The 123,615-nt window shown below is 53.7% G+C and overlaps 5 protein-coding genes, 3 long non-coding RNA genes and 2 other non-coding genes across 34 annotated transcripts in view; 1 reads left to right on the top strand and 9 right to left on the bottom strand.

The window, feature by feature from the left end:
* The window catches only part of LOC136110819 (uncharacterized), a 6,913-nt gene extending 90 nt beyond the window's left edge, over positions 1–6,823 (bottom strand). The window contains exons 1-4 of the mRNA XM_071803616.1: positions 6,555–6,823; positions 2,597–2,672; positions 1,542–1,688; positions 1–1,168 (exon numbers count right to left, since the gene is read on the bottom strand). The exon at positions 1–1,168 is cut by the window's left edge and continues 90 nt beyond it. Of these exons, the coding sequence (XP_071659717.1) occupies positions 780–1,168; positions 1,542–1,688; positions 2,597–2,663 (603 nt within the window). The 5' untranslated portion in view covers positions 2,664–2,672; positions 6,555–6,823 and the 3' untranslated portion in view covers positions 1–779. The remainder of the gene's footprint in view (positions 1,169–1,541; positions 1,689–2,596; positions 2,673–6,554) is intronic.
* A 29,122-nt stretch (positions 6,824–35,945) lies between these two features.
* On the bottom strand, positions 35,946–41,150 carry LOC139827114 (uncharacterized). 3 transcript variants are annotated; one of them, XR_011737311.1, is made up of 5 exons: positions 40,855–41,150; positions 39,533–39,640; positions 39,137–39,276; positions 36,866–36,941; positions 35,946–35,957 (listed from the first exon to the last, which is right to left on the bottom strand). It is a non-coding gene; the product is annotated as an uncharacterized lncRNA (long non-coding RNA). The 3 variants fall into 3 exon arrangements; XR_011737312.1 differs by having other exon boundaries at positions 39,533–39,605; XR_011737313.1 differs by lacking the exon at positions 39,533–39,640 and having other exon boundaries at positions 40,855–41,147.
* A 703-nt stretch (positions 41,151–41,853) lies between these two features.
* LOC136097245 (uncharacterized) lies at positions 41,854–52,225 on the bottom strand. 6 transcript variants are annotated; one of them, XR_011737118.1, is made up of 9 exons: positions 51,964–52,225; positions 50,218–50,411; positions 49,437–49,548; positions 48,115–48,222; positions 47,719–47,858; positions 45,443–45,518; positions 44,386–44,533; positions 42,664–44,010; positions 41,854–42,580 (listed from the first exon to the last, which is right to left on the bottom strand). It is a non-coding gene; the product is annotated as an uncharacterized lncRNA (long non-coding RNA). The 6 variants fall into 6 exon arrangements; XR_011737119.1 differs by having other exon boundaries at positions 41,854–42,801; positions 43,216–44,010; XR_011737120.1 differs by having other exon boundaries at positions 41,854–42,801; positions 43,282–44,010.
* A 2,412-nt stretch (positions 52,226–54,637) lies between these two features.
* On the bottom strand, positions 54,638–59,644 carry LOC136110778 (uncharacterized). 3 transcript variants are annotated; one of them, XR_011737115.1, is made up of 5 exons: positions 59,585–59,644; positions 57,334–58,118; positions 55,932–57,164; positions 55,649–55,829; positions 54,638–55,313 (listed from the first exon to the last, which is right to left on the bottom strand). It is a non-coding gene; the product is annotated as an uncharacterized lncRNA (long non-coding RNA). The 3 variants fall into 3 exon arrangements; XR_010652675.2 differs by lacking the exon at positions 59,585–59,644 and having other exon boundaries at positions 55,932–56,034; positions 57,011–57,164; positions 57,334–58,372; XR_011737114.1 differs by lacking the exon at positions 59,585–59,644 and having other exon boundaries at positions 57,334–58,372.
* Positions 59,645–60,810: 1,166 nt separating this feature from the next.
* Positions 60,811–75,528, bottom strand: LOC136107293 (maestro heat-like repeat-containing protein family member 2B). Of its 15 annotated transcripts, none has more exons than XR_011737110.1 (20): positions 74,840–74,988; positions 74,181–74,320; positions 73,392–73,514; positions 72,475–72,640; positions 71,980–72,078; positions 70,826–70,977; positions 70,320–70,457; positions 69,325–69,417; positions 68,716–68,785; positions 68,502–68,606; positions 67,969–68,042; positions 67,641–67,760; positions 66,746–66,853; positions 66,394–66,550; positions 65,753–65,893; positions 65,387–65,439; positions 64,743–64,862; positions 64,432–64,542; positions 61,872–61,993; positions 60,814–61,745 (listed from the first exon to the last, which is right to left on the bottom strand). XR_011737110.1 is itself a non-coding variant. In XM_071803604.1 (20 exons), the coding sequence occupies exons 2-20, from the start codon at positions 74,862–74,864 to the stop codon at positions 64,004–64,006; spliced, it is 2,040 nt and encodes a 679-aa protein (XP_071659705.1). In that variant the 5' UTR covers positions 74,865–75,116; positions 75,220–75,308; the 3' UTR covers positions 62,136–64,003. The 15 variants fall into 15 exon arrangements, 11 of the variants coding, with proteins under 11 accessions (XP_065704327.1, XP_071659705.1, XP_071659711.1 ...); XM_071803604.1 differs by lacking the exons at positions 60,814–61,745; positions 61,872–61,993 and adding exons at positions 62,136–64,048; positions 75,220–75,308 and having other exon boundaries at positions 74,840–75,116; XM_065848255.2 differs by having other exon boundaries at positions 60,811–61,993.
* Positions 75,529–85,191: 9,663 nt separating this feature from the next.
* On the top strand, positions 85,192–89,850 carry LOC136107300 (aurora kinase B-like). Of its 2 annotated transcripts, none has more exons than XM_065848265.2 (9): positions 85,192–85,230; positions 85,414–85,462; positions 85,837–85,876; positions 86,061–86,109; positions 86,784–86,975; positions 87,493–87,631; positions 87,955–88,103; positions 88,466–88,640; positions 89,037–89,850. In XM_065848265.2, exons 2-9 carry the CDS (start codon positions 85,415–85,417, stop codon positions 89,208–89,210), a joined length of 966 nt encoding a protein of 321 aa, XP_065704337.1. In that variant the 5' UTR covers positions 85,192–85,230; position 85,414; the 3' UTR covers positions 89,211–89,850. The 2 variants fall into 2 exon arrangements, with proteins under 2 accessions (XP_065704337.1, XP_071659716.1); XM_071803615.1 differs by having other exon boundaries at positions 85,204–85,226.
* A 2,242-nt stretch (positions 89,851–92,092) lies between these two features.
* On the bottom strand, positions 92,093–92,283 carry LOC136097421 (U2 spliceosomal RNA). Its single transcript, XR_010650810.1, has one exon. It is a non-coding gene; the product is annotated as a U2 spliceosomal RNA (small nuclear RNA).
* A 4,448-nt stretch (positions 92,284–96,731) lies between these two features.
* On the bottom strand, positions 96,732–96,922 carry LOC136097425 (U2 spliceosomal RNA). The gene has a single exon (XR_010650814.1). It is a non-coding gene; the product is annotated as a U2 spliceosomal RNA (small nuclear RNA).
* A 3,416-nt stretch (positions 96,923–100,338) lies between these two features.
* On the bottom strand, positions 100,339–105,993 carry NAA20 (N-alpha-acetyltransferase 20, NatB catalytic subunit). Its single transcript, XM_065829393.2, has 6 exons — positions 105,829–105,993; positions 105,334–105,358; positions 105,122–105,212; positions 103,405–103,540; positions 102,357–102,502; positions 100,339–100,648 (listed from the first exon to the last, which is right to left on the bottom strand). The coding sequence occupies exons 1-6, from the start codon at positions 105,879–105,881 to the stop codon at positions 100,563–100,565; spliced, it is 537 nt and encodes a 178-aa protein (XP_065685465.1). The 5' UTR covers positions 105,882–105,993; the 3' UTR covers positions 100,339–100,562.
* A 4,230-nt stretch (positions 105,994–110,223) lies between these two features.
* LOC136111939 (guanylyl cyclase-activating protein 1-like) lies at positions 110,224–117,315 on the bottom strand. The gene is made up of 4 exons (XM_065856392.2): positions 117,042–117,315; positions 113,244–113,393; positions 111,495–111,585; positions 110,224–110,470 (listed from the first exon to the last, which is right to left on the bottom strand). Exons 1-4 carry the CDS (start codon positions 117,237–117,239, stop codon positions 110,343–110,345), a joined length of 567 nt encoding a protein of 188 aa, XP_065712464.1. The 5' UTR covers positions 117,240–117,315; the 3' UTR covers positions 110,224–110,342.
* Positions 117,316–123,615: the final 6,300 nt, after the last annotated feature.

The following is a 123,615-nucleotide window of genomic DNA, read 5'->3' as shown; positions in this document are numbered from 1 at the left end:
ACAGTCATAACACTGTTTTCTAATTTTACTTTACATCTAAATATCTTCTCACGTTCTGTTGGGAATCATTACTGCCTGGGAACTTTTTAATACCTCCATTTATAAACAGCCACTATCTAGTGGTTCCTTTTTACCTCTCTTTGGAAAAAAAAAAATGTAACGTTTTGACTCTGTTTGGTTCTGAGCAGTGTTGCCTCCAATCTCATGGCTCTGTTGTAATTTAAATACTCAACACTCCCGATTACTTTCCAATGCTGTTTAAAATCTAAAGCTTCCTTACTTGGTTTCCTATGCAGTCATTCGTGCCTGCAGTTTATTTCATAACAGTTCCTCAAATGTAGCTACTAATGACTCCAATTTAGTTTTCTGCCTTTATCATTTAAAAGGAATTCCAAACAATGTGTTTTTTAAACTATGATACAGATTGGGAATAATTGCTGCCTAGTTCACCAAGTAATAGCTGAAATTAAATTTAGTTATTGATCACGCCTAAATAATTTCATTTACACTTCAACATTTTTATCATTACATTACGACCAGGCGAATTAACTAGCACACATTATTTTTTATTATAGACATGAACTAGAGATTTTTTCTCTACAGGTATTACTTCCAATTAGTGCTCCAGTATTTATATTCACTCTTTTAAATTTTACTATATAAATTTGGGATCATTACTGTCTGCAGAATTTTGAGTAACAGCTAGAGTAGATTATAGGCATTATTTACTCCCAAAGACTCTTCTGGTTACTCTTACTTAGGTTTTAATTCTAAATGTCTTACAGTAAGTAAGTAGTTAAAATAATAAAACACAAGGACCTTGGAATTTCCAGGAAAACCCACTGTGGCGCCTCGACGTGTCCAGAGTTTGTCGGTGCCGGCTCCGCCAACAACACGTCCGACGAGCCCCACGGTGCTGCCGAGGCTGCGGCAGCGCGAGGGAACCGACCGCGAGCGTGGGGAGGAGACTCAGCCCAGCAGGGACCGCACGGAACGTGAAACTCCGGGCAGCGCACCTTCATTTCAAGGGAGAAACACACAAAGAGCACAAAGGACGTTACTCTACCTGAGACACACACTGTCCTTAGCAGCTGCACAGCAACATTGTCTCTGTGATTTGGAGTTCTGGTGGCAAATGATGGAGCTCCGTACGTCGCACCTTTCAAACCTGCACACAGAAAGACGCTTCACCCCACAGGTGACACCAGAAACTAGGAAGCCTCCAAAAAGAATTTACAACCCCACAGCCAAACCAGTTACACTCACCCCCACAACCCATCCTGCTCTACACACATCTCCTTCTCCTTCAGACACCCTTCAACAGCCAGATCCACAGTCATCTCCCAATGGGTCATTCACTGCACTAAACGCAGCAGGGCGGGGGAGAGGGGGGGGGAACTAAAGGAAATTTAGAAAAACCCTCCCTGACTGTGTTTTTTTCAGTGGCATTTTTTGGCGTTATTTTTGTCGGGCGTTGGAGGTAAAGGTTTAGCTTCCATTACCTGCTGGGCAGTCGTCACTGCATGCCCAGGTTCAAGTACCCCTTGCTTTATGCAAAGCTGCTTCCATCAGCGACCCAGGAGTCTTCAGCATCCTCCAGCGGCTGGTCCTTTCAATCCGCTCCGCCGGAGCGAACAGCTTCTGCTGTTTCCAAGCAATCGTGGGCCACCGACTGCAAAACGGATCCACTGAAGAAAGAAGTCGGATCGACAATGTTAGTGGTAGCAATATTTACATCTTTAAACGTTCTAAGGAGCCACCGAGGCAGGGATGTCGTTTTTACACAAATGGGGACGGACACTGACACACAGATACCTGGCCGCGAGCCCTGCGGGGCGAACAGCGCCTCTGCCCCCGGCCGTGCGCTGCAGTACCCGAGTTTCGCCACAGGGCGGCAGCACTGAGGCGCGCTGCGGCACGGCATTGGGGCGGCCGGGTGCAGCACCGCGCTTTGCCCACAGGACGGCAGCACTGAGACCGCCGCGGCAGCCCGGGCCGAGCGGTTGTGCCGCGTTTCGCGGGAATCCCGCAGAAAAATAAACAAAAAACAAACACAACAAAACAAAAACGCACACAGAGAGCCGCGGCACGAAAGCCACGCGTACAGGACACAGAACCCGCTGGGCCTCACCCCGAGCTCCCACCGAAGCGGCGCCCCACTCGCCACACCACCAAGCCTGCAACCGCACCTTAGCTCTGGTTTTCTGCATCCCCCCCCACAGCGGAAAAAACCCTCCTATCTTGCATTGCTCTTTGGCATTACAACTGCACAGGTGTGAACTCATCAAAGTAAAGCAGCCATCTCACAGACACACACTCAGAACTCGACTAGGCTGGGGTTTCTCTTTGTGTTACACAAACGGACTCTCACTCCTCTAAGGAAACAAATTCATTCTTAAGCATAGCCTCTCCCTGGGGGAAAAAAATGCCCACTCCGAGCTCCCAAACACTAGGGAGCTGTGGGGAAACCAGTGAAAGCCAAAACCAACAGCAGCAACGTCAAGTGGAATTTGGCTTAAATTCTGATCATGCACTTAAAAGCCTCTCTCTGTCCTACCAATGGCCGGTCATTCTTTGGAAGGACAAACTTTCTTACCTGAACATCCTAAATTGAAGACTCCACGGAACAGAACGGAGATTGAGCCACAGGACAACGGTGCCATTGATTTACACTAATGGGGAAAAAAACACCCTAGAAGTCAAACCCAAATTTACTTATTACTTCCCATCACATTTCATCCCTTACATTTCAACTGGCAGCAAGGTGTTCAAAAATTAACTATGCCCATGCCACTTACCACTTAGATTAAACTCTACATATAAATCTTAAAGGCTATTTCCAGCGTGCCCATAAATTCATGTGAACAAAGACAAGGGCAACGCTCGACCCTAAGGAGGGAAAGAGGCGGCTGTTCCTCTATGGCAGATCAAACTTCCTTCTTTTACCTGCAACACGTGGAACTGCCGCGGGACCCGTTCGCCAACGGGGTGTGCGTTCTTAACTAAAACTGGTCGCCAGCTTCTCCGCAGAGGCACTGAATTTGCCTCTTCTTTTCCCCACGTGGGGAAAAAAAAAAAAAACAAAACAACAACACAAAAAACACACACCAAAAAAAGACAAAGGAATGATCTCTTCCAGGCCGTTTCTCTAAACCGTCAAGTCATTAGAAAATTGCACATGTCTTCTCCAAGCAGAATGAGCCTGTGATTCCATACAAAAGGAGGGCAAGGAGCAGGTCAGCTTGTCAGAGAAAGATAGGGACAGGGAGCAAGACAAGGTGACACAGAGAGAGGGAGAGAGAGGCAAAAGGGACGGAGAGGCAGGGCAAGGGGAAGGAGAGGCCAAAATGAGCGCTCCGCAGCCTCCCCTCCCTCGCCTCGACCCCCGTTTCCCCGTTAACTCCCGGTGCCCGCCCCGAGACACCACGGACGCGCTTGCCAGGGAGGCAGCTGTTCAAACAGGATTGAGTCGGTGCGCTCTGATTGGCTGCTTTTCACCCCAGCGCGCCGTCCTCCTATTGGATGCTCCTTCCCGCGCTCCGCGCCCAGGTGCCCGCCACAGGGTCAGACCTGACTGAGGACTGCGCAATTTGGGCATGCGCAGTACTGAGGCCTCAACGCCCGCCCCTCTGGCAATCTGATTGGCTGCCTGCGCACATCAATTGCCATTCTCCCCGCCTATCAGCGCTCCGCCCCTCCAGCCCTCCCGAGCGATCTGATTGGCCCGCTCTGCATCCTCACTCGCCTTCTCGCCACCCTGCCGGGACCCCCACGCCCTTTGCCCGCGCGGCTTCCAACAGCCGCCTTTAAAAGGAAACAACAAACCGCGCTCCTTTGCTTGACACTGAGGAAAGAAGCCGGATCGACAATGTTAGTGGTAGCAATATTTACATCTTTAAACGTTCTAAGGAGCCACCGAGGGAGGGATGTCGTTTTTACACAAATGGGGACGGACACTGACACACAGATACCTGGCCGCGAGCCCTGCGGGGCGAACAGCGCCTCTGCCCCCGGCCGTGCGCTGCAGTACCCGAGTTTCGCCACAGGGCGGCAGCACTGAGGCGCGCTGCGGCACGGCATTGGGGCGCCCGGGTGCAGCACCGCGCTTTGCGCACAGGCTTTCCTTCCTTGTCCAATTTATACAATGGCCTCTGCTCACAAGATTTCATCAAGGTTGCTCTATTCACATTATCACCAGGTGGTTCCTCAATCTCTTTCCTGTGAGCTAAAATACACCCTAACGGGCTCTTTTTCAGAATACCGCTACTACGCCGTCCTCCCATTATGCGTCACACGGAACGACACGGCTCATCTTGTAACAAATACGAGCAAATAACTATTAACACCTACAGCAGTACTCCACAGATAATACTCAAACCTACCCACGACACACCGCCCTCACAAGTTGTACTCCAAGTTTATCCCACCGTCTCCAAAACAAAACAATTCCGGTACCCAGCTCAAATCTCTCTAACACTCAGCACCGCAATTAGGACACTCTGCAACACAGATGGCTCCACAACGCTCACACTCCTTGCAAGTTAAAGCCACAGCAGCTCCTGCTGTAGTTTTTGGTGTTCAAGTGCATAGTCAGAACCAAGGCACATCCAAGAATTAAACCCAACTACGGTACACTTCACGGCTACATACAGAGCCAGCTTTGCACCACAACGGAGCACGGGAACAACCAACACCAAAAGCTGGCCGCACAAACAACTCCACAGCAACTACTGTATACCTCTAAGGTGCTCGCAACCCCGTCCACGCTATCCTGCCGAAATTCCGTACCACGACTTACGGACAGTTCGCGAGCACGTGACCGGTCCCGAATTTCAGAGAAGAAAGACTTCTCACCAGAGGTCCTCGTCCGTCCCCGCGGCGATCCGACCGAGACGAGGAGTCTCTCCAGAGACATCCCCGGGGTGCGCCAAGAGAGTCCTCGGCTCCACGGGCCCTGCGGCCGGACAGAGCGGGTCCTCCGGCTGGCTCACCGGCTGAAACGGGGAAAGAAACGGGACGGCAGAGTCAGCAGCACTGCTAAGCCACGTTCTTTATTTCATTTGACGATGTTAGTTATAATTGTTTAGTTTCTCGCTGACAATACATCTGTTAATTATTAGTCAAATATAAACTAAGCTCTCAGCTTCTAAACAACGTGTTACTTAACCTTCCATCTCCCTCTTGTCGTGCAGAAGGATCTAAAAGGTGAAAAATATCCCCTCATCGTGCAGGCGGTCAGAAAGCATTTACCTCATGTCAACTGGTTAATGACGGGTACACCTTCTATAACTTCATCGCAGTATACGTTAACTTGGCAGCTTCTCTTCAAAAGCGAGAAGAGAAAAAAGGGACAGGGCTCTGAAAAAACAAGGCAGACATCAAAGCAGCGGCGGGGACAGAGGAAAAGAGGCCGGAAGAGCACCAGGAACAGGGCACAGAAAGAAACAAATCGGCGCGGCGGCAGCGGCGCGGAGACGGAGGAAAAAAACCCGGCACGGTCAACGGGACAGAGAGGAACGCGACCACGGGCAGGGAGCGGGACACGGGGACACGGCGAGGAACCACGGGACGCGGAGAGACACCAAAAAGTCGGCAAAAAAGACTCTCTAACGCTGTTCTGAAAGTGTTAAACGGCGGGCAATTTCAATACAGCGCACCGCACGCTCAGAGGATGGCCCCTGTATTTCAGCGTACGTGTGATTCACGCTTCTTGGTATTCTTTACATACACCTATTGCATATTCATTTGCTTCTACCGCTTAGTTAGTGCATTAAACAGAAGTTCTTTCCATAACCCCACCCTTCGCTGGCAGTCCATCTCTGGTATGCCAGTGTCCATCAAGGGTCTCCAGCGGTCCCCGGTGCCCCTGGAGCCCGGTGCCCCCTGCCCCGGTGTCGGCTCCTCGACCTCATGTCTTGAGCACGCCCGCTGTCATTTTGTGCTGCTACTCAAGTAGCTCCTTCTCCATTTAGTGGAACGTCCCATTTTCCCAGCCTGCGAGCCAAGGACATCCCGCTTTGCCCCACCTCCAGTCCCTACAGAGCTAGTGTTTCTCTGTTAGGTTTCTGTTCCGTTAGGCCTGGTCTTGCTGCCTTATGCCAAGGGCTTTCTACAAGATTTTTGTTCCTCCTATCAACGGGAAGCAAGAGAGAGGGCAACAGGCAAAAACGATGGCAGAGCGAGAGACCGCGGGGAACACAGGGGCTTGGAGGAAGAAAGAGAGGAATGAGGAGCCCTGCGGAGAGACGGAGGACAGGAAAAAAGAAAATAAAAAGAGAGAAAAAAAAACGGGGCGGCACAAAGGCTCAGAACGTGAACAGTGCCGTACGGAATGAAGAAAGCCGGCAACGCCGAGCACAACAAAGGCACAGAGAGAGAGACGGCGAAGGGAGGGAGGAAGGAAAGAGACAGAGCAGCACATACAGACACAGAGAGGAAACTAATGGCAGGGAAAAGAACGGGCCAGAGAAAGCGTGGGGAAAAAGGAGACGGAGGGGCAGGGAGGCACCAGGACACACAAGCCGGGGACGAGGCCCCGAGGGCCAGGGACTCACAGCGGCTCTCGCTTTCGGTGGCTGCCAGGAGGCTTCTAACAGCTCAGACGCTCCCGTCTCCTTCTCTCCTCCCTTCCTCTCCGGTAACTCGGGGCGCTCGGCCGTCCTCAGCCTAGGAGAACACGGTGGGGTGTCAGGGCTCCTACGAGACGAGGCTTCGGGGACATGGAGCCTCGCTGGCTCCCTCGCCAGGCAGCCGTCCCGCTCCAGGATACGCGCACGGACCCTGCCGCGCACGTTGGCCCCCGGCCCGCCGCACGCCGCGCAGAGGGAGCCTTCGCCACCCGGAGAGAGGGGCTCGCTCTCTTGCCTGCCGCAGGAAGCGGACGTCGGGCCCACAGCCCCGCATTGCTTCAGGATCTTTCCAGATCTACAGATTTTGACATATTTACAATTACATAGGTTTAGACGGAGATATCTATTTGCACTTATTAAAAAAATACGTACACGGGTATGAGTGAATACATAGAGATGATATTTAATATCCCTTTAGATTATGTAACGCACAGTCATTACAGGTAGCTCTACCTACTCACACTTTTCTCTATTTTAAATTGCTTTCTATATAATTTTTTCTCATTTTCGAGTCCTTCATTTTTTAATTTACATATAGACAAGATATTGGTATTTTTAAAACCATCAACAGGAATTTTTTACATTCTAAAAATCCTTTATATAATAGAGTAGAAAAGGGCGTTGATATAAAAGCATTTGATAGACACGTGAATGCCATCCTGCAATATATAAATACCAAGGACAGATTTCTCTGTTTGCAATTCCCACACTCGTGTTTACAGGTCGAACACGTGTTCTCCTCCCCCGGGAATTTTCAGGCACGTTTGGACTGTGACCCCCTCTTTTCAGGGGGACTCCCTTTTGACCCCCGCATCCCCCACCCGCATCGCCGGCCCCTGCTCACGCTGGGGCGCCACAAGTGACACCGTCACGCGACACGAGGGAAACGGCCCCGACAGGCAGCTCATTGTGTCATTTACTCTCATTGTGTCATTTACACGTGCACGTACCACAACCCCCAAAAAGCAGGGGGGGGCTCCCCTAGGAAAACAAAGCGGGGGCAGCGCCCCAAACAGCCGCAGCCCCCGGCCCACAGGCCGGCAGCCGCCCCCCGGCACGGGAATGCTCCTGGCCAACCTGAGAAGGGAGCTGCTGTGAGTGCCACCCAATAGCCATACCCCTCTTTTCTAGGCAGCTTGGAGAACCCTATCTGCCAGTGTTGTCCTGGGACATTTCCCTCGTCCAATTGTTCTTATTTATACCCTGTATACAGTATTAAGATGATGGTTTTCTAGACACATTTCACATTGCTGGGTCACTCCTTCGCGAACAGTTTATAAATTCACTCTTACCTTTTCACCTAATCGTAACAGAGCGCATCAGCTCCTTGCGCTGCGAGGTACCACTGCTCTCCCGTCACCAGTGACAGCTTCTTTGGACCCTAATTCTAATTCGGCTATAAATCTCCTATTAATTTCTTATCCTCTTTGTTGCGGTTTCCTGATGTTGGCTGGAGGAGACAGCCACCTGGGATCAGAGATGCGGCTTTTGTATCGGTCTCTGTCCTTTCGGTGGCTGGTTTCACACTGGCATCTGCTAACTTATTTCCAGTTTCCTGATCAGTGTTTTCCTTCTGAGGCCCTTTGCAACGCACGATGGTAACTTTTCCAGCAACAGCACAGCTTCCAACAACTGGAGTTTCATGTTTAATCTGTTTAAAAAGCATGCAATTGAAGAAGCGAACGTATGCTTGCCTGTTTGAGTGAGCGTTCCTTAAACAGCTTCTCTACGTACGTCGCCAGATATCTTTGCTGCAGGTTTCGCTGCATCGTTCATCCGTTCGAGCAGAAGCTGACCGTTTCAACTGCAGTCATCATCATAGCCGTCACTTGGATTCTGGCCATCGCAATCACGTGTCCTTCTGCCGTCATGCTGCACGTACAAGAAGAGAAACATTTCAGGGTGATCCTCGGCTACGGCAATGAAACCCGCCCCGTATACTGGTGCCGAGAGGACCGGCCTGACCCAGGAATGAGAAAGATCTACACAACAGTTCTCTTTGCGAACATCTATCTGGCTCCCCTGTCGCTCACTGTTATCATGTACGCCAGGATAAGCATTGCTCTCTTCAACACTGCGATGCCCACGGTGGGAAAGCACAGCCAGGAGCGATGGCACAGCACGTCAAAGAAGAAACAAAGAGTAATCAAAATGCTCATTATTGTGGTTTTGCTTTTCACCCTCTCCTGGCTTCCCTTGTGGACTCTGATGATGCTTTCTGACTATGTCAACCTTTCAGATGTCCAGTTGCACTTCTTTCACATTTATATCTATCCCTTTGCTCACCGGCTGGCCTTTTTCAATAGCAGCGTCAACCCCATCATCTCCGGTTTCTTTAACGAAAACTCTCACCGGGGCTTTCAGGCCGCCTTTCAACTTCAGCTCTGCTCCCGGGAGGTGGCTCACAGGGACACCTGTTCTCAGCAAGGCCACAGCAATGTCATTTTGTCAGCTGGCAACCCCCAGACACCCCAGGATCAAGCTTCTCAAAACGCTAAGGGAAAAGGGAAGACAGTTAGGAAAGGAAATTGGGTGAATAACCAGCAAGATTTGACAATGGAGGCTCTAGAAGAGACCTGCAATGATGGGATTAAGTGAAACATGCTATGCACTACCAAAACGATGTAAGCCTAGCAGAGTTGGTTTGTTGTGTTGTGAAACTCACGCTCTGTCAGCCCCTTGACAGTGTTTCTTTTTTGAAGGAGATACACAACTTGCCCAGTATCTGAATGTGTGATGTGAGCACAAAGCCAAATTCATCCTCCTGTGTTAGCAGCTTGAAGAAGGTGCAACCGCCCTGCAGTCAGTGATGACCCACTCTGCTCCCGAACCGGGCTGGAGCAGAGACGTGGCTAAAACGGGCGAGCGTAGGGAGGAGACTCAGCCCAGCAGGTACCACACGGAACGTGAAACTCCGGGCAGCGCACCTTCGTTTCAAGGGAGGAACACACACACAGAGCACAAAGGACGTTACTCTACCTGAGACACACACTGTCCTTAGCAGCTGCACAGCAACGTTGTCTCTGTGATTTGGAGTTCTGGTGGCAAATGATGGAGCTCCGTACGTCGCACCTTTCAAACCTGCACACAGAAAGACGCTTCACCCCACAGATGACACCAGAAACTAGGAAGCCTCCAAAAAGAATTTACAACCCCACAGCCAAACCAGTTACACTCACCCCCACAACCAATCCTGCTCTACACACATCTCCTTCTCCTTCAGACACCCTTCAACAGCCAGATCCACAGTCATCTCCCAATGGGTCATTCACTGCACTAAACGCAGCAGGGCGGGGGAGAGGGGGGGGGAACTAAAGGAAATTTAAAAAAAACCCTCCCTGACTGTGTTTTTTTCAGTGGCATTTCTTGGCGTTATTTTTGTCGGGCGTTGGAGGCAAAGGTTTAGCTTCCGTTACCTGCTGGGCAGTCGTCACTGCATGCCCAGGTTCACGTACCCCTTGCTTTATGCAAAGCTGCTTCCATCAGCGACCCAGGAGTCTTCAGCATCCTCCAGCGGCTGGTCCTTTCAATCCGCTCCGCCGGAGCGAACAGCTTCTGCTGTTTCCAAGCAATCGTGGGCCACCGACTGCAAAACGGATCCACTGAGGAAAGAAGCCGGATCGACAATGTTAGTGGTAGAAATATTTACATCTTTAAACGTTCTAAGGAGCCATCGAGGCAGGGATGTCGTTTTTACACAAATGGGGACGGACACTGACACACAGATACCTGGCCGCGAGCCCTGCGGGGCGAACAGCGCCTCTGCCCCCGGCCGTGCGCTGCAGTACCCGAGTTTCGCCACAGGGCGGCAGCACTGAGGCGCGCTGCGGCACGGCATTGGGGCGGCCGGGTGCAGCACCGCGCTTTGCCCACAGGACGGCAGCACTGACACCGCCGCGGCAGCCCGGGCCGAGCGGTTGTGCCGCGTTTCGCGGGAATCCCGCAGAAAAATAAACAAAAAACAAACACAACAAAACAAAAACGCACACAGAGAGCCGCGGCACGAAAGCCACGCGTACAGGACACAGAACCCGCTGGGCCTCACCCCGAGCTCCCACCGAAGCGGCGCCCCACTCGCCACACCACCAAGCCTGCAACCGCACCTTAGCTCTGGTTTTCTGCATCCCCCCCCACAGCGGAAAAAACCCTCCTATCTTGCATTGCTCTTTGGCATTACAACTGCACAGGTGTGAACTCATCAAAGTAAAGCAGCCATCTCACAGACACACACTCAGAACTCGACTAGGCTGGGGTTTCTCTTTGTGTTACACAAACGGACTCTCACTCCTCTAAGGAAACAAATTCATTCTTAAGCATAGCCTCTCCCTGGGGGAAAAAAATGCCCACTCCGAGCTCCCAAACACTAGGGAGCTGTGGGGAAACCAGTGAAAGCCAAAACCAACAGCAGCAACGTCAAGTGGAATTTGGCTTAAATTCTGATCATGCACTTAAAAGCCTCTCTCTGTCCTACCAATGGCTGGTCATTCTTTGGAAGGACAAACTTTCTTACCTGAACATCCTAAATTGAAGACTCCACGGAACAGAACGGAGATTGAGCCACAGGACAACGGTGCCATTGATTTACACTAATGGGGAAAAAAACACCCTAGAAGTCAAACCCAAATTTACTTATTACTTCCCATCACATTTCATCCCTTACATTTCAACTGGCAGCAAGGTGTTCAAAAATTAACTATGCCCATGCCACTTACCACTTAGATTAAACTCTACATATAAATCTTAAAGGCTATTTCCAGCGTGCCCATAAATTCATGTGAACAAAGACAAGGGCAACGCTCGACCCTAAGGAGGGAAAGAGGCGGCTGTTCCTCTATGGCAGATCAAACTTCCTTCTTTTACCTGCAACACGTGGAACTGCCGCGGGACCCGTTCGCCAACGGGGTGTGCGTTCTTAACTAAAACTGGTCGCCAGCTTCTCCGCAGAGGCACTGAATTTGCCTCTTCTTTTTTTTTTTTTTTTCCCCCCCCGTGGGAAAAAAAAAAAAAAAAAACCACACAAAAAACACACACCAAAAAAAGACAAAGGAATGATCTCTTCCAGGCCGTTTCTCTAAACCGTCAAGTCATTAGAAAATTGCACATGTCTTCTCCAAGCAGAATGAGCCTGTGATTCCATACAAAAGGAGGGCAAGGAGCAGGTCAGCTTGTCAGAGAAAGACAGGGACAGGGAGCAAGACAAGGTGACACAGAGAGAGGGAGAGAGAGGCAGAAGGGACGGAGAGGCAGGGCAAGGGGAAGGAGAGGCCAAAATGAGCGCTCCGCAGCCTCCCCTCCCTCGCCTCGACCCCCGTTTCCCCGTTAACTCCCGGTGCCCGCCCCGAGACACCACGGACGCGCTTGCCAGGGAGGCAGCTGTTCAAACAGGATTGAGTCGGTGCGCTCTGATTGGCTGCTTTTCACCCCAGCGCGCCGTCCTCCTATTGGATGCTCCTTCCCGCGCTCCGCGCCCAGGTGCCCGCCACAGGGTCAGACCTGACTGAGGACTGCGCAATTTGGGCATGCGCAGTACTGAGGCCTCAACGCCCGCCCCTCTGGCAATCTGATTGGCTGCCTGCGCACATCAATTGCCATTCTCCCCGCCTATCAGCGCTCCGCCCCTCCAGCCCTCCCGAGCGATCTGATTGGCCCGCTCTGCATCCTCACTCGCCTTCTCGCCACCCTGCCGGGACCCCCACGCCCTTTGCCCGCGCGGCTTCCAACAGCCGCCTTTAAAAGGAAACAACAAACCGCGCTCCTTTGCTTGACACTGAGGAAAGAAGCCGGATCGACAATGTTAGTGGTAGCAATATTTACATCTTTAAACGTTCTAAGGAGCCACCGAGGGAGGGATGTCGTTTTTACACAAATGGGGACGGACACTGACACGCAGATACCTGGCCGCGAGCCCTGCGGGGCGAACAGCGCCTCTGCCCCCGGCCGTGCGCTGCAGTACCCGAGTTTCGCCACAGGGCGGCAGCACTGAGGCGCGCTGCGGCACGGCATTGGGGCGGCCGGGTGCAGCACCGCGCTTTGCGCACAGGCTTTCCTTCCTTGTCCAATTTATACAATGGCCTCTGCTCACAAGATTTCATCAAGGTTGCTCTATTCACATTATCACCAGGTGGTTCCTCAATCTCTTTCCTGTGAGCTAAAATACACCCTAACGGGCTCTTTTTCAGAATACCGCTACTACGCCGTCCTCCCATTATGCGTCACACGGAACGACACGGCTCATCTTGTAACAAATACGAGCAAATAACTATTAACACCTACAGCAGTACTCCACAGATAATACTCAAACCTACCCACGACACACCGCCCTCACAAGTTGTACTCCAAGTTTATCCCACCGTCTCCAAAACAAAACAATTCCGGTACCCAGCTCAAATCTCTCTAACACTCAGCACCGCAATTAGGACACTCTGCAACACAGATGGCTCCACAACGCTCACACTCCTTGCAAGTTAAAGCCACAGCAGCTCCTGCTGTAGTTTTCGGTGTTCAAGTGCATAGTCAGAACCAAGGCACATCCAAGAATTAAACCCAACTACGGTACACTTCACGGCTACATACAGAGCCAGCTTTGCACCACAACGGAGCACGGGAACAACCAACACCAAAAGCTGGCCGCACAAACAACTCCACAGCAACTACTGTATACCTCTAAGGTGCTCGCAACCCCGTCCACGCTATCCTGCCGAAATTCCGTACCACGACTTACGGACAGTTCCCGAGCACGTGACCGGTCCCGAATTTCAGAGAAGAAAGACTTCTCACCAGAGGTCCTCGTCCGTCCCCGCGGCGATCCGACCGAGACGAGGAGTCTCTCCAGAGACATCCCCGGGGTGCGCCAAGAGAGTCCTCGGCTCCACGGGCCCTGCGGCCGGACAGAGCGGGTCCTCCGGCTGGCTCACCGGCTGAAACGGGGAAAGAAACGGGACGGCAGAGTCAGCAGCACTGCTAAGCCACGTTCTTTATTTCATTTGACGATGTTAGTTATAATTGTTTAGTTTCTCGCTGACAATACATCTGTTAATTATTAGTCAAATATAAACTAAGCTCTCAGCTTCTAAACAACGTGTTACTTAACCTTCCATCTCCCTCTTGTCGTGCAGAAGGATCTAAAAGGTGAAAAATATCCCCTCATCGTGCAGGCGGTCAGAAAGCATTTACCTCATGTCAACTGGTTAATGACGGGTACACCTTCTATAACTTCATCGCAGTATACGTTAACTTGGCAGCTTCTCTTCAAAAGCGAGAAGAGAAAAAAGGGACAGGGCTCTGAAAAAACAAGGCAGAGATCAAAGCAGCGGGGGGGACAGAGGAAAAGAGGCCGGAAGAGCACCAGGAACAGGGCACAGAAAGAAACAAATCGGCGCGGCGGCAGCGGCGCGGAGACGGAGGAAAAAAACCCGGCACGGTCAACGGGACAGAGAGGAACGCGACCACGGGCAGGGAGCGGGACACGGGGACACGGCGAGGAACCACGGGACGCGGAGAGATACCAAAAAGTCGGCAAAAAAGACTCTCTAACGCTGTTCTGAAAGTGTTAAACGGCGGGCAATTTCAATACAGCGCACCGCACGCTCAGAGGATGGCCCCTGTATTTGAGCGTACGTGTGATTCACGCTTCTTGGTATTCTTTACATACACCTATTGCATATTCATTTGCTTCTACCGCTTAGTTAGTGCATTAAACAGAAGTTCTTTCCATAACCCCACCCTTCGCTGGCAGTCCATCTCTGGTATGCCAGTGTCCATCAAGGGTCTCCAGCGGTCCCCGGTGCCCCTGGAGCCCGGTGCCCCCTGCCCCGGTGTCGGCTCCTCGACCTCATGTCTTGAGCACGCCCGCTGTCATTTTGTGCTGCTACTCAAGTAGCTCCTTCTCCATTTAGTGGAACGTCCCATTTTCCCAGCCTGCGAGCCAAGGACATCCCGCTTTGCCCCACCTCCAGTCCCTACAGAGCTAGTGTTTCTCTGTTAGGTTTCTGTTCCGTTAGGCCTGGTCTTGCTGCCTTATGCCAAGGGCTTTCTACAAGATTTTTGTTCCTCCTATCAACGGGAAGCAAGAGAGAGGGCAACAGGCAAAAACGATGGCAGAGCGAGAGACCGCGGGGAACACAGGGGCTTGGAGGAAGAAAGAGAGGAATGAGGAGCCCCGCGGAGAGACGGAGGACAGGAAAAAAGAAAATAAAAAGAGAGAAAAAAAATGGGGCGGGGGGCAGCACAAAGGCTCAGAACGCGAACGAGGACGGGAACAGCGCCGTACGGAATGAAGAAAGCCGGCAACGCCGAGCACGACAAAGGCACAGAGAGAGAGACGGCGAAGGGAGGGAGGAAGGAAAGAGACAGAGCAGCACATACAGACACAGAGAGGAAACTAATGGCAGGGAAAAGAACGGGCCAGAGAAAGCGTGGGGAAAAAGGAGACGGAGGGGCAGGGAGGCACCAGGACACACAAGCCGGGGACGAGGCCCCGAGGGCCAGGGACTCACAGCGGCCCTCGCTTTCGGTGGCTGCCAGGAGGCTTCTAACAGCTCAGACGCTCCCGTCTCCTTCTCTCCTCCCTTCCTCTCCGGTAACTCGGGGCGCTCGGCCGTCCTCAGCCTAGGAGAACACGGTGGGGTGTCAGGGCTCCTACGAGACGAGGCTTCGGGGACATGGAGCCTCGCTGGCTCGCTCGCCAGGCAGCCGTCCCGCTCCAGGATACGCGCGCGGACCCTGCCGCGCACGTTGGCCCCCGGCCCGCCGCACGCCGCGCAGAGGGAGCCTTCGCCACCCGGAGAGAGGGGCTCGCTCTCTTGCCTGCCGCAGGAAGCGGACGTCGGGCCCACAGCCCCGCATTGCTTCAGGATCTTTCCAGATCTACAGATTCTGACATATTTACAATTACATAGGTTTAGACGGAGATATCTATTTGCACTTATTAAAAAAATACGTACACGGGTATGAGTGAATACATAGAGATGATATTTAATATCCGTTTAGATTATGTAACGCACAGTCATTACAGGTAGCTCTACCTACTCACACTTTTCTCTATTTTAAATTGCTTTCTATATAATTTTTTCTCATTTTCGAGTCCTTCATTTTTTAATTTACATATAGACAAGATATTGGTATTTTTAAAACCATCAACAGGAATTTTTTACATTCTAAAAATCCTTTATATAATAGAGTAGAAAAGGGCGTTGATATAAAAGCATTTGATATACACGTGAATGCCATCCTGCAATATATAAATACCAAGGACAGATTTCTCTGTTTGCAATTCCCACACTCGTGTTTACAGGTCGAACACGTGTTCTCCTCCCCCGGGAATTTTCAGGCACGTTTGGACTGTGACCCCCTCTTTTCTGGGCGACTCCCTTTTGACCCCCGCATCCCCCACCCGCATCGCCGGCCCCTGCTCACGCTGGCGGCGCCACAAGTGACACCGTCACGCGACACGAGGGAAACGGCCCCGACAGGCAGCTCATTGTGTCATTTACTCTCATTGTGTCATTTACACGTGCACGTACCACAACCCCCAAAAAGCAGGGGGGGGCTCCCCTAGGAAAACAAAGCGGGGGCAGCGCCCCAAACAGCCGCAGCCCCCGGCCCACAGGCCGGCAGCCGCCCCCCGGCACGGGAATGCTCCTGGCCAACCTGAGAAGGGAGCTGCTGTGAGTGCCACCCAATAGCCATACCCCTCTTTTCTAGGCAGCTTGGAGAACCCTATTTGCCAGTGTTGTCCTGGGACATTTCCCTCGTCCAATTGTTCTTATTTATACCCTGTATACAGTATTAAGATGATGGTTTTCTAGACACATTTCACATTGCTGGGTCACTCCTTCGCGAACAGTTTATAAATTCACTCTTACCTTTTCACCTAATCGTAACAGAGCGCATCAGCTCCTTGCGCTGCGAGGTACCACTGCTCTCCCGTCACCAGTGACAGCTTCTTTGGACCCTAATTCTAATTCGGCTATAAATCTCCTATTAATTTCTTATCCTCTTTGTTGCGGTTTCCTGATGTTGGCTGGAGGAGACAGCCACCTGGGATCAGAGATGTGGCTTTTGTATCGGTCTCTGTCCTTTCGGTGGCTGGTTTCACACTGGCATCTGCTAACTTATTTCCAGTTTCCTGATCAGTGTTTCCCTTCTGAGGCCCTTTGCAACGCACGATGGTAACTTTTCCAGCAACAGCACAGCTTCCAACAACTGGAGTATCATGTTTAATCTGTTTAAAAAGCATGCAATTGAAGAAGCGAACGTATGCTTGCCTGTTTGAGTGAGCGTTCCTTAAACAGCTTCTCTACGTACGTCGCCGGATATCTTTGCTGCAGGTTTCGCTGCATCGTTCATCCGTTCGAGCAGAAGCTGACCGTTTCAACTGCAGTCATCATCATAGCCGTCACTTGGATTCTGGCCATCGCAATCACGTGTCCTTCTGCCGTCATGCTGCACGTACAAGAAGAGAAACATTTCAGGGTGATCCTCGGCTACGGCAACGAAACCCGCCCCGTATACTGGTGCCGAGAGGACTGGCCTGACCCAGGAATGAGAAAGATCTACACAACAGTTCTCTTTGCGAACATCTATCTGGCTCCCCTGTCGCTCACTGTTATCATGTACGCCAGGATAAGCATTGCTCTCTTCAACACTGCGATGCCCACGGTGGGAAAGCACAGCCAGGAGCGATGGCACAGCACGTCAAAGAAGAAACAAAGAGTAATCAAAATGCTCATTATTGTGGTTTTGCTTTTCACCCTCTCCTGGCTTCCCTTGTGGACTCTGATGATGCTTTCTGACTATGTCAACCTTTCAGATGTCCAGTTGCACTTCTTTCACATTTATATCTATCCCTTTGCTCACCGGCTGGCCTTTTTCAATAGCAGCGTCAACCCCATCATCTCCGGTTTCTTTAACGAAAACTCTCACCGGGGCTTTCAGGCCGCCTTTCAACTTCAGCTCTGCTCCCGGGAGGTGGCTCACAGGGACACCTGTTCTCAGCAAGGCCACAGCAATGTCATTTTGTCAGCTGGCAACCCCCAGACACCCCAGGATCAAGCTTCTCAAAACGCTAAGGGAAAAGGGAAGACAGTTAGGAAAGGAAATTGGGTGAATAACCAGCAAGATTTGACAATGGAGGCTCTAGAAGAGACCTGCAATGACGGGATTAAGTGAAACATGCTATGCACTACCAAAACGATGTAAGCCTAGCAGAGTTGGTTTGTTGTGTTGTGAAACTCACGCTCTGTCAGCCCCTTGACAGTGTTTCTTTTTCGAAGGAGATACACAACTTGCCCAGTATCTGAATGTGTGATGTGAGCACAAAGCCAAATTCATCCTCCTGTGTTAGCAGCTTGAAGAAGGTGCAACCGCCCTGCAGTCAGTGATGACCCACTCTGCTCCCGAACTGGGCTGGAGCAGAGACGTGGCTAAGACGGGCGAGCGTAGGGAGGAGACTCAGCCCAGCAGGTACCACACGGAACGTGAAACTCCGGGCAGCGCACCTTCGTTTCAAGGGAGGAACACACACACAGAGCACAAAGGACGTTACTCTACCTGAGACACACACTGTCCTTAGCAGCTGCACAGCAACGTTGTCTCTGTGATTTGGAGTTCTGGTGGCAAATGATGGAGCTCCGTACGTCGCACCTTTCAAACCTGCACACAGAAAGACGCTTCACCCCACAGATGACACCAGAAACTAGGAAGCCTCCAAAAAGAATTTACAACCCCACAGCCAAACCAGTTACACTCACCCCCACAACCAATCCTGCTCTACACACATCTCCTTCTCCTTCAGACACCCTTCAACAGCCAGATCCACAGTCATCTCCCAATGGGTCATTCACTGCACTAAACGCAGCAGGGCGGGGGAGGGGGGGGGGGGAACTAAAGGAAATTTAAAAAAAACCCTCCCTGACTGTGTTTTTTTCAGTGGCATTTCTTGGCGTTATTTTTGTCGGGCGTTGGAGGTAAAGGTTTAGCTTCCATTACCTGCTGGGCAGTCGTCACTGCATGCCCAGGTTCACGTACCCCTTGCTTTATGCAAAGCTGCTTCCATCAGCGACCCAGGAGTCTTCAGCATCCTCCAGCGGCTGGTCCTTTCAATCCGCTCCGCCGGAGCGAACAGCTTCTGCTGTTTCCAAGCAATCGTGGGCCACCGACTGCAAAACGGATCCACTGAGGAAAGAAGCCGGATCGACAATGTTAGTGGTAGAAATATTTACATCTTTAAACGTTCTAAGGAGCCATCGAGGCAGGGATGTCGTTTTTACACAAATGGGGACGGACACTGACACACAGATACCTGGCCGCGAGCCCTGCGGGGCGAACAGCGCCTCTGCCCCCGGCCGTGCGCTGCAGTACCCGAGTTTCGCCACAGGGCGGCAGCACTGAGGCGCGCTGCGGCACGGCATTGGGGCGGCCGGGTGCAGCACCGCGCTTTGCCCACAGGACGGCAGCACTGACACCGCCGCGGCAGCCCGGGCCGAGCGGTTGTGCCGCGTTTCGCGGGAATCCCGCAGAAAAATAAACAAAAAACAAACACAACAAAACAAAAACGCACACAGAGAGCCGCGGCACGAAAGCCACGCGTACAGGACACAGAACCCGCTGGGCCTCACCCCGAGCTCCCACCGAAGCGGCGCCCCACTCGCCACACCACCAAGCCTGCAACCGCACCTTAGCTCTGGTTTTCTGCATCCCCCCCCACAGCGGAAAAAACCCTCCTATCTTGCATTGCTCTTTGGCATTACAACTGCACAGGTGTGAACTCATCAAAGTAAAGCAGCCATCTCACAGACACACACTCAGAACTCGACTAGGCTGGGGTTTCTCTTTGTGTTACACAAACGGACTCTCACTCCTCTAAGGAAACAAATTCATTCTTAAGCATAGCCTCTCCCTGGGGGAAAAAAATGCCCACTCCGAGCTCCCAAACACTAGGGAGCTGTGGGGAAACCAGTGAAAGCCAAAACCAACAGCAGCAACGTCAAGTGGAATTTGGCTTAAATTCTGATCATGCACTTAAAAGCCTCTCTCTGTCCTACCAATGGCTGGTCATTCTTTGGAAGGACAAACTTTCTTACCTGAACATCCTAAATTGAAGACTCCACGGAACAGAACGGAGATTGAGCCACAGGACAACGGTGCCATTGATTTACACTAATGGGGAAAAAAACACCCTAGAAGTCAAACCCAAATTTACTTATTACTTCCCATCACATTTCATCCCTTACATTTCAACTGGCAGCAAGGTGTTCAAAAATTAACTATGCCCATGCCACTTACCACTTAGATTAAACTCTACATATAAATCTTAAAGGCTATTTCCAGCGTGCCCATAAATTCATGTGAACAAAGACAAGGGCAACGCTCGACCCTAAGGAGGGAAAGAGGCGGCTGTTCCTCTATGGCAGATCAAACTTCCTTCTTTTACCTGCAACACGTGGAACTGCCGCGGGACCCGTTCGCCAACGGGGTGTGCGTTCTTAACTAAAACTGGTCGCCAGCTTCTCCGCAGAGGCACTGAATTTGCCTCTTCTTTTTTTTTTTTTTTTTTTTCCCCCCCCGTGGGAAAAAAAAAAAAAAAAAGCCACACAAAAAACACACACCAAAAAAAGACAAAGGAATGATCTCTTCCAGGCCGTTTCTCTAAACCGTCAAGTCATTAGAAAATTGCACATGTCTTCTCCAAGCAGAATGAGCCTGTGATTCCATACAAAAGGAGGGCAAGGAGCAGGTCAGCTTGTCAGAGAAAGAGAGGGACAGGGAGCAAGACAAGGTGACACAGAGAGAGGGAGAGAGAGGCAGAAGGGACGGAGAGGCAGGGCAAGGGGAAGGAGAGGCCAAAATGAGCGCTCCGCAGCCTCCCCTCCCTCGCCTCGACCCCCGTTTCCCCGTTAACTCCCGGTGCCCGCCCCGAGACACCACGGACGCGCTTGCCAGGGAGGCAGCTGTTCAAACAGGATTGAGTCGGTGCGCTCTGATTGGCTGCTTTTCACCCCAGCGCGCCGTCCTCCTATTGGATGCTCCTTCCCGCGCTCCGCGCCCAGGTGCCCGCCACAGGGTCAGACCTGACTGAGGACTGCGCAATTTGGGCATGCGCAGTACTGAGGCCTCAACGCCCGCCCCTCTGGCAATCTGATTGGCTGCCTGCGCACATCAATTGCCATTCTCCCCGCCTATCAGCGCTCCGCCCCTCCAGCCCTCCCGAGCGATCTGATTGGCCCGCTCTGCATCCTCACTCGCCTTCTCGCCACCCTGCCGGGACCCCCACGCCCTTTGCCCGCGCGGCTTCCAACAGCCGCCTTTAAAAGGAAACAACAAACCGCGCTCCTTTGCTTGACACTGAGGAAAGAAGCCGGATCGACAATGTTAGTGGTAGAAATATTTACATCTTTAAACGTTCTAAGGAGCCATCGAGGGAGGGATGTCGTTTTTACACAAATGGGGACGGACACTGACACGCAGATACCTGGCCGCGAGCCCTGCGGGGCGAACAGCGCCTCTGCCCCCGGCCGTGCGCTGCAGTACCCGAGTTTCGCCACAGGGCGGCAGCACTGAGGCGCGCTGCGGCACGGCATTGGGGCGCCCGGGTGCAGCACCGCGCTTTGCGCACAGGCTTTCCTTCCTTGTCCAATTTATACAATGGCCTCTGCTCACAAGATTTCATCAAGGTTGCTCTATTCACATTATCACCAGGTGGTTCCTCAATCTCTTTCCTGTGAGCTAAAATACACCCTAACGGGCTCTTTTTCAGAATACCGCTACTACGCCGTCCTCCCATTATGCGTCACACGGAACGACACGGCTCATCTTGTAACAAATACGAGCAAATAACTATTAACACCTACAGCAGTACTCCACAGATAATACTCAAACCTACCCACGACACACCGCCCTCACAAGTTGTACTCCAAGTTTATCCCACCGTCTCCAAAACAAAACAATTCCGGTACCCAGCTCAAATCTCTCTAACACTCAGCACCGCAATTAGGACACTCTGCAACACAGATGGCTCCACAACGCTCACACTCCTTGCAAGTTAAAGCCACAGCAGCTCCTGCTGTAGTTTTCGGTGTTCAAGTGCATAGTCAGAACCAAGGCACATCCAAGAATTAAACCCAACTACGGTACACTTCACGGCTACATACAGAGCCAGCTTTGCACCACAACGGAGCACGGGAACAACCAACACCAAAAGCTGGCCGCACAAACAACTCCACAGCAACTACTGTATACCTCTAAGGTGCTCGCAACCCCGTCCACGCTATCCTGCCGAAATTCCGTACCACGACTTACGGACAGTTCGCGAGCACGTGACCGGTCCCAAATTTCAGAGAAGAAAGACTTCTCACCAGAGGTCCTCGTCCGTCCCCGCGGCGATCCGACCGAGACGAGGAGTCTCTCCAGAGACATCCCCGGGGTGCGCCAAGAGAGTCCTCGGCTCCACGGGCCCTGCGGCCGGACAGAGCGGGTCCTCCGGCTGGCTCACCGGCTGAAACGGGGAAAGAAACGGGACGGCAGAGTCAGCAGCACTGCTAAGCCACGTTCTTTATTTCATTTGACGATGTTAGTTATAATTGTTTAGTTTCTCGCTGACAATACATCTGTTAATTATTAGTCAAATATAAACTAAGCTCTCAGCTTCTAAACAACGTGTTACTTAACCTTCCATCTCCCTCTTGTCGTGCAGAAGGATCTAAAAGGTGAAAAATATCCCCTCATCGTGCAGGCGGTCAGAAAGCATTTACCTCATGTCAACTGGTTAATGACGGGTACACCTTCTATAACTTCATCGCAGTATACGTTAACTTGGCAGCTTCTCTTCAAAAGCGAGAAGAGAAAAAAGGGACAGGGCTCTGAAAAAACAAGGCAGAGATCAAAGCAGCGGGGGGGACAGAGGAAAAGAGGCCAGAAGAGCACCAGGAACAGGGCACAGAAAGAAACAAATCGGCGCGGCGGCAGCGGCGCGGAGACGGAGGAAAAAAACCCGGCACGGTCAACGGGACAGAGAGGAACGCGACCACGGGCAGGGAGCGGGACACGGGGACACGGCGAGGAACCACGGGACGCGGAGGGATACCAAAAAGTCGGCAAAAAAGACTCTCTAACGCTGTTCTGAAAGTGTTAAACGGCGGGCAATTTCAATACAGCGCACCGCACGCTCAGAGGATGGCCCCTGTATTTGAGCGTACGTGTGATTCACGCTTCTTGGTATTCTTTACATACACCTATTGCATATTCATTTGCTTCTACCGCTTAGTTAGTGCATTAAACAGAAGTTCTTTCCATAACCCCACCCTTCGCTGGCAGTCCATCTCTGGTATGCCAGTGTCCATCAAGGGTCTCCAGCGGTCCCCGGTGCCCCTGGAGCCCGGTGCCCCCTGCCCCGGTGTCGGCTCCTCGACCTCATGTCTTGAGCACGCCCGCTGTCATTTTGTGCTGCTACTCAAGTAGCTCCTTCTCCATTTAGTGGAACGTCCCATTTTCCCAGCCTGCGAGCCAAGGACATCCCGCTTTGCCCCACCTCCAGTCCCTACAGAGCTAGTGTTTCTCTGTTAGGTTTCTGTTCCGTTAGGCCTGGTCTTGCTGCCTTATGCCAAGGGCTTTCTACAAGATTTTTGTTCCTCCTATCAACGGGAAGCAAGAGAGAGGGCAACAGGCAAAAACGATGGCAGAGCGAGAGACCGCGGGGAACACAGGGGCTTGGAGGAAGAAAGAGAGGAATGAGGAGCCCCGCGGAGAGACGGAGGACAGGAAAAAAGAAAATAAAAAGAGAGAAAAAAAACGGGGCGGGGGGCAGCACAAAGGCTCAGAACGCGAACGAGGACGGGAACAGCGCCGTACGGAATGAAGAAAGCCGGCAACGCCGAGCACGACAAAGGCACAGAGAGAGAGACGGCGAAGGGAGGGAGGAAGGAAAGAGACAGAGCAGCACATACAGACACAGAGAGGAAACTAATGGCAGGGAAAAGAACGGGCCAGAGAAAGCGTGGGGAAAAAGGAGACGGAGGGGCAGGGAGGCACCAGGACACACAAGCCGGGGACGAGGCCCCGAGGGCCAGGGACTCACAGCGGCCCTCGCTTTCGGTGGCTGCCAGGAGGCTTCTAACAGCTCAGACGCTCCCGTCTCCTTCTCTCCTCCCTTCCTCTCCGGTAACTCGGGGCGCTCGGCCGTCCTCAGCCTAGGAGAACACGGTGGGGTGTCAGGGCTCCTACGAGACGAGGCTTCGGGGACATGGAGCCTCGCTGGCTCGCTCGCCAGGCAGCCGTCCCGCTCCAGGATACGCGCACGGACCCTGCCGCGCACGTTGGCCCCCGGCCCGCCGCACGCCGCGCAGAGGGAGCCTTCGCCACCCGGAGAGAGGGGCTCGCTCTCTTGCCTGCCGCAGGAAGCGGACGTCGGGCCCACAGCCCCGCATTGCTTCAGGATCTTTCCAGATCTACAGATTCTGACATATTTACAATTACATAGGTTTAGACGGAGATATCTATTTGCACTTATTAAAAAAATACGTACACGGGTATGAGTGAATACATAGAGATGATATTTAATATCCGTTTAGATTATGTAACGCACAGTCATTACAGGTAGCTCTACCTACTCACACTTTTCTCTATTTTAAATTGCTTTCTATATAATTTTTTCTCATTTTCGAGTCCTTCATTTTTTAATTTACATATAGACAAGATATTGGTATTTTTAAAACCATCAACAGGAATTTTTTACATTCTAAAAATCCTTTATATAATAGAGTAGAAAAGGGCGTTGATATAAAAGCATTTGATATACACGTGAATGCCATCCTGCAATATATAAATACCAAGGACAGATTTCTCTGTTTGCAATTCCCACACTCGTGTTTACAGGTCGAACACGTGTTCTCCTCCCCCGGGAATTTTCAGGCACGTTTGGACTGTGACCCCCTCTTTTCTGGGCGACTCCCTTTTGACCCCCGCATCCCCCACCCGCATCGCCGGCCCCTGCTCACGCTGGCGGCGCCACAAGTGACACCGTCACGCGACACGAGGGAAACGGCCCCGACAGGCAGCTCATTGTGTCATTTACTCTCATTGTGTCATTTACACGTGCACGTACCACAACCCCCAAAAAGCAGGGGGGGGCTCCCCTAGGAAAACAAAGCGGGGGCAGCGCCCCAAACAGCCGCAGCCCCCGGCCCACAGGCCGGCAGCCGCCCCCCGGCACGGGAATGCTCCTGGCCAACCTGAGAAGGGAGCTGCTGTGAGTGCCACCCAATAGCCATACCCCTCTTTTCTAGGCAGCTTGGAGAACCCTATTTGCCAGTGTTGTCCTGGGACATTTCCCTCGTCCAATTGTTCTTATTTATACCCTGTATACAGTATTAAGATGATGGTTTTCTAGACACATTTCACATTGCTGGGTCACTCCTTCGCGAACAGTTTATAAATTCACTCTTACCTTTTCACCTAATCGTAACAGAGCGCATCAGCTCCTTGCGCTGCGAGGTACCACTGCTCTCCCGTCACCAGTGACAGCTTCTTTGGACCCTAATTCTAATTCGGCTATAAATCTCCTATTAATTTCTTATCCTCTTTGTTGCGGTTTCCTGATGTTGGCTGGAGGAGACAGCCACCTGGGATCAGAGATGCGGCTTTTGTATCGGTCTCTGTCCTTTCGGTGGCTGGTTTCACACTGGCATCTGCTAACTTATTTCCAGTTTCCTGATCAGTGTTTCCCTTCTGAGGCCCTTTGCAACGCACGATGGTAACTTTTCCAGCAACAGCACAGCTTCCAACAACTGGAGTATCATGTTTAATCTGTTTAAAAAGCATGCAATTGAAGAAGCGAACGTATGCTTGCCTGTTTGAGTGAGCGTTCCTTAAACAGCTTCTCTACGTACGTCGCCGGATATCTTTGCTGCAGGTTTCGCTGCATCGTTCATCCGTTCGAGCAGAAGCTGACCGTTTCAACTGCAGTCATCATCATAGCCGTCACTTCGATTCTGGCCATCGCAATCACGTGTCCTTCTGCCGTCATGCTGCACGTACAAGAAGAGAAACATTTCAGGGTGATCCTCGGCTACGGCAACGAAACCCGCCCCGTATACTGGCGCCGAGAGGACCGGCCTGACCCAGGAATGAGAAAGATCTACACAACAGTTCTCTTTGCGAACATCTATCTGGCTCCCCTGTCGCTCACTGTTATCATGTACGCCAGGATAAGCATTGCTCTCTTCAACACTGCGATGCCCACGGTGGGAAAGCACAGCCAGGAGCGATGGCACAGCACGTCAAAGAAGAAACAAAGAGTAATCAAAATGCTCATTATTGTGGTTTTGCTTTTCACCCTCTCCTGGCTTCCCTTGTGGACTCTGATGATGCTTTCTGACTATGTCAACCTTTCAGATGTCCAGTTGCACTTCTTTCACATTTATATCTATCCCTTTGCTCACCGGCTGGCCTTTTTCAATAGCAGCGTCAACCCCATCATCTCCGGTTTCTTTAACGAAAACTCTCACCGGGGCTTTCAGGCCGCCTTTCAACTTCAGCTCTGCTCCCGGGAGGTGGCTCACAGGGACACCTGTTCTCAGCAAGGCCACAGCAATGTCATTTTGTCAGCTGGCAACCCCCAGACACCCCAGGATCAAGCTTCTCAAAACGCTAAGGGAAAAGGGAAGACAGTTAGGAAAGGAAATTGGGTGAATAACCAGCAAGATTTGACAATGGAGGCTCTAGAAGAGACCTGCAATGACGGGATTAAGTGAAACATGCTATGCACTACCAAAACGATGTAAGCCTAGCAGAGTTGGTTTGTTGTGTTGTGAAACTCACGCTCTGTCAGCCCCTTGACAGTGTTTCTTTTTCGAAGGAGATACACAACTTGCCCAGTATCTGAATGTGTGATGTGAGCACAAAGCCAAATTCATCCTCCTGTGTTAGCAGCTTGAAGAAGGTGCAACCGCCCTGCAGTCAGTGATGACCCACTCTGCTCCCGAACTGGGCTGGAGCAGAGACGTGGCTAAGACGGGCGAGCGTAGGGAGGAGACTCAGCCCAGCAGGTACCACACGGAACGTGAAACTCCGGGCAGCGCACCTTCGTTTCAAGGGAGGAACACACACACAGAGCACAAAGGACGTTACTCTACCTGAGACACACACTGTCCTTAGCAGCTGCACAGCAACGTTGTCTCTGTGATTTGGAGTTCTGGTGGCAAATGATGGAGCTCTGTACGTCGCACCTTTCAAACCTGCACACAGAAAGACGCTTCACCCCACAGATGACACCAGAAACTAGGAAGCCTCCAAAAAGAATTTACAACCCCACAGCCAAACCAGTTACACTCACCCCCACAACCAATCCTGCTCTACACACATCTCCTTCTCCTTCAGACACCCTTCAACAGCCAGATCCACAGTCATCTCCCAATGGGTCATTCACTGCACTAAACGCAGCAGGGCGGGGGAGGGGGGGGGGGGAACTAAAGGAAATTTAAAAAAAACCCTCCCTGACTGTGTTTTTTTCAGTGGCATTTCTTGGCGTTATTTTTGTCGGGCGTTGGAGGTAAAGGTTTAGCTTCCATTACCTGCTGGGCAGTCGTCACTGCATGCCCAGGTTCACGTACCCCTTGCTTTATGCAAAGCTGCTTCCATCAGCGACCCAGGAGTCTTCAGCATCCTCCAGCGGCTGGTCCTTTCAATCCGCTCCGCCGGAGCGAACAGCTTCTGCTGTTTCCAAGCAATCGTGGGCCACCGACTGCAAAACGGATCCACTGAGGAAAGAAGCCGGATCGACAATGTTAGTGGTAGAAATATTTACATCTTTAAACGTTCTAAGGAGCCATCGAGGCAGGGATGTCGTTTTTACACAAATGGGGACGGACACTGACACACAGATACCTGGCCGCGAGCCCTGCGGGGCGAACAGCGCCTCTGCCCCCGGCCGTGCGCTGCAGTACCCGAGTTTCGCCACAGGGCGGCAGCACTGAGGCGCGCTGCGGCACGGCATTGGGGCGGCCGGGTGCAGCACCGCGCTTTGCCCACAGGACGGCAGCACTGACACCGCCGCGGCAGCCCGGGCCGAGCGGTTGTGCCGCGTTTCGCGGGAATCCCGCAGAAAAATAAACAAAAAACAAACACAACAAAACAAAAACGCACACAGAGAGCCGCGGCACGAAAGCCACGCGTACAGGACACAGAACCCGCTGGGCCTCACCCCGAGCTCCCACCGAAGCGGCGCCCCACTCGCCACACCACCAAGCCTGCAACCGCACCTTAGCTCTGGTTTTCTGCATCCCCCCCCACAGCGGAAAAAACCCTCCTATCTTGCATTGCTCTTTGGCATTACAACTGCACAGGTGTGAACTCATCAAAGTAAAGCAGCCATCTCACAGACACACACTCAGAACTCGACTAGGCTGGGGTTTCTCTTTGTGTTACACAAACGGACTCTCACTCCTCTAAGGAAACAAATTCATTCTTAAGCATAGCCTCTCCCTGGGGGAAAAAAATGCCCACTCCGAGCTCCCAAACACTAGGGAGCTGTGGGGAAACCAGTGAAAGCCAAAACCAACAGCAGCAACGTCAAGTGGAATTTGGCTTAAATTCTGATCATGCACTTAAAAGCCTCTCTCTGTCCTACCAATGGCTGGTCATTCTTTGGAAGGACAAACTTTCTTACCTGAACATCCTAAATTGAAGACTCCACGGAACAGAACGGAGATTGAGCCACAGGACAACGGTGCCATTGATTTACACTAATGGGGAAAAAAACACCCTAGAAGTCAAACCCAAATTTACTTATTACTTCCCATCACATTTCATCCCTTACATTTCAACTGGCAGCAAGGTGTTCAAAAATTAACTATGCCCATGCCACTTACCACTTAGATTAAACTCTACATATAAATCTTAAAGGCTATTTCCAGCGTGCCCATAAATTCATGTGAACAAAGACAAGGGCAACGCTCGACCCTAAGGAGGGAAAGAGGCGGCTGTTCCTCTATGGCAGATCAAACTTCCTTCTTTTACCTGCAACACGTGGAACTGCCGCGGGACCCGTTCGCCAACGGGGTGTGCGTTCTTAACTAAAACTGGTCGCCAGCTTCTCCGCAGAGGCACTGAATTTGCCTCTTCTTTTTTTTTTTTTTTTTCTCCCCCCACGTGGGAAAAAAAAAAAAAAAAAAAACCACACAAAAAACACACACCAAAAAAAGACAAAGGAATGATCTCTTCCAGGCCGTTTCTCTAAACCGTCAAGTCATTAGAAAATTGCACATGTCTTCTCCAAGCAGAATGAGCCTGTGATTCCATACAAAAGGAGGGCAAGGAGCAGGTCAGCTTGTCAGAGAAAGATAGGGACAGGGAGCAAGACAAGGTGACACAGAGAGAGGGAGAGAGAGGCAGAAGGGACGGAGAGGCAGGGCAAGGGGAAGGAGAGGCCAAAATGAGCGCTCCGCAGCCTCCCCTCCCTCGCCTCGACCCCCGTTTCCCCGTTAACTCCCGGTGCCCGCCCCGAGACACCACGGACGCGCTTGCCAGGGAGGCAGCTGTTCAAACAGGATTGAGTCGGTGCGCTCTGATTGGCTGCTTTTCACCCCAGCGCGCCGTCCTCCTATTGGATGCTCCTTCCCGCGCTCCGCGCCCAGGTGCCCGCCACAGGGTCAGACCTGACTGAGGACTGCGCAATTTGGGCATGCGCAGTACTGAGGCCTCAACGCCCGCCCCTCTGGCAATCTGATTGGCTGTCTGCGCACATCAATTGCCATTCTCCCCGCCTATCAGCGCTCCGCCCCTCCAGCCCTCCCGAGCGATCTGATTGGCCCGCTCTGCATCCTCACTCGCCTTCTCGCCACCCTGCCGGGACCCCCACGCCCTTTGCCCGCGCGGCTTCCAACAGCCGCCTTTAAAAGGAAACAACAAACCGCGCTCCTTTGCTTGACACTGAGGAAAGAAGCCGGATCGACAATGTTAGTGGTAGCAATATTTACATCTTTAAACGTTCTAAGGAGCCACCGAGGGAGGGATGTCGTTTTTACACAAATGGGGACGGACACTGACACGCAGATACCTGGCCGCGAGCCCTGCGGGGCGAACAGCGCCTCTGCCCCCGGCCGTGCGCTGCAGTACCCGAGTTTCGCCACAGGGCGGCAGCACTGAGGCGCGCTGCGGCACGGCATTGGGGCGCCCGGGTGCAGCACCGCGCTTTGCGCACAGGCTTTCCTTCCTTGTCCAATTTATACAATGGCCTCTGCTCACAAGATTTCATCAAGGTTGCTCTATTCACATTATCACCAGGTGGTTCCTCAATCTCTTTCCTGTGAGCTAAAATACACCCTAACGGGCTCTTTTTCAGAATACCGCTACTACGCCGTCCTCCCATTATGCGTCACACGGAACGACACGGCTCATCTTGTAACAAATACGAGCAAATAACTATTAACACCTACAGCAGTACTCCACAGATAATACTCAAACCTACCCACGACACACCGCCCTCACAAGTTGTACTCCAAGTTTATCCCACCGTCTCCAAAACAAAACAATTCTGGTACCCAGCTCAAATCTCTCTAACACTCAGCACCGCAATTAGGACACTCTGCAACACAGATGGCTCCACAACGCTCACACTCCTTGCAAGTTAAAGCCACAGCAGCTCCTGCTGTAGTTTTCGGTGTTCAAGTGCATAGTCAGAACCAAGGCACATCCAAGAATTAAACCCAACTACGGTACACTTCACGGCTACATACAGAGCCAGCTTTGCACCACAACGGAGCACGGGAACAACCAACACCAAAAGCTGGCCGCACAAACAACTCCACAGCAACTACTGTATACCTCTAAGGTGCTCGCAACCCCGTCCACGCTATCCTGCCGAAATTCCGTACCACGACTTACGGACAGTTCGCGAGCACGTGACCGGTCCCAAATTTCAGAGAAGAAAGACTTCTCACCAGAGGTCCTCGTCCGTCCCCGCGGCGATCCGACCGAGACGAGGAGTCTCTCCAGAGACATCCCCGGGGTGCGCCAAGAGAGTCCTCGGCTCCACGGGCCCTGCGGCCGGACAGAGCGGGTCCTCCGGCTGGCTCACCGCCTGAAACGGGGAAAGAAACGGGACGGCAGAGTCAGCAGCACTGCTAAGCCACGTTCTTTATTTCATTTGACGATGTTAGTTATAATTGTTTAGTTTCTCGCTGACAATACATCTGTTAATTATTAGTCAAATATAAACTAAGCTCTCAGCTTCTAAACAACGTGTTACTTAACCTTCCATCTCCCTCTTGTCGTGCAGAAGGATCTAAAAGGTGAAAAATATCCCCTCATCGTGCAGGCGGTCAGAAAGCATTTACCTCATGTCAACTGGTTAATGACGGGTACACCTTCTATAACTTCATCGCAGTATACGTTAACTTGGCAGCTTCTCTTCAAAAGCGAGAAGAGAAAAAAGGGACAGGGCTCTGAAAAAACAAGGCAGAGATCAAAGCAGCGGGGGGGACAGAGGAAAAGAGGCCAGAAGAGCACCAGGAACAGGGCACAGAAAGAAACAAATCGGCGCGGCGGCAGCGGCGCGGAGACGGAGGAAAAAAACCCGGCACGGTCAACGGGACAGAGAGGAACGCGACCACGGGCAGGGAGCGGGACACGGGGACACGGCGAGGAACCACGGGACGCGGAGGGATACCAAAAAGTCGGCAAAAAAGACTCTCTAACGCTGTTCTGAAAGTGTTAAACGGCGGGCAATTTCAATACAGCGCACCGCACGCTCAGAGGATGGCCCCTGTATTTGAGCGTACGTGTGATTCACGCTTCTTGGTATTCTTTACATACACCTATTGCATATTCATTTGCTTCTACCGCTTAGTTAGTGCATTAAACAGAAGTTCTTTCCATAACCCCACCCTTCGCTGGCAGTCCATCTCTGGTATGCCAGTGTCCATCAAGGGTCTCCAGCGGTCCCCGGTGCCCCTGGAGCCCGGTGCCCCCTGCCCCGGTGTCGGCTCCTCGACCTCATGTCTTGAGCACGCCCGCTGTCATTTTGTGCTGCTACTCAAGTAGCTCCTTCTCCATTTAGTGGAACGTCCCATTTTCCCAGCCTGCGAGCCAAGGACATCCCGCTTTGCCCCACCTCCAGTCCCTACAGAGCTAGTGTTTCTCTGTTAGGTTTCTGTTCCGTTAGGCCTGGTCTTGCTGCCTTATGCCAAGGGCTTTCTACAAGATTTTTGTTCCTCCTATCAACGGGAAGCAAGAGAGAGGGCAACAGGCAAAAACGATGGCAGAGCGAGAGACCGCGGGGAACACAGGGGCTTGGAGGAAGAAAGAGAGGAATGAGGAGCCCTGCGGAGAGACGGAGGACAGGAAAAAAGAAAATAAAAAGAGAGAAAAAAAACGGGGCGGGGGGCAGCACAAAGGCTCAGAACGCGAACGAGGACGGGAACAGCGCCGTACGGAATGAAGAAAGCCGGCAACGCCGAGCACGACAAAGGCACAGAGAGAGAGACGGCGAAGGGAGGGAGGAAGGAAAGAGACAGAGCAGCACATACAGACACAGAGAGGAAACTAATGGCAGGGAAAAGAACGGGCCAGAGAAAGCGTGGGGAAAAAGGAGACGGAGGGGCAGGGAGGCACCAGGACACACAAGCCGGGGACGAGGCCCCGAGGGCCAGGGACTCACAGCGGCTCTCGCTTTCGGTGGCTGCCAGGAGGCTTCTAACAGCTCAGACGCTCCCGTCTCCTTCTCTCCTCCCTTCCTCTCCGGTAACTCGGGGCGCTCGGCCGTCCTCAGCCTAGGAGAACACGGTGGGGTGTCAGGGCTCCTACGAGACGAGGCTTCGGGGACATGGAGCCTCGCTGGCTCGCTCGCCAGGCAGCCGTCCCGCTCCAGGATACGCGCACGGACCCTGCCGCGCACGTTGGCCCCCGGCCCGCCGCACGCCGCGCAGAGGGAGCCTTCGCCACCCGGAGAGAGGGGCTCGCTCTCTTGCCTGCCGCAGGAAGCGGACGTCGGGCCCACAGCCCCGCATTGCTTCAGGATCTTTCCAGATCTACAGATTCTGACATATTTACAATTACATAGGTTTAGACGGAGATATCTATTTGCACTTATTAAAAAAATACGTACACGGGTATGAGGGAATACATAGAGATGATATTTAATATCCGTTTAGATTATGTAACGCACAGTCATTACAGGTAGCTCTACCTACTCACACTTTTCTCTATTTTAAATTGCTTTCTATATAATTTTTTCTCATTTTCGAGTCCTTCATTTTTTAATTTACATATAGACAAGATATTGGTATTTTTGAAACCATCAACAGGAATTTTTTACATTCTAAAAATCCTTTATATAATAGAGTAGAAAAGGGCGTTGATATAAAAGCATTTGATATACACGTGAATGCCATCCTGCAATATATAAATACCAAGGACAGATTTCTCTGTTTGCAATTCCCACACTCGTGTTTACAGGTCGAACACGTGTTCTCCTCCCCCGGGAATTTTCAGGCACGTTTGAACTGTGACCCCCTCTTTTCAGGGGGACTCCCTTTTGACCCCCGCATCCCCCACCCGCATCGCCGGCCCCTGCTCACGCTGGCGGCGCCACAAGTGACACCGTCACGCGACACGAGGGAAACGGCCCCGACAGGCAGCTCATTGTGTCATTTACTCTCATTGTGTCATTTACACGTGCACGTACCACAACCCCCAAAAAGCAGGGGGGGGCTCCCCTAGGAAAACAAAGCGGGGGCAGCGCCCCAAACAGCCGCAGCCCCCGGCCCACAGGCCGGCAGCCGCCCCCCGGCACGGGAATGCTCCTGGCCAACCTGAGAAGGGAGCTGCTGTGAGTGCCACCCAATAGCCATACCCCTCTTTTCTAGGCAGCTTGGAGAACCCTATCTGCCAGTGTTGTCCTGGGACATTTCCCTCGTCCAATTGTTCTTATTTATACCCTGTATACAGTATTAAGATGATGGTTTTCTAGACACATTTCACATTGCTGGGTCACTCCTTCGCGAACAGTTTATAAATTCACTCTTACCTTTTCACCTAATCGTAACAGAGCGCATCAGCTCCTTGCGCTGCGAGGTACCACTGCTCTCCCGTCACCAGTGACAGCTTCTTTGGACCCTAATTCTAATTCGGCTATAAATCTCCTATTAATTTCTTATCCTCTTTGTTGCGGTTTCCTGATGTTGGCTGGAGGAGACAGCCACCTGGGATCAGAGATGCGGCTTTTGTATCGGTCTCTGTCCTTTCGGTGGCTGGTTTCACACTGGCATCTGCTAACTTATTTCCAGTTTCCTGATCAGTGTTTCCCTTCTGAGGCCCTTTGCAACGCACGATGGTAACTTTTCCAGCAACAGCACAGCTTCCAACAACTGGAGTATCATGTTTAATCTGTTTAAAAAGCATGCAATTGAAGAAGCGAACGTATGCTTGCCTGTTTGAGTGAGCGTTCCTTAAACAGCTTCTCTACGTACGTCGCCGGATATCTTTGCTGCAGGTTTCGCTGCATCGTTCATCCGTTCGAGCAGAAGCTGACCGTTTCAACTGCAGTCATCATCATAGCCGTCACTTCGATTCTGGCCATCGCAATCACGTGTCCTTCTGCCGTCATGCTGCACGTACAAGAAGAGAAACATTTCAGGGTGATCCTCGGCTACGGCAACGAAACCCGCCCCGTATACTGGCGCCGAGAGGACCGGCCTGACCCAGGAATGAGAAAGATCTACACAACAGTTCTCTTTGCGAACATCTATCTGGCTCCCCTGTCGCTCACTGTTATCATGTACGCCAGGATAAGCATTGCTCTCTTCAACACTGCGATGCCCACGGTGGGAAAGCACAGCCAGGAGCGATGGCACAGCACGTCAAAGAAGAAACAAAGAGTAATCAAAATGCTCATTATTGTGGTTTTGCTTTTCACCCTCTCCTGGCTTCCCTTGTGGACTCTGATGATGCTTTCTGACTATGTCAACCTTTCAGATGTCCAGTTGCACTTCTTTCACATTTATATCTATCCCTTTGCTCACCGGCTGGCCTTTTTCAATAGCAGCGTCAACCCCATCATCTCCGGTTTCTTTAACGAAAACTCTCACCGGGGCTTTCAGGCCGCCTTTCAACTTCAGCTCTGCTCCCGGGAGGTGGCTCACAGGGACACCTGTTCTCAGCAAGGCCACAGCAACGTCATTTTGTCAGCTGGCAACCCCCAGACACCCCAGGATCAAGCTTCTCAAAACGCTAAGGGAAAAGGGAAGACAGTTAGGAAAGGAAATTGGGTGAATAACCAGCAAGATTTGACAATGGAGGCTCTAGAAGAGACCTGCAATGACGGGATTAAGTGAAACATGCTATGCACTACCAAAACGATGTAAGCCTAGCAGAGTTGGTTTGTTGTGTTGTGAAACTCACGCTCTGTCAGCCCCTTGACAGTGTTTCTTTTTCGAAGGAGATACACAACTTGCCCAGTATCTGAATGTGTGATGTGAGCACAAAGCCAAATTCATCCTCCTGTGTTAGCAGCTTGAAGAAGGTGCAACCGCCCTGCAGTCAGTGATGACCCACTCTGCTCCCGAACTGGGCTGGAGCAGAGACGTGGCTAAGACGGGCGAGCGTAGGGAGGAGACTCAGCCCAGCAGGTACCACACGGAACGTGAAACTCCGGGCAGCGCACCTTCGTTTCAAGGGAGGAACACACACACAGAGCACAAAGGACGTTACTCTACCTGAGACACACACTGTCCTTAGCAGCTGCACAGCAACGTTGTCTCTGTGATTTGGAGTTCTGGTGGCAAATGATGGAGCTCTGTACGTCGCACCTTTCAAACCTGCACACAGAAAGACGCTTCACCCCACAGATGACACCAGAAACTAGGAAGCCTCCAAAAAGAATTTACAACCCCACAGCCAAACCAGTTACACTCACCCCCACAACCAATCCTGCTCTACACACATCTCCTTCTCCTTCAGACACCCTTCAACAGCCAGATCCACAGTCATCTCCCAATGGGTCATTCACTGCACTAAACGCAGCAGGGCGGGGGAGAGGGGGGGGGGAACTAAAGGAAATTTAAAAAAAACCCTCCCTGACTGTGTTTTTTTCAGTGGCATTTCTTGGCGTTATTTTTGTCGGGCGTTGGAGGTAAAGGTTTAGCTTCCATTACCTGCTGGGCAGTCGTCACTGCATGCCCAGGTTCACGTACCCCTTGCTTTATGCAAAGCTGCTTCCATCAGCGACCCAGGAGTCTTCAGCATCCTCCAGCGGCTGGTCCTTTCAATCCGCTCCGCCGGAGCGAACAGCTTCTGCTGTTTCCAAGCAATCGTGGGCCACCGACTGCAAAAACGGATCCACTGAGGAAAGAAGCCGGATCGACAATGTTAGTGGTAGAAATATTTACATCTTTAAACCTTCTAAGGAGCCATCGAGGCAGGGATGTCGTTTTTACACAAATGGGGACGGACACTGACACACGGATACCTGGCCGCGAGCCCTGCGGGGCGAACAGCGCCTCTGCCCCCGGCCGTGCGCTGCAGTACCCGAGTTTCGCCACAGGGCGGCAGCACTGAGGCGCGCTGCGGCACGGCATTGGGGCGCCCGGGTGCAGCACCGCGCTTTGCCCACAGGACGGCAGCACTGACACCGCCGCGGCAGCCCGGGCCGAGCGGTTGTGCCGCGTTTCGCGGGAATCCCGCAGAAAAATAAACAAAAAACAAACACAACAAAACAAAAACGCACACAGAGAGCCGCGGCACGAAAGCCACGCGTACAGGACACAGAACCCGCTGGGCCTCACCCCGAGCTCCCACCGAAGCGGCGCCCCACTCGCCACACCACCAAGCCTGCAACCGCACCTTAGCTCTGGTTTTATGCATCCCCCCCCACAGCGGAAAAAACCCTCCTATCTTGCATTGCTCTTTGGCATTACAACTGCACAGGTGTGAACTCATCAAAGTAAAGCAGCCATCTCACAGACACACACTCAGAACTCGACTAGGCTGGGGTTTCTCTTTGTGTTACACAAACGGACTCTCACTCCTCTAAGGAAACAAATTCATTCTTAAGCATAGCCTCTCCCTGGGGGAAAAAAATGCCCACTCCGAGCTCCCAAACACTAGGGAGCTGTGGGGAAACCAGTGAAAGCCAAAACCAACAGCAGCAACGTCAAGTGGAATTTGGCTTAAATTCTGATCATGCACTTAAAAGCCTCTCTCTGTCCTACCAATGGCTGGTCATTCTTTGGAAGGACAAACTTTCTTACCTGAACATCCTAAATTGAAGACTCCACGGAACAGAACGGAGATTGAGCCACAGGACAACGGTGCCATTGATTTACACTAATGGGGAAAAAAACACCCTAGAAGTCAAACCCAAATTTACTTATTACTTCCCATCACATTTCATCCCTTACATTTCAACTGGCAGCAAGGTGTTCAAAAATTAACTATGCCCATGCCACTTACCACTTAGATTAAACTCTACATATAAATCTTAAAGGCTATTTCCAGCGTGCCCATAAATTCATGTGAACAAAGACAAGGGCAACGCTCGACCCTAAGGAGGGAAAGAGGCGGCTGTTCCTCTATGGCAGATCAAACTTCCTTCTTTTACCTGCAACACGTGGAACTGCCGCGGGACCCGTTCGCCAACGGGGTGTGCGTTCTTAACTAAAACTGGTCGCCAGCTTCTCCGCAGAGGCACTGAATTTGCCTCTTCTTTTTTTTTTTTTTTTTTTTTTCCCCACGTGGGGAAAAAAAAAAAAAAAAAACCACAAAAAACACACACCAAAAAAAGACAAAGGAATGATCTCTTCCACGCCGTTTCTCTAAACCGTCAAGTCATTAGAAAATTGCACATGTCTTCTCCAAGCAGAATGAGCCTGTGATTCCATACAAAAGGAGGGCAAGGAGCAGGTCAGCTTGTCAGAGAAAGATAGGGACAGGGAGCAAGACAAGGTGACACAGAGAGAGGGAGAGAGAGGCAAAAGGGACGGAGAGGCAGGGCAAGGGGAAGGAGAGGCCAAAATGAGCGCTCCGCAGCCTCCCCTCCCTCGCCTCGACCCCCGTTTCCCCGTTAACTCCCGGTGCCCGCCCCGAGACACCACGGACGCGCTTGCCAGGGAGGCAGCTGTTCAAACAGGATTGAGTCGGTGCGCTCTGATTGGCTGCTTTTCACCCCAGCGCGCCGTCCTCCTATTGGATGCTCCTTCCCGCGCTCCGCGCCCAGGTGCCCGCCACAGGGTCAGACCTGACTGAGGACTGCGCAATTTGGGCATGCGCAGTACTGAGACCTCAACGCCCGCCCCTCTGGCAATCTGATTGGCTGCCTGCGCACATCAATTGCCATTCTCCCCGCCTATCAGCGCTCCGCCCCTCCAGCCCTCCCGAGCGATCTGATTGGCCCGCTCTGCATCCTCACTCGCCTTCTCGCCACCCTGCCGGGACCCCCACGCCCTTTGCCCGCGCGGCTTCCAACAGCCGCCTTTAAAAGGAAACAACAAACCGCGCTCCTTTGCTTTACACTGAGGAAAGAAGCCGGATCGACAATGTTAGTGGTAGCAACATTTACATCTTTAAACGTTCTAAGGAGCCATCGAGGGAGGGATGGCGTTTTTACACAAATGGGGACGGACACTGACACGCAGATACCTGGCCGCGAGCCCTGCGGGGCGAACAGCGCCTCTGCCCCCTGGACGTGCGCTGCAGTACCCGAGTTTCGCCACAGGGCGGCAGCACTGAGGCGCGCTGCGGCACGGCATTGGGGCGCCCGGGTGCAGCACCGCGCTTTGCGCACAGGCTTTCCTTCCTTGTCCAATTTATACAATGGCCTCTGCTCACAAGATTTCATCAAGGTTGCTCTATTCACATTATCACCAGGTGGTTCCTCAATCTCTTTCCTGTGAGCTAAAATACACCCTAACGGGCTCTTTTTCAGAATACCGCTACTACGCCGTCCTCCCATTATGCGTCACACGGAACGACACGGCTCATCTTGTAACAAATACGAGCAAATAACTATTAACACCTACAGCAGTACTCCACAGATAATACTCAAACCTACCCACGACACACCGCCCTCACAAGTTGTACTCCAAGTTTATCCCACCGTCTCCAAAACAAAACAATTCCGGTACCCAGCTCAAATCTCTCTAACACTCAGCACCGCAATTAGGACACTCTGCAACACAGATGGCTCCACAACGCTCACACTCCTTGCAAGTTAAAGCCACAGCAGCTCCTGCTGTAGTTTTCGGTGTTCAAGTGCATAGTCAGAACCAAGGCACATCCAAGAATTAAACCCAACTACGGTACACTTCACGGCTACATACAGAGCCAGCTTTGCACCACAACGGAGCACGGGAACAACCAACACCAAAAGCTGGCCGCACAAACAACTCCACAGCAACTACTGTATACCTCTAAGGTGCTCGCAACCCCGTCCACGCTATCCTGCCGAAATTCCGTACCACGACTTACGGACAGTTCGCGAGCACGTGACCGGTCCCAAATTTCAGAGAAGAAAGACTTCTCACCAGAGGTCCTCGTCCGTCCCCGCGGCGATCCGACCGAGACGAGGAGTCTCTCCAGAGACATCCCCGGGGTGCGCCAAGAGAGTCCTCGGCTCCACGGGCCCTGCGGCCGGACAGAGCGGGTCCTCCGGCTGGCTCACCGCCTGAAACGGGGAAAGAAACGGGACGGCAGAGTCAGCAGCACTGCTAAGCCACGTTCTTTATTTCATTTGACGATGTTAGTTATAATTGTTTAGTTTCTCGCTGACAATACATCTGTTAATTATTAGTCAAATATAAACTAAGCTCTCAGCTTCTAAACAACGTGTTACTTAACCTTCCATCTCCCTCTTGTCGTGCAGAAGGATCTAAAAGGTGAAAAATATCCCCTCATCGTGCAGGCGGTCAGAAAGCATTTACCTCATGTCAACTGGTTAATGACGGGTACACCTTCTATAACTTCATCGCAGTATACGTTAACTTGGCAGCTTCTCTTCAAAAGCGAGAAGAGAAAAAAGGGACAGGGCTCTGAAAAAACAAGGCAGAGATCAAAGCAGCGGGGGGGACAGAGGAAAAGAGGCCAGAAGAGCACCAGGAACAGGGCACAGAAAGAAACAAATCGGCGCGGCGGCAGCGGCGCGGAGACGGAGGAAAAAAACCCGGCACGGTCAACGGGACAGAGAGGAACGCGACCACGGGCAGGGAGCGGGACACGGGGACACGGCGAGGAACCACGGGACGCGGAGGGATACCAAAAAGTCGGCAAAAAAGACTCTCTAACGCTGTTCTGAAAGTGTTAAACGGCGGGCAATTTCAATACAGCGCACCGCACGCTCAGAGGATGGCCCCTGTATTTGAGCGTACGTGTGATTCACGCTTCTTGGTATTCTTTACATACACCTATTGCATATTCATTTGCTTCTACCGCTTAGTTAGTGCATTAAACAGAAGTTCTTTCCATAACCCCACCCTTCGCTGGCAGTCCATCTCTGGTATGCCAGTGTCCATCAAGGGTCTCCAGCGGTCCCTGGTGCCCCTGGAGCCCGGTGCCCCCTGCCCCGGTGTCGGCTCCTCGACCTCATGTCTTGAGCACGCCCGCTGTCATTTTGTGCTGCTACTCAAGTAGCTCCTTCTCCATTTAGTGGAACGTCCCATTTTCCCAGCCTGCGAGCCAAGGACATCCCGCTTTGCCCCACCTCCAGTCCCTACAGAGCTAGTGTTTCTCTGTTAGGTTTCTGTTCCGTTAGGCCTGGTCTTGCTGCCTTATGCCAAGGGCTTTCTACAAGATTTTTGTTCCTCCTATCAACGGGAAGCAAGAGAGAGGGCAACAGGCAAAAACGATGGCAGAGCGAGAGACCGCGGGGAACACAGGGGCTTGGAGGAAGAAAGAGAGGAATGAGGAGCCCCGCGGAGAGACGGAGGACAGGAAAAAAGAAAATAAAAAGAGAGAAAAAAAACGGGGCGGGGGGCAGCACAAAGGCTCAGAACGCGAACGAGGACGGGAACAGCGCCGTACGGAATGAAGAAAGCCGGCAACGCCGAGCACGACAAAGGCACAGAGAGAGAGACGGCGAAGGGAGGGAGGAAGGAAAGAGACAGAGCAGCACATACAGACACAGAGAGGAAACTAATGGCAGGGAAAAGAACGGGCCAGAGAAAGCGTGGGGAAAAAGGAGACGGAGGGGCAGGGAGGCACCAGGACACACAAGCCGGGGACGAGGCCCCGAGGGCCAGGGACTCACAGCGGCTCTCGCTTTCGGTGGCTGCCAGGAGGCTTCTAACAGCTCAGACGCTCCCGTCTCCTTCTCTCCTCCCTTCCTCTCCGGTAACTCGGGGCGCTCGGCCGTCCTCAGCCTAGGAGAACACGGTGGGGTGTCAGGGCTCCTACGAGACGAGGCTTCGGGGACATGGAGCCTCGCTGGCTCGCTCGCCAGGCAGCCGTCCCGCTCCAGGATACGCGCACGGACCCTGCCGCGCACGTTGGCCCCCGGCCCGCCGCACGCCGCGCAGAGGGAGCCTTCGCCACCCGGAGAGAGGGGCTCGCTCTCTTGCCTGCCGCAGGAAGCGGACGTCGGGCCCACAGCCCCGCATTGCTTCAGGATCTTTCCAGATCTACAGATTCTGACATATTTACAATTACATAGGTTTAGACGGAGATATCTATTTGCACTTATTAAAAAAATACGTACACGGGTATGAGTGAATACATAGAGATGATATTTAATATCCGTTTAGATTATGTAACGCACAGTCATTACAGGTAGCTCTACCTACTCACACTTTTCTCTATTTTAAATTGCTTTCTATATAATTTTTTCTCATTTTCGAGTCCTTCATTTTTTAATTTACATATAGACAAGATATTGGTATTTTTAAAACCATCAACAGGAATTTTTTACATTCTAAAAATCCTTTATATAATAGAGTAGAAAAGGGCGTTGATATAAAAGCATTTGATATACACGTGAATGCCATCCTGCAATATATAAATACCAAGGACAGATTTCTCTGTTTGCAATTCCCACACTCGTGTTTACAGGTCGAACACGTGTTCTCCTCCCCCGGGAATTTTCAGGCACGTTTGGACTGTGACCCCCTCTTTTCAGGGGGACTCCCTTTTGACCCCCGCATCCCCCACCCGCATCGCCGGCCCCTGCTCACGCTGGGGCGCCACAAGTGACACCGTCACGCGACACGAGGGAAACGGCCCCGACAGGCAGCTCATTGTGTCATTTGCTCTCATTGTGTCATTTACACGTGCACGTACCACAACCCCCAAAAAGCAGGGGGGGGCTCCCCTAGGAAAACAAAGCGGGGGCAGCGCCCCAAACAGCCGCAGCCCCCGGCCCACAGGCCGGCAGCCGCCCCCCGGCACGGGAATGCTCCTGGCCAACCTGAGAAGGGAGCTGCTGTGAGTGCCACCCAATAGCCATACCCCTCTTTTCTAGGCAGCTTGGAGAACCCTATTTGCCAGTGTTGTCCTGGGACATTTCCCTCGTCCAATTGTTCTTATTTATACCCTGTATACAGTATTAAGATGATGGTTTTCTAGACACATTTCACATTGCTGGGTCACTCCTTCGCGAACAGTTTATAAATTCACTCTTACCTTTTCACCTAATCGTAACAGAGCGCATCAGCTCCTTGCGCTGCGAGGTACCACTGCTCTCCCGTCACCAGTGACAGCTTCTTTGGACCCTAATTCTAATTCGGCTATAAATCTCCTATTAATTTCTTATCCTCTTTGTTGCGGTTTCCTGATGTTGGCTGGAGGAGACAGCCACCTGGGATCAGAGATGCGGCTTTTGTATCGGTCTCTGTCCTTTCGGTGGCTGGTTTCACACTGGCATCTGCTAACTTATTTCCAGTTTCCTGATCAGTGTTTCCCTTCTGAGGCCCTTTGCAACGCACGATGGTAACTTTTCCAGCAACAGCACAGCTTCCAACAACTGGAGTATCATGTTTAATCTGTTTAAAAAGCATGCAATTGAAGAAGCGAACGTATGCTTGCCTGTTTGAGTGAGCGTTCCTTAAACAGCTTCTCTACGTACGTCGCCGGATATCTTTGCTGCAGGTTTCGCTGCATCGTTCATCCGTTCGAGCAGAAGCTGACCGTTTCAACTGCAGTCATCATCATAGCCGTCACTTCGATTCTGGCCATCGCAATCACGTGTCCTTCTGCCGTCATGCTGCACGTACAAGAAGAGAAACATTTCAGGGTGATCCTCGGCTACGGCAACGAAACCCGCCCCGTATACTGGCGCCGAGAGGACCGGCCTGACCCAGGAATGAGAAAGATCTACACAACAGTTCTCTTTGCGAACATCTATCTGGCTCCCCTGTCGCTCACTGTTATCATGTACGCCAGGATAAGCATTGCTCTCTTCAACACTGCGATGCCCACGGTGGGAAAGCACAGCCAGGAGCGATGGCACAGCACGTCAAAGAAGAAACAAAGAGTAATCAAAATGCTCATTATTGTGGTTTTGCTTTTCACCCTCTCCTGGCTTCCCTTGTGGACTCTGATGATGCTTTCTGACTATGTCAACCTTTCAGATGTCCAGTTGCACTTCTTTCACATTTATATCTATCCCTTTGCTCACCGGCTGGCCTTTTTCAATAGCAGCGTCAACCCCATCATCTCCGGTTTCTTTAACGAAAACTCTCACCGGGGCTTTCAGGCCGCCTTTCAACTTCAGCTCTGCTCCCGGGAGGTGGCTCACAGGGACACCTGTTCTCAGCAAGGCCACAGCAATGTCATTTTGTCAGCTGGCAACCCCCAGACACCCCAGGATCAAGCTTCTCAAAACGCTAAGGGAAAAGGGAAGACAGTTAGGAAAGGAAATTGGGTGAATAACCAGCAAGATTTGACAATGGAGGCTCTAGAAGAGACCTGCAATGACGGGATTAAGTGAAACATGCTATGCACTACCAAAACGATGTAAGCCTAGCAGAGTTGGTTTGTTGTGTTGTGAAACTCACGCTCTGTCAGCCCCTTGACAGTGTTTCTTTTTTGAAGGAGATACACAACTTGCCCAGTATCTGAATGTGTGATGTGAGCACAAAGCCAAATTCATCCTCCTGTGTTAGCAGCTTGAAGAAGGTGCAACCGCCCTGCAGTCAGTGATGACCCACTCTGCTCCCGAACTGGGCTGGAGCAGAGACGTGGCTAAGACGGGCGAGCGTAGGGAGGAGACTCAGCCCAGCAGGTACCACACGGAACGTGAAACTCCGGGCAGCGCACCTTCGTTTCAAGGGAGGAACACACACACAGAGCACAAAGGACGTTACTCTACCTGAGACACACACTGTCCTTAGCAGCTGCACAGCAACGTTGTCTCTGTGATTTGGAGTTCTGGTGGCAAATGATGGAGCTCCGTACGTCGCACCTTTCAAACCTGCACACAGAAAGACGCTTCACCCCACAGATGACACCAGAAACTAGGAAGCCTCCAAAAAGAATTTACAACCCCACAGCCAAACCAGTTACACTCACCCCCACAACCAATCCTGCTCTACACACATCTCCTTCTCCTTCAGACACCCTTCAACAGCCAGATCCACAGTCATCTCCCAATGGGTCATTCACTGCACTAAACGCAGCAGGGCGGGGGAGAGGGGGGGGGGAACTAAAGGAAATTTAAAAAAAACCCTCCCTGACTGTGTTTTTTTCAGTGGCATTTCTTGGCGTTATTTTTGTCGGGCGTTGGAGGTAAAGGTTTAGCTTCCATTACCTGCTGGGCAGTCGTCACTGCATGCCCAGGTTCACGTACCCCTTGCTTTATGCAAAGCTGCTTCCATCAGCGACCCAGGAGTCTTCAGCATCCTCCAGCGGCTGGTCCTTTCAATCCGCTCCGCCGGAGCGAACAGCTTCTGCTGTTTCCAAGCAATCGTGGGCCACCGACTGCAAAAACGGATCCACTGAGGAAAGAAGCCGGATCGACAATGTTAGTGGTAGAAATATTTACATCTTTAAACCTTCTAAGGAGCCATCGAGGCAGGGATGTCGTTTTTACACAAATGGGGACGGACACTGACACACAGATACCTGGCCGCGAGCCCTGCGGGGCGAACAGCGCCTCTGCCCCCGGCCGTGCGCTGCAGTACCCGAGTTTCGCCACAGGGCGGCAGCACTGAGGCGCGCTGCGGCACGGCATTGGGGCGCCCGGGTGCAGCACCGCGCTTTGCCCACAGGACGGCAGCACTGAGACCGCCGCGGCAGCCCGGGCCGAGCGGTTGTGCCGCGTTTCGCGGGAATCCCGCAGAAAAATAAACAAAAAACAAACACAACAAAACAAAAAACGCACACAGAGAGCCGCGGCACGAAAGCCACGCGTACAGGACACAGAACCCGCTGGGCCTCACCCCGAGCTCCCACCGAAGCGGCGCCCCACTCGCCACACCACCAAGCCTGCAACTGCACCTTAGCTCTGGTTTTCTGCATCCCCCCCCACAGCGGAAAAAACCCTCCTATCTTACATTGCTCTTTGGCATTACAACTGCACAGGTGTGAACTCATCAAAGTAAAGCAGCCATCTCACAGACACACACTCAGAACTCGACTAGGCTGGGGTTTCTCTTTGTGTTACACAAACGGACTCTCACTCCTCTAAGGAAACAAATTCATTCTTAAGCATAGCCTCTCCCTGGGGGAAAAAAATGCCCACTCCGAGCTCCCAAACACTAGGGAGCTGTGGGGAAACCAGTGAAAGCCAAAACCAACAGCAGCAACGTCAAGTGGAATTTGGCTTAAATTCTGATCATGCACTTAAAAGCCTCTCTCTGTCCTACCAATGGCTGGTCATTCTTTGGAAGGACAAACTTTCTTACCTGAACATCCTAAATTGAAGACTCCACGGAACAGAACGGAGATTGAGCCACAGGACAACGGTGCCATTGATTTACACTAATGGGGAAAAAAACACCCTAGAAGTCAAACCCAAATTTACTTATTACTTCCCATCACATTTCATCCCTTACATTTCAACTGGCAGCAAGGTGTTCAAAAATTAACTATGCCCATGCCACTTACCACTTAGATTAAACTCTACATATAAATCTTAAAGGCTATTTCCAGCGTGCCCATAAATTCATGTGAACAAAGACAAGGGCAACGCTCGACCCTAAGGAGGGAAAGAGGCGGCTGTTCCTCTATGGCAGATCAAACTTCCTTCTTTTACCTGCAACACGTGGAACTGCCGCGGGACCCGTTCGCCAACGGGGTGTGCGTTCTTAACTAAAACTGGTCGCCAGCTTCTCTGCAGAGGCACTGAATTTGCCTCTTCTTTTTTTTTTTTTTTTTTTTTCCCCACGTGGGGAAAAAACAAAAAAAAAAAAAAACAACAACACAAAAAACACACACCAAAAAAAGACAAAGGAATGATCTCTTCCACGCCGTTTCTCTAAACCGTCAAGTCATTAGAAAATTGCACATGTCTTCTCCAAGCAGAATGAGCCTGTGATTCCATACAAAAGGAGGGCAAGGAGCAGGTCAGCTTGTCAGAGACAGATAGGGACAGGAAGCAAGACAAGGTGACACGGAGAGAGGGAGAGAGAGGCAAAAGGGACGGAGAGGCAGGGCAAGGGGAAGAAGAGGCCAAAATGAGCGCTCCGCAGCCTCCCCTCCCTCGCCTCGACCCCCGTTTCCCCGTTAACTCCCGGTGCCCGCCCCGAGACACCACGGACGCGTTTGCCAGAGGCAGCTGTTCAAACGGGATTGAGTCGGTGCGCTCTGATTGGCTGCTTTTCACCCCAGCGCGCCGTCCTCCTATTGGATGCTCCTTCCCGCGCTCCGCGCCCAGGTGCCCGCCTCAGGGTCGGACCTGACTGAGGACTGCGCAATTTGGGCATGCGCAGTACTGAGGCCTCAACGCCCGTCCCTCTGGCAATCTCATTGGCTGCCTGCGCACATCAATTGCCATTCTCCCCGCCTATCAGCGCTCCGCCCCTCCAGCCCTCCCGAGCGATCTGATTGGCCCGCTCTGCATCCTCACTCGCCTTCTCGCCACCCTGCCGGGACCCCCACGCCCTTTGCCCGCGCGGCTTCCAACAGCCGCGTTTAAAACGAAACAACAAACCGCGCTCCTTTGCTTTACACTGAGGAAAGAAGCCGGATCGACAATGTTAGTGGTAGCAACATTTACATCTTTAAACGTTCTAAGGAGCCACCGAGGGAGGGATGGCGTTTTTACACAAATGGGGACGGACACTGACACGCAGATACCTGGCTGCGAGCCCTGCGGGGCGAACAGCGCCTCTGCCCCCGGCCGTGCGCTGCAGTACCCGAGTTTCGCCACAGGGCGGCAGCACTGAGGCGCGCTGCGGCACGGCATTGGGGCGCCCGGGTGCAGCACCGCGCTTTGCGCACAGGCTTTCCTTCCTTGTCCAATTTATACAATGGCCTCTGCTCACAAGATTTCATCAAGGTTGCTCTATTCACATTATCACCAGGTGGTTCCTCAATCTCTTTCCTGTGAGCTAAAATACACCCTAACGGGCTCTTTTTCAGAATACCGCTACTACGCCGTCCTCCCATTATGCGTCACACGGAACGACACGGCTCATCTTGTAACAAATACGAGCAAATAACTATTAACACCTACAGCAGTACTCCACAGATAATACTCAAACCTACCCACGACACACCGCCCTCACAAGTTGTACTCCAAGTTTATCCCACCGTCTCCAAAACAAAACAATTCCGGTACCCAGCTCAAATCTCTCTAACACTCAGCACCGCAATTAGGACACTCTGCAACACAGATGGCTCCACAACGCTCACACTCCTTGCAAGTTAAAGCCACAGCAGCTCCTGCTGTAGTTTTTGGTGTTCAAGTGCATAGTCAGAACCAAGGCACATCCAAGAATTAAACCGAACTACGGTACTCTTCACAGCTACATACAGAGCCAGCTTTGCACCACAATGGAGCACGGGAACAACCAACACCAAAAGCTGGCCGCACAAACAACTCCACAGCAACTACTGTATACCTCTAAGGTGCTCGCAACCCCGTCCACGCTATCCTGCCGAAATTCCGTACCACGACTTACGGACAGTTCGCGAGCACGTGACCGGTCCCAAATTTCAGAGAAGAAAGACTTCTCACCAGAGGTCCTCGTCCGCCCCCGCGGCGATCCGACCGAGACGAGGAGTCTCTCCAGAGACATCCCCGGGGTGCGCCAAGAGAGTCCTCGGCTCCACGGGCCCTGCGGCCGGACAGAGCGGGTCCTCCGGCTGGCTCACCGGCTGAAACGGGGAAAGAAACGGGACGGCACAGTCAGCAGCACTGCTAAGCCACGTTCTTTATTTCATTTGACGATATTAGTTATAATTGTTTAGTTTCTCGCTGACAATACATCTGTTAATTATTAGTCAAATATAAACTAAGCTCTCAGCTTCTAAACAATGTGTTACTTAACCTTCCATCTCCCTCTTGTCGTGCAGAAGGATCTAAAAGGTGAAAAATATCCCCTCATCGTGCAGGCGGTCAGAAAGCATTTACCTCATGTCAACTGGTTAATGACGGGTACACCTTCTATAACTTCATCGCAGTATACGTTAACTTGGCAGCTTCTCTTCAAAAGCGAGAAGAGAAAAAAGGGACAGGGCTCTGAAAAAACAAGGCAGACATCAAAGCAGCGGCGGGGACAGAGGAAAAGAGGCCGGAAGAGCACCAGGAACAGGGCACAGAAAGAAACAAATCGGCGCGGCGGCAGCGGCGCGGAGACGGAGGAAAAAAACCCGGCATGGTCAACGGGACAGAGAGGAACGCGACCACGGGCAGGGAGCGGGACACGGGGACACGGCGAGGAACCACGGGACGCGGAGAGATACCAAAAAGTCGGCAAAAAAGACTCTCTAACGCTGTTCTGAAAGCGTTAAACGGCGGGCAATTTCAATACAGCACACCGCACGCTCAGAGGTCCGCCCCTGTAATTGAGCGTACGTGTGATTCACGCTTCTTGGTATTCTTTACATACACCTATTGCATATTCATTTGCTTCTACCGCTTAGTTAGTGCATTAAACAGAAGTTCTTTCCATAACCCCACCCTTCGCTGGCAGTCCATCTCTGGTATGCCAGTGTCCATCAAGGGTCTCCAGCGGTCCCCGGTGCCCCTGCAGCCCGGTGCCCCCTGCCCCGGTGTCGGCTCCTCGACCTCATGTCTTGAGCACGCCCGCTGTCATTTTGTGCTGCTACTCAAGTAGCTCCTTCTCCATTTAGTGGAACGTCCCGTTTTCCCAGCCTGCGAGCCAAGGACATCCCGCTTTGCCCCACCTCCAGTCCCTACAGAGCTAGTGTTTCTCTGTTAGGTTTCTGTTCCGTTAGGCCTGGTCTTGCTGCCTTATGCCAAGGGCTTTCTACAAGATTTTTGTTCCTCCTATCAACGGGAAGCAAGAGAGAGGGCAACAGGCAAAAACGATGGCAGAGCGAGAGACCGCGGGGAACACAGGGGCTTGGAGGAAGAAAGAGAGGAATGAGGAGCCCTGCGGAGAGACGGAGGACAGGAAAAAAGAAAATAAAAAGAGAGAAAAAAAACGGGGCGGGGGGCAGCACAAAGGCTCAGAACGCGAACGAGGACGGGAACAGTGCCGTACGGAATGAAGAAAGCCGGCAACGCCGAGCACGACAAAGGCACAGAGAGAGAGACGGCGAAGGGAGGGAGGAAGGAAAGAGACAGAGCAGCACATACAGACACAGAGAGGAAACTAATGGCAGGGAAAAGAACGGGCCAGAGATAGCGTGGGGAAAAAGGAGACGGAGGGGCAGGGAGGCACCAGGACACACAAGCCGGGGACGAGGCCCCGAGGGCCAGGGACTCACAGCGGCTCTCGCTTTCGGTGGCTGCCAGGAGGCTTCTAACAGCTCAGACGCTCCCGTCTCCTTCTCTCCTCCCTTCCTCTCCGGTAACTCGGGGCGCTCGGCCGTCCTCAGCCTAGGAGAACACGGTGGGGTGTCAGGGCTCCTACGAGACGAGGCTTCGGGGACACGGAGCCTCGCTGGCTCGCTCGCCAGGCAGCCGTCCCGCTCCAGGATACGCGCACGGACCCTGCCGCGCACGTTGGCCCCTGGCCCGCCGCACGCCGCGCAGAGGGAGCCTTCGCCACCCGGAGAGAGGGGCTCGCTCTCTCGCCCGCCGCAGGAAGCGGACGTTGGGCCGACGGCCCCGCATTTCTTCCTCTTTACTACTCCCCAACCTCTCTGGCTCCAGCAGCAGCAGCCCCCGCCCACGCACGGGACGTGCTCCCCCGTCCCTTCTCCCGCCACGCTGCCAGACGAGCCTCGCCAGCCCGAGGCGGGCGCAGCCAACGGCATCCCCCGGGCTGGGAGTGAACGGCCACATCCTCAGCGCGGCCTCTGGGAGAGGGAGAGAAGAAGCAGCGGCCGTTAGCACCGTAGCTCATCCCTGCCCCAGCCTGCTCCTTCCGCAGGGGCCACCGGAGAGGTGCCGAGGGCCGGCTTGCCGCCTTCACGACGGGGCTTGGGAGCGGCCCAGGAACACGGGACGGGCTCGCAGGAGCTGCCAGAGCTGGGGGCGGCTGCACGGGGCAAGCGAGACCGCGGGAGGAGGCTCGGGGGGAGCTCTGGCAAGCTGGGGACGCACCCGGCATCTGCCCCCGGCCGGCTGTCGCCTCCTGCTCCTCTGCCACACGCTGGGGACGGAGGACGGCGCCGCGTCTCCCACCCGGGCGCTGCTCCCCAGGTTCCATTCCCCACCTGGGCTGGGGGGTCTGCTGAGCATCGGGCGTTCACAGCTCCCCCTCAGAAACACAGTAATTCCAAATTAGAGTTCAGCCTCTGAAAACAATAGAGCAGGAGAAAGCAGAGGAATTAGTCAGAAGAAGGGACAGGAGAGCAGCTGAGCTAACGAAGGATTCGAGGGAAACGGGCCACCCCAAAACACAAGGCATCGTCTAAAAACCAGAGCAACTGCAGCAACGCCAGACAGCATTAAGACAAACTGACACCGTTTAGGACACGCTCAGCATAAAAGCAAACACATCCACCGGTGCAGGAAAGCATCTCGCCCCTTCCCCACAGCACCGCCACAGGACACAGCCCTGTGAGGCCACAGGATGGGCTCGTACTGAAACGGAGAAATAAGCTTGACAGCAGAGTAAATTACACCGTTAAGCAGGCAATGTTTCTTTCATCTGCACTGAGGAGCTCTGGGGGTCGTCCTCTGTAAGTGCTCCCACGACTGGATGCTCTTGCATTGCTTATAATCACACAGTTGCTACATATTAATTACAATTGTTTTAAATTTTGAACATACAATATATCTAGCCTAAGAAATAATTGATAAAGTTAGTTATAAATGTTTAGTTTCTCACTGACAACACATCTATTACTTAAATATAAACTAAGCTCTCAGCTTCTAAACAATGTGTTATTAAATCTTCTATCTCCCTCTTGTCATGCAGAAGGATCTAAAAGGTGAAAAATATCCCCTCATCGTGCAGGCGGTCAGAAAGCATTTACCCCACGTGAACCGGTTAATGAAGGGTACATCTTCTATAACTTCATCGCAGTATACATTAACTTGGTAGCTTCTCTTGAATTCACTCCTTTTCAATATACTTGCAAACTCTTTGGCAGTATAAATCTATGAAATATTATCTCGTGTTGTGGTACAGCACAATTATTTGTTACCCACTAGCAGTACCAAACAGAACACTGTAGCGTAATGTAAGTAAAAATGACTAGCATCAAAATCAGAGTCCTAAGATCAATGCTGACAGAACTGCGAAGCCGCAGCTCCTGCCGGTTCTGACGTTGGTTTCTGGCACTTCTGACCGCTTCGGGTCAAACGGCGCCTCTTCCCCCGGCCGTGCGCTGCAGTACCCGAGTTTCGCCACAGGGCGGAAGCACTGAGACCGCCGCGGCAGCCCCGGGCGAGCGGTCGTGCCGCGTTTCGCGGGAACCCCGCAAAATAAACCCCAGAAAACAAACGCAACAAAACAAAAACGCACACAGAGAGCCGCGGAACGAAAGCCGCGCGTACAGGACACAGACCCCGCCGGGCCTCGCCCCGAGCTCCCGCCGAAGCGGCGCCCGACCCGCCACGCCACCGAGCCTGCAACCGCGCCTTACCTCTGGTTTGAAACGTCTCCCCGCGACTAACGGGGGCTGCGCCGCTCCCGGACGGACTGCTGTACCGGAGGGACACACGGCTCCAGACCGCAAGCCTTCGCCGCACCTGCCCTCGGGGTCACACACCTCCCACCGGCTTCGCCAGCTCGGCCGTAAGGGCAGCGGGGAAACTGAACCGAACGCCTCCTCACCGCGCCGGCCCATCCCACTCCCCCTGTTCCAACGGCACGGTCACCCTCACCGCGGCCGCATTCACCTGCCGCCTCTTTCGCCGCTCCATTCCCCTCGCACTCTCCCACCGTCCTGCCGGGCTCCGCGGCCACCGACACCCGCCGCGCCCCGGAGACCTCCGCGGCGGGAGGCCCCCGGCTGTCGCCTCCTTCCCCTCTGCCTTTCTGCCGCCTCCGGGGACCTCAAGAAGGGCTGCCCTGAGCCGCCTGCCTCCAGGTTCCCGGGCGCCGGTTGCAGCAACCGCTCCGCAGCCGCCCCGACCCTCGTTCCCGTTAATTCCCGGTACCCACCCCGAGACACCACGGACCCGCTCGCCAGGACCCGCGCTGATTGGCTGCTTTCCACCCCACCACGCTGTCCTCCTATTGGATGCTCCGTCCGGCGCCCAGAAGCCCGCAACGCCCGCCCCTCCGGCAAAATGATAGCCTGCCTAGGCACGTCAATCACCATTTTCTCCGCCTATCAGAGCTCGCAGTGAGGGCATGCGCAGTAGGGAGAGAGCAGCACCCGCCCCTTTCCGCAACATGATTGGCTGCCGAAGACAAGTCAATCACCATTCTCTTGGCCCATCAGTACTCGCAGTTTGCTCATGCGCAGTACGGAGCGTCCGACACCCGCCCCTCCGGCAATCTGATTGGCGGAAAGAATGGCAATTGACGTGCCTTGGTAGCCTATCAACGCTCCCCCCCCCCCCCAGCCCTCCCGCGCCATCTGATTGGCCCGCTCTGCACACCCGTCTGCTCTCCGCCCTGCCGGGACCCCCACGCCCTTTGCCCGCGCGGCTTCCAGCAGCCGCGTTTGAAAGGAAAAAACAAACCGCGCTCCTTTGCTTTACGCTGACAAGGGGGGCGGGTGGTCACCTACCCTTAAATTCATTGTGAACAGAGAGAGCCCTAAGGAGCTCCGGCCGGCAGGTTTCTCTCCCGTGTGCCCGGGACCGAGGAGACGCCGACGCCTTCTGCCGCCGCCTCGCCCGTTCCCCTCGCAGCGGGGCCGCCCCGGGAAAGCCGGGAGCCTCTTTTTTTTCCCGGCGGCTCGTCCGACCGCTGCCCCCCCCTTTCTGACGGGCACGACTTCGGTCGCAGCGGCAGCGTCCCCGTCTTACCCCCGGCACGGGCACCGGGCGCCGCTCCCCAGCTGCAGTTCCGGGCTGTGGCCACCAGACGGCAGCACCGAGCGCGGTCACGCAGCGCCCCCGGGCCCCGCAGCGCGGGCGCTTTTTCTTGACCCGTGGGCAGCCTGAGCTCCCCGAACGCGCTTTCCCAGAGCCGCGCACATGGCAGACACACTGATAAAAGATAATAGCCCGACATTGCTAAAATGTGTTTTTTTTTTTTCCTAAAGATGCCTTCTGTCCTAATAAAATACATTGCCTCTCCCTGTGCCCCGTGTCTTGTCTGCAGCAGTAACTCGGCTCGCCCGCAGCTGTGGCAGCTCTGCTGCTGCTACAGGGTCGGTTCCAGCCCTTACCCTCGGCTGAGCAGCAGCCGGGCAGGCGCTGCTGCTCTGGGCGCTGCGCATCCTTCAGGAACGGTTCTCAAACGATCCTGTGCAACGATGTCCAGAGCCAGGACCCCGCGGCGGGGGGACAGGAGCACACGGCCGGGCCCGTCCCGGCTCGGGGCTGTTTCCGCAGTCGCTGTGAGTTCCTCCGTGAGCTGGAACCAACCTCCCCATGCCCCGGCCCGGCCCTTTGTCCCCGGCTTTCCCAGGGCAGCGCAGCGGGCTGGGTCACACCAACTGTTCTCTGCTGGCACCACCCAGCCGGGTCACCTGTGTCTGCGGTTGTGGGGACACCCCACGGGCTCCCTGCAAACGGACATCACAGCACTGAGAGGGGGCGTTCAGGAGCCCCTGCGCTTTTGGGTTGGTTTGTTTGGGGTTTTTTTCCTTTTGTTGTTTTGATCGTTAGCTTCTTGTTGCTGGTTGGTTTGTTTTTAAGCTGTTACTCTATATAGCTCATCCATGGTGCTTATAGAGCATGGGTAAATCTACCCTGCTTCCTCACAGGAGACAACCATCTCGCTTTACAACAGGTGATTGAATCTGCTATAGAAAAGTTCAACCACCTCCTGTACAGCAAAGGATAAAAGAAAGTATGGATTTTTGTTGCATCTAATCCATAATACAAGTACCAATTAACAATACATTAGCAGTGGGTTCCTTCAAATATTCACAGTGAAGGTAGTTCCTGGCACGATCGTATTAGCGTTCTTACTATTTTACGGGAGAAACACAGGGCACAGCTGATTTTGCCCACGTGCAGCGCAGTGATCACACGGGTGCGGTGTACCGGGTGGAAGGCCCTAGAAAAGGAAAATCAGCCTCCGTGTGCAGGGCCAAAACAGAAATCCTTTTCAAACTGTGCCATTTTAAAAAGCTACCAGGGGTATAAAGCAGAAAAAAGAGCAGTGAATGTGTATAATGACACAATTAGATGGTTTTCCAGTTTCATGATGTGCTCTTTTACTAACAGTGTCTGCTGGAGTGGATACCCTGGACACCAACAAGCGGGTCCTGGTGCTGTGCCCATGGCGATTCATCCACTGTGGCCGTGGGTGTCAGGCCCTGATACAATAGACACAAAACCTTGGGAGGGAGGTGATCACAGTAGAACGCTTAAAGATAATGAGCTAGCAGACTTGATTTAATCTTTATTTAAAAATACACATGGCTGCTGTCTTTTCTACAGTTTAGGTAGGACGGGCTCCAATATCTCTATGAATTACAATACATGACAAAAATTAAAGGGGGAAAGCTTTATTTTTACAATGGTAAATACAGTCTAAATAGTAATTTGGGAAACAGATAAAGGGATGTAGCAAATGAGGCACAGATGATCCTGTTTTATCTCAGAAGGCTTTGGCGTATTTACAGCTTTAGGCACAGCGTGTCCAATCCCGTATAAAATGCACTGTCCATACCAATTCAGCCTGTCCCCCGATATAAGGACATTAGGATGCCACCCTGGATTCACCAAGGGACAATCCTGATCTAATGTTCTCTGTGTATTGTACACCAATATCTGTTCGTCAACAAACCTTTTACTGGTTTCAATTTCTTTCTCTGATTATCCTTTTTCAAATACAATGCATATGTAACATTTTGTATTGTGTAATATGCATTATATAATAGACAATATATGATTTAAAACATATCTCATTATATATTACATGCAGTGCATTACTATACTACACATCTCGGGTATACCCACATATTAACATGCAGCATGTTAATATTATTTACAGTGGCCACCATTAATTACAATATTCCCTGGTTGCTGTTCCCCAGGGAGTCAAACGATCCTTTTCCAGTATCACAAAACACAGCCCGGGGGGGATTTCTTCCGAATCGCTCCTGTCCATTGTCCACTACCTATTTCACAATCACAATAACAGACAATTGGTGAACCATAAGTATTGGACTACAAAATCACCCAAAACACAAGTAACAACAACAACAAATCACTAAAGACACAAACAATCATACAATTGCTAAGGCACAAACCGCAAAATCACTAAAGGTACCTTTATCAAATTACTGTTCCCTCGTTTTTCTCTTTTATTTATTGTTTTCTCATTTTCCTCTTTAATTTTTTTTTTTATTTTTAAGTTACCCAATTTACCAAAACGCGCAGACTCAACGCGCTGGTGTCGCCCACGTCTCGTGCAGGCAGTGTGCAAACAAACCAGACAATGAAAGTGCCTTACCTCATTGATGGGGTTTTACCCACATCCTGAGCTGGCCCGAGGATCCGTGATCCCTTCCGGGAATTCCCCGGTGCCGGCATAAGGTCCCAGAGATCCTGAGGTCCACGGGAGGTCAGGCAGATTATCCCATCCTCGTCGCCAGAAAACGATACCGAAAAGTCGGCAAACAGACTCTCTAACACTGCTTTGAAAGTGTTAAAAAGCAGGCACTTTTATTACTGGGCACTCGGGGGATCGCTCCTCTAACCGAGCGTGTGTTACGCTTTCCTCTGGGTTTACATACCCTGGAACTCCTGAAACAGCAAAACACGCCAACCACTGTTTACAGACGTCCCGTGCTCTTTCACCAGTGCGTGCAGCCGCAACGAGAAATCTGGAATGAGCGTCTACAGAAACACGTACGTATTTACTCAATTCAGAACAACGCGTTACATCAGCTGGCCGTACTTCATTGGCAGTATTCCCTCCTGGATTAACGCCCTCTTTGGATGGCACGGGTGCCGACTCCTGGCAATCAGGGCAGGACATAAGAACGCTCCTGGCCTGATCCGTTGTAATTTGAAATTGTCATTTTAACCACTTTGCATTCTGGTGAAAGAGTTTATCCGATAATTTAGCTTGCTCCAAGGCTTTAGGCACAGTAAGCGGCACAGCTCGTGCATCGGCCCTCCTATTGCCTTCCACAAGAGGTCCTGGAAGGGCAGCACGAGAGCGGATGTGCATTGCATAAAAACCATGATGTCTATGATTTATTAGAAACCATAGCATTCTCAATCCAGCCATCAAAAGAGGATTATACTCTTCCTTAAGAAAAGAAGCTTCCAGGCGGTTAAGTATGCCAGCTGCACAATATGAGTCAGTTACAACATTCAAAGGCTCATTACAGAACACTCAAAAGCGATCCTAACAGCTGTCAGCTCAAGAACTTGTTTGACCCCTGGTCTCCTTTTTCTACCTTGTGTTTGCAACACTGGGTATCTGAGTTTAGCCACATAATTACAACTTTACGTGAGTGACCAGAGGCATCAGTAAATTCAGTCCCGTCGCTTACTGGTCGTTGCTGACAGCAGCACTTGCCATACAACGGTAAATTACCAATTTCAGCCCACAGTTTATGTTGAGGGTAATAAACTGATATGTTCCCTGCGTATGTTGCCAATGCAATCTGGAAATTCACATCTTCAGTTAATTACCATTGTAACTTCACCTTTGTTGTAGGAACAAATACACCTTCAGGTCTATCCAATACATAGCATATAAACATTCCCTGCCTTTGATTCTTGGTTTTGAATATATTTCTTTTATTATCCAAACTGTTTTCATTAGCGTGTGAGCTAGAAAAACCCATACTGCCCCAATCACCTTTCTCCTTCCTTGAGCTCTCCTGACCTGTGGTTCCACCACCCGTGTCTTCTTTCTGGGTCCCTCTTGACTCACAGGTACACTCCAACCCTCCTTCTCGATCACTCTTCTTCACAGGTTCGCCTCCTTCCTTTTCCTTTGCACGCTGCTCCACCTGAAGAGAAACACAGGGAGGACTGAGCTACACCAGCCCAAGGGCACTACAGTCAGACGGGGGCTGACACCTCCCCACACCCCACAGCGAGCCCACCTTGCCCTGGCCCCGGCCCCTCGCACAGGCCTTAGAGATATCATAGCTCAGTACAAATCCCCACGGTCCTCACCTGCTGTTTGGTGCTTGCGGAGGGTCACGCTCGCTGTGCCCCAGGGCACTGGCCCTGCACGGCCCTGCCTGGCAGCGGGAGTGTCTGGAGCTGCCGCTGGCTGGTTCTCCAGCTTTAGGGTCACCCGCAGAAGCCCGCTCTCCTCAGCTCTGCACACCCATCCAGTTGCACCGCCCAGGCAAAGTCAGCTTCACCCTCTGCCGTACACCTCACCTGCAAACAACCAACTCTTCAACTGACAACTGTCCAAAACCCACCGACAAACTCTTCACATCTCAGCCTTTTGCTTGTAACTGCTGCCTCTAGTGCATCTCACAGACAAGCCTTCAAAATCCCCTCATCCTGCAATAACACTCCAGCACTGATCACCTGCGGGAACAAGTGCCACAATACCATGCAAACACCAACCAGTTCTGGCACGGAAATACCACTTTCTCCTCAGGATTCCACCCTACACCAACTGCTGACAAACACACGCTGTCCTCACCAAAGCCAAACGCTGCAACAACCAGCGACAACTCAAATTTGCGTGGGTGGCGCAAAATTGCAGGGGTGAGCTAACGCAGAGCTGGGCTTGAAAGCTGCAGAGTGTACACCCTGTTGTTTAACGTGGCGAGTCACTCCCATTCTGCCTTCTCCCTGAGAGAAGCGCATGAGCAGAGGCTGCTTCAAGGCACGATGGGAACAGTTCAGTTCTCCGGGTCTCGGAGGGCGAGAGTAATAAATGTGGTCTGTGTCGTGGCGCAGGAACTTCCCATCCACTTGCTTCTCCATTCAGTCTGGTGCTGCAAGAGAGGACTAACAACCTCATCATCCCTGTCCCCTAACCTGCAGGAATCCTAGGAGGCCTGATATAAGTTTTGCTCGTCTCCCTGTCTTTGCTGGAATACTTTACTGCAGAAATTTCTGTCATCAACATTCTCTTAACCGATCTGATGTGTTCATAGTTCCTAGCCCAGCATCCTTTCCTCAAAGTACCTCAGCATTTCCCTTTGAAACCACACCTTAGTGCCATCCCGTCCCAGAGCTACCTCAGCATTTCCCACTGCAGCCTCTGCGATGCCATCTCCTCCCTGAGGTACCTCAGCCTTTACCACCAAAACCTCTCTCCCTTCCGTCCTCTCCTTTAAGTCCCTCACCCTTGCCCGCCAAAGCCTCCCCCGATGTCACCCCCTCCCTGAGGTACCTCAGCCTTTCCCATCAAAGCCTCCCCCGATATCATCCCCTCCCTGAGGTACCTCAGCCTTTCCTGTCAAAGCCTCCCCCGATATCATCCCCTCCCCGAGGTACCTCAGCCTTTCTTGTCAAAGCCTCCCCCGATATCATCCCCTCCCTGAGGTACCTCAGCCTTTCCTGTCAAAGCCTCCCCCGATATCATCCCCTCCCCGAGGTACCTCAGCCTTTCCTGTCAAAGCCTCCCCCGATATCATCCCCTCCCCGAGGTACCTCACCCTTTCCTGTCAAAGCCTCCCCCGATATCATCCCCTCCCTGAGGTACCTCAGCCTTTCCTGTCAAAGCCTCCCCCGATATCATCCCCTCCCCGAGGTACCTCAGCCTTTCCCGTCAAAGCCTCCCCCGATATCATCCCCTCCCTGAGGTACCTCAGCCTTTCCCGTCAAAGCCTCCCCCGATATCATCCCCTCCCCGAGGCACCTCAGCCTTTCCCGTCAAAGCCTCCCCCGATATCATCCCCTCCCCGAGGTACCTCAGCCTTTCCCGTCAAAGCCTCCCCCGATATCATCCCCTCCCTGAGGTACCTCAGCCTTTCTGTCAAAGCCTCCCCCGATATCATCCCCTCCCCGAGGTACCTCAGCTTTTCCCGCCCAAGCTCCTTCCGCGCCGTCCCGCCCTCAGGCTCCTCCGCCGCTCCCGCCGCTCCCTCCGTTCCCGGCCCCTCCCGCCTCTCGCTCCCCACCCCGGCGCCCCCGGCCCCGCCTGTGCCGCTCCCTACCCGCTGCTGCCCCCTCCCGCTCGCTTTCCTCCCTCTGTCCTGTGTCACTACGGGGGCTCCTCGCTCCGCCCCACGGCCCCGCCCGAGCCCCGCGCAGCGCTCAGCCCGGGGCTCCCTTCCCTCGCAGCCGCCCGCGTGTTTCCCCCTCGCCCCGGCCTGGGGCCGCGCTGTTGCGGCTGGCTGCCCCTCGCCTTCCTCCTTCCGAAACCAGCCCGTCTGTCACCCTCCAGCCTCCCCCCTCAGCCGGTCCCGGGCCGGCCCCGTCCGGCCTCCCCGCTGTCCGCCCGCCCCTCGCTCACCGCCGGCCCCGCCGTTCCTCGCGCGCTGCTCCAGCCGCCGCACCGCCGGCACGCGCTCCGCGGCCCGCGCACTTACGCAGCGTGTCCCCGCCCATCCCGCGCAGGAGCCAATCCCGTCCGCGTCCGCCACCGGACTGCGCCCCCCCCCCCAACCCCGCCTCCGCGCCCGGCACTGGTCCCCCCCGCCCCACGCCTCCCGTCCCGGAGCCACCGGCGGCCGCAGAGCGGCGCTGTCCGCCCGCAGGGCGGGGCCGGGAGCTCTCAGGCTGCGCCTGCCCGGGACCGAGGGCTCTGCCGCCTGCCCGGGACGGCCCGGGACCGAGGGCTCTGCCGCCTGCCCGGGACGGCCCGGGACCGAGGGCTCTGCCGCCTGCCCGGGACGGCCCGGGACCGAGGGCTCTGCCGCCTGCCCGGGACGGCCCGGGACCGAGGGCTCCGCCGCTGCAGCCCGTTTCGTGCCGTTTGCGCCCCCCAGGTTACACGGCTGCAGCCTTCCTGCTGGTTTAGCTCACACACCTTTCTTCTTTCTAACTGCACAGCAGTTCACACTCACAAAAGTTCGTGCTGGTTGGCATAAGAGTATCTGCATAAGAATTTACAAACATTACAAAGATATACCACAGACCACAGCTCTCTAAGCTTTCAAGTTAAAGTTCCATGTTTAAATAAAACAGACAATACCAGTAGAGCTGTGTACCTCTGTTGTCTTTGTTCAGAAAGAAGTGACAACACCAGAAAACACATTGACAGCCAGTGCTTTGAACAGTGAAGGTGGGATCTACAAAAGTCTGATTAAACTAAACAGCCTCAGGTCTTTATCAAGCTGCAGATCTGCCAGGAATGCTGAAATGCAAGAGTTTACTCCTGCAATATTCCACGATGGAACAGCCACTTCATATCAAATATAATCTCAAAGTTCCAAACCAGTACATTAAAAAGCTACCAGTAAGTATTAGAAGACCACTGCAAGATCTTATTGCTTTTTGAGTTAAATAATAATTTTTCAATAAACCAAAACCCAAACAGGTTCTCAAATCTGTTGCTTATCATCCTGTTCATTCATTAGCACTGCAGCAATCAGTTTTTATACAATGTGTCAACAGAGGCGTCTAAAAAACCCCAAACAAAACTTATTCAAGTCCACGGACACCCCCGCCCTCCTTGCCCCCCCTCACCCTGAGCCCCACGATCACCACTTGGTGCGGGAGAGGAGCACAACTCGACAGACAGAACCAGAAATCCGACTGCGGTAAGAAGGAAACATCGAGGTAGTTACAGCTTCCTTAAACATTCAAAATCTGATGTCTTCCAAAACAAAGCACATCATCCTCATCATTTAAAAAGCAAAGTTGCTTTGTACGTGTCTGATCCTCACACCAGCTGAGTGGTTCTCAAGTCCGCTGAGCTCCACTGTGCAGCCACCCCCACGTCTGTGTCCCCTTGTCTGGAGTCCCCAGTCGCGGGACAGTGAGTGGGGTTGGACTCCAGTGATAAAGAAAAACACAAAGAGTCAAATTGGAAAAGTAATTAAAACAGAAGACCTGAAAGCCAGCTTAATTTTAATAATTTATTTGTACACTGCTATAAGCATATGAAGTATGGGGGTCACGAACTCTGTTACTATCACATATGTGCCTTATTACATAAGCACAGGAAACAAGGAAGTGGCATTCCTTCTATTTTTGATGTAATTATGAGCTAATACATTTCCTGAGATGGCTTCCAGACCTGATTTAGTATCTACACTGTGTTGTACTGCAGATAAATACCTCAGGCCAGCATTAATCGAAGAAAACGTGCAGAACGAGCAATATGCAGGTAAGCACAAGATCCTGGATTCCTTACAAGAGTCTACTTCTAAAATTGTGTGAAAATGCTACAGAAATTGTAGCAGATAAACAACAGTAGCCACATTTTGTTCTACGGCATTTACGTAACGTTGATCCACCTGTACTAACTTGTGCCCTTTCGGAACAGAGCTGTAAACTCAGAGTGTTCAAAGACTTTCTTTTGAATAGAATACGCTTAAACTGGCTGTCTTGAACAGACTGGCTGTGCAGACTTGCAGCAGTTGAATGGAGGATGTGATTCCAGTGAATGGAGACAGAAAGAAGATCAGCACAAAAGCAGCAATGACAGACCAGAGACACCCACCTAAAGCCTACGGAGACCAAAAAAAGTCGTCGCGTGGGCTTAGCAGTTGGGGAACCAGACCAAACAGCCTGGTTATTCTCCACCAGGAGGGTCTTTATCTGGCCATGATCATGTCATCAATGGAGAAACTCACCATCATCAGACAGAGTGCAGGCGTGGGCAATGAGAGCAGCAAATCCAGCACCGACACGGTGTCAGAGTTTGTACAGACAATGAACACGCTCACGGGTCTTGTTCAATACTTTACACACTATTCTGAAAAGAGACACTGATTTAACTGTTGCACAGCACATACTGTCACTTTACACAACTTGGAGAAACAAAGCAAGCTCATAAAGTTCATACTCCATACATCAGGATAGGAGGTTACTCATAAAATGCAATCATCTCTGCCAGATACAGGCAAATGCACATATTTATTTGAAGCAAATTCCAAGCTTATACCGTCATCTCAGGTCAAATTCTGCTATCAGACACAGGACACACAGCTCAAATGCCAACAGCTCATAAGAAAGCTTCACAAGAGAATGAACTAAAAATACAGCTATGGAATCAAGTGTGTTTTATCAATACGTCAAATGCAACTCTAATTCCCCTAGGCCCTCACATTAATAGAAACCTCACAGAGTTCCCACAGAGTTTCTAGAAAGAATGTCCATAAAATTGACATGCGACATTACCCTCAGTGAGTCTCCTGAACCAGACGGCAGAGCAACCGACCCGCAGCAAGGACAACACAGAACAGACAGTTCTGCTGGAAACGCAAGGAACGGACTAAAAGTAACCATTCTGCATTACAGAATTAATGCATTGTGTCACTTTGTGTAGATAATTCACCCATAAAAATCAGTAAATATGAAGGCCACCCTTATTAATAAATGCCTATATGTTTGTAGTCATGTTTAATAAAACACACTTTGTGAGGGTTTTTTGACTCAAGAAGGACACTGGATCAGTGTGCTTTGGATTATTTCTGTAAGTAGCCACAACTCAACAGAAAGATAGCTTTAAGAAAGCTTGCAATTAGCTGTTAATTGGACAAAATAAGTGTAGTTAGCACATAATAAATAGTTTTAAATGGTCTCACAAGTAGTTCATGTGATACATTTCCCTCAGGGTCTCCTGATATCTCCCATTCATTTCTATTAAACCTGCTGAAATGAAGCTCTGAGTGTTTCATTTCAGTGATCTACAGGGAATTCAAACCAACAATAACAACTTGCCGTATTATCAGAAACAGTTTCTAAAAAGCAAACGGGCAACAATATGGGAGGGGGGAGTGGAAGAAACACCACCTGGATTCATTTTCCCATATCAGTTCTTATGAAAATACCCACAATAGGATGCAGTTATCAGCAAGGTATACAACTGCACATCTACACACAACATGATTGCATGTAATCGCACATTTCTTACCATATTAACTACAAATTGGGCAGCTATAAGATATATCAGTTATACCTTCATTTACTTCCAGAAATCTTCACTGAAATTATTTTGTTGCTTAAATTACTGTATAATGTGCACTTTATTAATGTATTATACATTAAGTATACAAACATGTTATGAAAAACCACATCTAGTCCCGATATCTTTGTGAGTTCTGAAGGACACCGGTGGGTAACAGTGAACAATCAACAGTCATCCGGGTAAAACACCCATGGGCAGAGCTGAAACTTGTTTTTATTGGTAGGTTGTGTTTTTCTGCAAGTTGTGTTATCATACTTACATACAGCAAATAAAGATTTGACCCAAATTACATACCTTTATGTGCATACACACACGCACATGTTTGTGCTGTACAAAGATGCACGCTGTTACTGAGATGTATAGGCATTGAATGTGTCAGGTAAGTAACATGACAAGAGGCTTTAGAGCTGGGTCTTCACGGAATTATGTAAGTAACATATTAATGCAACAAATCTGGTGGCATAAAGCTATGGGGGAAAAAAATCCAGTGGAGAATCAGATAAATTCACGTGTTCTTTAAAGACAGCTCATGCATTCAACCAACTCCCAGGTGGGCCTGACTGCGGAAAGGAAAGTTTGCTCGAGCACTTAGCGCCGCTGTCTGATGAGCAGACAAAACACCAACTGCAGACCGGGGACCCCCAGTTCTCAACCAGTTCATGGCTCTGAGCATCTTCTTTCCACACACTGCGGGTAACGCTTTACATCTGCAATCCCCTCCCTAAACCCATCTTGTTCCTGGCTGAGAAGATACCAGATGTGGGGAACTGTTGCATGATAGAAGAATTTGTGCTGTCAAACCACAGGATTTTGAGCACTGCAGATGATCACAGTGCGGTGCTGTCCTGAGAAGAAAGGATGAGTGACTTGTGGTGTTCCCTGCTGCTCACTGCCCTGATCCTGCCCACCCTCATGTTCCAGCTCCTCGAGCTGCGAGCTCCGGGGCCGGGAGCTGTTCCCGTCCTGCAGCCGGGGCTCTGGCACAGGTTGCGGAGCAGGGAGCAGCCAGCATCGCACACACTGCTGGCGGATTTACCACCGCCCTTCCCAGCACATCTCAGGGGCCCCAATGCCGGGACATCCCCTCTGAAACACAGGTCTTGGGCAGCTCTTACAAGAGGGCTGATATAAACACAGCTGCCACAGTTTGGCTACAGAAGGTGTAGAAGTGAAAATAAGGTCAAAAAAAGGAAAGTCAAAGAGCGAAACCCTGGATCCTTTACCTTCCAGCCCATGGAAGTCTCATAAAACCTGTCTCTGGTTAAAGCAGTCACTGTGTCCAAGACCAGGTTGAAGTGGGTCTCAGCAGCATGGGACACCACAGAAATCATCCCCTGCAACCACAGGGAGATGGGGAGTGGGCTGCAGCCCAGGCACTCAGCCATGGCCAGTGACAATGGCCAGGTAGGACATTGCAATAAGGGGGAAACAGCAGCAATGGGCACATCAAGGAGGTCTGGAGCAGGGCCAGCACCAGCCCTCCCTCTGCACCAGCAACAGGCAGAGGATGCTCAGGACATGAGCATCACCTCACCTGGGTCTCAGAGAGCTCCACAGAGTCTGTGTCCTGGAGGAACATCAGCACCTGCCCTTGGACATGGCTGAGGTCCCGACAACCTGCCAGCGCTGTCCCGAGAGCCTCGTACAGGAAAAGCTGAAAGAGAAGAGGTTGAGCCTGAGATGCGTTCACAGGCCGATCTGTCAGGAGAGGGCTGGCCCCACACTGACCCGACTGCCCCCGGAGCAGGCGAGACTGGCCGCAGTGCCAGGCCGGGGCAGCACGGGGGAAGCGCAGTTTGGGGGTGAAGCAGTGAAAACTGCCGGTGTGGGCAGAGTCCCAGTGTGGGGCAGGAGAAAAACCTTCTCCCAGGAGCCGGGGGCAGAGCTGCCCAGCTGCCGGCTCAGCTGCTGGCTCAGGCCCACGGTCCAGGTCTCGTCCTCAATGGGCTCCAGGGACACTCACAGGAACTGGGGGGAAGAGGAGAGGAAGTGAGTGTCCCCCTGCCCTTGGCCAGGGCCCTTCCCACACCCATGTGTCCTGGGATGCTGCTGGGGGAGAGCTGCTGGAATGGCAGTGTCTCCCCCTGCCAAGCCCAGCCCTCTTTTCACCAGCTCCCCACAACTCTGCCTGCTCCCTCTTCTCCCCGTCTGTTTATGACACCCCCGAGGATGCTGTACCTTAAGCACATGTTGCTCCCACTCTGCAGAGTCCAGGGAGCTCTCAGCTCTTCCTAGAAAGCAAGAGGAAGCAAAAGCTCTGCTGCTGCTCAAGCTCACAGCAAAGAAGAACTCGGTGTTCTCCTCTGTGGTCAGACCTCCCAGAAGTCCCAGGCCATCAGGCTGGAAAGGGCCCACAAGCGCCTGTGCCAAAGCCCTTGCAAGGCCACAGACACAGGAGGAAACCCAGGGGCATTTGTCAAAGCCACTGGATTCACGGTGGGGAAGGACACACTGACCATGGCTGATCCCCACTGTGTGACTGCTGGGAAGCTGCATTTTCCTGCCCTCCCTCCCCTCCAGCCTCTCCCCCCACCCACACTTTACCTGCCAGGTGCTGCAGCAGGAGGGGGATCTCGGTGGCCCACGCTGTCCCCAAGGCCCGCGGATCCAGCCCTGCAGGGCCTGCAGCAGCTGCAAGGCAGCGACTGCGCGGCCACTGCTGGTGTGAGGAGCTGCTGCCAGCACCTGGGCGAGGGCAGCAGAGAGGGGTCACCCCTGCCACCAGAGCCACCCCTGCCAGCCCCGAGACAGGACTGGGATCCCCGCGGGGCTCGGGCAGGCTCGGGAGTGCTGCCAGAAAAGCTCTTTCTTTCCCCAGGGCCCCGCTACTCACCAGCGGTCCAGCCAGCAGCGCCGGGGGAGCCGGCAGCCGGGCTGCGGGGAGGGGGAAAGGCTGGTGAGATGAAGAGGCCCCGCTGTGCCCTGACCCCTGTACCTCCCGTGGCCCACACAGGGCTGAGAGCAGCTGCACGGCCACAGTGCTGGCCCGGGGGCTCCCCAGGCTGCCCCGCATGGGATGAAGGCAGATCCAGCACGGCCAGGAAGGAGCCCCAGCTCCCCAGGAGCCAGAGCCTGACTCTGCCATTTGCTTTCCCTGGGCTCCTGCTCAGGGTTCATGGGGCACAGGGAGACACAAACTGGTCTGAGCCCCTTCCAAACCCAGTAGCACTCCCTGGGGCTCCTACCTTGCTCCTGCGAGTCCACAGCATCAGGCTCCTCCTCTTCCTCGCATCCCGCTCTCTCCCGTCTCTCCAGCAGGGCTCGCAGGCAGCGGGACAGCGGGATCAGCACGCCGCTGCACTGGGCTGGCACCACGTACTGCAGCAGCCTGGGCCACAGGAGCTGCAGAGCAGAACCGAGCAATTCAGCACACCAGCATCTCCACTCGGCTCCAAGATGTAAAGGATGGTCTACATTTCCCTGAGCCTCGTGTGCTTCAGCACATGTGAGGGGAGAGGTTCAGGCCATGAGGAAGAGCAACAAAAAACACTCTGAAGGCAAGAAGTGGCCACAGCAGCAGGCCAGAGGGCAACTTACTTGAGACATTCCTCTCCGAGAGACATCCAGCGAGCCCAGGATGTCCACGTGCGGGGCTCGAAGAGCTCTGTCCTCCTGGGGCTCCCAGGCAAAAAGGCCTCCTGCCGCCTGTAAGACAGAGTTGGCAAAACCCCATTCCTCTCAGCTCCTGACTGACCAGGCTCAGGCACGGCCCCCCCACTGCTGCTGCACCAGCATCCTGGGAGCAGCGACCTCCCGAAGGAGAACCCAGAAGCCCTTCCCTTTGCCCTGCTCCCAGAACAGCCTCCTGGAGCCCTGGAGAAGAGTGGCACACACACATCTCCCAGCCAGACAGATGCTCCAGCCAGAGAGGGAAGATCCTTGGCAAGCCAGCAGGAGGCTGGGCCATCCCTGGCCTTCATCTCCTGGGTGCCCGGCTGGAAACACTCACCGCAGGGGCTGCCACGCAGCCTGTCCCCTTGGCAGAAGGGATGTGGGCCCCAGGCTGCTATGGGATGGGCAGGGCGTGCTTTGGAGAGCCGGGGCACGAGAACACCACAGAAAGCTCCTCTAGCCAGGCCCACCTGTGTGCACGGGCTGAGCTGGGCTGATGGCCCATCAGCATTTCGGGACGGATCATGTCCTGTCCCCACAAGTCTGTCCCTCCCTTCACAAGGCAGCTTTGCTGGAGGTGCGTGTGTGCACAGTTCAGCCCGTGGGGCGTGCAGGCAGTCCCGGGTGGTGTGACCAGGTGCAAACCCACGTCACCCCAACATCTCCACCACCATGGTACAGCCCTGTGGAGGCTGCTGCGATGGCCGAGCTGGCGCCAATGGCCCTGCAGTGTGGAGCTCTCCATGGGCAAGGGCGCCTGCGGAGCTCTCAGCACGGCCCCGGCACCGGCCGAAGCCCCAGTGTCCTGCTCTGTCCTTACCAGTCTGCCCGAGCTCCGGCTGTACTCGCTGAAGATGTGCGCCACCACATCCCATGGCCAGCAGCTCTGGGAGCCGGAGCTGAGCAGTTCCCGCATGAACTCCAGAACTGCCCTCCGCACCTGCCGGGGAGAGCGTGGTTATCACCCTCCTGCTCCAAACCACAGGGAAGCCGCCTGCGCTTGGGGAAGCCTTTGTGGCTCACGGGGAGATGACGAGGGCACGGCAGAAGCTTCTGCTGCTGCTGCCATGGCCTGGTCAGGCTCTGCCCCGAGGAAAAGGGTTTCTCTGCCTTCCCTGGCAGCACTGTCCCTTCCCAAACCAGCTCACCTGGACGGTGGGGTCGGTGCACACCAGCTGCATCGCCAACACCCCCTGGGGCAGCTTCTGCCTTGCTACAGGAGCTGGAAGAGACACAGAGAGCTGTGTTGAGGCAGAGCCTGACGGCAGAAGGATTCCTTGAAGCTTCCAAGCTTCACGTACACTGCTGGGACAGAGAAGCAGGGCCTGACTCTGAATTCACATCAGGCAGGGGTGTGCCCAGAGTGACTCTTTCTAGAGGCACAGCTATTTTAGAGGCACTGAAAGCTCTGGTAACACAGAGAATGGGAGAAATGGCACTGGTACGAGCATCTCCTGTGCAAACCACCCACTCGTGTCACTGAGTCTGGAGCACCGTCCCTGGTGTTCCCCCATTTCTAACGGCCAGGGACAGCTCGAGCATCATCACAGGGGGTCAGCTAAGCTGGGGGACCCGCTCTTTGCAGCTCCTCTCGGGTGCAGCTGCACCACTTCCAGCCCATTCCAGCATTCGGCCCAGCAGCCCCAGCCCCTGCCGTGTGTCCCCGGCCCCTGGCACTGACCGTCAGAGCGGGCCAGCTCTCCCAGCAGGCTCAGGGTTGACACACGCTGGGTCTCGCTCCTGTGCCTCAGCTGGGACCGCAGAACAGCTGCGGGGCAGGTTTGGGCTGCAGGGAAGAAATCGCATTCTGCATTAGCAGGCGGCTGCCCCTGGCTGCCGAGGACAGGGACAGAGCTGCCACGGCACAGGGACATCGCTCCGTCCCCTCTCCTTACCCTGCAGCGTCATGGGGCGGGATGGCTTTGCCTTACAGGCCAGGCCAGGCACCTCAGTCACACCAGGGACCTGTGGGAACGTGGGTCATTTGAGAGAAATGTGCATCGGCCTTGAGAGGGACCAAAAAGAATTGGTGCTCTCTGCCTTCCTCCCCTCCCTTGCTCCTCCTGCAGCTTGGCCGAGAGGGAAATGGCTGTGGGAACCAGGCTGCCCCTCCAGCCCCTTCCAAGCGCAGAACCACAGAGTGTCCTGAGCTGGAAGGAACCCACAAGGATCTCGAGTCCAACTCCTGTCCCTGCACCGGACACCCCACAGGTCACCCCCTGTGTCTGAGGACATTGTCCAGTCTCTTCTTGAACACTGTCAGATTGGGGCCGTGACTCCTCCCTGGGAGTCTGTTCAGTGTCCGTCACCTCTGGGTGAAGAACCTTTTTCTCATGTCCCACTGACCCTCCCCAGCACATCTTCTGCCATTCCCTGGGATCCCAGCATTGCTCTTCCTGCACCCTTAAGGCTCTTCCATGGCCCCTGGCTCGCACCCTGGCACGCTGGTCTGCAGCTGGTCCTGGCGGAGGGACACCCTGCCCTGCCCCGCAGGCTCCCCTTACCTGGCGGTGCCCAGTGGTGCGGGTGCCGAGAGCTGAGCCCCGTGCGGTTGGGGTCTGACCTCCCCCCAGCATCTGCAGTATGTGGCCGAGGTTCTACAGGAGAACAGGGAGGGGAGGAAGAGGAGGTTAAAGCCACCGCAATGCTCCAGGGAAAGCAGAAGCCCAGCACAGCTGGGATGAGGGGAGCCCCTGATGTCAGCTCCCAGGGACATCCCCAAACCCTCCTGCCCGGGGTCCTCATTTGCCCCTCTCAGAGCAGCATCAGAAGGTCTCTGCTCTCTGCACAGGGACACTGCTGACAACTCCGATTCGTAGAATCATAGAATCATTTTGGTTGGAAGAGACCATCAGGATCGAGTCCAATTGTCAAGCTAACACTGGCACTACTCCATGTCCCTGAGAACCTCCTGTCCGTCTGTCCAGCCCTCCAGGGATGGTGACTCCAGCACTGCCCTGGGCAGCCTGTTCCAATGCCCCACAGCCCTTTGGGGAAGAAATTGTTCCCACATCCAACCTCAACCTCTCCTGGGCAACTTGAGGCCGTTTCCCCTGCTCCTGGCGCTTGTTCCTGGGGAGCAGAGCCCGACCCCCCTGGCTCCAAGCTCCTTTCAGGCAGTTCAGAGATCAGAAGGTCTCCCCTCAGCTCCTGTTCTCCAGCTGAACCCCCAGGTCCCTCAGCCACTCCCATCACACTTGTGCTCCAGCCCCTTACCAGCTCTGAGGCAAAACTCTGCCCACACACAGAGCCCCAGGGAGGTGCCAGTGCCTCCCTTCCCAAGAAGATGAGCCCCAGGGACTCTTGGTTCCCCCTGTCCCCATCCCCCTCATTGCTCTTTTCTTGCCCAAAGAGCCCAGGAAGCCTCAGGCCTCCTCTGCTCTCCCTGCTCCTCCTCTAAGGGTTTCCCAGCTCCCCTGGCACCCCACAGCCCCCAGCACCGCGTGGCACTGGCACAGACCCGCCGATCAGCCACGCCAGGCCCTGCGTGAGTCCTCACCTCGGTGACCCGGGAGGTGTCCTGGACCCGCTGGTGCTGGCACAGGAGCCAGAGGAGCTGCTCCCGGGCACGCTGGCAGTGCTCACACACAAGGACACCAACCACGGCAGCCACCGCACCCAGGACAGCCCGGTTATCCTGGGGAGGGAAGGGAGAGGCTCTGCTTGGGCAGCTGAAGCTCTGCCTGGTGCTCAGCACGCCCTGGACACCAGTCTGCCCTTCCCACTGGGAGGGGTTCCCTTTCCCTTCTGCCCCATGGGAGAGGGACTCCAGAGCAGAGCCGGTGTTTCCTCAGGCTGGTAGCCCAAGGCCACAGGACTCGGCTGCTTCTCTCCAGGGAGCCTCCAGCCCCAGGCACAGTGTCAGCAGGCTCCTGGCTCAGGGGCTTTCCCCCCAGACCCCCTCCCTTCCCCACCTCCCTCTGCTTGACCCCACAGGGCACAGACGGACCCACTGACGTGGACACCCCCGCTGCAGCCCCAGCTGTGGGAAGCAGCACCTCTCACCTGTTCCTCCTTGCAGCCCAGCCAATTTACCACCGCGTGATGGAAGAGCGGGTAAATGTCTCCACAGAGCTGTGCTGCCCTGCTGCGAGGAAAGGGGCGGCGCTTCTGGCTGCACAAGTACACGGTGATGGCCTCGGACCATCGCTCCAGAACTGCACCAGGAAAGGGAAAGGACAAGGGAGCACATGGGAGTCTGCAGTAAGGGTCTGCCCTTGTGCCCTCGCCCAAGCCTGCTTTACGTACAGCCCCAGGCTCAGCAGGGCCCAGTCCAGGACCAGATCTGGATCCGAGGACAAGCTGTGCTCTGCAGGTGTCTGGATTCTAACACCCCGCTGTTTCTCTCCTCCCCACTGCACCTGTTCCTCCTCAGTGGCCCCTTTGCCTCCAGCACTTGCCACTACAGCCCCTTCCCTTCCCACACACTCTGCTTTCAGTGCAGGAACTCCAAACCCCAGGGGAGAGCAGGGGAATCACAAAACCACAAACTGGCTGGGGTTGCAGGGCCCTCTGTAGATCCCCAGCCCCACCTGCTCACGCAGGGTCACAGAGCAGATCACGCAGGGTCACAGAGCAGATCACACAGGGTCACCAGAGCAGATCACACAGGGTCACCAGAGCAGATCACACAGGTCAGTCCAGGCGGGTTTGAATGTCTCAAAGAGACTCCACACCTGCTCTGGGCAGCCTGGGCCAGGCTCTGGCACCTCACAGCAAAGAAGTTTCTCCTCATGTTCAGATGGAGCCTCCCGTGTTTCAGTCTGTGCCCGTTGCCCCTCACCCCGCTGTTGGGCATCACTGAACAGAGTCTGGTCCATCCCCTGACACCCACCCTTCAGATATTTACCAGAATAAATAAGGTCCCCTCTCAGCCTCCTCCAGGCTGAACAGCCCCAGCTCTCTCAGCCTTTCCTCAGAAGAAAGATGCTCCAGACCCCTCAGTATCTTCGTAGCTCCTCTTTGTAAGGAACAGAAGCCACGGGAAGGGACCCGGCAGCTCCTGACGTGTCCTGCCACAGAAACCTCCCAGGCTTCCCCCTCTCCTCCGCACACCCAGCAGTTTGGGGTCCCGGGTGGGTTGACACCCACCACCCACCACATGGAGCCACCAAAGGCCACCCAGCCCCTGCGCGGGCCCTGGCCGAGCTGACACTCACCCCCGCAGATGGTGCGCAGGGTCCGGCCGCTCCCCGCCCGGCTCAGTGTCCTGCGCAGGGCCAGCAGCGTCGCTCCCGCGAAGGGGACACAGCGCAGGGCTGCAGAGAAGGGACAGAGGGACCCAGAGGGTCAGTGGCACACAGGGGACACCAGGGTCCATCTCTGGCAAGGCTGGAGCTGCTGGGCCATGTGGGACACACCGGAGGGCGTGGGGAGGGTGGCCTTCCCGAGGGGGACACGGGGAAGCCCTGTGGGGAAATAGGGGGGACAGTGGGGGACAGAGACCCTGCGGGTTTGTCTCCAGTGGGGTCCTACTGTCCAAGCACCAGGACTGGGCTGGTGAGGCAGAGCTGCTGGCCGGTCCTGGCACCAAGCGAGGAGGCACGGCAACTCCAGAGTCCCCCCAGTTCAAGACAGGGCATTTAGGGAGGGGGGATCCCTTCTCCCTGTTATCACAGACCCCTGCCAAAACCAGGAGGCTGCATGTGCCGTACCATAGCTGCCAGCCATCTTGCCCAAGGTGACGAGCACAGCCTCATCAGGGACCTTCCCCACCACCTTCAGGTGGCTCTGCAGCTCAGCCATGACGAAATAGAAGTGGGAGTGGGCCAGAGCCACCAAGAAGTCACTGGTGGCCATCTTCACATCATCCATCACACCCTGAAAAAGCGCCGCATAGAATCACAGAATCATTTTGGTTGGAAAAGACCCTCAAGATCACTGAGTCCAACTGTTAACCCAACCCCGGCACTGCCCCATGTCCCTGAGAACCTCCTGTCCGTCTGTCCAGCCCTCCAGGGACGGTGACTCCAGCACTGCCCTGGGCAGCCTGTTCCAATGCCCCACAGCCCTTTGGGGAAGAAATTGTTCCCACATCCAACCTCAACCTCCCCTGGGCAACTTGAGGCCGTTTCCTCTGCTCCTGGCGCTTGTTCCTGGGGAGCAGAGCCCGACCCCCCTGGCTCCAAGCTCCTTTCAGGCAGTTCAGAGATCAGAAGGTCTCCCCTCAGCTCCTGTTCTCCAGCTGAACCCCCAGGTCCCTCAGCCGCTCCCATCACACTTGTGCTCCAGCCCCTCACCAGCTCCGTTCCCTTCTCTCCACTTGCTCCAGCACCTCAAGTGCTGTCCTGCAGTGATGGGCCCAAAACTGACCCCAGGATTCGAGGTATAACACAGTATTCGAGAAGTAACGCTGAGCCTGACCCCAGCTCTTGCTCAGTTAGAAACAACCCCAAGTCCACTTCTCGGCACAGCTTTGTGTCCCCTCTTCAAATTCTGTCATGAGGAATCCCCAGAGCTTCTCTCTGAGGACCTCCCTGTGTCTGAATAACCGAGGAACATCCCTGTATTTCCCCAGAACCCAGGGATGGAGGCAGGCTGCTTTGGTGGCCCTGCCGGAGAACAAGCTCACCTGGGCTGCTCGCAGGTCACCCGAGGCCTCTGCGATGAGGCGGTTCACGACACCACTGGGCAAGCAGCCATCCTCTCCCTGCAAGGCACGCTCCAGCTCCCGGTACGTGTCCACCCGCTCGCCCTGGGGACAGACCACAACGGGCAGTGATGGGACTCGCGTTGCCCTCGTTCCCAGGGAGCCACCAGAGACCCACTGTCCTCCGAACCATCTGTGGGACACGGGCATGAGGTACGAGCTGCAGGCATCGCGTCAGGAGAGCCACGGGCAACGGCAAGATCTTCTGCGGCAGCTCTGAGACAAGCAGAGAGCCAGAGAGGGACACGGACCCCACCGGGGAAGAGGCCGTGGGGGTCACTCCTGAGGACGGGGAAGGTGGCGGTCAGAGGGAAGGTGCCAGGCGGGCAAGGGGAAGGCGTGGGGAGCAGTCCCTGCCCTGAGGGGGAGAAACCATGAGCACCCTGCACCCGGTGTCGCTCCTTGCACAGGCAAGAGCCCCAGGCTGCTGGGACAGCTCCAAACCAAAGCTCAGGAGGGCCCTTGGGTACCTGGGGAAAGGCACTGGGGAGAAGCTGGGGCTGATGGCAGAGGCCCTGCCCTGCCCAGGAGAGAGCCGAGAGCTCCTGGGGACAGGAGGGAGGGAGCAGCGACATTAGTCCCACCTGAGCGGCAGGATCAGCGCTTGGGGACACAGCTTGCAGGGCAGAGATGCCATCGGACAAGATCCCTCTCTGCCATGGCCCTGGGGAAGCCCGGGGCACGGAGGGGAGCCCTCACCCCCTGCCTCACCTCATGGTCCTGCAGCTGTTTCAGCCGAGATGTCCCAATGGCCACAAAGGTGTCGACAGCCTCAGGGACAGTTCCGGTTGCCCGGTCTCTGTCCTCAGGACTGGAGGCTCTGGACGGGGGACACACGCATGGACAGAGAGCTGGAAGGAAAGAAGGAACTGGTATTGCTGGCCGCAGAGCTTCCAGCAGAGGGGTGAAGGTCTCCCCAGCCTCTCCAGCACCACCAGCCCGTGCTGGGCTGGGCTGGCAGGAGCAGTCGGTGGGATGAGAGGAGGGAGTGTGCCCCTCGCTGCAGCACTGGGCAGACCCCCTGGGGGACTGGGCCCAGTTGGGGGCCCCCAGTGCCAGAGCAGCAGCGACGTGCTGGAGGGAGCCCAGCGCCGGGCTGAGCTGGGCAGGGATGGACACGGGGCTCTGCCAGGGGGACGGGAGGGCTGGGGCTGGGCAGCACCACAAGAGCCGCTGGGCCAGGCTGTCTCGGAGCCATCCCAGGCTGCTCCATGGAGGGTAGGGACAGCCAGGCTGCTCCATGGAGGGCAGGGACAAGATGGAGCCCTCAGGAAGGTGCCTGGCAGCAGGACGGCAGGGGAGGTGACAGGGACACGGCCCCCAGCACCTGGAGGGACAGATGCTGCCTCAGCCTCCCGCCAGCCCCTCACCTCGGAGCACCCTCATCCTCCTCATGGCTGCAGATCTCCCAGATCAACGCTCTCCGCTCACCAGGTTCTCCTCCCTCAAACTCCACAAGAAACCAAGGCAACACCAGCCCCAGGAGGAGGAGATAGGACCCAGACACTGTGACCTCACCGCAGGGCACGGTGCCTGGCCCAGGGCTGCGGTGGCACAGGGACACGTGCTGGGGACACACCGTGGGGCAGGGACCAGACGGGACCAGAGCAGGAGGAGTCTCTGGCAGATCCCAGATGCAGCAGTTTTCTCTAAAAGAGAAAAATTATGTCAGGTGGCTTCCCTGGAGGAGTCTGGGGCTCCCACCTGGGCTCTCAGCTTCCTATAGGAAGTGAGGTGACTGTGCGAGTACCTGGGAGGAGTCTTGGGTGGATCCTGCAGGACAGAGTTTCCACTCAGAAAGAAAAATCACCTCGGGTAGATTCATTGGAAGAGTCTGAGGCTGCCACCCAGGATCTTCTGTCCCTAAAGCAGAGGTCAAAATACTCCAGGAGGTGCCTGGGAGGAGTTTTGTGTTCTTCCCAGAGAAGCGAGTTTCTAGCGTGAGAAAAGTCATCTTCGGTAGCTTCCTTGGAGGAGTCGGGGGCAGCGAGCTGGGATCTCAGACAGTGAAAGCAGAGCTCGAACAGCTGCAGCAGAGTCTGGGAAGAGTCTCGGTGCGTTCTAGAGGTCAAAGCTTCCTGCAGAAGAAAAAAGTCTTCTCCGGTAGCTTCTGTGGAGGAGTCTGGGGCTGGTACCAGGATCCTGGGGCACTGTCAGAGGAGCCCTGGAGAACCCAGGAGATGCCTGGGTGGAGACTTTGGGTGGATCCTGGAGGAGAGAGATTCCTACAGATAACAAAACCATCCCAGGCAGCTGCCTTGGAGGAGTCTGAGGCTGCTGCCCTGCATCTCAGATGCCTAAAGCATCTACCAGCACACAGTCACACAGGACAGAGATCAGGGTGTCAGCATGATTTTAGCAACTGGACTAATAATTCTGATCCCAGACAAAAATCAATAAACCAATGAGTAACTCTGAATGTTGAATGTTATTTATTCTGTAGTAAAGATCAACTCACAAGCCTTTCTCAAAGACTTTCACCTCTTCACAGCCCTCTGGCAGCTCACGCTTGTACTTGTAGCTGTTGTTGGGTTTTGGTGAGGCAGCATATTTTGGCAAGGGAGAATTATTCCCATTCTCTGCAGGAAGAGAGCATCTCATTCCTTCAGTGTGCCACACTAGGAAAAAACACAACAGCTATCTTTACACGTCCCCCAAACTGAAACCCACATCATCACCAATGTTATAAAACTAAGGAACGTTTTCAGTGACCTTGAAGTTTTCATTTGCAAATAGGTTTCCTTATCTCAATCCCTTTCCTCCTTTCCATTTCTCCTCATACCATTTTTCAGGCTCCTCTGCAATCTCTGTCCATTCCTGGCCACTTCCTGTTTGTAACCGCAAACACGAATCTGCGGTCCTGTGCCATCACCACCTGGCCAAGGAAACAGACAGAAATCATATTCTTAAAAAGCAGAACAAGCTTACGTGGAATTCTGAAATTCTCCCAGTGTATCTCAGCAGATTTCTGGTACAAAAGAATGATTTGAAAAAGCCAGTTAAACTTTAATGTGTGCATGCACGAAATGCTGGAAGGTTGCCCGCTTTGTCTGAAACAAAAACAATGCCTGACACAAGCAACAGGACTGGCCTATTTCTGCTGTTCCACCTGTCACTGTACACTCTCGATTCTTCAACTTGTTCAGAGGACTTGAACAATCTATTCCTTAAAAACAAAAACTTGTCTGGGAAGCATATTCCTCAGTCATATCTATGCAGCTCCAATTACAGAGCACCACACATGTGTGCACACGTATATTTGGAACAACTCAGAAAAAAAAGATCACTTACAAAGAAAAAAACATTCCACCATTTCTCCATGGATGTGGGAAACAAAGTCCCTCTTTTATTACATGGTCATGCACATAGCAACGGGTAAAGTTAAGCAGGGTTAAACTTTTAGAGTTACACAGTACCTTTATCTCTGGGATCAGCAAGAAGATCATCTGCAGAACATGGACTTTCTTCACTGCCTTTGTTCGAGATGGTGAGAAACGAGGCTGGAGACCCTGGCTGGGAGCGGCTGCTGCTGTTACTGCTGCTGTTACTGCTCCTGTCTGCTCCGCCGGGCGTCCGGGTACCGCTGCTGCGGGTACGGCTGCTGGGGGCGCCGATGGTGTGGGTACGGCTGCTGCGGGCGCTGATGGTGTGGGTACGGCTGCTGCGGGCGCCGATGGCGTGGGTACGGCTGCTGCGGGCGCCGATGGCGTGGGTACGGCTGCTGCGGGCGCCGATGGCGTGGGTACGGCTGCTGCGGGCGCCGATGGCGTGGGTACGGCTGCTGCGGGCGCCGATGGCGTGGGTACGGCTGCTGCGGGCGCCGATGGCGTGGGTACGGCTGCTGGGGGCGCCGATGGCGTGGGCGCCGATGGTGTGGGTACGGCTGCTGGGGGCGCCGATGGCGTGGGCGCCGATGGTGTGGGTACGGCTGCTGTGGGTGCCGATGGTGTGGGCACCGCTGGTGTGGGTACGGCTGCTGGGGGCGCCGCCGCTACGCTGAGACAACAGAGACACTCAGTGCCCAGCTGGAATATCTCGAGGCTGTTAAAATAACAGGGGTCAGATGGCTGCTCTTGTCTAGTTTGCAATTTCTTTAAATCCAGTAATGCTGAGGGGTTTTTTGGGTTTCACAAAATGGGTTGAAGTGGAAATTTTTATCCATTACACAAGATCCCAACATAAAATAAGTCAGGTTTGGAAACTAAGGACAACGGTTTTCAGGATGTCGCGGATCACAGGCTTGCTCAGCGGGAAGGGACCCTCCTGAGCTCGGCGGGTCCAAGCCCGGCTCAGGCAGTCTGTCCTGCCCCGAGAGCCGTCCTGGCGGCGCCAGGGTTCAGCATCTGCACAGACAGCGATTCCACAGCCTCTCTGGGCAACTTGCTCCGGGCTTGAGCAGCCTCGCACAGTTTAAAAAAATAGACTAGAAAAGTGTTTTTCTTGTGTTCGGGTTGTTTTTAAGTTTATGCCCATTTGTTCTTGCCCTTTCACGGGGCACTAAGAGTCCAGCTCCCTCCTGCTCGTTCTGCACGTCAGATATCGACACACATTGATAAGATCCCCTGTGCTTTCTCTTATCAAGCCTGAACAGTCCCAGCTCCCTCAGCCTCTCTTCATATGAAAGATGTTTCAGGCCCTTAATCATCTTTGTGGCCTGTATTTCTGATACTTCATTACTAAATTTACCTCTAAAAATACCTAACAATAAAATTAAAGTTAAAAATTGGCAAGTTGTGCCTCAGCTGGGATGGGGAGGCTCAGCATGGGCAAAGGGAAGAAAAAGTTCCTACAAAAAGTCTCAAAACTGACCTTTTGTCTTTGCCCCTGTTTACTGAGATTTCTTATTTTATTGGAAAACAAATTACATCACAGTAATCACAGAGGAAAAGGTTCAGATTCAAGCTTTATGTCTTCCCTGCATTTTGTTTTCCAAGGGACTTTTCAACTACCTTTATTAAAGAATTACTTAGACTTCAGCAAAGCCTTTGACACTGTATCCCCAGCATCTTCCTGGAGAAGCTGCAGTTCATGGCCTGGATGGTGTCTGAGGGTCACCAAGGCCAAGTGCCGGGTCCTGCACTGGGGTCACAACAACCCTATGAACGCTGCAGCTGGGGAACAGCGACTGGAAAAGGACACGGGGCTGTTGGTGATGGGCTGAACATGAGCCAGAGTGTGCCCAGGTGGCCAAGAGGCCACAGCATCCTGGCTGGGACCAGCACTGGGGTGGCCAGCAGGGCCGGGGCAGTGACCGAACCTGTGCTGGGACCTGGGGAGGACAAACCACCAATCCTGGGTCAGCTCTGGGCCCCTCGTGCCAAGAAAGGCCTTGAGGTGCTGGAGCGAGTGGAGAGAAGGGAACGGAGCTGGTGAGGGGCTGGAGCACAAGTGTGATGGGAGCGGCTGAGGGACCTGGGGGTTCAGCTGGAGAACAGGAGCTGAGGGGAGACCTTCTGATCTCTGAACTGCCTGAAAGGAGCTTGGAGCCAGGGGGGTCGGGCTCTGCTCCCCAGGAACAAGCGCCAGGAGCAGAGGAAACGGCCTCAAGTTGCCCAGGGGAGGTTGAGGTTGGATGTGGGAACAATTTCTTCCCCAAAGGGCTGTGGGGCATTGGAACAGGCTGCCCAGGGCAGTGCTGGAGTCACCATCCCTGGAGGGCTGGACAGACGGACAGGAGGTTCTCAGGACAGGGGGCAGGGGCAGGGCTGGGTTATGGTTGGACTCCATGATCCCAAGGGTCTCTGCCAAACCAAATGATTCTATAATTCTCCTGACAAGCTCCAGCTGCTTCCAACAGTCTGGGCTTTTGACAAGGTTGTTAAACCAATTGCTGTGAAAAACTGAGTATTGGGATTAAACATCATAGTTGTACGTTGTATAAACATTACTGGGTTTGTATGATTAGTTAACAACTATTCTAAGGAGCGTAAGCTGCTGCTTTTGGCCCCAAACCAGCTCACTTAGTGCCCGTTTCGGAGCCCAAACCCGGCTGCTGAGCCTGCTTTCCAGTCCCAAAAACGCAGGATTTGACCTGTATTTCTGAGCCCAAAGCCACAAACTCAACCTGTTTCTGAGCCCCAAAGTCGGCCGCATGAGCCTGTTCTCAGGCCAGGAACAGAAACTTCATCTCCTCTTCTGGCCCTAAACCAGCTGCTCTCTCCCCTTTGTGTCCCCTTTGTGAGCGGTGCTGGGGCCGGGGAGCTCAGCGAGGTTCTGCACGACAGAGCGTGCAGCCGGACAGCGGGACGCCGTCGGACCACAAAAACCCCTTTGTTCTGTCCTGGTCAGCAGCTCTGTCTTACATTCTCACCCATGAGACAAATGGAAATATTAAGTAGCCTAAAGGTTACCAGAAAAAACTATTTTTTAAGGTTAATACATAGTTTTTGTATCGCCAAACAACTTATTTTAAAAAATATTTACAATTATATAAACAGTTCATAAAAGGTTCTCTTCTTATCAACATTGGTCTGGTCAAAGCTGATTTGTGTTAGCACAACGCAGTAAACCCCCGTGAAGGTCACACTACACGTTCATCTGCAAGCTGATAAAATACTAAGGCTGCAGTGATCCTGTGACACCAGAGGCAAAACCTCCCTGCAGTTCAGTGTTTATACAAGTCTGGTCAGTCACACAGACACCCAAACCACTGCTAAACGAGGCAAAAGAGCTCAGTGCATTCCCATCCATTGCTCACCAGATTGTCCCCAAGGGAATGAACCTACAGAAACTGAACATTTAAAAATTGACACTCGGGCCATGAACATAAAAACCACAGAAGATGTTTGGATTTCCAGTATTCACTGTGCACTCCTGTGCACTATGAAGATTACAAGGGGATGAAGTTGCCTTTGCTAAGTAAGTAGATGCTGTTGTCTTCAGTCTGCCCTGAAGTATCGCTTTTAGTACCACAAAACAGCATGGACTACATCACAGTATCACAGTATCACAGTATGTTTGGGATTGGAAGGGACCTCAAAAGATCATCCAGTCCAATCCCCCTGCTGGAGCAGGAACGCCTAGGAGAGGTCGCACAGGAATGTGTCCAGGCTGGCTTTGAATGTCTCCAGGGAAGGAGACTCCACAACCTCCCTGAGTAGCCTGTTCCAGTGCTCTGTTACCCTCACTGAGAAGAAGTTCTTTCTCAAATTTAAGTGGAACCTCTTGTGTTCCAGCTTGATCCCATTGCCCCTTGTCCTATCATTGTTTGCCACTGAGAAGAGCCTGACTCCATCCTCATGGCACTCACCCTTTATATATTTATAAACATTAATAAGGCAGATTTTCTCCCACCTCAACATCATTCAATAACGCATCCTGAGGATGAGAGAAAATCCTTTATTTAAGGAATAACAAGTTTCACTGTAACGGGCGGCAGAGGAAGGACAGTGACATTTAAAGTCCATCTGACGCAGCCCGGGCACGCAGCGCTTCCCACCGTCCCCAGTTCACTTCTACAGGCCGCTTTTATTTGAAATGCATAGTTCCAGAAAACTGTTTTATTGCCACTTCTTGCCTGGTAATAAAAAGGTTTGTGTTTTTTGGCAGGTGACACGTTCCTGAGGTTCCCTCTGCGAGCACACTCACCTTATTGCACTGATTGCTCCTCCTCAGCTGCAGGATCACGCAATGTGACCAAAATACAGCGTGAAGCAACTGTCTTCATATTGTACACAAGTCAAAGCCCACAGGAGGAAAAAACACTGTCCAACCTTTCCTTCCCGGTCTCTTCATGGGTTTATTTACCAATTCCATTACCAAGTCACTTGTTCTGTAGAGACCAACCAAAGAGTGACAGAACTCAACCCACTGTTTCCCAATTCAGGACAAAGCCTCTTCCCATCCTAACAAGAAACACGACAGTCACACACGTCCGGATCTTCCCAAGAACTTCTCGTGCTTTCGTAAGGCTCGGCTCTGCACAGCCCAACAGCAGGGCTGCCCAAATCCCCACTGCAGACACCGCCTGCCGACCCCGCGCTGACGATCTCACAGAGCACACGTGTGACCCGCTGTGCTGCCGCTGTCCCTCACCTTCCCAGACGAGCTGCGATCACAGGTTTCCCAGCAGCACCTCTCGAACGTTAACGCCTCCACGGAGCGCCTGCTTCAACCTCACCCAGCGAACACACAACCCTGTGCTTGAGCACAGACGAGTTCAACCACAGCGTTCCGAACGGCAAGAACGCCATGAGCAATTCTAGGGGCTGTAACCCCGCTGCATTCAACATCTTCAAGTGCTCAGCAGACAACTAAAATCAGAGCTTTGTCACCCAGCTCTTTCTTTAATTAGTGCAATTTACATTACCAGTGAATCAGCCGGGCTCAGCTGAGACCCAGAGAAGAGCGGCTGGAGGAGAAGTAGAACAACCCACAGCAGACATTTATCTACATTAGCTGTCAGTTTTCCTTCAGAACTTTTACTCCAAGCCTTCTGGTTACACAGGCTCACAGAGACCTGCAAGCGAGAATGTACCAAACACAACATGCAGAGCTGATGGGGAAGTCAATTACAGCAGCTGGAGCGCCTCTGAGTCTTATGGGGGATTTTTTGTGTGTGTCTCTGGTTTTTTGGTGGTAGTGGTTTTTATTTGTTGCTGTTGTTGTTGTTTTTTTAATTAGACGAGAATTCAATGAGCCTGGGGATGGAGTCAAAGCACACGAGCTAGGGCAGCTCTTTTCCCCAGGCTCTGCACTGCAGACACTGGCACAGATTCCAGAAATCACTGTTAATTAACTGATTTGCCAGCACAGCGCAGAGCACCCCGAGCTGGGTGTCTGCTGCACAGGACCCTCTGCAGAAATACCCTGGGCAGCTCTGCCCACAGTGCCAGCCCCCGCACGTCCCTCGGGCCAACTGCACCATTAGAGCCTGGGGTCTCCCTGCTCTCCACGGAATCTCCTCATTCACCTCAGATGGGGCCGTCAGTCCAAGTCCTGACCTGCAAGTTCCTATTTTGCACCTGCAGCTGCAGATAAAAAGTTATTTGCGGTAGCCAAAACTCCCCTCTGTGTCCCGTCCCTGCAGACCCGTCCTGTTCCTCTCTCAGCAGCTCCCTCGTCTTGAGCACTCTGAGGCCTTTTTCCGTAACAAACAGAAAGTTCCAGGGTCCACAGCTCACAGCTGCGTTGGGCAAACTCCCTTACGCTGAGTGAGTTCTGTACAAGCCGTTTCTAACCAGGTTCTGTACAAAGCCGTATACTCAGTAATTTGATAAGCTAAGGCAGCCTATTCCCTGACAGTGACTTACTCTGGCTTGCTGCAGCTTTGCTGGAAACTTGTATTTAAATTGTGTATTTCAGCCAGACGATCATAAGATGAACTGTAAGAGCAGCTTTTCTTTGCGGGCAGGAAAATACTACTGGAATATAGAATATTTTTTCAGCATAAAATGTTTTCTGAACATATTTCTTCATTAAATTATTGAAAGAAATGGATAAATTATTAGTATATAATTAGAATAGACACGTAGGAAACGTGGATAATTATTGTGGCAAGTGCCATTGCCACTCCTAAATATTTATTTCTAAGTGTCTCTGTCAGGCCTGGCCTGCTCTTCCCAGTTTTCCTTCCTCTCTTTTGCCCCATTCATTTCAAGTCCTGGTTAAACAAACAAACAACAACAACAAAAAACCCACACACAACAAACAACAACCAAAACCAACCAACCAAACCCCAGCCAAGCAAACAAGCACAGGTGGCCGAGCTGCCGCAGCCGATGGACAGGATGCAGGAGAGTTGGACTCCACTGGTGTTGGAAAGTTAACAGAGCATTATCAGAATATGAGATGAGCTGATTTAACTGATACACATTTGCCTCACTCCTGTTACTGGCTGCCGGTCCCCATGCTTGCTGCCTTTATTGTATTTTTTTAAAAGACTCTCTAGTCCACCGGAACTGCCTGAAAAACTCGGATGTATAGGAATACGTTTGGCTGTGCAGCCGGCTTTGGAATGTTGGGGCTTTTTTGAAACAAGTTGAACCATCCAGCTGCTTTTGTCACTTTTATCCTCTCTCCCCCACGCCCGTGAGATCACAGTGGAAAAGGAGCCTCTCTGGCAGCAGCCGGAGGTGCTGCTGGTGCCCAGCACAGGCGTCACAGCGCAGAGCGGTGCCCAGCTCTGGGTCACAGGCACCGAGGTGTCCCTGGGAGCGGAGCCGCGTCCGTCACACCGCGAGGGGACAGAACCGCGTCCGACCGGGTCTCACCCAGAGCTGCGGGTGCAGAACGCCGACCGAACACCAGAGCTTGGACCGACGGGACCGTGCGGGCAGAACTGCCCAAGACCTCCTGCTCCGGTCCCTCTTCAGGAGCAGCAGCTCGAGCTGCTCTACACTGTGCCTGGCAAATAAACTGATATTTTAGAATTTCTGGAATCCGTGCCTGAGTCTCTGCTGCAGCAAACCCAGGGAAAAGGAGCTTCCCTAGTGCCGAGCTGATCTCCCTCCCACGCAAAGCTTCATCTTCATTTCTAGTTCTGGAATACCTCCTTTGAACCAAAGTAAAAGTTACTTTTGCTTTTTTTCCTATTACAGCTGATGACAGTTTCTGCGAATCTTGTTATATTTTTTACCTTTGTAGCATCTATAAAATTATTTCCACAGTCCAATTAAATTTGTTAAAAAAACCCACAACATAACCCTGTAGCCAATTTTAAACTCTTGCAGCTGGGCTTTCCTGTTACGTTTCCCAAACGCCACTCAGAACAAAGTACTGAAAACCAGAGATGCAGTCAGTATCACTGTACATTACAAATCACCAATTTCACTGTATTTACAGCTTTCCCCAGGCATGTTCAACACCTCCAGAATCAACACCTGATTGTAACCTACTAGTAACAAAACCACAACTTTACCAGTAAAGAGGAAGAGAAAGACAGCCAGGGTTTCTAGAAATCATGACAAGGCAACAACTGGAGTAGGATTCATCATTAACTGGCAAGACATTTTTAAAAAAGTACATACTTACTGCTATTGCTCTTCACCACCCGTCCCGTGTCACTGCGCCAGGCCGCGCTGCGTCCTCCCAGCGCTGGGGTGGGGACGAGCCCGTGTCCCCGGGCAGGAGGACCCCAGGGCTCTGGCACTGACACCAGCGCTCCTGCGGAAAGTGTCCCTGGCAGACAGGGATTCCAGCGGAACCAGGTGCTTCACTTAAAGCAGTAATAGCCAAGAAAGAAATGAAATGCTTGAAGAGAATTTTTACTTAATGCCAGGTACACCCGCGAGCTCTGCAAGAGACTCATCGCTGCCACCAACGCTGCGGCTCATTTAACCCTGCAGCCCGTCTGAATTCACACACCGCCCGTGCTGCCTCAGCTGCCCTCTGACAAACCTGAGGCGCCAGCCCCGCCGTTCCCCGTTAAACACTCCCTGCCCGCACAGCCGCTCTTTGCTCAGCAGGGTGACCCTCACCTCGTCCCGCCCGCCCGCACCCCCGGAAACCATTTTGTCTCCTCACCAACGCCCCTTGTTCTACAACTTTCTACCCCGGTCGCCGCCTCCCCGCACGCGCTCGAACGCCCAACTGCGCCCGACAGCCAATCAGCGCTGAGCTCCCGCCCCACCCGCCAGGCGGGCGGCGTGGCTGGCCAATGAAAAACGGCGTAAGAACGGCGGGGAGGGAGGAAGGCGGGTGGGGGCGGGGCCGTCCGCAGCAGGGACCAATAGGCGGGCGGTGCGTGCCAGCCAGAGGGCGGGTTTGAAGGCGGCGGCGGGAGGGGGCGCAGAGCGCGGCGGGCGGGGATCGGGGACAGCAGGTCCGGGGAACAGGGGTCCCGGGGGGCTGGGGATCCGGGGACCGCGTGTCCCGGGGGTCTCGGGGTTCCCGGGGGGCTGGGGGTCCAGAGGGGCTGGGGATCCAGGGACAGCGTGTCCCGGGTGGTTGGGGGTCCCGAGATCTGGGGTCCCGTGGTGATGCTGTGTCCCCTCGCCGCCCCCAGGATGGCGCAGAAGGAGAACGCGAATCCCGGCGTGTCCAGCCTGCCCGAGGTGACAGCCCCTCCCCCGCGACGTTCCCCTGCCAGGGTGTCCCCCCGGGGGCACTGGGGTGACGCTGCCCTTTCTGGAGTGTCCTGCTCTCTGGGATGGGGGGGGTCTCGGAGTGCCCCAAACCCCGCCGGGGGGCCGTCCTTGGGAGGGGGTCTCGGGGTGTCCCCCGGGCCCCATCCCTGGGGCACCCTTGGGGCGGGTCCCGACCTCTTTGGGGCCGCACTGACCCCTGGGAGTGGCCCCGTCCCAGGGGGGGTGCGCTCAGGCACACGCGGGCCCTTTTTGGGGGTGTCCTGTCCCTGGGGAGGGTGTTGGGGTCCCCCACCCCTGCAGGGGTGTCTCGGGGTGACCCCCCCTCCCCGGCCGGGCCGCAGGTTCGCCGCGAGGAGCCGCTCACGCCGGAGCGCCGGCCAGGTACGGGGAGGGAGGGTCCGGGGGACAGAGCCCCTTGGGGAGGGGTTGGGGCGCCGGACGCCTGGGTCCCTTGGTGGAAGCGCGGGTGTTACCTGGGGGTCCGTGGACGCCTGTGTCCCACGGGAGGGTCCTCGGGGCCCCCAGGGTGTGTGGGGGGTTCCCGCAGCTGAGCCTTCCCCACCAGGAGCTGAGCCCTTGCAGCCCATTGCCCTGCAGGCCTCTCCCCCACCCCAGTGAGTGACGGTGGGGGCAGCGCTGGGGGGCCTGGGGGTAGCAGGGACCCCTGGGGTGATGTGGGACACTGGAGACCCTGGGGTGATGGGGGAGGGGGTGCCAGGAACCCACCGGGTGGCACTGGGGGATGCCAGTCACCCCCTGGTGACAGCGGGGGGAGGGGGTCCTGGGGAGCTTCTGGGGACCACAGAGTGGGGGTCCCAGAGACTCCCTGGGTGTTGGGGGGAAGGGAGCCCTGGGGCCCCCTGGGGTGATGGTGGGTGGCACTGAGGGGACCCTGGGGTAATGAGGATGGCTCCTGGGATCCATGGGGTGACAGTGGGGAGGTCCTGTGGTCTGTGAGGCATCCTGGGAACCCAAGTATAATAAGTGGGGGGGTCCCAGAGACCCCCTGGGTGATGGTGGGCAGCACTGTGGGGTGCCCTGAGGACCTTGGGGTGATCATGGGGGGTCCAAGGACACCTTGAGTGGCACTGGGGGTGCCCAGTTACCCGCAGTATGACGGGGGGGCATCCCAGAGACCCCATGGCTGACAGTGCGGTGGTCCTGTGACCCCTGGGCATTGGTGGGTGACACCGGGGTTGGTGTTGACTATGTGTGGGCGCAGGTGCTGGGTGTCCCCCCTATGATGGGGTACCCCAGCCATCGTGTGTCTCTGCCCCCCACCCTGCAGACGGACCTTCACGCTGGATGACTTTGAGATTGGGCGGCCGCTGGGGAAGGGCAAGTTCGGGAGTGTCTACCTGGCACGGGAGCGGAGCACGAAATTCCTGGTGGCGCTGAAGGTCCTCTTCAAGTCCCAGGTGGAGAAGGAAGGGGTGGAGCACCAGCTGCGGCGAGAGATCGAGATCATGGCCCACCTACAGTCAGGAAGCACAAGCATGGGGGTGTCTGGGGGGAGGCAGGGTGGGGGAGCCTGGGGCTCCTGGGTGGTGCTGGTAGGGTCCTGGGGACCTCCTGGGTGATGGTGGATGGCACTGGCGGGACCCTGGGTTGATGAGGCTGGGGGTCCTGGGGTGATGAGGTGGCACTCGGGGACCCACTGGGTGACAGTGAGGGGATCCTGGGGAATATCAAGGGGTCCCAGAAGACCCCCTGGGTGGTGGTGGGTGGCACTGGAATGACAGTGTGGGACTCCTGTTGTCCTCTGGGTCATGGTGGGGGCTGTCCTGGACACCCTGGGGTGACAGTGGAGGGCTGTCCTGGGGCTCACTGGGGTGATGGTGGGTGGCACTGGGGTCCTCTAGGTGACACTGGGGGTGTTCTGGGGTCCCCTAGGTGACAGCGGGGGTAGGTTGCAGAGAGCCCACGGGTGGCTCTGGAGACCCTGTGGTGGTAGTGAGGGGTCCTGGGACCTCACCATGTGTCCCTGTTCCCCTCAGGCACCCCAACATCCTGCGCCTCTACAACTACTTCCACGATGAGCGGCGGGTGTTCCTCATCCTGGAGTACGCGCCCAGGGGGGAGCTCTACAAGGAGCTGCAGCGCCAAGGCCGCTTCGATGCCACCCGCACCGCCACGGTCAGGTCACCCCAAAATGGGGCACCCCTAGGGGGGAGCGCTGGAACCGCCCCAGACACCAGGGTCACCCACACACATGGGGGTCTGGGCCTCCTGACCAGCCCCAAATGCTGAGGTCCCACCCAAGAATTGGTGTTGGGGTCCCCAAGGGCCCCCTGGTCAGTTTGAGGGTGTCCTGACCCATCCCCAGCTGATGGAGGAGCTGCTGCCACACCCACAGTGGCCACCCTCTGTTCAGTGGGGGACCCTGGGGTTGCATGGGGGCTGTGGGGGTCCCCTGACCAGTTTGGGGTGCCCTGACCCCCTCATTTTGTCTCCCCCAGCTGATGGAGGAGGCGGCAGACGCGGTGCTGTACTGCCATGGGAAGAAGGTGATCCACCGGGACATCAAACCTGAGAACCTGCTGCTGGGGCTGATGGGGGAGCTGAAGATCGCCGACTTCGGGTGGTCTGTGCATGCCCCCTCCCTCCGGTACGGCTGTGGGGGGCCCTGTGAGTCTGGGGGAGCACCCCGTGGGGCTGGAAGAGCTAAAGATCACTGACTTTGGGTTGTCTGTGCACCCACTCCCCTTTGGTAAGGTCTGGGGAGGGGCCCTGTAGGGCTGGGGGGGCTCTGGGGGGGGTCCTCCATGGGGCACCCTGTGCGGACAGGGACACAGCAGGGGCTGAGACCCCATGGGGATGGTGTCACTGGCCTGGGGGTGACAAGCACCCCAGGGGGCCCGAACCTGCCAAGGCGGGGCTCCCCCTGAAACAGAGCTGCCTTTATGTACCTCTGGAGAGGCGGTGGGTGCGTGTACACGTGGGGGTGTCTCCTCATGGGGTGCCCCCCAGGCGGAGGACGCTGTGTGGGACGCTGGATTACCTTCCCCCCGAGATGGTGGAGGGGCGCGAGCACGACGAGAAGGTGGATCTGTGGTGCCTGGGGGTGCTCTGCTATGAGCTGCTGGTTGGGCACCCCCCCTTCGAGAGCCCCTCCCACAACGAGACCTACCACCGCATCACCAAGGTGGGGACTGCGCCCTAGGGACCCCCACCCACCCGGGGAGCACCTCCGGGGACCCACAAGGACCCCAGAGCAACCCCCAGACTCACATGCTGTGCTCTCACAGGGGGGACCCTGCCACAGAGACCCCATGTTTAGGGAGCTCACACCCCCCGGAATCCCCTGCCATGGGGACCCTGCCTTTGGAGAGCAGCCCCTGCCACACATGCTGCTGGGGAACCCAAGGGCTGGGCGGGACCCCAGAATCCCGGCCCCACACACACAGCACCTGCCCTACACCCTCCATTCCCACTGTGGGGCAAGACCCACGGCTGGGGGGCCAGGGACACCAGTACTGGGTGGGGGTGTCCTTGTGCCCCGTCCATTTCCGGGGTCCCTGAGTCCCCCGCGTCCCGCCAGGTGGACCTGCACTTCCCGCCCGCCGTGCCCGAGGGTGCCCGTGATCTCATCTCGCGCCTGCTGCGCCGCAGCCCGGCCCAGCGCCTGCCCCTGCGGGACGTGCTGCAGCACCCCTGGGTGCGCACCCACTCCCAGCGGGTGCTGCCCCCCGCCTACACATCCCCACCCCCGTGAGCTCAAACGCTTGGATTATTAATATTTGCAGTAATATAATAAATATCAGCCTGCAGCTTTGCTAAACATCAGTGTCACAGTTCTGTCCAAAGGTGTCAACTACTGCATACAACAAAAGCAAAGCTCCAACTCCCCTGCAGCAGCTGCCAAGTGCCAGCACAGGGACACGGCTGCGAGGGCTGGTAACGGCACACAGGGCAGACCGCGGGCGACAGCTGCACACAGGGCAGACTGCAGCAGACTAAATTCTTGGGGAAGAAACCTGGAGTAGAATAGCAGCAGGGCTGGCACCTCCACAGAGGTCCAACCCGAGCATATAAACCATAGACTTCTGTATCTTTACAAACAGTTCATACCATCATTTAGTCCAACAGCAATATTCCACTGTGAGGTCTTCTTGCTTCTCTTTGGATCTTTTTCTCCGATTCCACATGGGCCTTTCGTGTTTTCAGCTGTAGACATTGTTTATGGTCCATAGCCTTGCAGGTACTGTTTTGTCTGAATAAATCCTTTCTTCTCAGCAAAGTGTGAAATAGGCCCCATTTTGCAGACGTCTGTAATGTCTCCTCCGTGTTAGCCTTGGATCATTGTTTTTCCTGGACCGTTCTGTTCTTCCCAGTAAAGTGCAAACAAGACCTTATCTTGCAAGCGTTCAGTGTGGTTTGTAGTTGCTTTTGGTAAATATGAGCAGAACTTTAAAATTTAAGCAAATCCAGCTTACCAAGTAACATGAAGCAAAGAGTGTATTAAAAATCATACAACCTTTTATCTCTAAATAATTAATTTAGAGTGCATCTACTTAAGCCAAATTATTGATATTAAACTTAAATTGGGCTCAGCCACTGACCTGTGAGTAGTAAAACCACTGCCATACAGCTCACTTATTTAGCAGGGAGAGCTCACAGTGGGCTCACCCAGACTGTCGTGTTTATAGAATAAAGTGGTTGACTAGCAGTCAAATTGCACACAGCAGGAAAAGTCTGCAAGAAACTGCCTGCACCCACAAACCACCAGCATTCAGTAGCCATTCTGCTTCCTTGTGGGTCCCCTGGAAGGAGCTCAGGCCCCCACCTGCTCTGGAGCCCGCACCTGCTGCTGGTTTGGCTGGGGGGGAGCGGGGGCGAGTCGAGCGCATCCGCCACAGGGGCCGCCGGAGACGCCGAGGGCCGGCTTGCCGCCTTCACCATGGGGCTCGGGCGCGGCCCAGGAACACGGGACGGGTTCGCAGGAGCAGCCGGAGCTGGGGGCGGCTGCGCGGGGCGAGCGGGGCCGCGGGAGGAGGTTCAGAGGGAGCTCTGGCGAGCTGGGGACGCACCCGGCATCTGCCCCCGGCCGGCTGTCGCCTCCTGCTCCTCCGCCGGCCCCGGGGACCTCCGCGGGGGCTGCCCTGAGCCGCCTGCCGCCCACCCCCCTCCCCCCCCCCCGGAGCGGACCTGACTGAAGACTGCGGCTCCCGGGAGAGGCCGCGGCCGCCCGCCCTCCCCTGCTCCTCGGAGGGTCCGTTTGAAGCGGAAAAAGGCGCAGTTGGGGGACGGGTTTGCAATTACTCAGGTAAATTATCAGCGGGTGTGTGTAACAACGGGGCTCAAAAGGCTCTTTTTAAGATCGCCAGGCCGTTATGCCGAAAATATACCAATTTATGCATATTTTGGCCCAAAATACAGCTCCAGCACAAATGGGCAAGCCGCGAGGGTGAGGTCAGGGCTTTTAATTCGTGGTTTGGGGGAAGTTTGTCCCGTTTGGAGCGTTTTCAACAGCAAGCTGGGAAATGGGATAGTTTAGAGAACCCCAAATTGGGGAGGAAATGGTTAATAAAGGGGCTTCGTGCCGCTGCCTTGAGGCAGAAGTGATGAAAAAAAAAAAACACAACCTTTTTTTTCTTTGAACTTTTCCCCTTTTAAATGAAAATGATAATATTTGTTGTTTTCAGCACCAGCAGTGGAGGTGGGGAGGAAACAACTCCAAAAATATCCCTAAAACCACCCGGATTTAACCCAAATCTTTCGGGGAGGCGCGGGTGTAAATCCCTTTTAGTGTCACCGGTCTGCCCAGTCCCCTCCCCCACCAGCCTTTCCCCCTCTTTTTATCCCAGTTTCTAGGGATAAATTTCACCACTTTATTTCTTCAATTTCATAACTTCCCTCCCTTGGAAAAGAAACTTGTTCTCCGCGGGGGATTGGAGTGGATGATCTTTGGAGGTCCGTTCCAGCCCCTAACACTGTGATTCTGTGAAAACAGAGCCGAGCAGGACGCTTGTCCCTCACCTGAGCCCCTCACTGTTCAACCCCCCGACCCACCCCCTCCCACCCCCAAAAAAAAGAGGCGTCTAAGGGTTTTTGTAATTGGCTTTTTTAAAATAAAAGGGTTTTTTTAGCAGCAGCAATTCTGTCCTCCCGGGCGCCAGAGCCGGCACGGCACGGCCGGGCTGCAGAACCGGCTGCGGCCACCGGGCGGCAGCAGCGGCGACACCCGGCGGCACCGGCGCTGCGGTTCCCGCGTTGCGCGCTCGGCACGGCGCACGGCGGGGGCGGCGGCGTTTCCTTCCCGAGCGGCGGCAACGAGCGCGGTGGCAGCGCCTCACGGGCCCCGCAGCACCGCACGGCCGGTACGGGCGGACGGCAGCGTGGAGCACGGGGGCTGCATGGCGAACTATAGAGGTGCCGGGGGGGGGACGTGTGCGGGGGGCCCCTCACCGAGGGGTCCGCCCGGGGTCAGCCAGACCAGACGATCCACATGGGTCAACCCGCAGCTGAGAATCCGCACTCCGCTGCGACTGTCCGGAGAGCGGCAGACACGGAACAATCACCAGCGCGGCCCCAAGCCGCGCAGCTTTGTACCCAACACCATTTCAATTCTGTTTTTAACCAGTTCAGGGTCCCCCGAGGGGGTGCACCGTTCCCGGAGGCACTGCAATACCGGGACGATGCGCGGAGCGGAGGGAGCAAGCTCCGGATCCAACTCCCAGGCCCAAAAATCCGTTTAATATAAAGTCCTCTCATCGAGGACGTATCAGATATTAAACTGATAAGAACAGATACTACACTTGATCTTAGCCAAAAGGCCGAGAAGCGATACTTTGTAACCGCCGCCGCACCGCCCCATCCACTGCCAGACCCTCCCACCTCACGGTCACTCTCGCCGCGCCCGCACCAACCCCCGAGCTCCTTTCTCGCTCTGTTCCCCTCACTTCCCCGCGGTTCCACCGGAATCCGCGGACACCGGCCCTCGCCGCACCCGGAGACCCCCGCGACGGAGGCTCCCAGCGGCCCCTTCGGCCACTCTGGCTCTCGATTGGTGCATCCCCCCCTTTAATTTGCATTTTCCCCTGCTCCTCGTCACCCCGCCCCTTGTTTTCCGATCCGTGATCTGATTGGCACGATCCGCATCCACATTTGCATTCTCCCCGCCCACTCGCCTCTCCGCCCACACCCCGAGCCGATTTGCATATTCGCCGCGGCTTTTGCTTCTGTTCTATTTCTACCCAGCCTCTTCTGTTTCTGTTTCTCCTGTTTCTATCTCTATCTCTGTCTTTATTTCTCTCTTTATTTTCTGTTTCTTTTTCCCGGCGGCCCGTTCGACATCTGCTCCTCTGATTTGCATGTCCCCGCCCTTCGTGCCCCGCTGCGCCCGCTCGCAAAGCGCAATGCGCATGCGCAGCTCCGCAGGCGCTGTTCTGTGGTTCCGCGGCAGCGCGCGGCCGCCGGAAGTGCTGGGGGCTTTTTTCCCCAAAATTGTCCTGTTTCATTTTATTCCCCCGCCCTTTTCTCCCGCTCCCGCCGTTGCAGACCCAGATTCAGGCTGTTTGGGGTATTTTTGTGCCATGGCGACGCCTCCCCTTCCGTGCCTGTGGCCCCGCAGAGTAAAGTCCCGATTTGGGGAAACTGGCCCCAAATTGCAGTGGGAAAAGGGGGAAATGGAGAAGGGGGCAGAGACAGCTGTTGAAAGTGCTTCTATATTTCTTCAGAAATACATCAAACAAGGTTGACTTTTTAAGTCCTTTCTATATACAGGGAGTTTTGAGGCCAATTGTCTGAGGTTCAACAGGGTCAAGTGCCAGGTCCTGCACTGGGGTCACAACAACCCCATGAACGCTGCAGCTGGGGAGGAGGGGCTGGAAAAGGGCCTGGGGGTGCTGGTGACAGCAGCTGAACATGAGCCAGCGGGTGGCCAAGAGGCCACAGGATCCTGGCTTGTATCAAGAATAGTGTGGCCAGCAGGACTGGAGAAGTGATTGTGTCTCTGCACTGGGCACTAGCGAAGTCAAACCTCAAATCCCGGGTCAGTTCTGGGCCCCTCAGGCCAAGAAAGGCCTTGAGGTGCTGGAGTGAGTGGAGAGAAGGGACCGGAGCTGGTGAGGGGCTGGAGCACAAGGGTGATGGAGCGGCTGAGGGACCTGGGGGGTTCAGCTGGAGAACAGGAGCTGAGGGGAGACCTGATCTCTGAACTGCCTGAAAGGAGCTTGGAGCCAGGGGGGTCGGGCTCTGCTCCCCAGGAACAAGCGCCAGGAGCAGAGGAAACGGCCTCAAGTTGCCCAGGGGAGGGTGAGGTTGGATGTGGGAACAATTTCTTCCCCAAAGGGCTGTGGGGCATTGGAACAGGCTGCCCAGGGCAGTGCTGGAGTCACCAGCCCTGGAGGGGTTTAAAAGGTGATTAGACGAGGTCCTTAGGGGCATGGTTTAGTGCTAGAGTTATGTTAGGTTATGGCTGGACTCAGTGATCCTCAGGGTCTGTTCCAATTGAAATGCTTCTGTGATTCAAGATCTTCTAAAACTACAGTTGTGCCACCAGCCTGCTTAGGTTTCCCCCCCCAGCTTCCAACTGTCCTTACACTGAACAGGCACATGCACGTTTCATCTTCCAGCAGCAAAAATGCATGCACTCCCAGACCCATGCACAACCTCAGGATGCCCAGGCACACTTTGTTATTCTGATGTAGAGCCATGGGCATCCCTGCATGTACGGCTGCATGCAGCAGAGCAGGCCTGGGTCTAACCCCAGCGAGAGGCCGCTCCCCGCTGTCAGAATGAACTCACCTCGTGCTGCCCAGAGCCCCAGTGGGACAGCCCTGCCTGGCCTGCGGCTCTGAGCTGTGCCGGAGCGCTGCCCGGCCCTCGGGGCTCCCGCCAACAGACACCCCCGCTCATTGCAGCTCCTGCTCGCTGCAGCCGCAGGTGGTTTTGCTCTGGCTGACGCACACCCCAGGCAGCACACAGCCCCTGTCGCTCCAGCCACAGGCGGTTTTGCTCTGGCTGACGCACACCCCAGGCAGCACACAGCCCCTGTCGCTCCAGCTCCTGCTCACTGCAGCCGCAGGTGGTTTTGCTCTGGCTGACGCACACCCCAGGCAGCACACAGCCCCTCTCGCTGCAGCCGCAGGTGGTTTTGCTCTGGCTGACGCACACCCCAGGCAGCACACAGCCCCTCTCGCTGCAGCGCAGGTGGTTTTGCTCTGGCTGACGCACACTCCAGGCAGCACACAGCCCCTCTCGCTGCAGCCGCAGGTGGTTTTGCTCTGGCTGATGCACACCCCAGGCAGCACACAGCCCCTCTCGCTGCAGCCACAGGCGGTTTTGCTCTGGCTGACGCACACCCCAGGCAGCACACAGCCCCTCTCGCTGCAGCCGCAGGTGGTTTTGCTCTGGCTGACGCACACTCCAGGCAGCACACAGCCCCTCTCGCTGCAGCCGCAGGTGGTTTTGCTCTGGCTGATGCACACCCCAGGCAGCACACAGCCCCTCTCGCTGCAGCCACAGGCGGTTTTGCTCTGGCTGACGCACACCCCAGGCAGCACACAGCCCCTGTCGCTCCAGCTCCTGCTCACCGCAGTGCTGGCTGACTGAAGCTGCAGCTCTGTACTGGAGCTCCAGTTACTTCAGCTCCTTCTCCTGACAAGCTCCAGCTGCTCCTACAGTCTGGGCATTCGACAAGGTTGTAAACCAATTGCTGCGAAAAACTGAGTGTTAGGATTAAACACCATAGTTATACATTGTATAAATACTCCTGAGTTTGTATGATTAATTAACTATTCTAAACTGTACAAAGAAGAGCTGGACTCAAAAAGGACAATGTGGGGTCTGAAAAGAGCCTTTCACCCCAGAGACCTTCTCAGACAATGAGTCTGGCCTGGTGCACCAACAAAAGGAACAGAAGTCTTTCAGAAACCTCTAGCCATAATGTAACAAGACTAAGCCTAATGTAGCAAGACGAGGCCTAATGTAACAGAAACCTAACAGAGAAACTCTACAGAGACTGGACTCAAAGCTAAGCTGGGTGTCCCGTGCTTGCAAGCTGGTAAAGTAGGACGTTCCACTAAATGAAGAAAGAGCTTATAGGACTTTTACTGAGTAGCAGCACAAAATGACAAGAGGCTTGTTCAAGAAATCAGGTTAAGAAGCCGACACCGGGGGGAGGAGGGAGTACCAGGCTGCTAAGACAACAGAGACATTAGAGACCCCTGGTGAAGACTCTGCTATACCTAAGATGGACTTCTGGCAAGGGGCGGGTTTGTGTAAATAATTTACGTTTTAAGCATTATCTAAGTAGTATAAGCAAATGAATATGCAATACGTATTGGTAACAAATACCAAGAAGTGCAAATCATGCGCACACTCGATTAGAAGAACGATCCTCTGAGTGTCCAGCACCCTGCAATAAAAGTGCTGCCTTTTAGCACTTTCAAAACTGCTTTAAGGAATCTTTTTGCTGACTTTTCAGTATCAGCACATTGGCCTCCGACAGCACTCTGGCCTCTGACACCACCAGACCCCCCCTCTGGGAGGTCCACGCACCTGCCCCGTCCCTGCTCTCCCACAGCACCCGCTGCCCTCCCACCCCCTGCAAAAACAGCCAAACCACCTCCCTCAGTGCCCATTTCTGAGCCCAAACCCGGCTGCTGAGCCTGTTGTCCAGTCCCAAAAATGCAGGATTTGACCCGTATTTCTGAGCCTGAGGCCACACAACTCAATCTGTTTCTGAGCCCCAAAATCCACCACCTAAGACTGTTTTCAAGCCCCAGGAATGGAAATCTTTGCCTCCATTTCTGGCCCCCAACAGCTGCTTTCTGGCCCCTTGCACCCCCATGCGCGATGCTCAGGGTGGGAGGAGCTCAGCGCCCCCCGCCCCAGCCCCGCACCCCCGGACCCCACACGCAGTTTGGGAAGCGCCGGGAGCTGCAGAGCGCCCGGCCCGTCCTGCGGGCAGCACAGGCGGGCAGCGCTCCACCATTGCCGGGCATGGGATTTGGCCGCCCCTGCTCCCCCCGTCGGACACGGGCTCGGCCCCAAACCCACCCCAGCCCCAAACCCACCCCGGCACCGCCTTCCTGAGGCCGCCCTGCCCCAGAGCTCGCTCGCTCTGGGCTCCGCCCCGCCGGCAGCAGCACGGAAGTCGGGGTCTCGCTGCGCACGGTTCAGCTGGAGCTGTAAAACCAGAGAAAGAACCCTCAAAGAGCGCGCTAGAGAGCTCCCCCACTTTCCCTCCAGTGTCACTTGCCTCTGTCTTTAACCAGCTCAGGGTCCCCCGAGGGGGTGCACCGTTCCCGGAGGCACTGCAATACCGGGACGATGCGCGGAGCGGAGGGAGCAAGCTCCGGATCCAACTCCCAGGCCCAAAAATCCGTTTAATATAAAGTCCTCTCATCGAGGACGTATCAGATATTAAACTGATAAGAACAGATACTACACTTGATCTTAGCCAAAAGGCCGAGAAGCGATACTTTGTAACCGCCGCCGCACCGCCCCATCCACTGCCAGACCCTCCCACCTCACGGTCACTCTCGCCGCGCCCGCACCAACCCCCGAGCTCCTTTCTCGCTCTGTTCCCCTCACTCTCCCCGCGGTTCCACCGGAATCCGCGGACACCGGCCCTCGCCGCACCCGGAGACCCCCGCGACGGAGGCTCCCAGCGACCCCTTCGGCCACTCTGGCTCTCGATTGGTGCATCCCCGCCTCTAATTTGCATTTTCCCCTGCTCCTCGTCACCCCGCCCCTTGTTTTCTGTCCGTGATCTGATTGGCACGATCCGCATCCACATTTGCATTCTCCCCGCCCACTCGCCTCTCCGCTCACACCCCCAGCCGATTTGCATATTTGCCACGGCATTTGCTTCTGTTCTATTTCTACCCAGCCTCTTCTGTTTCTGTTTCTCCTGTTTCTATCTCTATTTCTCTCTATTTTTTATTTTCGTTTTTGTTTTTCGGGTGGCCCGTTCGACATCTGCTCCTCTGGTTTGCATGTCCCCGCACTTAGTGCGCCCTTAGAGCGCAATGCGCATGCAAACAGCTTCTTTGCTTTTTTAGTACAAAATAATTTCCACTGTATCATTTAACAGTAAGCGCACAGAAATAGAAGAGTACTCTGCCAGGAAGATAAAATAAATAGCAAGTAAGTTTTGCAGAGGCGTACCTTGCTCTGCAACAGGCCCTATTTTTAGTGTGGATCCATGGATTTATGGATGTCCAGATTGCCTAGCTGCTCCCTAACCCAGTCCTCATCAACCGAAGCAAACTCCTCCGTTGTCCTGCCTTCCTCCGGGGCCTCAGCGGCACGAGGCTCCTCAGCACAGCCTCCGGCAGAGCAGAGACAAAGAACATTCAGTAACTCTGCCTTCTCTGTATCTTCTGTCACCAGGGCACCCACCTCATTCATCAATGGGCCTACATTGCCTCTGGTGCTAGTTTTATCTGCCATGTATCTGAAAAAGCTCCTGTCACCTCCCTTGGGGCTCTCCCGGGGACCTGCTGGTACACGCTGTCCCGCTCACCTTCTCCTTCGGTGCAGCCGCAGCTCAGAGATGCTCAACAACCGCTCTGCTCCTCCCTTGGCTCTTGCACTGGCCCCCAAGACAGGGCAGTGCCAGCCCCTGCACCAGCACCACCCCTTACAAGGATGGGCTGTCCCTGCCGTCCCCCCAACTCCAGCACCAGCCCACAGCTGGAGCCCAGCGGGACAGGGGCCACCACCCACCACAAACTCGTCACCTCAGAGCCCCACGGCTGGTGTGAGTCCAAATGCAGCCGTGAGGGCAACGGAGACGGCGAGTGCTTGTTCAGTCACACGTGCAGCCAGTCCTGGAGCTGAGTCTGCTCCGGGCTCAGAGCCCCCGACGCTCCCCGACGCCTCGGTAGCTGCTGCCAGAGCCACGCTGGTCTGGCACAGCAGACAGCCAGGCTGGCTTCTGGAGCCACGGACGGGCTGCTGGGCACAGGCGGAAATGCTGACAGTGAGAAACCGGGCGCAGGGCACTAGAAAAGTGTCAGACAGCAGGACAGGGGGTGTAATGAGAAAGTATGAGGCAGGGAACGGGACAGCGAGAGAAAGACGGGGACAGGGAGCCCAACGGAGATGGAGAAAGAAGCAGCAGGGACAGAGCAAGACAGGTAAGAGGGAGAGGGGAAAAGAGGCAGCAGGACAGAGACAATAAAGAAGGATGGCGAGCAGAATGGAGGTGCAGAAAAACCCTGGGACAGGCAGCATGATAGAAAGGGAGGAATAGAGACCAGGGGCAGAGAGCCAGACACAGTGAGAAAACACGGCACAGGGAGCAGGACAGAGCGACAGGGAGTAACACGGGAAGAGCGAGCACGGGAGAAACGGGGATGGGGAGAAGGACAGATCGGAGGACAGAGGAACAGACGGAAAGAGGATCAGGACTCTGGCACAGAATGAGAAAAAGAGCGGCAGGGAGCAGGACAGAGTGGAGGAGACATGAGAGAGAGAAACAAAGAGGGAGACAAGGACAGAGAGACAATGAGGGAAAGGGAAGGGGAAAGGAAGGGGATGGGGAAAGGGGTAGGGACTGGGACAGAGGGATATAAAGAGAAAAGTAAGATGAGGAAGAAGAAGCAGAGACAGAAAGATACACGGGAAAAGACAGTGAGATGGAGGAAGAAATGGAGTCAGGGAGCAGGACAAAAGGACAGACAAAAAGGAGAGGACGAAGGAAGAATAAATATAGGGACAAATAGTGAGATGTGGAGACAGAAAAAGCAGGACAGAGAACAGGGAGAAGGACTGAGCTGTACAGAGATGCAGACTGGGACAGAGATGGAGAAGGTAAGCCAACAATGGCTGGAGGACCTGCTCCTGACTGCCCGTCACCCCCGGTGTCACTTCCACGGCCTCAAAAATGGGACATGGCACAAGACACAGGGATGTGGGAGTGAAAGAAAAGGCACAGGGAACTTCTTAGAAACAAAAAACAAGAGATCGAAATAGCAATGAGCAACAAGAGAGCAACCAGAGAGCCAGAGCAGCACACACAAGTGAGAGGAGAAACGGGACAGAAAGCTGAATATCAGGATGGAAGAAAAACAGGATGGAAAACCAGTATTTATTACACAGTGTGGCTAATTAAAATGTAAACAACCCACTGGGTTGAACAGAAGTGCTTACCACAGTGGTTTAGCCTGTGTCTCATTATCTTAGCATCTTTTTCTCAGCAGGGTACGCAGGACTATAAAACCCATTAAAAAACCTGGAGGGAGAAATATGCTTACAGAAGTAAACTAAATGGATTGTGTGCACAGGATTCGATATTAGTGTTAATCCTAGCTTGTACAGTCAATTAATACTCTGATCTCTGATTTTCGTTTGTGCAAACTCCACATTTATCCACGTTTCTCCACTACAATAAAAAAAATTGCACTATCTCAGTGTTAGACACGAAGTTGTGGGAAGATGCTGTGAACATAAGGACAGACTTCCCTTTGCAGGTTCTCTGGAAAACCTACATTGACCTGGAAATTGAGCAGGAAGAGTTCAAGAAACCAAGAAATCTTTACTGCAGGTCAGTTCGTGTTAAGGTATGTATGGGTAACCAGAACACAGAATTAGTCTTGAATCTGGTCCGTGGTGGATGGGGAACCCTCGACCGCTTCGGCTGCCTGGCTTCTTCAAATCAACAGCGACCCCAAGCTCGGTCCTGTGCCACGAGGAGGGGAGAGACGTTCTACATTACGTACAACAGACTTCTCTTCTATGCAAGTATTAATATATTGCCTTCCCCTGACGTGATTCTTCATTATTGTACAGCGTTTTCATCAGCTAGGAAAAAAAAACACTTAAAAGAGTTTTTACTGTTGCTGTCTTTAGGTATTTTTGGTTTGAAAGAAAGCCAAGAAAACACAATGCAGGAGGCAATTTCATTTTAATAGTCTCTGAATTCCCAATATTTGAAAAGGAAAATAATAAGGTAAGTGCAGGAATATGCAGCCATTACCAACAGGAGTAGCGTTGCTAATCTTCTCAGTATCGCCTTTTGGTATTTCACGGGGAAAACCATCGAGCCTGGGATTTGTCATCCCCGAGTTCCTGGGGCTGGGGGACACAGCTGCCCGAGAACCACAGCCTGCGGTTATTCAATGTCTTCTGGCCTCACGGGATGAGGCAGAGGTATAATTGATTTCTTCTCTGTATCTCTGGAAAGAGCTTTTCTCATATCTGTGGTGAAAGAAAAAAAACGCCATTATAATAAGACAGTCACTGCACAAAGCCACATAAAGTGAATTCTCTATTACAAGAAGACCTTTTTTAATCAAGATTTCCTAGAGTCACAGAACATCTCGCGTTGGAAGGGACCCATAAGTCCCATCGAGCCCACCTCCCTGCCCGTCGCAGACCTTCCCCCGGCACAGCTCCGTCCCACGTCCCCGCGTCCCGTGGCTGCCCAGCATCAGCGCCTGCTCGCCCTGCAGGAGGCGCAGAGCGCGGCCGGTCCCCTCTGCCTCCTCCTCTCCAGGCTCAGCGTCCTCTAAGTCTTGTCCTCAAGGCCTTTCGCCACCTCAGCTGCCCTCCCTTGGACACACACCAGTAGCCTGATGTCCTTAGTGTTGTTCGGCAGCAACGTTATCAACTTGACTCTGCCAAAGGATTTATGGAAGCCAGACAGCCAACGTCCGCAGCTCCTCCCGTGTCCACTGAGGCAGTCACTCCGCCGCAGAGGCCACGAGCCTGGTCAGGCAGGACCTGCCCCTGGTGAAGCTGTCCTGAATCACCCCTGTCCTCCACCTTCCAGGAGGATCTGTTCCATGATCTGCCCAGGCACAGGGTGAGGCTCACAGGTCAGTGGTTCCCAGGATCCTCCTTTCTACCCTTTTTAAAAAGGGGTGTGATGTTTCCCTTTTCCCAGTCAACAGGACCCCTTGAAGTAACTACATCAGTGGACAAAGGAAGGGCTACGGATCTCGTCTGCCTGTACTTCTGTAGAGCCTTTGACATGTTTCCCCCCCACATCCTTCTCTCTAAACTGCGGAAATATGGATTTGGTGGGTGGATGAGGAACTGGCTGGCTGGTCGCATCCAGAGGGTAGTGATCAGTGGCTCAGTGTCTGGAGGGCACTCAGCACAGACACACACGGACCTGCTGGAGAGGGGCCAGAGGAGCCCCAAAATGACCCGAGGCTGGAGCAGCTCTGCTGGGGACAGGTGAGAGAGCTGGGCTGTTCAGCTGGAGAACAGAAGCTCCGGGGAGACCTTAGTGCGGCCTTTCTGTGCTTAAAAGGGGACGAGAAGAAAGATGGGGACAAACTTTTGAGCAGGGCCTGTTGTGACAGGACAAGGGGTGATGGTTTAAACTAAAGGAAGAGACTGAGGCCGGACGAGAGGAAGAAATTGTTACACTGAGAGCCTGGCCCAGGTTCCCAGAGAGGTGGTGGCTGAACCATCCCTGGAGACATCCCAGGCCAGGCTGGACGGGCTCTGAGCACCCTGAGCTGGTGAAGATGTCCCTGTCATGGCAGGGGGGCTGGGGGAGCTGGGAAGGTCCCTCCAACCCAAACGATTCTATGATTCCTTCCCCCAACAACATTAGTGAAATCCCAGCCCTGTGTGCGAGCATTCCCAGAAAGAAAAGTTAGGTAGGAAACTGCGTTTTTATTTACAGGATAAGTATCTTTGTACTTACTAATTTATTCTTGTTTTGTAGTTTATTTTGCCACAGATGCTACAAAATGTGTGAACTGCAAGATTAAGTTTTGTAACTGATGTAATCTTCAGTAGGAAAAGCTATCTAAAGGAGTACACAAAATCCCACTCATCAACAACTATCTGAACTCGTTTCATATAAAAAATACAATGATCATGCAAACAAGCCCAGGAATCCTCAACGTGACAATCTTCCCATTCAACCTGAGGCAGAACACGTACTTACCATAAGCATCTTCATCCGGCTCTCCACTGCTGGCAGAGTAGTACTCCAACACTGTCCGGTACACGCTGTAGCCCAGTTGCTTGTACATGTTTACTGCAACCTGGTTTGATACCCTCACAAAGAGATCGACAAAAAATCCACCCTTTCTGTGAAAAAAATAAAACCAAAAGACCACAGTAAGGTGACTGTATTTCTAAACAATAACCCACACCTTGTAACCAGACCAAGAGCAGATCTGCTGACGGCACGCTAAGCAAACACCTTTCACACTGTGACAACAGGTGCTCTGCGTTACCAAGGGACAAACCATGTACGGGCACCAATTCCAGTTTGTTTCTGTCACACGACCGTTCTTCTACACCAGCCAGCGGTTTTAGAATTATCAATAGAAAGCATAGGACAGGTTTAATCACCCGTATTAGCTTCATATACATAAAGTGATTAAAAAAACCCCAAAGCAACACCACAATCCAGATTGCAGTGGCTCGGTGACCACCTGTCACAGTGCACGGGGCAGTCACTCGCGAAATTCAGCTGCCCAGCAGGAGGCGGCCCCTTCCCTCAAAGGCACCGTTGTAAACACATGGCACTGTTTTCCAGTGCTACCAACCAGAGGGGGTCCCCACCGGCGTGAGCTGGGGACACTTCCCACCTGTTCATTGACACTAAATTACATTCTCTGCAGGTAAAAGTAACCAAGCACAAGACAGAGAGTAAATTAAGATACTGTCTGCTGTATAAAATCTGTTCAAGTTGTGCCTCAGGGAACCACACAAACCTGTGATTACTGGACAAGTATGTTGGAGGCACTATGGGAAACAGTGCTGATGTTTCGCGAAGCTGTCGAGAAAAGGACCTTTTATAGAGTATCTCTATTGGAATTCAGGCTACTTCCTGCTGATTCTGGCAAGTTAGCTTTCAGAAAAATCCTGGGATTTTAAACCATCAGCAACATCAATAGTTATTTTTCTCTAACTATGGGGAATTTCAGTGAAGTAGAACACTACTTAAAGCAAAACTCTGCGTTAAAGATAAGCATAGTACTCACTTTTCTGAAATTTCTTCCAGTAGTTCCATCAATTTAGCAGCCAAACCCAGCCGTCGAAATTCTGGTGCAACAGAGAGGGCAGTAACGTGTCCATGCCATTCCTCCCTGGCCACGGAGCCTTCGGCTTTACCCATTACTGCGGACAGACAGAGCGTCAGCCTTGGGACACCCGCCCTCGCTGTGCATCCCTGCAAAACAGCCAGACGGGCACAAACCGGCACCGCGGTGGCTGTGGCAAAGGCACAAACATCTACGATACCACTCTGGCATTCGGAAATCACCACAAGTCTCACTTTGCTCGAGTGTAACAGCAGCTGCTCGGCCAGTGAGGAAACAAAATGAAAAAGAAATGTTGCAAATTAGTGGTTTGAGGTGTGACTTCCACGACTCCCAAAGGAAACTTTCAGCAGCTCTCCTGAGCCTTAAACTGAACGGAATTCAGGATCTGACTACAATAATGGACGGCTAGAGGACCAAAACTAACTCACCACCCTGGCAACCACTGGAGGTTTTTGGTGACTATGGGGAAACAGAGCTTGGGAAACTCTGCCAATCTGGCAGTGGAAAGCTGAAGCGCTGCAAACATGGTATGTTTAAGGAAGGAAAAAGAAAAGGCGAACATTGTTTTGAGGGGTTTCTTTGTAGTTTCTCTCCTTTCTAAACAGAGCCAAACCAGCGTTAGTTCACCAATATTCACACTTCCATGCGGTACTCTTGGAAACACCTCAGTCACTGCTCATGAACAACTGATGTGGGGGGTATGGAGACACCTTCCGTACGGCAAATGCTTTAAGCTTTACTGTACTTTAGTTCCTGGGTCCCTGCAAGGACTCCTGTCCTGCTCCCACCTCCCACCCCTCTGCACAGACAAAACACGGCAAAAAACCTGGAAGGCACAAGCAAACTAACAGCTGTATTTGGAATCATTTCTGAAAAACATGAATATTTCACGACAACCAAGCAAATGACATCCACACCAGAGCCTTCCCTTGCAGGACAATGCAAAACCCACGCCCAGCACTTTTACTTCCTGATGCCTGTCAGCGCGTGAGATCAGAGCGGAGCGCCGGGTTTAATTCCGGGATTACAGAACCGCTCACATGCATATGTTCACCTGTACAGACCTGTGTGGGTGCTACCAGAGCCAAGACTCCCTGCTGCACCAGGCACATCAAACTGAAAACTGCTGCTGCGAGTCCTACATAATACCCTTAGACATTCACCACATGCGAAGATGCCACATAACGTTCCTTTCCCAGTTGGGTATTTGGAAAACGTGAAGAGCAAGAAGAGCTCCTGCATTAGAATCCCCAACACGCAGCGTTAGAACCCCAGGACAGGCAGCGTTAGAACCCCCAACACGCAGCGTTAGAACCCTAGGACAGGCAGCGTTAGAACCCCCAACATGCAGCGTTAGAATCCCTAACACGCAGCATCAGAACCCCCAACATGCAGCGTCAGAACCCCAGGATAGGCAGCGTTAGAACCCCCAACATGCAGCATCAGAACCCCCAACACGCAGCATCAGAACCCCAGGATAGGCAGCGTTAGAACCCCCACCACGCAGCGTTAGAATCCCCAACACGCAGCGTCAGAACCCCCAACATGCAGCATCAGAACCCCAGGATAGGCAGCGTTAGAACCCACAACACGCAGCGTCAGAACCCCAACCCGCCCGCCCGTGAGCGGTGCCACTGGCGCCCTGTGCCCCACTCACTGTAACCCATCAGCTCCCCGCCGGGTGCCTCGGCCACGATGAAGTACTCGGGCCAGTGGGCCAGGTACTGCAGGTAGAAAGGGATCCCGTACTGCGAGGCGGTTAAGGTTAAGGTGAAGGTTAAGGTTAAGGTGAAGGTGAAAGTTAAGGTGAAGGTGAAGCTGAGGCGGCCCGGCCCCGCACCCCCTCCCCGGCGGCAGCAGGAAGGATACGGTCTCTGTCAGCGGGTCCAAGTTGCTGCGGGGGGAGAGCAACGCTCAGCACGGCCCGGAGCCTGCCGGGCGGCCGAGATCACCGGGGAGACACGGCCCGAGGGGGCTGCGAGAGGGCAGGGAGACGGACAGGGAGAGGGCAGGGAGAGGGGAAAGGAGAGGGGAAGGGAGAGGGGAAGGGAGAGGGGAAGGGAGAGGGGAAGGAAGAGGGGAAGGGAGAGGGGAAGGGAGAGGGGAAGGGAGAGGGGAAGGGAGAGGGGAAGGGAGAGGGGAAGGGAGAGGGGAAGGGAGAGGAACTGGCAGAGGGAAGGGAAAGGGGCAGGGAGAGGGAAAGGGAAGGGAGAGGGACAGAAGAGGGACGGGAGAGGGACAGGAGAGGGGCAGGGAGAGGGGCAGGGAGAGGGACGGGAGAGGGACGGGAGAGGGACGGGAGAGGGGCAGGGAGAGGGGCAGGGAGAGGGGCAGGGAGAGCGGCAGGGAGAGCGCTGCGCTCACATGTTGTTGAAGCGGAAAAGGTCGTCGCAGGTGAAGGCGCGGAGCGTCGTCATGATGATGCTGGTGATGATGCTGGTGCCGCTGCCGCTGCCGCCGCCACCACTCCTGCTGCCGCTCCCCCTGCCGCCGCCGCCGCTCCCCCTGCCGCCGCCGCCGCTCCCCCTGCCGCCGCCGCCGCTCCCCCTGCCGCCGCCGCCGCTCCCCCTGCCGCCGCCGCTCCCCCTGCCGCCGCCGCTCCCCCTGCCGCCGCCGCCCCGGAAGCGCTCCCTTCGCCCCAGGTTCTTTTCCGCCGCGCGGAGGCGGCAGCGGAGTGGAGCGGCCCGGCACCCACGGCTGGGGCTGGGCCGGGTGCGGGGCTGAGCTCGGTGCGGGGCCGACCCGGGTGCGGGCGCCGGGAGCAGCGGGCGCGCTGCGGGCAAGGCTGACCCGCCTGCTCGGAGGGACGAGCGGCGGCTCGGGGGGCGGGAGAGCTGGTGCCGTGCCGAGGGCAGCCCTGACCGCCCCGGGTGGGACATCGCCCCGGGCACACACCGCATGGAGTGCGGAACACCGCACGAAACAAACGAGCTCCGGGGGCGGCAACCGCAGAATCACACAACCTCCTGAGCTGGAAGGACCCACAGGATCTCGAATACAACTGCTGTCCCTGCACAGGACACCCCACCGGTCACCCCGTGTGTCTGAGCACGCTGTCCAGTCTCTTCTTGAACACTGTCAGGTTGGGCCGTGACACCTCCCTGGGAGCCTGTTCAGTGTCCAGCACCTCTGGGGAAGAACCTTTGCCTCATGTCCCACTGACCCTCCCGGCACATCTGCTGCCGTTCCCTGGGCTCTGTCACTGTCACAGAGCAGAGCTCACCCTGCCCCTCCTGCTCCTGCTGCGGAACCTGCAGCCCATGAGCTCTGCCCTCAGTCTGCTCTGCTCCAGCTGAGCAAACCCAGGGACTGCAGCTGCTCCTCACATGGCTTCCCCTCCAAACCTTCACCAACTTTGTAGCCTCTTCTGGACACTCTCCAATAGCTTTATCTCCTTTTTACGCTGTGGTGCCCAGAACAAGGAGCCCTGCGGTGCTGCACCAGCTCAGCACAGGTGCTCCGCAGCAGACCCAGGACACGCAGCCAGATGCCACGGCCCATCATGGAAAGTTGCTGCCAGAACTGGGTGATGGATGCCGAAGTAGCCAGGCCCTGAGACCATAATGGTGTGGGGAGAAACCCCAGAAGAGCACCCTGTGGAAACGGAACACAAGAGCTGCTGATGCAGCCTGGGACGGGGAGGAAGACACAGGAACAGAGAGGGACAAAGAACAGGGAGAAAGACTAAAAGAATGACAGGGAGAGAAAACAGGGCACAGAGATGAGATAAAGAGAGGGATGGGGACAAGGACTGAGGGACAGAGAAAGAGCGGGACAGGAGTGGTGTGCAGGAATATAGAGATACAGATATATATATAGAGAGAGAGAGACATAGAGCCCTTTTTCACCGGGGTAGGTGTTAGACAGGGTTTTTAAATGATCCTCGAGGATGCGACATCTCCGCTGTCACCACATGGTGGCCTGAGGAAGGGGATACAGGCAAAGGATTTCAGAGGCTGGTGGGCCACGGTCGTGCCCTCACTGCACGCACCCACACCCACAGGGTGCGTCCCCAAACCACGGCAGGCGCAGGAGGCCTCATCCCACACTTCTTCCACGTGAACGTCCTCGTGCACACCAGAGCGCGTCCCTCGGCCGGGGCCACGGCCTTGGTGCCGGCCCGGGGCTGCGCTGCCACAAACCACATCTCCGGGACAGGGGTTCAGAACGCTCCAGCACCCCCGGCTCCATGGCGGGACGCGGCGGTCCCGGACGGCATTGGGACGGTTTCCACAGCACCCTGCCTCGTGCTGCATGAAGCCCTGACCCCCAAAGGTGAACCTGACCCCTAGCACTTCAAATTCTAACTCTCTCTAAATCCTAATCCTAAATCTAGCACCTGACCGCACAACCCAACCCCCTGAACTTTAATTACTAATCCTTAAACTACAGCATTAACCCAAATCCCAAAGCTGAGCCCAAGTCCAAGCCCAAACTCCTAACCCCAGCCTGAACCCTAACCCTCGACATAATCCCAAATGGTAACTTCAACACTTAACATCCTAACCATATTCCCTAATCCTAAACCCACAAACCCTCACCCTAGCCCAGAGAAGTTGTGGAGTTCCCATCCTGGGAGATGCTTAAAAACCCTAATATGCTGAATGCAAACCAGAGCTCTTGATTCTATCCTCATCCTAATTCTTTACTGGCAAAGGGAACAATTCTGAGATATGTTTATTGTACATTTTTTATCTTAACTGTACAAAGAAAGACGAGTAGGTGAGAAAACAAATATCTCCCGTTCGCAGAGATTTTGTGTTCCCCTCCCAGCCCCATTCCCAGAGCTCTGACAAAGGCACGTGGACCGCAAGAAACAGTGACGTCGTTCAGTAACAGAACAGAAACTCTAAGAACAACACACAGGTCTGCAGCTTGCTGCAGTGACAGCACATGCATGTTTGTTGTTACTGGGCTTTGTTTATTGCAAATGTCACAACTGCATCTTAGATGGGAGCCGTTCCAGCACCATCAGCACTGACAGCCAAGGAAGGACCAGTTTTCTACAGTGTCTGTTAAAAAAATAAAACATTAAACTCCGCTTACAAATATTCAGGATTCTTATTGACAATATCCCGTGTACACGCCCTTCTCCATCACGTACATCAGGAAGATTCCGTACAGCGTGTATAGCAGCTTGCTGCAGCACTGCTGCCAGCTACACGTGCTTGGTGACTTCTTTAATACATCAGCTGCACTTACAAAAATTCTTTACTTTCCTAAGAAATAAGAATAGGGGTTATTTTTGCATGTCAGCTGATGATAATAAAAATGTAGTTGTACATAAACTGACCCACGAAACTGCAGGAGGCTGAGGACTTGTATGATAACAGGTACAAGACAGGTTCAACAGAGCCCTGACCAACCAACCTCTGCCGTCTCCAGCCCAGGGGACAGCGGAGTCCAGCAGCACGTGCTCGTAACTCCTCTGGAGAACTGGGCCGCGTCCGCAATACCCAGGTTACGCTGCCGCTCAGAAGCTCCACGACTGTGGACATGTACGTGCCCATGGACCTGGAGCATGAACCCCCCGGCAAAGTGCTGGTGCCCAATCTAGACATGGTCACTCGCTTTCCCAAGCTCCAGTGACAGTCCTGACTAAACCTCCCTTGACTTAGACGAAAGCCCAGACACTTTGTTCAATATACATATGCACATCACAGAAGCTTAAATATAAGCGAGAGCAAGTCCGGTCTGAATCTTCTGTTACAGGTCTGCAAGTTCTTCCTCCTCCACAGGAAGAACACGTCCAGCCATGGCACGGGCGCTCTGCTGAACTTCCCCTGCATTCTCCACCTTCTGCTTCTCTCTTGAGATCCAAAGGAGCTTCTAACTGTGACCTTACCTATCATTAGCGAACAAGACGCTTTGTTCTCAGTTTCTGTCCATGCTGTGTCACTCTTCCCATTGTGTCATTTGTGGCAGTGTCAACAACTCCGGTGTCCGCAGGAACAGCAGAATTCACACGTCACCTTGCTGTGTGGTTTCTTTTACTTCTTAGGTTTTCTCCTCAAGAATAAAAAGAAGGAACAAAAATGGATGTGCGAAGCAACAATATTAGGATCATCTTCACGTGCTTCATTTATTCAGTTGTATGAGAGGAGAGTAGTTGGACAATGAGTGTAAAAAGGATTTGATTTCTCAGGTAATTCTTCGGCTTTGGGAAACTGAATAGCGTCTTGTCTCTAGTTACAGAGGCTGCTCCTCCCCTGTTGGTTTGCTTGGTAGAGAGTTCTTCGATCACCAACAGCTGCAAACAGCAGCATTACTGACAGTGCAGCTGGGAACAGATGTGTCACTGCCAGCCTTAAACACTGGGTTTTCTTCCAGCTCTTGAGATCTTATGAATAAAGCTGCTTCTGTAGAGACTACCAAATCCAAACGCATCTGGTATGGACAAATACGCTGGTGTTCATGATCTAATATCATTACAAGAACAGGGAAATTACGTTCTTTCGATAGTTCCCTACCTTGATAACAGTTTGAAGCTCTTCTTTTGAACGTGTCAGAAATTCTTCATGCCAAATCATCCCGTTTTGCTAGCGCTCTTCAAAAACTTACCTGTAGTCCATTGCAAAGTGACAATCCAGGGCACAGAATAAGGAGGAAATTTGTGCCCTGAAACTTGGCCTTTAAATTTTAGGAGGTCAAGGCAAACACTGCCACCCACGATCCGGTGTGTCTGAACCTGCCCTGCACGTACGTGGCTGAGCTCCAGTATCGGTACAGATGCACTCGGATACACAAAGATAGCAGCGTCTCTCTTTCCCACTTCCATATGTGTGTTTATGGAAATCTTGTTTGGTTTCTAAAATGCTGTCTCTCCTCTCTGGTGTGCGCGCCCTTCTGCCTGTCGGCACAGCGTTTCCCAGCCCGATTTATACACTATGGCGACGGTTGTTGATCATGGCCACGATGTGCGACAGGTCCAGGCTTTTCATCATAACCTCCATGAACTCCTCGTCTTTCCTTGCGCCCTCCACAAACTCATCCAGAGAAAGTTCACCTGAGTCAGACACAGACAAGAAGGCATCAGAATCACAGCAGCCCCCATTGACCGGGAAACGGAGTACAGTGATCTAACGTTACTGTAGATCTAACACTGACTGTACGTGCACTGTTCGAAAGCACCAACAGGCCTCAGAGTCTTTGGAAGCATATACGGAACTTCCCTAACATCCAGCTTCATTTTTTTCTTTCTTTTTCCCACAGAAGGGAAAGGGCCCATCAGAAAGAACAGAGAAGTGCACAGATGAGGAGTGGGATCATGGTTTCCCAGAAATAAGGCTGGATTAGCCACCTCCTTTTTGGCCTAACGTGTTATAGTCGTAACCTGCCACGTGCTTGCTGGGGTTTATGTTTAGAAGAAGTGATGGAAGCTGTGACAGGTGGAATAGGGTTTCTGTCCTAGTCCAAAAAGCTCTTGTGCGGGGTCGCGGCTGGGCAGAGCTCTGACACGGCGGAGCCGTCGGCGGGTAGCGAGCGCACGCGGCAGCGCGGAAGGCGACGCCTCCGGGGACGCCGTGACCACGGGGCACTGACCGGCTCTCGGCTGACCGGTCTCTAGCACTTCGTGTGCTCGCCGTGCTGCCTGCAGCACACCTGGTGAGGAAACTGAGCTTCAACATTGAACTCCGGCTGTTCCTTTCCCTGCTGCTGAAATATTTAGGAGTAGGTGGGGCCATCTGTTAATATTTCCCACTTCTAACTCTGAGATAAGCTACACAGCAACATACAAAAAAGGAAAACAGGAAAGCCCACTCCAAGACCCTACTACCAAACTCATGCGGACAGAATACAGCTGAGAACAATGCAGGGAACAAATCCTGTCGTACTGATTACATGTGACTCTTGGGAAAGAAAGCCTTAGCAAAATTCATGGAGAATGCATTACTGGTTGAGAATTCATACAACAGGCAAATATGAAATGAAGATCCATAGAGTTCAATCACGAAAGGATGACGTGGACATGGGTGTCTCTTTGTAGCACAGAGGCCGTCTGAGGCGGAGGACAAAGACAGGGATCTTACCATCTCCATTCACATCAATCTTGTTGAAGACTCTGTTGGTGAACTCTTCTGCACTGGTTTCATGGTCACCACCGTTAATAGCTCGAATAGCCTGAAAGAGAAGAGCAAGAACAGGGAGCTGCCGATGGCCTCCAGAAGGACAGACTGGGTGCACTGCAGTCCGCCAGCGCAGACTCAGAACGGGGCAGTCGTGCCTGGCACCTTCCCCATAAAAATGAACCAGCGTCATAGCAAAACACAGCAGAATCCTCGGCCTTACAGCTGGCGCTGCAGCGTGCAGAGGGAACGAGGAGTGAGCAGTGAAACCCGGATCGCCCCGAAGCTGCTCAGGTAAAGGAGAAATGGCAGAATCAGGATCCACCTAACTGATCCACTTTCTGTTACCTATAGTCTGCCAGGCCAAATAAGCTCTGTCAAACACCCTCTGCATTTGACATTATGAAATTCCTTTGTTATATGCCGTGGTCATTCACTTCTGTTCTTGCCATGTATTATTTATTCATTGTATTTATTTCTCTTTCCATGTATATACCGATTCCTGCGTGTCTCGCTTCTCCCTGAAGCTCACTGGAAATGCATTTTCAGCTTGAGAAGGTTTAAGCATTATTCACTACTGTTTACTACAATTCATCTTATTCATAGTCATATAGCGCAGAGTTCTCTTTTCTTTCCGTGCCTAATTGTTTCACCTGTTTAAGGAAGCCCATGAAATATGTGATTCCACAGCCTTCATATTGATTTTAAGACTTCATTTTCTAGTTTTTACCTTCTAATTTTTGGTAACTTTACTCATTCTTTTTCAAATGTAATTCCACTAAAACTGAGTGTCACCTCAGCAGCTTCCTGAGGCTGCCAGAGAGGCACTGAACTACACCACAGAATTCAGAGGGCAGTGAACTGGCTGCCAACACTTACCGCTCACAGGACTCGTTTCTATCTGCTGCTTCGCTGTGATGTCTCAGCGCTTTTACTGCAAGTTTTTACCAGGTGGCTGGATGTTATTACAGTTATTGATTTGGTTTTGTCTCTTCAATGCCCAGCACTAAAATTCGTATTCAAATGAAAATGCATGACTAATGTCTTATTAGTGGTTTTATTTGTGGAGAGCTAAGCCTTCAAATCTTTATAAAATCAATTTTCTGATCTTTCTTATTCAGAAATGTAAATGATTGAGGTCACTGAACCTTTCCTGCATCTTTCTGGTTTCCCGGTCTCTGCAGGATAACCTGAGCTCCCAGCACCATTCATTCTGAGGTATCCACAAGGCCGTGTTTCTGCCTGCAGTTCCAGCACTTTCCACAACAGCCATTTCAATACCATCTTTTTCATTAACAGTCATTCTTCTTTAAACTATTTGTCGCAGTCAAAAATGTTTTATTAGATTGACAGTTAGGAGCTGGTTCTAAAAAGCAAACCGGGAGTAGCTTTCCAGCTGGTGTTTACATGGGGAACAGGACACACGGACACATTGCAGGGCTGCGACTGATGACCATGGGGTGTGGAACCTTGGGGAGCACCATTCAGATGCAAGGCAGCTAAGCCAGTGCTGGCTGTGCGGTGACACTGTGTGGGGCGCAGGAGGGCCTGCCAAGTCTGCTCACTGCACCACGAGAGGGTGGGGAGTCCTGCTGGAAGCAAGAATGCTGTTAAGGGAGGTCTCATCCACTCGGGGAATAGCAGAAGTCTCATTTGCGTGGTGGAATTTGCCTTTAAGGACAGAGGAAAGCACACAGACGTCTGGAAACTCACCTTAATGATGTTGAGCAATTCATGTCGATCGATGCAGCCGTTGCCATCCACATCATAGAGCTTGAAATACCAGCGCAACTTCTGCTCCATCTTCCCCCGGAGAACGAGGCTGAGGGCGGCCACGTATTCCATGAAGTCAATGTATCCGTCCTGTGGGAAAACAAAGCCCGAACGGTGACGGGAGCAGACTGAGGGACTTATGGCTCCAGAGCTGCCTTACCTTACCGCTCATTAGACTCACACCTGAACAGAAAGAAGAACAAGGGGCACAGAGACTTGGACTTAGGAAAAAGCTTTAGTACACACACACACACACACACACACATACACACATACATACACACACATACACACATACCAACACATGCACACACACATACACACACATACATATACATACATGCACACACACACACATACACACACATACACATACACACATATACACACACATACACATACACACATACACACATATACACACACATACACACATACACACACATACACACATACACACATACACACATACACACACATACACATACACACACACATACGCATACACATACACACACACACATACACATACATACACACACATACATACACATACATACACACACATACACACACATATGCACACACACACACATACACACACACATACGCACACACACACATACACACATACATACACATACACACACACACACACACACACATACACACATACATACACATACACACACACACACACACACATACACATACACACATGTGCTATGTCTGTCTGCCTTGAAGATCTGCTGAACGCCTGGATTCCCACGGTTATGATCCATTACGCATCTGTGCTCCCCTGCGCTCTCACTCGCAGAGATGGAACCCGTTACTGCATGTGGGCAGTGCGCACGGACTGTGTCCCCAGCACGGACTGTGTGTCCCCAGCATGCACTGTGTGTCCCCAGCACTGACTGTGTGTCCCCAGCATGCACTGTGTGTCCCCAGCACTGACTGTGTGTCCCCAGCACACACTGTGTCCCCAGCACGCACTGTGTGTCCCCAGCACACACTGTGTCCCCAGCACTGACTGTGTGTCCCCAGCACGCACTGTGTGTCCCCAGCACTGACTGTGTGTCCCCATCACGCACTGTGTCCCCAGCAGGGACTGTGTCCCCAGCACGGACTGTGTGTCCCCAGCACGGACCGTGTCCCCAGCACGGACTGTGTCCCCATCACGCACTGTGTCCCCAGCAGGGACTGTGTGTCCCCAGCATGGACTGTGTCCCCAGCACACACTGTGTCCCCAGCACGGACTGTGTGTCCCCAGCAGGGACTGTGTGTCCCCAGCATGGACTGTGTCCCCAGCACACACTGTGTCCCCAGCACGGACTGTGTGTCCCCAGCAGGGACTGTGTCCCCAGCACGGACTGTGTGTCCCCAGCAGGGACTGTGTCCCCAGCACTGACTGTGTGTCCCCAGCACGGACTGTGTCCCCAGCACTGACTGTGTCCCCAGCACGGACTGTGTCCCCAGCACACACTGTGTCCCCAGCATGGACTGTGTCCCCAGCACTGACTGTGTCCCCAGCGTGGCCCGTCCGGGCCGTGGGACAGAAACCGCCCCAGAGCCCTGGAGCAGAACCGGAAGGTGGTTGTGCCTGGGGTTTGTGCACCAGTCTGCTTTGTCCTTGTGGAAACCACTGCTCTGCCAGGCACAGGTCCTCTGCGTCTCTGGAAAAAGTGTCTGAAGATGTATTTTAAATACATAGAACATGATCTGACAGATGGAAAATTGTTCTGTATTTAGATTTTGTAAACATTCAATTTCTTGAATCTATGAAGAAACTCAAAAAGCTCGTTTCCTCTGCCAGAAAAATGCCAGACATGAAAGATTTATAATCTATAGATTTAATACTAACTAAAATTTGAAGTAGTTAAAAAGGAACAAAAAAGAAAGTGAAAGAAAGTGCTCTGCCAAAAATTCTGAATAATTACAGAGGAAAAAACCCAACTTTAATTTACTGAGGCATTTAAACAAAGTCAGATGTCTTTCTGGAATGGATGTAAGTAAATATATGTAAAGGCGAATGTAGGTGGACTAGCAGAGCGCTACCGTGTTACAGCCCGGATCACAACACTTCAAAACGTTCACTCAGTCATTGTGAGTGTTTCATAACCCCACTGAGCACAGTCCCCAAAAGCAGAGACAACCAGCTCTAGAGGAGGGAAAGCGGGTATGATTGCTACTTACAAAATGTCTCTATTGAAAATTTATCCTCTTGGACCTCAGCAGGGTTCCCAGAACCTGCAGGTCCAGCGGGCAGGTGATTCCGCCCGTTGCCCACGTCTGTGTTACTACAGGGTGGTATTCCTCGGGTGCTCTTGCTCCTTGCCCTTGTTTACAAAAGCAGCTTAGATTAAGTGGCTATTACAGGCTCAGATTAACTGATGTAGGTCCATCTCCACTGGTTGCTACACTCTTACTTCATTCTCCTTGAGATCACTGTAACTTTATTTAGAAGATAGTTTTTTATCTTGGTATGACCAAATTTGCATTTGTCTTTTTAGGACATTGTTCACTGCATAACGTGAGGCTCACGGGAGAACTTGGGTGTGCAACACCCGTGTACAAATGTTGAAGTCCTTAAACGTCCCAAGAGCTGACAGAGGTGAAGGCAAAGACTTGTGCAAGAACCGTGAATGTGTTGGTTTAGTTCATAAAAGTGCTTCTCATTCTCTGCTCACCCCGGGCACAGGGAACTGCGGGGTGAGGAAGGACAGACATGCTTCGGGACTGGCAGCCGTTTCCAGTCACTGTGCCCACAAGACCTCAGCCACCCCAACGGAGCCTCCCCGTTCCGCTCTTGTCTTTAAGAATTCCATAAACTTCCTAAGCATTCCTTAACTCCTTATGGCCTCTGGCATGTTGTCCAAACCAGCATTCTTTGCTCAGTCCCTAGGCTCTCCTTCTTCAAAACTGGCCCTGTTTCACATCTCTGACTGGTTCCTCCTCGACTCACAGACATTGCTCCAGCCACTGCAGAGCCTCGGAGCAGACCGCAAAGCTGAATTTTCCCAGGCTGCCATAAAACCAAATTTCTCTGTTACTTTTATGAAAGACCTGCAAGCACAGGCTCAAGTATATATGGATAAACACCAGGAAAAAGTTGGGGGAATTGCATGCTTGAAGGAATTGTGGGGGTTACCGTTTCTTGCCTGGCAGGCAGCCGCTGGCCGCTGTCGCGGGGGGGGCACCGCAGCCCCCCCACTGCTGCGCGCGGTGCCCCTGCGCCGGGGAGGGCACGGCTGCCACGCAGCGCTCGCTGCGGCTGCCGAACACCTGGAAATCGCCGCTTCTGTGAACGCCATGGTGATTTCCACTGTGTTTGATTCCTGTAGTCTCTACTATCTTATATATACTATATTTTGAATAGTAAGAATAAGAACATTAAGAATAATGCCTGCCCTTAAGAATACTCCCTGCCCTTATTCCTTTCATTAGTATTTTACTAGTCAAACAAGGCCAAGTCAATTAATACACAAAAAGTTCTCAAAATTTAAAGACGAACTTGCACAAGGTTGTTAGACAATAAGGTGTTATTACCTATGGCCATGTTATCCCTGTCATTATCTATGCACATTACTTTGCTCCTTGCATTTAGCTGCTTCACGTTAGCGTCGCTCAGCAGCGTTCCACACCGGTGTCCGTAAGAGAAAACCAAGGGCGGTAACGGCGCAGAAGCTGGTTCGCCGTTCAGCAGTACGAGGCAGCTCGTTTCCTTGCCGGATGACTCACCTTGTTCATATCGAACGTGCGGAACATCTGCTCAATGTACTCGTTGGCCTCTGGGTCCAGCCCTCGCAGCCCGAAGAACTGCTTGAATTCGTGCTCCGTCAGCTGTCCGGAAGGACACTCTGTCATGAACTTCTTGTACCAGTGGTGGATCTCAACAGCCTGCAGATCGTCCACCGTGGAGCTGCTGTTGTTCCCCATGTGTTTGGGTGGTCAGAAGAAGGATGCTCAGGAACGATGCTCTTCGTCCCGTTTCTCTCACGGCTCTGCCCATCTGCTCCTGCCCGAGTTCAGCATTACTGTCAGCTAAGTGAGAGATCCAGATTTCCACAAGCCAATTACAGATTATAATCTGCTTAGAGGATGATTTACAAACCTGAAAGTTTCAATTATATAGTCATCTTAGAATGGAAAGGAGGCGCAAGATAATCACTGCTATTTCAGGAGCCAGTTCAGCAAGGGTGAGAAGGTTAATCAGATACCAGCATCGGGAGCTATGCTGGTTTGGTACACTTCCCTATTTTTAACTTTGATATAATTATACATGAAGATAAGAGGAAAAGGGAATAAGATGTGGGATTTGAAGTGAAGACCTGCTCCTCTAACTGGATTTCAGAATCTGTTTCCTCAAACAGAAGTGCTGGATAACTTACGGTATAGGACCAGTGCACAGCGTATAGACTTACAGAGGCAGCCCATCATCAGTGTTTCGCTATGAGGGGGAAAGCTCATCTCCACACTCAAAAAGGGGCACGGAGGAACAGTGGTGGATGGGGAAAGCAAACAACCTGGCTGATCCCAGAACTACCACATACGTGCAATGAACCCATAAAAGGCTCATCTGCACCAACAGGGAGGAGCAAAAAGAGAATCACAGGCTGGGGAACCCAGATAACGCCGTAAGAGAAATGAAGCCCCTGTCCTGGCTCCTGCCAAGGCTGTTACACGGGAGCCATCAGCCCCATGGGCCTGGAGGTGGCACCCACGACAATGAGAAGATGGGAGGGGTTGTCAGAGACTCACAGACTGAGGGTGCTGCCTGGGGGACATGGAAAATGTGGGGGCAGAGGAAGAGCATTTCAGGAGTGCAGGAGACTTACAATGGCATGCTTAGGGGAGGAACCAAAGGTGGGGAAGGGGATGGGTCTGGCTGGTTTGGGGATGAACAAGCATGGAAAATGGAGGGAAAGGTGATACAAGAGGCTGGTTGCATGTAGAATGGTTTCTGGTCAGTATGAGTGTCTGGCCGTGCCCAGTGCCTCATCAGCACGGCATTTCCTGTCCTCTGGCATTTCTAACTGTTCTTCTGGCTGTGCAGCTCTGTTCCGTGTGCGTGCACGTGCATGGGGCTCTAAGTGTCCTCAAGTGGAGTGGGGACCACGGGTCACAGAAGCCGGCAACTGGAACCAGTGAGGATCTAAGTGCCAGCAGCTGGTGTCAGACCACAAATCACAGGCTCCTGCACGTCCTGGGTGCCGAAACTGGACTAGGAGTATGTAGAGTATGTCAGTACGTGACCACTGGCGAACACCCAGCCTGGCCGGCAAACGTGCGCGGTGGGGAAGCAGCGGTAGCAGCCTCACCCCTGCCAGGTCACCAGATCCGGCGAATTCCAACGACAGCACCGAGGAACAGGAATCAGGGAAAACCACCGTCTGTACTTAGGAACAGATGTCATTCCACTGTTTTATCCCCAGAGACTCGAATCTGCTAAAATACGGTAATAGCTTATTTTTGTAGCATAATTTAAAAAAAAAAATCCAAACCCATAAACTTTATAATAAAACAAAGAGAAGTAATTTTATATCCTGAAACAATGAACAGTGCTAAACAGTCCATATACTTATCTTTTGTGACCAGCATTATAAAACAATGCAAGTAGTAGTGCCTCAAATTCACTTTCTCAAGAGCACAGCAAATCAATGCAACCAGACTATGTAACACAAGTGTTTCAGCTGCCTATACCGAAGCTGCAGATAAACAGCAAGGCAATTAAAAATTGTCTGTGTTACTGAAATGTAGTGAGATACTAGCATAACTGACCCTTGAAAATTATCACCGTTAATCCACATAAGAAGGACAGTATGTAAAGGACATGGAGGATTTCTATCTCTGTTGAACACCATCACTAAACATTTTAAACTAAGAACTCAGTGTTATGTTCAAAATCTTACAACAGTTTGGCTTGGAGGGACCTTAAAGCTCATCCGGTCGCACCCCCACATGGGCAGGGACACCTTCCAGCAGCCCCATCCAGCCCGGCGCTGAGCTCTGCAGGGACGGGGCACCCACAGCTGCGCTGGGCAGCCTGGGCCAGGGCTGCACCCTCAGGGGAACAACTTCTGCCTTAGACCTGAGCTGAATCTCCCTCCTCCTGTTTAAAGCCATCGCCCCTTGCTCTTGTAAAACGTCCCTCTCCTGTTTTCTCGTGGGTCCCCTTAGGTACCAGCGGCTGCTGTAAGGTCTCTGGGGGCTCCTCCTCCCCAGCTGCACACCCGGCTCTGCCGCCCGTCCTCCCGAAGTGCTGCAGCCGCTGGTCGTTCCCGTGGCCCCGGACGCGCTCGGGCAGGTCTGAGTGGTTCTCTGCCGGGCCCAAGAGCTCACGCAGGGCTCCCGGCGAGGTCTCACCAGAGGGAGCAGGGGGCAGCACCACCTCCCTCGGCCTGCTGGCCGCGCTCCTTTCCATGCAGCCGGGATTCGCTTGGCTTTCTGGGCTGTAAGCTCGCGTTGCCACCTATATTCAGGTTTTCACCCACCAATAACCCAACTCCTTCTCCGCAGGGCTGCTCTCAATCCACTCATCACCCAGCCTGTATCCGAGTCTGGGATCGCACCGACCCATGTGCAGGACCTTGCACTTGGCCTCACTGACCTTCATGAGCTTTGCGTGGACTCAGCTCTCTGGCCTGTCCAGGTCCCTATGGGTGGCACCGCTTCCCTCTAGGGTATTAACCACACCACTTCACACTTCTGTCTAAACCCAATAATTTATTCTTAGTATAATAGAAATTTTAACAGTCTAGTCCAAGAGTCATTATTCATCTAGATCTAATTACAGAAAAGCAAAGAAAAATAATGTAGGTCAAGCATCTATATACAGGGGGAAAATTGCACTAAAAGCAATAATCCTGTTAAAAATGCAATACAGACACTGAGATTCTGTGTGTTTTCTGGTGTCACGCTCACCTGACTGCTGCTCCTGGGGGTGTGAGCATCTGTGGTTCACTGCTGTCCCAGGTGCAGGTGTCATGGCAGGGGTGTCATGGCAGGGGTGTCATGGCAGGGGTGTCATGGCAGGGGTGTCGTGGCAGGAGTGTCATGGCAGGGGTGTCATGGCAGGGGTGTCGTGGCAGGGGTGTCATGGCAGGGGTGTCGTGGCAGGGGTGTCATGGCAGGGGTGTCGTGGCAGGGGTGTCATGGCAGCGGTGTCGTGGCAGGGGTGTCATGGCAGGGGTGTCGTGGCAGGAGTGTCATGGCAGGGGTGTCGTGGCAGGGGTGTCATGGCAGGGGTGTCGTGGCAGGAGTGTCGTGGCAGGGGTGTCGTGGCAGGAGTGTCACGGCAGGGGTGTCGTGGCAGGGGTGTCGTGGCAGGGGTGTCACGGCAGGGGTGTCGTGGCAGGGGTGTCGTGGCAGGGGTGTCGTGGCAGGAGTGTCGTGGCAGGGGTGTCGTGGCAGGGGTGTCGTGGCAGGGGTGTCCTGGCAGGGGTGTCGTGGCAGGGGTGTCACGGCAGGGGTGTCACGGCAGGGGTGTCGTGGCAGGAGTGTCACGGCAGGGGTGTCGTGGCAGGGGTGTCATGGCAGGGGTGTCGTGGCAGGGGTGTCGTGGCAGGGGTGTCGTGGCAGGGGTGTCATGGCAGGGGTGTCGTGGCAGGGGTGTCGTGGCAGGAGTGTCGTGGCAGGGGTGTCGTGGCAGGGGTGTCGTGGCAGGGGTGTCGTGGCAGGAGTGTCGTGGCAGGAGTGTCGTGGCAGGGGTGTCGTGGCAGGGGTGTCGTGGCAGGGGTGTCGTGGCAGGGATGTTGTGGCAGGAGTGTCATGGCAGGGGTGTCATGGCAGGCTGTCAGCACCTGGAGTCCTTCCCTGGCAGAAATATGATGCTCTTGTTAATGGTTCCCTATCCTCTTTTTTTTTTCTTTCCCCCGTCCCCTCCTTTCCTTCTCTTTCCTTCCACTTGCACTTATGTATATAAGTTTGCTAACTTAAATTTACACCTTTCTCATTCCTTTTACATTTATATTTGAGTTTACTCTGTATGGTACCCTGTACATATCTTAGATAAATTCGCTTTATTACCCCTAAAAGCAGTTTTGGCTTCCTCTGGGTCTGCATTGTTTTAACTGATTCTTAGTTGTTTGTAGCCATGGGGTGTCCAGCACGAAGCCTGTGCCCCATCTCTCATTGTCCCACGCCTGTTCTGCTCCGTGCAAAATCCTGCATCTCCACTTCTCAAGGCCTCAGCTGTTTCACCAGGCCCGTATTTCTCTACGTCATTGTGTCAGAGTTGTAAATATCTCATTCTACCTAGAATAACTGCTTGCTAATACCACCTATGTAAAACCATGGTTGTACCACACAAGGATAAATAAATACAATAAATTGGCCATAGACACCTGATAATTAGAGAAACTGCTCTCTTTGATTCAAATCAAGTGAAATGACACTGCAGGCAGGTTGTGAAACTCTCCATGGTGATACCTGTGACCGGACTGCGAGGTCACGGCAGCAGTGATACGAACGCGTTTGAATGTATGTGCTGACACACAATGGGGACAGGTGTGAGGAGAGGGGATTGTGTGGCTCGGACTTGATGAAGTCTTGATGAACTTCATCAAGTGAAAAAAAGCCCAGTGAAATGTCCTGCACGTGGGTTTGGTTTCCCAGTATCGATACAGACGAGGAGATGAATGGATTGAGAGGGGGCTTGAGTAGAATGACAGGAGACGCTGGTAAACAAAAAACATACAGGAGCCGGCAACCTGCGGCTGCAACCCAGAAATCACCTGTATTCCAGGCTGTGTCACCAGGAGTGACCGGCAGGTTTGGGGGGGTCCTGTCTGTCTACCTGCTCTGGTGAGGCCCCCCGGCAGTGCTGGTCCAGCTCTGGGTCTCCAGCACAGGCAGACACGGACCTGCTGGGGAGGGGCCAGAGGAGCCCCAGCAATGACCCGGGGCCGGAACAGCTCTGCTGGGCACAGGTGAGAGAGCTGGGCTGTTCAGCTGGAGGAGACTCCAGGGACCTTTGTGCAGCCTTTCAATACCTAAAGCGGGCTCAGAAGAAAGACTTTTTACCAAGGCTGCAGTGGCAGGACAAGGGGCGGTTTTAAGCTCCAAGAGCTTCAGCCCGGACACCTGCAGCAGCGCCGAGGCCGGGATGGACCGGCACTGAGCGACCGACCCGGGGAGAGCGGCCGCGCTTGGCCAGGGGACGATAAAGGTCCCTCCCACCAAACGCTCGGTGTCCCGGTCACTCGGCAGCGCTCAGGCCGCTGCCCGCCAGTGTCGCTGCCCGCCAGTGTCACTGCCCGTGTCACCGCCCGTGTCACCGCCCCGGTCACTGTCACCGCCCCGGTCAGTGTCACCGCCCCGGTCAGTGTCACCGCCCCGGTCACTGTCATCGTCCCAGCCAGTGTCACCGCCCCGCCAGTGTCACCGCGCCGGTCAGTGTCATTGCCCCGGTCAGTGTCACCGCCCCGGTCAGTGTCACCGCCCCGCCAGTGTCACCGCGCCGGTCAGTGTCATTGCTCCGGTCAGTGTCACCGCCCCGGTCAGTGTCACCGCCCCGCCAGTGTCACCGCCCCGGTCAGTGTCATTGCCCTGGTCAGTGTCACCGCCCCGGTCAGTGTCACCGCCCCGGTCAGTGTCATTGCTCCGGTCAGTGTCACCGCCCCGGTCAGTGTCACCGCCCCGCCAGTGTCACCGCCCCGGTCAGTGTCATTGCCCTGGTCAGTGTCACCGCCCCGGTCAGTGTCACCGCCCCGGTCAGTGTCATTGCCCCGGTCAGTGTCATCGTCCCGGTCAGTGTCACCGCCCCGGTCAGTGTCATTGCCCCGGTCAGTGTCATCGTCCCGGTCAGTGTCACCGCCCCGGTCAGTGTCATTGCCCCGGTCAGCGTCACCGCCCCGGTCAGCGTCACCGCCCCGGTCAGTGTCATTGCCCCGGTCAGTGTCATCGTCCCGGTCAGTGTCACCGCCCCGGTCAGTGTCATCGTCCCGGTCAGTGTCACCGTCCCGGTCAGTGTCACCGCCCCGGTCAGTGTCATTGTCCCGGTCAGCGTCACCGCCCCGGTCAGCGTCACCGCCCCGGTCAGTGTCATTGCCCCGGTCAGTGTCACCGCCCCGGTCAGTGTCATCGCCCCGGTCACTGTCACCGCCCCGGTCACTGTCATTGCCCCGGTCAGTGTCACCGCCCCGGTCAGTGTCATTGCCCCGGTCAGTGTCACCGCCCCGGTCAGTGTCACCGCCTCGGTCACTGTCACCGCCCCGGTCACTGTCATTGCCCCGGTCAGTGTCACCGCCCCGGTCAGTGTCATTGCCCCGGTCAGTGTCATTGCCCCGGTCAGTGTCACCGCGCCGGTCAGTGT

The sequence above is a fragment of the Patagioenas fasciata genome, chromosome 1 (assembly GCF_037038585.1).
Source record: "Patagioenas fasciata isolate bPatFas1 chromosome 1, bPatFas1.hap1, whole genome shotgun sequence".
NCBI lineage: Eukaryota > Metazoa > Chordata > Aves > Columbiformes > Columbidae > Patagioenas > Patagioenas fasciata.
Note: the sequence above shows the minus strand (reverse complement) of the source record. Positions and strands in the feature narration are given on the sequence as shown.

Coding starts and splice junctions, on each gene's coding strand:
- LOC136107293 (XM_071803604.1), bottom strand. CDS start 74,864: ATGAGGAGGATGAGGGTGCTCCGAG. Junction 68,043..68,501: donor AGAGCTGGCCCGCTCTGACG/GTCAGTGCCAGG, acceptor TGTCTCTTCCAG/CTCCTGTAGCAAGGCAGAAG. Junction 67,761..67,968: donor GCACCGACCCCACCGTCCAG/GTGAGCTGGTTT, acceptor TCTCCCCGGCAG/GTGCGGAGGGCAGTTCTGGA.
- LOC136107300 (XM_065848265.2), top strand. CDS start 85,415: ATGGCGCAGAAGGAGAACGCGAATCCCGGCGTGTCCAGCCTGCCCGAG. Junction 85,463..85,836: donor GCGTGTCCAGCCTGCCCGAG/GTGACAGCCCCT, acceptor GCCGGGCCGCAG/GTTCGCCGCGAGGAGCCGCT. Junction 86,976..87,492: donor GAGATCATGGCCCACCTACA/GTCAGGAAGCAC, acceptor TGTTCCCCTCAG/GCACCCCAACATCCTGCGCC.
- NAA20 (XM_065829393.2), bottom strand. CDS start 105,881: ATGACGACGCTCCGCGCCTTCACCTGCGACGACCTTTTCCGCTTCAAC. Junction 105,213..105,333: donor TGGACCCGCTGACAGAGACC/GTATCCTTCCTG, acceptor ACCGCCTCGCAG/TACGGGATCCCTTTCTACCT. Junction 100,649..102,356: donor GCCGGATGAAGATGCTTATG/GTAAGTACGTGT, acceptor CTTTCACCACAG/ATATGAGAAAAGCTCTTTCC.
- LOC136111939 (XM_065856392.2), bottom strand. CDS start 117,239: ATGGGGAACAACAGCAGCTCCACGGTGGACGATCTGCAGGCTGTTGAG. Junction 113,394..117,041: donor GCACGTTCGATATGAACAAG/GTGAGTCATCCG, acceptor GTTTTCCCACAG/GACGGATACATTGACTTCAT. Junction 111,586..113,243: donor AATTGCTCAACATCATTAAG/GTGAGTTTCCAG, acceptor CTTCTCTTTCAG/GCTATTCGAGCTATTAACGG.